The sequence below is a fragment of the Xenopus laevis genome, chromosome 9_10L (assembly GCF_017654675.1).
Source record: "Xenopus laevis strain J_2021 chromosome 9_10L, Xenopus_laevis_v10.1, whole genome shotgun sequence".
In the NCBI taxonomy this organism is placed as follows: domain Eukaryota; kingdom Metazoa; phylum Chordata; class Amphibia; order Anura; family Pipidae; genus Xenopus; species Xenopus laevis.
The window spans coordinates 122,225,815-122,361,494 of record NC_054387.1 but is presented as its reverse complement, the minus strand read 5'-3'; the positions used below and the strand labels follow the sequence as shown (position 1 = coordinate 122,361,494).

At 41.5% G+C, this 135,680-nt stretch overlaps 1 protein-coding gene across 3 annotated transcripts; it reads left to right on the top strand.

Annotated features, from left to right (window-relative positions):
• Positions 1–35,924: 35,924 nt before the first annotated feature.
• Positions 35,925–121,275, top strand: pemt.L (phosphatidylethanolamine N-methyltransferase L homeolog). Of its 3 annotated transcripts, NM_001093863.2 has the most exon segments (8): positions 36,007–36,165; positions 38,545–38,652; positions 66,804–66,919; positions 77,941–78,086; positions 99,291–99,402; positions 117,185–117,259; positions 120,582–120,936; positions 121,071–121,275. In NM_001093863.2, coding segments are annotated over 6 exon segments (612 nt in total). In that variant the 5' UTR covers positions 36,007–36,165; positions 38,545–38,559; the 3' UTR covers positions 120,652–120,936; positions 121,071–121,275.
• The last annotated feature ends 14,405 nt before the right edge of the window (positions 121,276–135,680 follow it).

The window sequence follows — 135,680 nt, the reverse complement described above, 5'->3', positions numbered from 1 at the left end:
CCTGAGGAACATTCTGGTTTGTGACAAAAAAAAAAGTTCTGCTGCCAAGTTATGGGGAGAAAGTGATCTCACTGCAGAAAATCCAACCGGGCATCAACGCTGGGCCAGAGCTGTACCTGCTCAGTCTGGTTCTAACAAGGCATTTACTGAGAAGGGATTGGCTGCCAAGTCCACTGAGTTCTGATCAGCTGCTCCTTACTCTCCTCTTAGTTTCCTGGTAATTTTGCCCTCGCCAGCCCTGGGCTAGCACAGTATTAATGTTGTGTTTGGGTGCTGTTTAAAAGAGCAGGTATTCGAATAGAGAAATTGAGGTGAAGATTGAAATGCCATCAGAAGTGATTATTCTGCATGGATCAATGTGCAGAGGATTTGTTTCAAAAATGTATACAAATATATAGGCACTCAAGGGCTGTGCTCTCAAAAGCTGCCACTCTAGGAACAGGCCCTAGGGTTCCTATATATAGGAATGTAAACATGCCACTGACCTTCTACTTATACCTGTAGATGTTGCCCATTCAATGCCCAGCTCTCCCAACACTGCCAATAACCAATTAGATTTCATAACCATGCAAATCTCCTTATTCAACTGCCCTAATTAACCCTTTAGAACCCCCATTGACCCATGTGTTGCTGGATGTATCCCATTGGCCAAATAATCTTCTAACAGACATTACAGATGTGACCAGTGGAAAATGGAATAACAAACCCAACAGATAATAAAGGGAAAGTGATGAAAAAGTCATCTCCAGCAGGGCATTGTACTGGCATCTCATATATATTTACAGGGTGAGATCTGGGAGAGTGCTCCGTTGTCTGACAAGCAGAATATGGATGGATGATACCAGCACCAAACCTCAACACCCACTATATACGGTCCCCCCTACCCCCTTTCTCCTCTTACTCCATAGAACTAACAAAGAAACGAAAGTTATGTATAATTTAGGTTTATTTTAGTAACAATCTGGAGAAGTATTTCCTCCCTCCCAACCACTTCTCCCTATGTCTTCTTCTCATAAATCTCCTTCCAAGCATTGGCAGATGAACTGTTGGAAAAGCCGCTTTAATTCCTTCTCGTCTTCTTTCTCCATTGTTCCATTGCTCTTTGGTTTCTGTGGGACTTGGCGTTCATGAGCCTCAGAGTGGTGCTGCTTTTTATTCCTCTTCTTAGCGCATCTAGGCTCCTCCTTCTGTTTGCATTCTCTCCCACTAAGTTCTGCTTCTTCCTCCACGTTATCCTGGGTTTGATCAGGACTTTGTGGCTCTTCACTCTCTCTCCCAGCAGGTGCCTCATCTCTGTCCTTTTCCGCCTTCTTTCTGCTGGACCAGCGGCCATAATAAAAGTCCAGTAGATAAGCAAAGACTTCTGGTAACAAGAAGCCCTATGTGAAAGGAGAGAGAGAGACTCAGTGCAAAGAACATTCATTTACCCAAATGGAATTGTTCCTTTGTTTCCCAAAACTTGTTTCCTTTTTCCCTTTATAATTATTCATATATTCTATTGAGAGAACGTCTCCCTAGCAGTTGATGGGATAGAGTAGGAAAGTCTGATTCCAGAGTAACTCACTGATGCCCAGTCTGACTTAGATATCAAATAGTTCTCCAATGAGCTCATTATTCTAATGACTTACCAAAAGGATTCCTATGACACTAGTTCCATTCTCAGTATCACCGATGAGAGCCTCAATATAAGGTACAATAGGTAGGAACTCCTACAACAGAAGGATATCAGTTAGTCAGACAGTTGGACCTTCACTCACTAAGATATGAGCACTGACATATAACAGTTATGGCCTGAAATATGGGTCAGTTAAACCCATCTTACCTGAATGATGGCGCTACTCAGCTCTAGACCTGGGTTAGTGAGCTGACCCTCTATAGGAGGAATAAGGCAACGCAAGCCCTGCAATAGAAGAGGATCGGTTACTCTCGCATCAGAACAAAAGACACAATATCAGTATATCCCACAATAACATGTTCCCTTCCTACTCGAGTACCGACTTACATCACATATTAGGTCCATAGGAATCAGCAGAGGAACTGGTCTGATCTCTTCCTGTACAAACAGGGTATTGTCGCTCTCTACATCCTCTTCATAACTTTCTACAGGCACTGGGCAAATTGGTCTGAACTCGGTGAAGTCTGTAGTCTTAGTATAAGAAAATGTCTTGTAATCTTGTTTGATATCTCTTTCCTGTAAGAGAAAAGTACATGGATCAGATGTTTGGGAACAGGGTGCTGTACATTGCATAGAAACCTCTCGGCAAACCTATAAGTCACTGATACATTAACAGGTAACACTAATAACAGAAACTGGCAATGGTTTAGATACAATTCCCAAATAAGAACCCATTAACATAAATAAAACTTACTTTTAAAAATCCAGTAAAAATAAGCAGGGTGATGATTAGTGTCTTCATGTTGGCATGTAGTCACTAATCTGACAGCCCCAACTGTAAACAGCACTAATACCAGCTTGTGTCAGGGGCACCATTGTGATGTCATCCCTAATGATCATGGTGACCATTGTGATGTAATCACCAACAAACATTATCATGTGACATCAACTGTTACAGTCAGTTTTCTGTCAGGGTAAATATAGAATGACTGTTAGGGAGACAATACGAGAGCACCTTACAGCAATCAAACGTTGTTTTTCATAAATTCATATTGTCTTAAAAAAAAATAATGATTTATTTTTATTACTTTCCATCACTAATCTTAAATTGGCTCAGCCTCAGCTCCTTATAACATTTACGTCACTGGAAGGGGCAGTTAGGCATCTGTGTTCAACATGAATTTAATGCATAGGGTTAGGCTAATAGGGTTATTAGGGTTAGTATCAATGCCCACCTCCAGGACATTAATAAACAAGTTAAAAAGCAAAGGACCAAGGACTGACCCCTCCGCTACTTCACTAACATCGCTGGTCCAATTAAAAAATGTTCCATTTACCCCCACTTTGTGTAATCTATCCTTCAGCCAGTTCTCTGTCCAAGTACAAATATTATGTTCCACACCCATATTCCTTCTTTTAACCATTAATCTTCAGTATGGTACAGTATTAAATAATTTATGCATAGTCTGAGCTCATCATTATATTAGTGTGGAATCTATATGTTATGTATACAACCATTTATTCAACAGTGAAGCTTTATGCATTAATACAATATAGCATATCATTTAAATAATTTCTCTTAAAGCTCCCAAACACAAACAGACAAGCAGAAGCCATGCTGTAATATACAATACAGTGGCCCAGGGGGTTGTAATGCAGTAACAATACTTACCTAGCAGGATTGGGTTAATGACTACAACACCCTAATGATGGGCAGCAGGTCTTGATCAAAAGCAAGAAAACACCGGCACAGCATGGGTTGCTTCTAGCAGGGAGACCCCTTGCCTCCTTCACTGAGCACCTGGGTTTCGTTTGTGATTAGGAAGGCCAGGGTGTGCTAGGGTATTTTCTTTTCCAGCAGGTCTTGATCTTCATCTCAAAAGTCATCATTCTATGGTTGGGGAGGTTCATTAAAGATATTTTCTACATGAATTTCTTCATAGTATCCTAAGGCCAAATTCTGGTATAATAGCTGAGAACACAGGGTAGGATAAATGCAGTGGCAATTTTATATATAACACCCCAAAACACATGGCAAGATAGATGCAGTACCTATTTTGTTTATAATACATCCTAGGAAAAGTTCAAATACATTAAATATATTTAAAACAAGAGTATCACCCTGCCAATATTACCCGTGTGCCAGTAAATCTTTTGCTGTATAATACATCCTAGGTCAAATGGCATATAAATAAGCTGCTTATTCCATGTATAATACCCCAGAACACGTAGCAGATAAATACAGTGCCAATTCCATATATAATACCCCAGAACACACGGCAGATAAATACAGTACCAATTCCATGTATAATTTCCCAGAAAACACGGCAGATAAATACAGTGCCAATTCCATGTATAATACCCCAGAACACACGGCAGATAAATACAGTGCCAATTCCATGTATAATACCCAGAACACACGGCAGATAAATACAGTGCCAATTCCATGTATAATACCCCAGAACAAACGGCAGATAAATACAGTGCCAATTCCATGTATAATACCCCAGAAAACACGGCAGATAAATACAGTGCCAATTCCATGTATAATACCCCAGAACACATGGCAGATAAATACAGTGCCAATTCCATGTATAATACCCCAGAACACACGGCAGATAAATACAGTGCCAATTCCATGTATAATACCCCAGAACACACGGCAGATAAATACAGTGCCAATTCCATGTATAATACCCCAGAAAACACGGCAGATAAATACAGTGCCAATTCCATGTATAATACCCCAGAACACATGTCAGATAAATACAGTGCCAATTCCATGTATAATACCCCAGAACACATGACAGATAAATACAGTGCCAATTCCATGTATAATACCCCAGAACACACGGCAGATAAATACAGTGCCAATTCCATGTATAATACCCCAGAACACATTGCAGATAAATACAGTGCCAATTCCATGTATAATACCCCAGAAAACACGGCAGATAAATACAGTGCCAATTCCATGTATAATACCCCAGAACACATGTCAGATAAATACAGTGCCAATTCCATGTATAATACCCCAGAACACATTGCAGATAAATACAGTGCCAATTCCATGTATAATACCCCAGAACACATGACAGATAAATACAGTGCCAATTCCATGTATAATACTCCAGAACACACGGCAGATAAATACAGTGCCAATTCCATGTATAATACCCCAGAACACATGGCAGATAAATACAGTGCCAATTCCATGTATAATACGCCAGAACACACGGCAGATAAATACAGTGCCAATTCCATGTATAATACCCCAGAACACATGTCAGATAAATACAGTGCCATTTCCATGTATAATACCCCAGAACACATGACAGATAAATACAGTGCCAATTCCATGTATAATACCCCAGAACACATGACCAATATGCAATGCTCCCAGAACACTAGGCTGGTTAACTGCAGGGTCAATATCATATAACAACCCCGAATACAGGGTGCCAATTTTATCCCCTTTAAGCCATGTTCATCCAGACTACATTGTTATACACTACAGTACTTAGCAGATTTTACTACTGACTTACAGTCATGGGTTAAGCAATTTAGGCAGCATTAGTGAGTCTTGGGCTGGCTGTTAATGTGAGGAAGCCAAAAACGTAATTGGACTGATTTCCAAGAATAATAAACATTAAACAGGAGAGGTAATAACTTCGGCTGCCGAGTCTCGCCTGTTTGCTCAGGTGACCTGGGTAAACATGTGGGGAAAATAAAGAGCAGTTGTGCATCAGGCCAGTAGGTGGCAGTGTAAGAGTGTTACTGAACAAGGAAATGAAGTCTGTTTACTCCTCACTAACAAGCCAATGGTCAGAGAGGTTATTTTCCAGTTCCACCCCCTCCTGTGTTCTCTGCAGATTTATAACTCTGTGAACTTGTTGCAAGGTGCTAAATCTGACGGGAATGTCACACCGTAATGATTCCGCCGTGAGCAATGAACAGAGAAATGAAACTGTTGAATAAATCAGAACTGCCCCTGGGGAGTGCAAATGGGGAAACTGATGTAGGCCTCTCAAACAGTGGGTAGGAATAGAGCAAGATGGAAGCAGTACAGCAAGATTTATATACAGGGACTGTGGCAGGCTGTTTTACATACATCCCGTTTTTCACAAGAAAGTCCCGATTTTGACAGCTCAACTCCCAGCTCCAGATTGTTACTGAAATTTCCTGACTTTCTCTTTGATCTCATGCACTGAACAGCCAGAAAAAGATACAAAAGTTTCTAAAATTTAATTGGCTTTTGGCAGAGAGCCCAGAATCCGTGGCGGGTGCACTTGGATACTTTTGTAACCATTTAAGATAAGCAAAGAAACCATTGTAGCTATTTAAGATAAGCAGGTCTCTTGGGGAAACGATAATTTACAGCGTAAAGGGCAATTCACCTTCATTAGCAAAACTGTAATAACACATAAAAACCACAGAAATGTCTTCAAACTTTTATAACCTGACAAATGTTGTATAATGAACATGGTAATTAGGGGGTGTGGCCACAAAAATGGGCGTGGACTCCGCAAGGCAAGTCTTTTTGTCCCTCTTTTTGTTGAGAGGTATATGTTTGTGCCTTTGTGAACTTGAAATGCCAGGGCCTTTGCCATACCTCCCAAAATTTGAAAAGGGACAAAATCAATGTGCAAATTGCATTGTAGCCTCAGCCCCAAAATATAGTGCCCAGTTACCAAAAGCATACCTCTTTTTCTATGGTTACAATAAGAGACGCAATGGCCACCACATTGCTTGACATATTGTTTTTAGATGGGGTCAGTGACCCCCCATTTGAAAGCTGGAAAGAGTTAGAAGAAGAAGGCAAATCATTCAAAAATTATTAAAAAAAAGAATAAAATGAATTCCCATTGAAAAGTTGCTTAGAATTGGCCATTCTGTAAAATATTAAAATTTTACTTAAAGGTCAACCACCCCTTTAAGCCTTCTAACCTAAAAACACAATAGGGACCCAGAGCATTATCCTGCAGCACTACCTGCATCCCATCATCATCATCATCATTTATTTATATTGCGTTGACAAGATACGCAGTGATTTACCTTAGTTATAACAAACAGGGAATAAATGGTGGATAACAAACAAGGGTTACAGATATAATAGGATTAGAGGGTCCAACAAATTAGAGTTTACAAACTAAAGGTTAGGGTACAATTGAGACATTAGGATTTTAGAAACAATTTGTGATTTACGATACAGCAATGATTGATTGATTAAGGTACATTGAATAAGCTTCTTTAAACAGGTGGGTCTTTAAGGTGCGCTTGAAAGTTTGGAAAGAAGGAGAAAGTCTGACAGCTCGAGGCAGAGAGTTCCAGAGAAAAGCAGAAGCCCGAGAGAAGTCTTGTAGACGAGAATGGGCAGAAGTGATGAGAGGAGAAGCGAGGCGAAGATCAGATGCAGAGCGAAGGTTTCGTGAAGGATAGTATTTGGAGATCAGAGATGAAATATAGGGAGGGGCTTTATTATTAAGGGCCTTGAAGGTGTGTCCCATCGGGACCTAATGGGCCAGGCAATTTGGTTCTTTTAGTGTAGGACTATATAGGAGAGCTCTTTACTGTAGCAACCCCCTGTACCATTTTAGTATTAGGAAAGTTAACTGGGGAGTAGTGCTGAGCGAATCTGTCCTGTTTCAAGAACTTCACGAAATTTTTTTTAGCCGCTGCAAATTTTCCCACTGCGAATTTTTGCAAAAACATTCGTCCATCACTACAGGGGAGGGGCAGCACCAGGGTGACGGCACTTCCCCATCACGGTCATGTCTTGTCCCTTTTACTTGTGGCCGCAATCAGGTGGGGTTCGGAAGGAGTGGCAGCAGTTTTCAGCAGAGAGCGCGTCTGGGGCCCACCAAGATTTTTCCCCATGTCCCGCTGACCTTAATCCGAAACTGATCTTGCCTTGAACTCTGCACTAGTGATGATGCCTCTATTACCCCCACTTTGAGACACATAAGCATGAGAGGTTAGGGAAGGAGGCAGCAGCACCAGAATTATTGCTGCAAATGGGAGGGAGGAGAAGATTCACAGAAAATGATCGGATAACATAAGGGCATTACAAATCTTGTTATTTTATCCATAATATCACAAATGAACGTATTTGCATGAGTCGTCTTTACTCCTCCTAAAATAATACGGCTGTGAGAATTGCAGGCGTGTGTATGTCCGGCTGGTGTGTGTATCTGTTACTACAGCAGCAGAGCCATGTCGCCTTGGTGATGGCTGCAGAAATAGAAGACAGAATCTTATTTGAGAGCCGCGCTCCAATCTCTTTGGCCCGGTCCCTGGCGATTTATTAAGCCATTTACATCCAGCACTTTGCTCGCTGGAGAGATTGTATTAGCAAGAATAAATTGGTGATACTTTAAAAGGCCAACTGAATCTCAGAGCCAAGGGTAATTTAAGTAGGTGACTCAAAGGAACTAAAAAAAAAATACATAATACATGTTGTCTTTGTCAGGGCTCATTGCAAGTTCGCTAGAATTAATATAACCCAGCCAATAAAACCATATTGCTTGGTACACTTGTATGTTGGGAAACAGCTTTAAAAATATATTATGCACTGGGGACTCATGTGTTTCTGGGGGGGTACAAGCAAATGCCCTCATACTTTTTTGCAAACTGGAGAGCAGCTGCACACAAAGTTAAATGACCCAAAAAACACAAGTAATTAAGCAATTGCAAATTGTCTCAGAATATCATTGTCTACATCATAAAAAGTTAAGGTGAACAACAATTTCATGTACAGACATGAAATCTGCACCTTCTACACCCACCCTCCAAAAAGTACAGGTATGGGACCTGTTATCGAGAATACTTGGGACCTGGGGTTTTCCGGATAACGGATCTTTCTGTAATTTGGATCTTCATACCTTACATCTACTAGCAGGGTTGGACTGGAGCCCTCCTGGCAGTTCCCAGGGCAAGCACAGGCATGAAAAACCCAACTGACGCGCACGCACGAAAAACACATACGCGTAAAACCGCACAAGCAGGCCAGCAACGGGGGACCCTAGTCCAGTCCGACCCTGACTACTAGAAAATCGTGTAAACAATAAATAAACCCAATAAGATGATTTTTCTTTGAATAATAATATAGGAATGAACCAAGTCCAGGATTCATCCGAATCTGAGCCTTTTTCTGATTCGGGCGAATCCAATAGCCTGGCTAAACCATATCTGAAATATGCAAAATGTATACAATCTGTTGCACACACAGCCTGAACGTGTCAATTGTATTTGTGCTCAAAGCAAGGTTTCGAATTTGGTTTGTACTATATTCAGTCGGACCCAGTGCAAAGGATTTGGAATTCTGCTGGTTCCAGAATGAATTGGTTCAGTGCACCCCTACAATCAAACACAGATTGGCAATCAAGAAATCCTGGCTAATGGCAAAGGGGCCTTTGCAAACTGCAAGATACCAAGACTGTCCATAGATCTCTCAAAATACCATGAGTATAGTGCAGCTGCAGCCATGTCCCTACAACTGCTTTGCTTACCTGTATGGGAGCTGTGTGCCTCTATAACATCTTTCCTAAATGGAATATATGTGGAAGGTGCAGCTGGGCCCTACAGCAAATTCATTTAGGGACCCAAAATGTTGGTAAGTTGATTCTACCAAGTATTGACATTGCTGGTTAATTACGGCCTTATTGGGCCCTCTACACTCCTGGGTCCACTTGCAACCTCAGGGTCTGCTCCCTCTGTAGTAATATTTATGCCCCTGTGACACTTGCTTTGCTCTGACGTCTGGTGGTGCTCCAGCAACACAACCAGTGCATTTGGCTCAATTTAGGCAAATAGTCCCTTAATCTTTGCTATGAGCTTAAAGACTTGGCACTTGACTTTGGTCTCCCTAATCAAAATTATTTTTAAGACAGCAAAGAACTCTCAGGCTTATACCAGGTCGGCTTCATATTGATTTATGAGACCTAAGGAAAGTCATATGACACTTGCTCATACATGACCTTACACAGAGGGTGCCCAACTGGCTATTTAATTGCTAATACGTAATGCTGTATGATAAAAATAATTGTATATATTAGTTTGCTTTCATCATGTTTGGTAATAGGGATATACGCTATGAAACCCATACAGACATTTGCCTGCGCCTACAGTACAAATATTAGGCCCCATGGGGATGTTTCTCAGCAGGGCATTGCAACGGCAGTTACATAACACATCAGCTCTGAGTTGAACATGAAAAACGCTTTCTTCTTATTATTACATCAATAAAGTTGAGATTGCTCTGATCATTTCTTTGATTACCTTTAATGCAGAAAATGACTCGCTCATAGCATTTCTGAATTTTTGGCAGGCTGTGTGCATGAAAAATACAGATTTGCAGATCACAGATTTTTTACTGCCAATGCAATACGTATACGTTCATGGGGGTGCACAATTTGTGGCAACAGTTTGGGGAAGGTCTTCAGCACAATAATTCCACCCCCAGACAAAGGAAGGTTTCAGCTATACCAGTAATGTTGTATTTTTATTACAAATATGAAATGACATTTTAAAATATTGTACTAGATACTGCAAAACCATTAAAGTAGAAATAGGGGTGTAGCAATAAACACAGATGAACTGTGTGTTATTGCTGTTTTCTCTTGAAATAAACAAATCCACATATAAAATTTCTGGTGCTCTAAACATTATGAGAGTTCTGGGCAAATAACTGAGCCACAGCAATTGGGAGAACAGTGAATCACTTGGTGAAATGAGGTATGGAAAGAAGCAAGAATCACCAAGGCACAATGGAAAGAATGAAGAACCACCAATTGGAGTCAATGGAGGAAATAAGGGAGACTCTCCAGTTTGAGTCAGGGATGGAAATAAAGGAGAACCTCCAGTTTTGAATATGGTTGAAAAGAAGGGAGAATTACCAGTTGGAATCAGAATTGGAAAGTACAGAGATTCATCAGTTTAGTTGCAAAGCAGGAAGAATCACTAGTTTGGAGCAGGGTAGAAAGAAGGGGGAACCACCAATGTGGATCATAGATGAGGAGAATACAAAATACAGTTTGAACCAGGTATGGAAAGCGGATTTATTAACCAGTTTGAATCAGACATAGAAACTGCAACAATTAGGTTTGTATTAGGGATGGAAATAAGGGATACATTTCAGGTTGGCTTATGGATGAATAGAAGGGAGAATCACTTCTTTGGATCAGTAATAGAAAGTAGGGAGAAACTTCAGTTTGGCTTATGGATGAATAGAAGGGAGAATCGCTTCTTTGGATCAGTAATAGAAAGTAGGGAGAAACTTCAGTTTGGCTTATGGATGAATAGAAGGGAGAATCGCTTCTTTGGATCAGTAATAGAAAGTAGGGAGAAACTTCAGTTTGGCTTATGGATGAATAGAAGGGAGAATCACTTCTTTGGATCAGTAATAGAAAGTAGGGAGAAACTTCAGTTTGGCTTATGGATGAATAGAAGGGAGAATCGCTTCTTTGGATCAGTAATAGACAGAAAGGAGAAACAACAGTTTGGATTAAAAATGGAAAGAAGGGAAAAGTTTCAGTTTGGATAAGGGATGAAAAGAAGGGAGAATCACCTCTTTGGATCAGTAATAGAAAGAAGGGCTTAGGGGTGGAAAGAAGGCATAATCGTCAGTTTGGATCAGTAATAGACAGAAAGGAGAAACACCAGTTTGGATTAGAAATGGAAAGAAGGGACACATTTCAGTTTGGATTAGGGATGGAAAGAAGGGGGGTTCCCCTGTTTGGATCAGTAATAGAAAGAAGGGAGAAACTTCAATTTTACATAGCAGGCGCCCCTAGTCCCCCTGACATTCATCGCCCCCATCCCCTCCCCTTCCTGTGTGTACATGTGCACGTTTTCAGCATCAACTACTGGGGACTGGTGTACAAGAAATTTTAAAAACTACAGTATCTCCTGTAAATCCCCAGTGTTTTCAAACCAATACGGGGGTGTGGTTGGGCTGCATGCCTTCCCCCTAAAATTCTGCAGCCTAGGCCCAGGCCTTTGTGGCCTTTCCACAAATTCGGGCCTGTTTAGGGATGGAAAGAAGGAAGAATCATCAGTTTGGATTAATAAACAGAAGGGAGAAACACCAGTTTGGTTCAGTAATAGAAAGAAGGGAAAATACCAGTTTAGATCATAAATAAAAAGAAAGATGGGAGAAACACCAGCTTGGATCAGGGATAGAAAAAAGGGAGATTCACCTGTTCAAATTAGGACTAAAAAAGTGAGAACCACCAGTTGGTATCAGGGCTGAAAAGAACGAATAATGCCTGCTTTGGGACATAGTCGGAAAGAAGGATGAATACCCAGCCTAAGATACCAACTTGGATACAGGTGACAGATACATAACTAAGGTGACTTCTAATATCCTCATATTTTGCAACAGGGGATTTATAATAATACACAAGTTTCATGTGTATTTATATATACGTATATATATATATATATATATATATATATATATATATATATATATATATATATATATATGGTTTCCCTTTTATTGGGATCACCTGACTATAGCTGGAAAGGGTGGGAGCTACAACATGGAGCTGGCCACTGCTCTTGTGTAAACTATAACCAACAAGGGAAAACTGTGCTCACCACAAATTTGTAAAACTAGATATATATATATATTGATATAATAAGCCCTGTGAGTGGTGAGTAAAATAGACCCATTTGTTTACAGATTGTACAAATAAGGAAAGCTTTGGTCCTTGATTGCCAAATTGTCAAATTGTGTAATCCAACTCATATAATATCTATGAGGCCTTACATAATGAAATGTACTTTATCATTGAGGAACGCTGAGGTCACTAAGCTTACTAGGCCCGGACAATGTGAGCCAATTATCAGAAGAGGGACACGAGGAGCCAGGATAACAATCCCATGAATAATATTGAGATTGGTTTGCCGAGAGTCCACCTAGAGCATTAGAAGTGTCTTTCACTCCCAGACAATCTCCATTACTGTTATTGCTCTCTAGATCCAAGTAAGGTTTCTATATCATGTAGGAAACGTGTTCTCTTAGGTACAATGGGGATATTGTATTTGCTAGAGTTCAATGTGTGCTTTTACCCACTTACAGGATTATTCATTGAGTATTATGTGGGATTATGGACACCTGAGACCTCATATCACCCAAAATGAACCTTAAATGTCTTTAATGAGGGAACAGTATAGCTACCTATGAGGTCAGCTCCTTGTGATGGTGAGTTTATGAGGAACTTCAGAATCTTTTCTTTAATATGTAACCCCTTTACTTTATATTGGGGGACATTTCTGAAAAATATCAATCTCTTTCCCATATATTTGTTATCCCTAAAATCCATAATGGGTAACTTCTCCATATGACTATGGTTACCTCTATAGCATAAATGCTCTAGTCATTAGCAGATGACAACCTCTGATTGGCTACAGGTTGGTAATTCTAGTGCTCTGATAGGTTACAGTTACGTTCCTGTGAATATTTTAATTCACTAGCTACAGGTTGCTGTGTCTCTGATTAGTTGAAGGTGTCTCTGATTGGTTGACGGTGGTTCTGTCTCTGTTTTTTGTCACATTCACATGCTTCTGGCCACCCTACCTCTATTATTAGTTTAATGCTCTGATTGACTACAAGTCAGTTATTTTATGAGAATGCTCCTATTGGCTCCAAGGAGCCCTAGCTCTGCAAATATTGGAATTCTCTGATTGTCTACAACAATGTTTCCTACCATTGGCTTGAGGTCAACATGTTGCTCCCAGTGGCCTCAAAGCATATTTTTTGGTGCTTATTTTTGAATTCCAGGCTTGGAAGCAAGTTTTAATTGTATAAAAACCAGATGCACGGCCAAACAGAGTCTCTGCCAGTCCACATAGGGATTCCAAATAGCCTATCACAACTCTTAATTTGGTTTGTCCATAGACTTATTGCAGACTTTTTGGTGTTACCCATCTTTTTATAAGTTTGAATGTGACTCATGGGAAAAAGAGGTTGGGAACCTTTGGTTTACACAATGTTTTTTTCTTGGAACCTTTCAATGAACATTCCAATGCACTGCTGTTCCAGGTTGGTCTATGCCTGTGAATGTGATTTCTCTTGCCTGTGATAGGCTGGTCTATTTCAGCAAACATTTAAATGTTATGATTGGCTACACGTTTATCTATCTCTATTCATTTTATGATGTTCAAATAGCTTATTATCTATGGTTTGGCTTTAGGAATAACCGATCTAAATTTGGTGATATGCTGGCCCAAAAACCAATTACTTTCCATGCAGTGTTTTCTACTTGTGGGCTGAGCCCTACCAGCCATTCAGCCTGGTCAGTGTAATAGAATTATAAGAGAGTGATGCCAGCAATTAAATGTCATCAGTCAATGTGACCACCATGATGATTCATAAAGAAAGAGTTCCTCAGTTCGATTAAGCACTTTAAGGATACAAGGGTGCGTCCATATAGCCACTGCCATATTAAGAACAGGTTTACATTTCTGTTCATCTGAAAACAGTGACCGCCAACTGAACTGGAAAGCATAGTACATGGAGCCAAATTCTGCTAATGACACATACTTCATTAATATAGGATTACCAATTATAAATAGCGTAACTTTAGAGGATTAAACATCTGCGCCATTTTTTCCACCGACTGAAATAGAACCTGTCACTCTGATATATTACAGAACCATGAACAATGTAATATGAAAATGATTGATTTAAGCTGGCACAGCAGTTATTTCCACCGAGTACATATTATTATACATTTGCAATGACCAGGTAAGGATAGAATAAATTTAATAATACATAGTATGTAATACACACAAGGTGGGTGCATACATTTAATTGCATTGGTCCTTTATTTGAGTGATTTGGTTTTGGGCTTATTCATTTGTCTTTTTGTTGCCGGGCTGACTCTCTTGGCAGCAAAGTGCTGGGTGCATAGTAAAATTACATGTATTCATATGGTTTCTATGGGTGTTTAGAGGCACCATGTGCAAATGTCAGGCATTGAATGAAGTGGTGTACAGGGCACCGACATTGGACAAAGGAGCAGTGCAAATATAGGGGTGCCCTGAACTCCATTTTTTTTTTAACTTGTAGGGGAGCCTGACTGCAAATTTGACCCTGGTGCCAATGGGGTTTTTTTTCATTTATAAGGGGGTCCTGACCACTAGTGATGGGCAAATTTGGGGTGTTTCACTGCACTGAAAAATTTTAAATTTTCCGCGAAACTGCGAAAAATCTGCGAAAAGACGCCGGCGTCCAAAAAATATTTTTGGACGCCAGTGAATTTTTGCTGAGGTTTGGCAAATTTATTTGCTGGTGGCGAATCGCGTGAATTCGCGCCTGGCGAATAAATTTGCCCATCACTACTGACCACCAATTTATTTATTTTTTTTGTGTTTATCGTTTTTAGCGTTGATGTCTATGTGGCCTTTTTACTGTGCTGTGGGTGGGATACAGGGGTGGGGCTTAGGAGGGCCGGGCTGGGGTGGGCGGGGACCAGGGGGCCCAGAAACTGGTCTGACCTCAACTGACCAACTGTGGGGTGAAATGGAACCCTGGCTGTGAGCCAGGCCTGATGCCTAATGCCTGATGCCTAACATCACAGACCAGCCTCTTATGTATGAATTTAAGCCAATCCCACCAGCTATGTTTTATCATCTAACGGAAAATGATACTGGAAGCACAGAGGCTGTTACAGCAACAAAGGAAGGTCCATTTTCATATTAATACCCTTGGTTTAAATCTCAGATTGACTTTTGGCCTTATAATATTCAGTATACACTAATAGAATACAGTTCTTGGTACTCTACTCACCCAAGGAGAGGAACATTTTACATTTTATATAGAATATGATTGTTACTTGTAGACCTTGAAGGGACAGATATATATGTCATGTATTTAACTGGCCCTTTAAAATGAAAACTTCTGAGCTCATTAACTTTTGTGATGAGTTTAGCAAGTGCCCTTTCCCTCTCAGTGTGTCCTGTGGCTAATTGGGCAATGGATTATGATCAGACTCAACAACAGGGCACAAATGAATTGATTTCGTCATGAGGCTGATATCTAAGAATGGAAAGATGAGCGAGTCATTATCTGATTTCCTTAGGAGGCTGCAGTGCATCAGTCATTATACTATGCAGAAAGGAAGCCTGCTTATTACACACATGCCCTGAATCACTCCCCCGTCTATTAACATTTGCTCGACTATTGACGGAAGGAGACTAAATATGTCCCACTGATTGGGCAGAATGGCTATACTTAGAATTGTTGCACTGATCAATTTGTATTTATTCAAGTTAAATTAAAAGCTAATTACATGCTGGAGTTCATTATTGAAACAAGGGGTGACATGTAGCAGCTATAAATATGCACCTATGTTAAAAGGCAACTCCACCCAGAAAAAAATGAAAGTTTTGCATATTGAAAGATAATGGAAGTCTAAGCAACTTTTCAACTGTTATAACTTAATAACAATGTATAATGTATGTATCTATGTACTTATATCAACAAACGGGGTTGATAGTTATAATAGTGTTGTGAAAATAAATACATCTATTTTAAGTGCTAGGTGTTTCAATACACAGTTGGGGTGAGTTCCCTGTTCCAAAGAGCTTACAATCTATTAGGAAGAGGAGATAGACAAAATGGGATAGGGAACAAATGCATAGGTCAAGGGCATGTTGCTGCAGAGGAGACTAGATACGTGTTTTCTTTAGAAGTTGATTTTTAAGAATCTTGTTGGCATGGCAAGGCGGTAGAGAATTCTAGAGATGGGGTGCCATCGGTGAAAAAGGTTTTATGCTTGACTCAGTTGTTATGGTGAACTATATGGTCAAGAGGTTGTCCTGAGCTGATTGCAGGGCACATGAGGGAGTGTAAGGGGAGATGAGAGAAGATATATAGAGAAGAACATGAGAATGCAGGACTGTGAATGACATGTGCCACTTGGACAGGATAATGTGCCACTTACCGTATCTCGGATCCAGGAGAGAGACTTTAGTAATGAGGTGGTCAAGACAGATTTAGATGCCAATAAGATGATATGGGCAGCAGCAGTAAGGATTGACTGCAGTGGTGGAGATGAGACTCGGGGATACCAGTTAATAGTATATTGCAGTAGTTTATCCTGGAGTATGAGGGCCTGGACCAGTGTTTTAGAGGGACAGAAGAAGGGATGGATTCTTGCTATTGGGCTTAGAAAGTAAGAGTGGGGTCTAAAGTAGCCCCAAGGCACCTGCCTAAGAGACTAGATGCAGGGTGACGTTGTCAACTGTAATGTTAAGTAGAGGAAGGAGGCCAGGTTTAGGTGGAATTATGAGCATTTCAGTTCAGTCTTGGACATGTTCAGTTTCAGGTGGTGAATAGCCATCCAAGATGCTAAGGCAGTAAGGCAGTGTGTGATATTTTTCTGTATAATCTGTGTATCATTTGCATAAAGGTGATAGGAGAAACCTAGGCATGTGATGAAGTCACCCAGAAAGAGCAGGTAAAGGGAGACGAGATGAGGCCTCGGGGCACACCAACAGAGGAATCAAGGAGTATGGAATAGTGTCCCTGGACCTTTTGTTCACTTCATAGAGAGATACATAGCAAGACCAGATGTTCTTGATGAGAACAAGAACTGGAATTCTGGGCAGCTATCAGTGGGTCCAGGAACTATAAATCAATATTGATTACTGTACGGTAGGATAGAAGGGATCTATGTCTTTGACTCTCTCTGGTCACTTGGAGCTGACATTCTTGAATCCAGGTACAGAGGTAGTCAGAAGGGGCCTGGCATGGGTGCGTGTGACTTTCCAATACATTTGCAAAATCGTCATTGGTTATGTTACTTGTACCAGGTGTGAAACATAACGTTACGAGGGGCTCCTGTTGGCAAGGACTTGCTAATTGCACCTGATAATTACGGCTAATATGCCCGGGCCATCTGAATAGCCTGGCAAGACCTAATCTAAATGAAGTGCCAGGGCAATGCCCTTGTTAACAAAAAGTAGGCACTTAGCTGGAGCTGCGAGAGAGAGAGCAATTATACAATTACCTAGAACATTCCATATCTGGAAAGACACTTTCAGCACAATATGAGTGGCCAGATGGTGCGTTTATTCATGGGCTGGGGACAAACTGACCTATCAGTCACATGCACCTAAACATGTTACAGCTGGAAATGAGCTTCTCCTGGGGGGGGGGGTTAAGATTTTAAAGTATTTTCCAGCTCATGTAAAAGGACACAGTTTGAGATCCAATGCCTCTTTAAACCAAGTACATATACAGTTACATATACTGGTACAGGTCAACTATAAAAGGCCATGAAAAATCATTACAATATATAGTGAATAATGCACCCCCAAAGTATAAAATACGTTTATTTGAAGTCACTCAGGTGTTCTGTGACCATATAAAGGCACAAGGCTGCAGGCTGAGTTATACAGGGAACTCTGAGTATCACTCATGTATTATAAGGGATAATGTACCCCCTACTGTAAATGATAAGGATATCAGAAGTCACTGAGGGGTTCTGTGACCATATAAAGACACAAGGCTGCAGGCTGAGTTATACAGGGAACTCTGAGTATCACTCATGTATTATAAGGGATAATGTACCCCCTACTGTAAATGATAAGGATATTAGAAGTTACTGAGGGGTTCTGTGACCATATAAAGGCACAAGGCTGCAGGCTGAGTTATACAGGGAACTATGAGTATCACTCATGTATTATAAGGGATCATGTACCCCCTACTGTAAATGATAAGGATATTAGAAGTCACTGAGGGGTTGTTCTGTGACCATATAAAGGCACAAGGCTGCAGGCTGAGTTATACAGGGAATTCTGAGTATCACTCATGTATTATAAGGGATAATGTACCCACTACTGTAAATGATAAGGATATTAGAAGTCAGGGTCGGGTTGAGTTTTTCTCTAGCTACATATCACTAGTATGGTGGTCTGGGGTCTCTCCTTAACACATCTGTCCCCATTCAACACCAGTTTCAAATTCTTCCCCAACTCGCCTGTATCCCTCAGTTTGGGATTGTCTTCAGACCTCTTTATCTTGTATTATATTTTTTCTGTGGCAACAAAGCTCATTATCTGAGCCCATAGCTCTATCCACCCCCTGGTCTCTCTTGAATCTCAACCTTGGCACTTCCCATACACTTCTTATGCCTTTGATCATTTACCCTCCTGTGACTCCCTGTACTTAGTCCCGACACTGCTGGGCATTGGACCTGAATTTATTTTTGATATTTCACTTAACAACCCCGCCACACATTGCCATTACATTCTCTCTTGCCCACTTTACCAAACTGTTGCCTGTGGCTGTCATTAAATTAAAGAGCGTTCACATCAAACAAAGTCAATTGTCTGCAATTCAGATCATGTAATTGGGCACTGTGATGCCACAACAATGACCTCTGGTTTCCATGATTTCATACTTATCCTAGAGGGTGACATTTTGGTTGGGTAGGCTTCCCCACCCCTGTCCCCTCACAGACATCCCATCCCATTCCATCATCCTGATTATAGGAAGAAAGTGAGGTAAAAATGTACAGGGTGCATGGGTGGGGGTGGTGGGTGCCAGGACCTTAAATTCAGCCCCGGTGGGCCCCAGGCGTCCCAGTCCAACCCTGTATGAATATATATAGCAGTTGAGTAGGTTAAGCCTCTCTAAATCTTCATCTGATGTTCATGATGCAAAAAAGAGGCCACATCTGTCTTCAAATTCTCAGCCTTGGCACCTCTATTGCTTCTTCCACCTGATCATCCATGATATCCCTGTCTCTCATAGTGTTAATTGTGGAGAATAGCTTCTTAGCTGAAGTGGAAGAGTGGGCGCAGACAGCAGGAAATCTATTCTCTTCTGCTATGGAAACATTCAGTTACCCTTAAACACAATGCAATTAGGTAAGGACTTGCATCAGCTAAACATTGCTCTCCTGCATTCACTGAATGTACTAAGAGGAGCCATAAAACTTATGTAACAGGCATTTGTATCTTCCGACGTCTGCATAAGCAACCCTGTAGCGCACCAATGGGAGCCGGCAGAGGCCTCATCGGAGGGGTGAATGCCACTTATTCACTCCATTTACCTGTAAGTGCACCACTTTCCGTCACATTGTGAGCAGGTGGGAAGGTAAATACAGTCAGGACATATGGACACAAATTGATGATGGGGGCACTTTTATATAGGTCACTTAGTATAAATAGACATGCTGAAAAACAAGTATACGCATAGATTGACCATGGCCCATGACCCCTTTAACGCACATTAAAAGCCCCTGATGAGAGATGCCTAATTAGCCATTCATTTAGTCATTCCTACATTTTCATTCTTTGGTGACCTTTTCAAGTTCCAGCATTTCTTTCTATCAATGTGCGCCCGAAAATGCTCCGACCAATGAATCACATCTACGCAATCGTTGAGGCCCTTAAATCACTTCTCATTATTATGCATACTTGCGTTTTATTCGGCTCTGCAGCAGCAGCTGCCCAACGAGATTGCTATCGACTATTTTCCTTAAATCCTTTCCATATATTTATTCAATTTAATGTATAATGGCCTTGGTTCATAGCCTTATACCTCACCCACACAGAGAAAACCTCATATGGCATTTCCCTCGCTAACAAGGTCAGACTGGCCGGAATATGAATAGAAAGTTAAACTGGTGTCACATAAACCAGTGCCATTAGCTGACACTAGCAGCTGGTGGTTGGGATCTGAGTGCTCCACTGGCTTGGGTTCCTGGTGCCTTTCTTTATCTTTCATTTCTGAAAACTTTACCCCTGAACAATGTAGGCCTCTATAAAAATATGTTGCATGAAACAGCTCATGTGTAAAACTATAAATACACCATTTCAATAATAATAGTAGTATGTGCCATTGGGTAATCATAAATAGAAAATTGCCATTTTAAAAAATAATAGTTATAATAATAATAATTACTCTGTTGCTTAAATCTTCATTTTGGGGGTGAAGTTTTTCTTTAACATTTCTATTTATTTATCTATTTAACATTGGTATTGCCTAATAAGTCTATATGATCTAACACAGGGCCAGATGTGACTTGTAGGACCTGTGGGGATGTGGTTATTTATGGCCCAGGCTGCAATTAGAGTCGACAATGCTGCAGTCTCAGCCATAATCTTTGCAGGTAATGATTCTATTCATCACAATTACTTGAGTCCAAATACACTCTGCCTATTTCCATGTATTTGCGTCAAGCACCAAACACTGTATAGTTGGTTAAAAACATGGTGGAGTTGGGACAGCGTGGAGAGGTTGGGAAGTGGTTGGGCTGGTGGCAAACATTGCCTTCCTCCTGCCCACAACCCGCCTCTAGGGGCAATGGATTGGCCTTAACTTGCCTGACCCAATGATATAGCTGGGGGTCTCTACCCATACATTACTACTGGACATTCCTGGACTGCCAAAATCCAGTGGTGTAAATACCAGCAGACCATTCACCTGCAGGGCAACTCAGGGGACCAGGTAATCACCTGGCAACCTCTCTCCTGTTTGCACTTTTGGACTGGTGGGCCCTGGGCTTCCTGATCAGGGACCCCCACTCTAGTTGCAATAGCCCCACACACACATTGTGTACCTTCTCTCCTTTCGGCTACAATCGGGACCAGGTGGAAGGTCAGGAGGCAGGCAGGTAGCCCAAGAGGGCCCACAGGGTTTTTTCCCAGTGTCTTGCTGGCCCAGTTCAACCCTGCCTGCCTCACAACTGTACCGTCCAATCCATGCATTCACAGGTGCAGTGGGCACTCAACAATAAGGGTTCCACTTCCAGGAAAGTCAAGGTAGGCCACCGTTTAATCACACCTCCCAACTGTCCTGTTTTTCAAGGGACAGTCCCGATTTTGACAGCTCAGCTAGCAGTCCCAGATTGTTACTGAAATGTCCCCAACTTTCTCTTTGATCTCCTGCACTGAACATAAAATGAACAGATACAATGTTTCTAACTTAATCTGCCCAGTATATGTAGCAGGTGCGCTTAGATACTTTTGTAACAATTTAAGAGAAGCAAAAAAGCAATTGTAACAATTTAAGATAAGCAGGTCTCTTGGGGAAACTGTGACTTGCAGCTCGAAGGGCAATTATTATCAAAACTGTAGTAACACAGAAATGTGTTCAGATTTTCATAACCTGCCAAATTTTGTAAAACGGACATGGTAATTAGCACCAAATCTTTTTCTTTCTATATCCAACATGTTGGGAGGTATGGTTAGATATGTTGGAGGACCCCAACAAAACTATAAGGCAACAATCAGACTCAAGAACTTGTACTGCTGGGCCTGGGGGCATCAAAGTTTTTATAATTTCGATTTTTATTCACTGATATCAGTCACCACATTGCAAACAATATCTGCATACAAAGGCCTGCTGTGCTGGTGGTGGTCAAGGCTGACCATTTAGCTGTGTCCTAAGGTTTTGATGGGGCTTCTGTTCATTGCTTGGACCAACCAGAAAATACATCTATAGACAGATAGCTTCTCCTCTTTAACAAAAATAGGCGTCAAGCCCTTTTCATTGAAGTCGCTCTGCATGTTATTCCCCAACGGTTCCTCAGCCAGCAGCACAATCTCTTTCAAAAGGAACCCTTTGATAGAAGCTTTAGAAGTTCTAAGAAACGGCTCATAAGAGAGATCTCTGCGCTTGCTGGAAATAAATGCGTTGCTAGGCGTGAGAGCTTCCAGGCTTCATTTAGAATCTCGCATTGATATCAATTCACAGTGATGTCACAGTAATTGGTATTTTAATGCTTTTTTTTTTTCTTACAGCCCTCGATTGTAACAGGAGTGGGTTGATGTCATCATAATTAATTATACTTCATATTGTGCAACTCTGGTATATAAGAAATGATGTACCATTTAATTATTCCCTGTATAACAGTATTGCACAACCTAAACTCAAATTATTCTCTGTTCTGATTGGTGGCCCCTTGCTCTGTCTCCTTTCTCCATTACAAAGTGTATATCAAGCTTCATGCTTTGCGCTCTGTCCGTCTGTTTCCCCGGTGACATTCAGTATCTCGGGGATGGAACTGGGGGTGAGCAAAAGAGGCATCTGCCTAGGTCTGCTACTAATTATAATAGTGTAGTACTTGCATGGAAGTGAAGTTACCAGATTGCCATTCCTTGGCCCAGCTTTACAGTGACAGTTCAAAGGCAAGGAGACTGATGTAGTTTTAGAGAGACTTAACTCCATCCAAGTCAAGGCAATTCTCTGAATCAATTTTCTAAGGCAGTGTTGTCCAGCTTCTGTGGTACCGGGGGCTGGGATTTTTCTGGCCTACATGGTGGAGGGCCGATAATCGAAGCCTGTTTTTAAACCACACACACTTTAAACCACAACCATGTTACCATAATACCATGCCCACATTATAGGAGAAATCAACCTGTGGGAGAAAAAAAACCCGTACCCCCCACCCCAGTTAGACCTCCTTCCCTCCTCCCCCCCCTTAGGGGCCCCTAACAACAAGTTAAAAATGCTAACAAACCCCCAGAACAAACCCTACCAGGCTCACACCCCACAGGCAGAGTAGGACAGGCAGAGTATGGCACACACAGGGAGCATAGGGCAGACAGAGTATGGCACACACAGAGAGCATAGGATAGGCAGAGTATGGCACACATAGGGAGCATAGGGCAGGCAGAGTATGGCACACACAAAGAGAATAGGGCAGGCAGAGTATGGCACACACAGGGAGCATAGGGCAGGCAGAGTATGGCACACACAGGGAGAATAGGGCAGGTAGAGTATGGCATACACAAAGAGCATAGGGTAGGCAGAGTATGGCACACACAGGGAGCATAGGGCAGACAGAGTATGGCACACACAGAGAGCATAGGATAGGCAGAGTATGGCGCACATAGGGAGCATAGGGCAGGCAGAATATGGCACACACAAAGAGAATAGGGCAGGCAAAGTATGGCACACACAGGGAGCATAGGGCAGGCAGAGTATGGCACACACAGGAAGCATAGGACAGGCAGAGTATGGCAAACAAAGGGAGCATAGGACAGGCAGAGTATGGCAAACAAAGGGAGCATAGGAGTATGGCACAGACAGATAGCATAGGGAAGGCAGAACAGAGCAGGAGACAATGAAACCACTCTAAGATGTGCTACATACAGTGACACAGTGCTGGTGCCCCTACAGCAGTTTGTATGAGTGTGAACAGGTGAACAATATGGGCAGATTCAGTTTGGGTCTCAGGTGTGAACAGTACAGGGCTTTAGGGGTGTGAACAATAGAGGCAATGTTCTGAATTAATTTTATAAGGTGATCTTCCTGGCATGTCTGGCGTTAAGGCAATGTTCTGAATATATTTTTTAAGGTGATCTTACTGGCAAGATGGTCATACTGTGCATGTCCCATGATATACTCTCCATCCCTTTGACCCATAGGAAGATTGGACAGAGAATGTATCAGATTGGACCATGCATGTCCACCTTTAGTCTAGAGTGTGCCTCAACTTTATAGCACATTAGCACTGATATGGCTAGGGCAAGGCTTGGAAGTGCTGTTTTTTAAAGTATATTTTATGTTTAAAAAAATGGGGGAAAATAAACAATGTTACTTCCATTTATCATATACATGGAATAACATTATACATTTTATTTATACTTTTTTTTTTTTACGTAAATGCAGGAAGCCATTATTTCTGTCAACTAAAACCATTAAAACAATTCTCAGGCACCGCTGAGAGAATCCCTTGGCACCAGGTTATTGCTGCTTTTGAGAACAGAACATTGAATGGAGCATAGATAGCCCAGTCACCACAGTACATCAGTGATTGCATGATCAAGCATCTCACATGGAGATATCTCGGGGAGACACGAGGCTCTGCCTGTTCATTTCCAACTCAGCATCAAGACTTTGGCTTATTATGGCTACAACACTCTGCCAGAACCATGCTGGTGTACTGATTAATAGCTATTTTAAATAGATGGAAAGTTTCCACTGCCCTGTCATTTAGAAAAAAAACAACGGGACCCTCGGCCTGAGTAACAAGCTCAATTATGTGATGATTCCCTCCGGTGTGAGGAAAGCACAAAAATCCATGGATTTTTGCTTCACTGCTGTCATCCTATGGGTAAATTATAGTAATACATAACAATGATAATAAATTAAGGCAATAAGGCACTTACAGGCAACAAAGTCCCTCTGTTTGCTTCATTGTTAATTGCCTGGTGCTTTCTTGGGCAGTAATCACCTGGCCCACGAATGCACCAGAAGGGTCAGGTAATTACCATTAAAATCTACCCAACCGCCTGCAAAGTTGGAATATGATACATTTGCAATTGCCCCATGGGCTGCTGTGCTTAGACTTTAACCCCCTGTATGTAATAAAAGGCACTAAAGTTGTCCAGGAGCAGAAACCATAGTAACAAGTAATAAGATGTGTGACCACTAAATGCTACCCACTGATCGGTTGCTATAGGTTACTGCTCCTGGGCAAAACTTAGTGCCTTTTGTTACATAACCCCACAAAGGCCTGATTTACCCACATAGTGCAGTGGCACTAGTGCAGTCAGATCTCTGCTTTTGCTTTGGGTTTGGGCCCCCTCAACAGAAAAAGCACCAACAGCAGTTGCCACTAGTGACCAAGATATCTGTGTGATATTATGATGAGGTTAATATTGTCTACAAAAAAAAGGGGAAATGGTGCGTCCAATTAGTATAAGCACTACTAAAAGAAATACAATTTAAAAAGTCAAGTATAGGATAGGAGGACATACTCACAGTTCGGCCCAGTCCAAGGGCGCATACTCACAGCAGCAAACCCAAAAATGTGAGTTCCTCCAAAAATCTGTGATTTTTGTAGGGGTGTGCCATTTAGCCTATGAGTAAGTGCCCCAACAGGCACGAAACGCGTTAGGTAATATTGTCTAGACAATGGAATATTGTATAGGCTGCCCAAGAAAAGGGTTGGGTGTTTGCGCCCTATGCACTGTCAGGGTTGGACTGGGCTTGCGGGACACTGGAAAAAAAACCCGGTGGGTCCTAGGGCTTGTGGGGCCCAGGCTGCCAACCAAAGCCCACTACCCCATGACTCTGGAAACTCTTACGCCTCCTCTCCTTTGATCACAATGATGGAGTAACAAGGTAAAAGAGAAACGTCATGGTGGGGTGGCATGAGAAAGTTTTGCACCGGGAGGTTGACCTGAGTGGATGTTGGGAGGGGGCCCTTAAGGTTGTAGACCGGTGTGCCCCTGACACCCCAATCTGATGCTGTTAACTGCCAAGAGTTGGCAAGACTATGGCACTGAGGTCAGTAGGGTCATACACAGTGAAATCAATAAGGTCTCAGTCTAATTCAATCACATTAGTGGGGCCAAACTGGACACAGTTAATTTTGTGGTCCTCAGGAGACCTTGGCCAATAAGGTTTTATAGATGCAGATATTGGGTGGATTAGGCATTTGGGCAAAAATAGTTTTCACTAGAATATCCATATCTTACTTTGGCCCTATACATGGACCAACAGTCACAGTGCATGACAAAGCTTTACAACAATATTTAGCTTCATAGCTGGAAGGTTTTTTTAAGGCCAATCCCTAAAAATAGACAATTCTTCCATTTATTTACTTTTGGCCTAATCTGCTAGCTCTAAAGCCTGATCCTGGGCAGCTGTGCCCTGAGTGGAGAGAGGACAAGGATTAAGGGACCTGAAGCAGGCTGTGTTCCATAACCATTCACGGCTTGACTTTCTACATAAACATCTTCTTTGTGTTCATTCCTCTTGTCCCGACGAGACACTGATATTATAATATCCCCGACCCACTCTCCATCCTTGCAGACTCTGCCAACCAGTGTGAGAGAGGGGAAAGCTAATGCTACAAAACAAAACAAAACATAACAAAACAACAAAACCACTGGGTAATAGCAACAAGGAGACAGACAACTTCTCGTTAGTTCTCCAGCCTAATCTCATTTCATGGTCATGCCTTAAATGCCCCAGAGGGTGCTGCCTTACATAAAGTGTTGGAATAAAGTTCATGTTGATGGTTACTTGCCTGCGGAATATTATTACTGTATAAGGATAATTGTGTTTGGGGAGATAATCTCGGGCTCAGGCACTGAGCAATAAAGAGCCCCATTTATCATAGCTCTGAAAAGAGCCAAGAAAATTCACATGGTTAATCCAATTCCGTTCATATGTCTGGAGGATTCTTTGAAGCAAGACTCCATATATTGGCTATGGATTGGGATAAATATGTGTATTTGGGGTGCTAATTATAGCACAATTCTTCATAAATCTTTAGCCCTAATAGCACTAAATGGTGATGCTTGAAATGTTCAGGCAAGCGTCTGATGATGTTAAGCTTATGGGGCCTTGGGGTGGAAGAGGTTGAGTGCAATACCTCCTCTTCTGTGCACGCTAGAGTCTTTTTCTTTCAGTTGGCCACATGACATCATTGTATTGAATTTCAAACATTCAAAGGCCCACAGCCAATTTTTCCTTGTTGCCTGTTGCCTGATAGCTCCTGCAAGTCTGATTGTCTGTTCTTTGACCCTTGCCTGGGTTTGCTCCCTGTACCGACCTTTGCCTGTTACTGACTTTTCTCTGGGATCCTGTCCTTGTACTGCATTACTGATTGGTTTTGATCCCAGCCTGTGTCCTCAACTTCATCAGTGGATCCTGATTCCGATTGGTATTGACCTCGGCCTTGACTATGCTTCCTTTTACCCCGTCCCTCCTGTCATACGTTATGGTTCCCTTGTTTGCCCAGAACTCTCGTCCTGGTTCTCTCACTTTAAGACCTGGCCGCATCCGAGTAGTGGAGGGCTCCTCCCGAAGTGAAATGTGGCTGTTATAGGTAGAAGCGTGAGCCGTGACCTGAACCTTGTCGTTTGCTCTGGGTTTTGGGATACCAAATGTGACATTGAGAATGCCTCCAGTCGTCTAGATCTTTAGTCCGACTCTATAACTCCCGGAAAGTGCCTTTTCTACAGGTACTTGTCCAGGACCTGAAACCTAAAAGGGAACCCCATGGTCACAATTAATTGGCCACAGTTATAAAATCTAGACAAAAGGACACATGTGGGTGATAGAGTGGGTGGTGATTGGTTGCTTTGGGAGCCGTGGGAAGAAGGCAGGGAGTTACAGTCTAACAAACACAAGACAGAATGAAGATTCTTGCTGTCCTGCATATACAGCTAATAAATGAGAATACTGCTAATTGGCCTTTAGCAGATCACCTCTCGCCCACACACACACTAAAATAACCGTATTCCTCGGGGTGGCAAGGCAATTACATCTTATTCTCAATATTCTTTCCTTGACTGTTGTTTTTTTTTAAATCAAACTATGAGTTTGAATGAAAATTATATAAAGAAAAAAATGGAGTAACAGAGAAACGACCAAGCGCCTGGAGCTTATGATGCCAATAAATCCATTAAGTGAATTGTAATGAGAAGCCATCATCGTGGCTTTTAATTATCCCGCAGGATAAATTCTTTGTCGACTGAGGTCTGTCTCAGATTAAAAGAGGCCTTGTCCATTCCCCACTCGCTCTATATGCCTGCCAGAGGCATTCATTCTGCTGGGTTTTCATTTGGAGGGGTTGAACTTGATGGACTTTGTCTTTTTTCAACCCAATTTAACTATGTAACTAACTATGTAACTATTCACCCAGCAGCCCAAGGGACAAAGTCTAGTAACCCATAACAACCAATCAGATACTACCTTTAACTTGTCTAGTACAGTGAGAACAATGTCAATCTGTTGACATCCCTCCCAACTGTCCTTTTTTCCCAGGACAGTCCCGATTTTGACAGCTCAACCCGTAGTCCCGTTTTGTTAGTGAAATACCCCAACGTTCTTTTTGATCTCCATAAAAAGATACAAAGTTCCTGAAATTGAATTAAATAAGAGGCTCTTGACAGAGAACCATGCGCCTGCACTTTGATACATTTGTAAAAATTTTAAATAAGCAAAGATACCATTGTAACTAATTAAGAAAAGCAGGTCCATTGGGAGAACTGAGACTTAGTCATTTCACCTTCATTAACATAACTGTTATAACACATAAATAATTTGCCCTAAAACATTTTGCAATTGTTTTTTATTTTTTATTATTTGTGGTTTTTAAATTATTTATTTTTTTATTCTGCGCAGTTTGCAATTTTAGCAATCTGGTTGTTAGGGTCCAAATTACCCTAGCAACCATGCATTGATTTGAAAAAGAGACTGGCATGCCAGTAGGTGAGGGCTTGAATGGAGAAATGAGCAATACAAAGTCGCATTACATTACATTACACAACAATACATTTGCAGCCCTACAGAGCATTTGCTTTTAGATGGGGTTAGTGACTCCCATTTGAAAACTGGTAATAGTCAGAAGAAGAAGAAGGTAATTAATTCAAAAACTATAAAAACAAAAAAATAAAGGCCAATTGAAAAGTTGCTTAGAATCAGCCATTCTGTAATATACTAAAAGTTAACTTGAAGATGAACTACCCCTTTAATTACATTGACTATTTAGTCTTTTTTCAAAGCTCCAAGGGTGTTTTTAATGGGAAATTACATGTACAAGTCATACATTCACTCTGATTTTTCCCAGTGCACCACCTCCTTTTGTAACTTACATCTAGTTAAATGAACTCTATACTCATGGTCCCACCACTTAGTTTGCCACCTGCACCGTGACTCCTTCCCATAAGCAGAAAGGGAGGATGATTTTTTGGTTTGGGGAGGATACTCAGCTGGAGAACTTTTAACTATATATGAAAACAAAGGGTTGATCACTTCATTATTCTCCATGCAGCCCTGGGGTATAATTAACTTATACTTGGCCTTTCTTTCATGTTACTCCTATGTATACTGTAATGTACAAATAGGTCTTTGTCCGTTAAGATCTTTAGCCGCTCTACAAAGCCTCTTGTGATTTCTAGGAACACACACTGCCAGGGACCCAGGATCAGCTGTTCATAAACAGATTGTTCTGATTTATTTATATGGAGAAACACTAGAGGTCTCTAATATGGAGAGGGAGGTCACAGAGTGGGAAAATGTTCTTTAAATCAAAGAGAAATAAATAATTAGCAGGCAGAAAGTTCAAGAAGTTTAAGAGTAAAGCTGCCATAAGATAATAGGGTCCAGTTTTGGAGAATTTGATAGAATTATTTATTATGTCATGTGGAAATGAATTTATTAGAATCACCAGGCCTTTATTACACATTTGGCAGTAGATGTTTAATTACCTGTAGCCCTGTCCCCCTTCAGTCCCCATGACCTTCATCTCCCCTACCTCTCTCAACCCCTCAAAATCACTCCGCTGCCCCATCTGCCCCCTGTAAAGCTAGCCATAGACGCATAGATAAAGTTGCATGAAAATTCATTTCCCACGATTTTCGGACCGTGTGTGGATTGTCCTGACATTTTTCATTCCATGACGATCGGTCATTTAGTTGATCAGACAGGTCAGAAGATTTCTGACGGCTAACGATAATATCTCTGCATATATTGCCTGTCTGATGATATCAATGGGTGTCTATCAGTGTCGGACTGGCCCACCAGGATACCAGGAAAACTCCCGGTGGGCCCAGGTGTCTGTGAGAACAAAGAGGCTAAAGAGATGGAATAATAGATTATATTATATAAAGAATAGAGACTAGGAGAACTGAGAGTGGGCCCCTGATCTAAGATTTTTGGGTGGGCCACTGGTGTCCCAGTCCGACACTGGTCACTACTATTTTTCAGACATAACTTTCCTACGAATGCTGTCATGGCCAAAAACATTGTCTGATTGTTCTATTACTACTGTATTTAATCTGAATGGTTAGTTGCACGTTGGAAGCTTGTGCTGTACCATTGTTCGTACAATATGAGGCTAGAATCTGCATGTCTATGGCCAGCTTAAGTTATTGTTCCGCCAATTTCACATCATTGCCTGCCCCTTTAATGCCATCGTCCCACCACTCATGGTCTTGTTTTTTTTCCCTATCAATTTGGCTGAAAATGTTGGCAACAGAGGTAGCAACTCTACCTGGAGCCATTTCTACTATGTTATAATTATGTAGGACTGGCCCACCAGGATACCAGAAAAACTCCTGGTGGACCCAGGAGTCAGCGGGCCTCTTGCTTCTAACTTTATGGGAACAAAGAGGCTTAATAATGGAAGAATAGAGTATAGTATGTAGAGAAAAGAGACTATGAGAATAAAGAGGTTGAGTGAGGAGAGGAGGTATAATAGTTTGGAAAGTGGGCCCTCAGCCTAAGGTTTTCTGGTGGGCCCCTGACATCCCAGTCTGACACTGTGTACATGGTACAGGTATATGGTATATCTACTATCCGGAAATGATTGGGACCAGAGGCATAACTGTAGTACAGCAGGCCACATGACTGTGTGATTGCTGAAACTGCAAACTGGAGAGCTGCTGAATAAAAAGCTAAATAACTCAAAAGCCACTAATAATAAAGAATGAAAACCAACTGCAATTTGTCTCCGAATATCACTCTCTACGTCATACTAAACGTTAACTCAAAGGTGAACAGCCTTTGTAATGCTCTTAAAAAACATTTAAAATTTAAATTTAAATACACCCTAGATTGTTTTTCCCACCATGATGGAATTTTGCAGCTTAGTTACCATTAGGAGTATGCTGTTTTATTATAATAGAAAAAAAAATATTTGTGTTTTGAAGATGACCTTCCCATTGTTCAGAGCATATGGATATCGGGGTTCTGTATAATAGATACTATACATAGTTTGTATTGTGTACTTATTAGGTAGAAAAAGCAAATCCATAAAATAAAATAAATTCACAGTTTAAATAGGACTCCTGGGCAAATGGCAATGCCATATTTTGGAGTTTTACAGATAATGGGTTTTCAGGTAACAGACCCCTATACCTTTATGTAGCCCATTATGTATATGTACAGTCAATGGTCGGGAAATGCATGCATAGAATGAGAATGAATAAATCATTATGGATTTTCAAGGACAGCATGATACATGAAAAGTTAACTGTGCAGAGGGGTGTAGAGTTTCAGTGGGGAGATCCAGGTCAGAAACAACTGTTCCATGCACCCCTCCATGCAGTGCATAGTGTGACCTTCACTGATCCCGACCAAGGAACATGGGGTTTAGCAGCACAATCTACAGACATAACATACCGAGCGGCTCACACTGCACCTGCTCTCACCTGCGATGCCCAGAGAACCTCGGCATGGCATCAGGACTAAAAATACACAGCTACAAGTACATTGGCAACTGAAAGTATTCTGATGTTACTTTGTCATTTTTGTGATTTAGGAAGAATCAGCAGCTAGGCTGGCAGATACAACAGATTAGGGATGCACCGAATCCACTATTTTGGATTCGGCCGAACCCCCGAATCCTTCGTGAAAGTATAGGCTAAATACAGAACCAAATCCAAATCCTGATCTGCATATGCAAATTAGGGGTGGGAAAGCATTTTTTACTTCCTTGTTTTGTGACAAAAAGTCAAGCAATTTCCCTCCCCGAACCTAATTTGCATATTCAAATTAGGATTCAGTTCGGCCGGGCAGAAGGATTCAGCCGGATCGGAATCCTGCTGAAAAAGGCCAAATCCCGAACTAAATCCTTGATTCGGTGCATCCCTACAACAGATAGACTTAAAGGGGTTGTTCACCTTTAAATTAACTTTCAGTATGATGTAGAGAGTGATATTCTGAGATAATTTGCAATTGGTTTTCATCTTTTGTTATTTGTTTATTATTACTCCAGCAGCTCTCCAGTTTGCAATTTCAGCAGTCTGGTTGCTAGGGCAATAACAATAACATTTGTAGCCTTCCAGAGCATTTTCTTTTTAGAGGGGTCAGTGACTCCCATTTGAAAGCTGGAAAGAATCAGCAGAAGGCAGCAAATATTTCAAAAACTATAAAAAAGAAAAAATTAAGGCCAATGGTAAAGTTGCTTAAGCTGGCCATAGATGTTGAGATTTTTTAAAGATCAGATCCTCATCGTGAGACCACGATTATCTCAGAACGATCGTACAAATTGTCCATCAACTAAAAAGACCAATTTGCCAGGAAAACAAAGAGGAGCTGCCTGCTTGGCCCTGCAAACATAGATAGATTGCACTGGGACCGACAAAGATTTTTTGACCTGGCCGATCAATTTCCTGACAGATGTCAGCCAAAAAATCGTAAAATGTGCGATCGTTCTAATCCCACTAACCGCACGATAATTTCGAAGGATTGGTCGGACTAACCTTAAATCAGTCATTCGGCAAGAAGAATCGTCGCGTCTATGGGGAGCTTTAGAATCGGCCATTCTATAACATACTGAAAGTTAATTTAAAAGTGAAAGGGGTAGGTGCCTTTTTAGCAAGTGAGAAAACCACAGGGTTGTTGGAATTAATGCCTAGATTACAATGCTCCTCCTTGGTTTGGTCCTGTTGGTGCTCTATAGTCAGAAAGGAGTTTTTCCTGCCTTTTTTAAATGAATTGTAGAATATGTGTACATCTCATGTTGTGCTCTGAACATGTGCATTTTTTTGCCCCTGGTGGTTCATTTAAAAATGCAAAAAATTAATCTTGGAAACCTGCATACAACAGGTCCCACCAATACTAATCAGAAGTGGGCTCTTACATATTGATTCTTTTGTTCTCCAGCTATAAAGCTTCACACTTTACACCTTGTAGTTGCTACAGCATAATTACCTTAGCAACAAACAAATATGGATAGTAGAGGGCCAAAAAAGAAACAAAATAAAAAACAAAACAAAACAAGGATAATGAAATTGAAGACTGAAAGTCTGTTTTCTGACTTTAGTTGCCATGGACAACAAGAGAGCACACCATTCTAGCATCATTAAAGCCAAATACAAAGTTGTATTTGCCATAATTGTGCACAACGCACCACTATGGATGCTTTGATGCAAATCCATTTTAATTTGCATCTGGCATTTCCAGAGTTAAGGTTGCATTACTACACCTGCATTTGCATCTGATTTGCTGGGTGCACTGACTCAACCGCCTGTAGGAAACCTGGAGTGACTGCCAGGTGCAGGGTGGAGACAGCTCCAGGGAACCCCATCATCAAGGTGCACAATGTTCATCAGAATAGTGAGAATGAAAACAATTTGCACCAACATAGACGTTCAGGAACGTCAGGCGTTATAACCACTTGCAACTTGCAAAGTGTGATTTTAGCGAAAGTCGCCGTATTTCCCTTTCCCTCATTATTACAGCATAATTGCAGGAGGCGCCTGACACAATTGCCTGTGAGCTTAGGCACAAATCCTGAAGATTTTTCAGGCTCAGACGTTGTCAAAATGACATGTGCAAGTCTTTAGGCACATGTGCACTGTGGCAATTGAAACAGACTGTGTCCAGGGTTCCCCCATGTCAACAAGTGTACTGCTTTCCATTGGGAACAAGAGGCAAGATGGACTGAGCTGCACCAATCAGAACAATACAGAGATGCAAGGAGTGCCTTTTGATGTAAGTACCATTAATGCAGGGAAAACTGCACTTACACAGTGTCGGACTGGCCCATCGGGATACCAGGAAAACTCCCGGTGGGCCCAGATGTCAGTGGGCCCTCCTGCTTCTAAACATTTGGCTTATTTCATGGCCATTCCCTATTTCTATGAGAATAAAGAGGCTAAATAGATGGAATAATAGGTTATAGTATGTAAAGAAAAGAGAATATGAGAATAGAGGTTGTGTAAGGAAAGGAAGAAAATAATACTTCGAGTGGGCCCCTGGTCTAAGGGTTTTTGGTGGGTCCCTGGTGTCCCAGTCCGACACTGCACTTACAAATGACCCTTATAGAGGAAGCAGGCCCTGCAAGGAGGCCCAGGAATGTATACGGCCAAGTGGAGCCCAAGCAAGTCTAACATATATATTAGTAAAACTGTCCAAGGGACCTATTTGCTAACATTGTAATTTCTATTTTTTCATAAATCTTATTTTTTCTCCAAGGGGGTTTATTTATCGAAGCAGTGTCAGACTGGGCCGACTCGAATGGAAAAAACCCAAATGACCCGGGTTTGGGGTTAACAACCCGAAAACTCTAATTGATTGAGTTTTCAGCAGTTCGCTCGAATGATTTCAGTTTTCGAGGGGAACCCTCCGAAAAAAAACTCGAACTTCATGAAGGCTATGAACAGCTTCAAATTGTTCAAGGGACCTCGGCCATTGACTCCTAGATGACCTTGGACCTTGGACCTGGATGGTGTATTTTTGGATTCAAGCTATTTCCAGGTCTGGATATAATAAAAAATATATATATATTTTTTTACAGAAGAATTAACTTGAAAACTCGTTTTTTTTCATGGAAAACACAATTCTACCCTTAATAAAATCTGCCCCTAAAAGTTTGAGTTTCTTTATTTCTCTAAAACTCTAAAAACGAAAGACTTATGAAGTGTAAAAACTCTAATACAAAAATTCACCAAGTAAAAGTATTCAAGGTCCTATAGAAGTGAGTGGGAGCTGCGTTGGTCCAACTGGACCTTTTTCATTAGCCATTCAGACTAGATTCGGGGAGATTTAGTTGCCCGGCGACTAATTGACTCTTCTTCGGGTGACTAACCTCCCAGAAAAGCCTTCCCGCAGGCTAGAATGTAAATTGCCGGCGGGATGGCATTCGGAGCAATTCGTTTTCCAAAGTCGCCCGAAGTTGCCTCACAAGGAAACTTCGGAAAACGAAACACTCCGAGTGCCATCCCGCCGGCGATTTAGATTCTAGCAAGCGGGTAACCGGCTTTTCATGGAGATTAACTGCCCGGAGAAGAGGCGATTAGTCGCCAGCGACTAAATCCCCCCGAATCTTCGAGTCTGTCTCTGCCCTTAGAGGTTCTTGGATTGTTTTTTCCATAGTAATTGTCTTAAAAACTCTAAATGTTACCATTTTTTTAGCACACCGTTCAACTCTTTTTTACATTCGTACTGTTTATTTTTGGCTCTTTGAATAAATGACACAGTATTTGTGGTTTTTATAGAAAATAGTTTATTCGTGGTTTCAAAAACCTTTAAAAACCACTAAAATTTGAAAGCTGATGAAAGGGCCTCTAAGTTTGGGGGACGGAGGACTAAATATAAATGATGGTAAAAGAAACAAAAAAACTTTCAATTGCGTCCAAGACTACATTTTGTAGTCCTCCCTCTGATTCCTCCATTACATTTCTATCTCTCAAATAAAGCACATTGGGAATCTTGCTGAGCTCTGTGAGAGAAAGGGACACACAGGGCTCTATGGAGAAGTTGTAGTCAAGACAACCACGCAGCTTTAGCTTTGCCAACGCTGTTCCTGAGTAGGCGGGATCATTCATACCTACAGACCAATAAGCAATCGACTATGAAAAGCCAATCACAGCATCATTGTTCTGCAGCCAATCAGGCGTGCTCTGACAATCTCCTAACCAGGAAGTGCTGTGCTGGCTTCACGTGGGTACTGGATGCTGATAATGTCCTGTTCTGTGAGGGACCTTTGCTCTGCCTAATGCCCCTGTTCCTGTGCTTGTCCCTTTGTCTGGACTTTGTTTGAGTCAGTCTGGCACGTTCTGCAACTTCTGTACCTTTGGATTGCTGTGGGGGGCTGAGCAATTTGGATTATTCTCAGGTAAGTGATAGTAAGTGTTAGAGTCCTTATATAATGTATTCCTTACAACTTCTAGGGTGATAAGGTTATTACTGGTACACCCCATTATTATGAGTTGAAAAGGGAGCTGGAAAACGAAATATTATGGCAAAATCTGCCTCTGGGCAGTAATAACCCAATCCCTGAGTGGATTTTTCAGGCAGGTGCAGATAGCAATAAGGAAGGAAAAATGTAGATTTGCTTGTTGATAAATGAACCCAGAGTGTCAACCTGGAACCCCAAGTGTTTCAGACACTTTCAGCATACATTGCACCTTGATTTTATGTTGAGGGATTTTGGGAGGTGTAGTCCTACCATATCTCAGGACCCAAGGTTAAAGGAGACATTTTGTGTAAAAAATAAGAATCTACCGTTGCATTATACTCATTTAGATATAGAAGAATTGTGCTTAAAAAAGTAGTGTTTCAGACTGATTTATTGAATATTTCTGCAAGAACCCTAATAATCCCTCCCTTCTTTTCCACTTCCTGCTCCCTGAATTCCCAGGCTGTGCAGGGGAGCACTCAGCTCACTGTACTGTGGGACAGGAACCAATCAGCAGCTAGCAGGACCTGATAGGGAACTGAAGCCTGTCTGTGCTTGTGTGACTGCAGGGCTGTGATTGGCTATCCCTCTCCTACTGTGCTTCTGGCAGGGACAGTTAGGACACGCCCACCCCTCATTTGAAACACAGACAGGGACCAGAGAACATCTATAGGGAGCTCCAATAAAGGGGCTATTTGTAAAGATAATATTAATTTTTAGCACCATGTAAAAAACTGGCTACAAAGTTAGGGTTTTTTCATTTATCCTATATGTCTCCCTTAAGAAAGCAGTGTGTATTTGTGGGTCTCATCAAGATCTGTCTTCCAGTTTTGAGTCCCACCCCCTTTCCCATCTTCTCCCCATTTCTTGTTCAGTCTCTGGCTCAGCACTTTATTCTCTCTACTAGTGATATGCGAGCCGACCAGATACCAGCGAGACCCACGGGTTTACCCGCAAGTCGGGTGGGTTCGGGTCGATCTTGCAGTGCTCCTCGCGGGTGGCGGGCGGGTGTGGGTGCCATCTTCAAATGCCGGCATCCGACTTCCAACTTCAGGTTTTATAGTGTTGCGTCTGCTCGCCCCGCCCCTTTTGTGACGTCATTGTGACTGGCGGGTATAAGCAGGGCAGGTTAGGGTCGGGTGCGGGTCAGGGAAACCCTGACCCGCACATCACTACTCTCTACCTGTCTGCTTAGAAATACAAAATGATTGCTGCAATAGAAAATGGCCATAGATTGAAAAGCAACACCCAGCAAAGTCACTAGCTGACAGGGGAGATCCCAAATCCAATTCCCCTTATTAAATAGCCTCTTTTCATGCACCCTTTTGAGACATGAACTGGGTCTTGTCCATCCCTCCTCTAGCCAAGACCCTTACCCACAATGCCATGCATGTTCTGTAATTAAAGGAGAATTAAAGCCTAACTAAAGAAGTAGGTAGAAATGTTGTACATGATGTTTTGTGCTTCTGTACCAGCCCAAGGCAACCACAGCCCTTTAGCAGTAAAGATCTGTGTCTCCAAAGATGCCCCAGTAGCTCCCCATCTTCCGTTCTGCTGATTCACTACACATGCTCTTTGCTGCTGTCACTTACTGAACTTAGGGACCCACTCACAATATACAGTACACATAGAATAGAAATGTCACAATATAAGGCTGATTAGTAATTAATACATATAATTACTACATGGCAGCACAGAAACCAGTGCAATTAGCATCAGACTTTAATAATCTGCCCTGTAGCATCAGCTTATATTACAGACCATCCTCATTTTCTGCTGGATAATTAGTGACGAGTCCTAAGCTTAGCTTCTCAACAGCTGCTCAGAGCCCACTGAGCATGTGAGTGTCACAGACACTTTCCAAGATGGTGACCCCCTGTGACAAGTTTGAAGTCCTGGATCATTGCTGCTATTGACAAGCTGAAACTTTAGTCTGGTGCAATAAGTTCGGTATATAAAATATGGCATTTTAGCCATATTAATTTTTGGGATTTAGTTCTCCTTTTAGAAGCCTGTTAAGAAGCCTGAAGGTATTATGGGAAATCTCTTCAATAGTCTGGAGGAGCCGTGCAGAGATAGAATAGACACACACTGCTTTCAGAAGCAATGACATTTACATATTACTCATATAAATATGTGTTATACATATGTAAATAATGTAATGTACATATAAAACTGTGGAAAGGCTGTAATGATTGTAAATTTGGGAAGTTGTGTTTTCATTCATTATACAAAACTTTGGGTACAGTTCCCCTATAAAGTGCTGCTTTATTGCTTGTAGCTAAAAGTTGTGATATGGAGATCTTTTCATTTTAGGTGAATCTGACCATCATGGCAGACGTGCTGCAGTACGTGGTGCTGACGGACTTCCATTTTCTTGTTGCTTTGCTCTGTATAGTCTTCAATCCTTTGTTCTGGAATGTGGTGAGTACACAGCCACTTGCAGGGCTCTGGTATAGGCTGGCACAGCCATTTATTGTAAGGAAATGATTGTACTCAGTGTCCCAAAATGTAAAATCTGGAGGCGTAAAATCTACAGGCGTAATATTCTACAGTATTATCATTTATCTCATACAGAATGTTTGTTATATGTTGTAAATCCGTACAATGGCATAACGATAGCCAGGGTCTGAATGATGCACAGTTTTCATATATGTGTATGTGGTGAAACAGATCTTCTTGCCCAAGCTAATATAATATAGAGGCTAAGCCATTCACATAATTGCTGATATATATCTACAAATGAATTCTAACTGGATTCTTAAAACCTATTTTTCGACCTTTGAATTGAAAGAAGAGAAACAGGTCTAACTTTTAACACTTCTTGTTTATTGTTCATGTGAAATTTTTGAACATTATTTATATGGAATTGTATATATATATATATTTTAGGGATGCACCGAATCCACAATTTTTGGATTCGGCCGAATCCTTCGCGAAAGATTCAGCCGAATACCGAACCGAATCCTAATTTGCATATATAAATTAGGGGTTGGAAGGGGAAAACATTTTTTACTTCCTTGTTTTGTGACATAAAGTCACGTGATTTCCCTCCCTGCCCCTAATTTGCATTTGCAATTTGGATTCGGTTCAGCCGGGCAGAAGGATTCGGCCGAATCCTGCTGAAAAAGGCCGAATCCCGAACCGAATCCTGGATTCGGTGCATCCCTAATATATTTACATGTTTGTCAATCAGTCAAGTCAGTTCATTTTATTGCAAAAATTCAATAAAAAAAAAAAAAAAGTGCATCAACCAATGAGCAGCAAGCTTTTACTGGTTTAGTATAGTTCCAATACAGAAAACCAACATTCGATTGGCTGGTACTAGAACCGAGGATAAACTTCCCCTCCCTTACTTTTCCCCATCCAATGACTTCCCAGATGTTGTTCTGCAGTGTTTCTGAGAACAGGGGCTGCCATAGGATTTATTATGGTCTCACTAAAATGAAATCTAATGACGAAGAGACATGATGTCTGAATGAAGCAATGAGCACGTGTGCATGTTGTACTTATACTTAGGGCGTACTTTGCCAGTGACGTATGTTCTTTGCCCACAGTGTGAAAAGTTCAATCTCTTAAAGTTATCTGAGAAATGTCCTCATGCCTCGTAATACGGCAAATATCAGTCCAGACTCGTACACTGTATTAAATGAAGACTAGGGAGGCTCCTGTCTGACCTTCATTGCCTGTGCCAAGTAGGCAAAACCACAACAATACTCTTATTTGTGATGGGAGCGTGTCGCAGCGTGTTAACTGTTTCCCTCAGGGCAAAATGGATAAAAAAAAGTTCTTATGGTGGATACTTAACCTTTTTCTTACAAACTGAACAGAGCTGCTTTGTGTATTGTATTTATTTAATAGAACAAAAGAAAATAAAAGAAAGCAAAACATTTCTGATCTCTAAAATTATAAATATTTAAAAAGAAAAAAAAAGAAAATTGCTCACCTAAAGAAATATATAAACAATTAAAAAAAGCTAAGTATTTCTATTCACTAAAATTTAAATGATAAAAAATCACAAAAATGTGCAGAACTGTACAAAAAAAACACACTTTATGATTTTATAATACAGTGAAACCTCAATTTGACATCCCCTGATTTTAAGTTTTCCCTCGTTTTATATTGTTGTTTTGTGGCCCCACCTATATATTATGCATAATACATTTTCCTGGATTTTACACCATTTTTTTCTGGTCTCCTGAAATTGGGGTTCTAGTGTACAATAGTAGCTGGTGTTTTAAGGTATGGTTACTGCAGTGAATGCTGGAATTAACTGTTGATTTGCAGTTGGTCATCTTTTTAAATTTGTGGTATTTTTTTAATGCAGTTTTTTATGATTACACGTACTGTAGTCTTTAGATTTCGCACAGTATACATTATACTATAATACTGAGAGTTTGTTTGTCTGGCTTTAGTTCTTCTTTAAAGGGTTTGCTCATCTTTAAATTTGCAATTGGTTTTCATTTTTTATTATTTGTGGTCTTTGAGTTATTTAGCATTTTATTCAGCAGCTCTCCAGTTTGCAATTTCAGCAATCTGAAATTAAAGTCTAAATTCCCCTAACAACCATGCATTGATTTGAATAAGAGACTGGAATATGAATAGGAGAGGGACTGAATAGAAAGAGGAGTAATAAAAAGTAGCAGTAGCAATAGCAATACATCTGTAGCCTTACAGAGGATTTGTTTTTACATGTGGTCAGTGACCCCCATTTGAAAGCTGGAAAGAGTCAGAAGACTGTAAATAATTAAAAAAAAATAAAATAAATAGCGAAGACCAGTTGAAAAGTTGCTAACAATTGACCATTCTATAACATACATAAAGGTGAACCACCATTTTAAAGTGCCATAATGAGGAAGCAGATCCACATCTTGGGGTTTACAGGGCATTACAGAGACAGCACGGTGATTATTGCTAAAGCTCTGCAGAAATTCATATTTTGGAATGGGCAGGATAAGGTTCAAAATCAGAGAAAGGCTAATCGGGAAATGCTGGGCAACTCATGGCAGCACATTACCAATAGATACAACTTTACTTTATTATTTTAAAGCATCCCGTAGAAGAAACTATTCAAAGCTTAAAGCTTTATGATCACATAAGCTAAGAAGCTTCAATATGGGTCTGGGTACACACACTGGGAGATCAATATGAGACTCAGAGATTGTTACACTTTGAGCCCTGAGTCAAGGTGTTTATATATATATATATATATATATATATATATATATATATATATATATATATATATATATATATGTTTTTTTCACATCCACAGACTTTCAACTCTTCCTGTTACCTAATACATTACCACTAACACATTATGCACACCCAGCTATGACGTCACAAGGTAATTTTGGCGCCACTGGGGCCTTAACAGGGGATGTTGTTTGTGATGACAGCTTGAGTTGATAGCCGAAACGTTACACACACACACACACACACACACAACCCAATGGAGTGCAGAGGACTCTTGTATTTGTCTATATGTATTTTTGACTGAATAGAAAGAGGAGTAATAAAAAGTAGCAGTAGCAATACATCTGTAGCCTTACAGAGGATTTGTTTTTACATGTGGTCAGTGACCCCCATTTGAAAGCTGGAAAGAGTCACCATCCATTGTTTGTTCACATTTTGCGTAGGGCAGATAAAAATATCAGCGATTAGCATCAACCCATGGCCCAGTAAACTTGCACTGTTGTGTAACCAATAACGAAATTCTTAGGTAAATGTTGCTCGTGATCGGGATCCTGTTAGCAGCTCCTCGCATGAGCCTGGCACCTTGTTTGGAGAGGTCTTCTAGCATCACTTGTCTCTTACAGTTCTCATACAACGTGTATATATTTGCTTAGGACTAAGGGCTTTATCCAATCTCTTTCATTGGTTCCACCAGTTATAATATATATATATATATATATATATATATATATATATATATATATATATATATATATATATATATATATTTGCAGAAAGAAGCGACACTCACAGTTTGTTTTTCAGTGCAGATAAGTTGTGCTTTATTCCACTCAACGTTTCGATCCCTCACAGGGATCTTCGTCAGGAGATTACAAACAAACAGCCGGACACACACACACACACACACACACACACACACACACACAACGGAGTGCAGAGGACTCTTGTATTTGTCTATATGTATTTTGTGGTCACAACCTCATTGCATCCCCGCCTAATGGTTTTAAAAATTAGTGGTGAGCACAACTTTCCCTTGTTTGTTATATAATATGTCAAAAAGTACCTGCACTCTGACCACTTCAATCTCTTAATGGGTGCTTGGTCAAAAGAGTATTGTACAACAGTCGAAGATGGACCAGCACTCCAATTTAATCAAACAATAGTATTCCAGGAATCTCAGAGTGGCTGCATGCTTAAAAACGAATACAATTTTATAATTAAGGAACGTAGGACACCTAGCTCTCTGCTCTGTGTGGGCAAGTGTTCTCTCCGATCCAGCAGCTGTGTTATAATTCCTCGCACCAAGCTTGAAAAAAGTACTGCGCTTGTTTGAAATAAAACTTTATGTTTCAGAATTCCTATAATTTTTAAAAGCCATATCAGGTACTAAATAACCTCCTTAGTTATTTAGTGTTGGCGTACAGTTTGATTTTGGACTTTTCGCTTTTGTGTTTTGTCAGAGCCAAAAATATCCACACTAGCCACCCACAGGAGAGTTAAATTGGGCATTCTGTACCCTTTTTCCCTTCATGAACTTTATTTTTTTGTCCGGTATCGTGTTCTTCTCCGCTTCTGCCCTTTCACGCAATATCAGCCATGCGACTACTCTCCCCATCCCTGTATTCGTGGGAAATTTTCCAGAGGTTACAGAGGAGATGGAACACTATCCTGCAAGCTGAAGTCGAGAGTCCGGTTGTGGGCAATGAAATGGACACGTACATCTAGTGATTGTGGATTTGGTGCGTGTATAGGCTGGGAGATTGGGTTTCTCCTGCCTCTTGTGTTTTGTTATTAGCACCGTGCTTTAGCAGCCTCTGCAGGTACAGACTGTACCACCTCTATGTAACATTGGCCTGCTCTGGGTAAAACGTCTGTTAACTCCTTTGTCTATGGCCACCCAACCCCTTCTGTTCAATATGTTCTTTTCCAAGGACTCGGAACATAGGATTACTGCAAAGAGTATGGAAAAATTATATTAAAAATCTAAGGGCACTGTTTTAAACCTTATAATTATTGTTTTTCAGACCATTACTCTGGCAGATCACAAGCTGAGGCTGTAAAAAGAGAATATCTCTTATATACTGATTGATATCCCCTATATAACACCCACTGTTTTCCATGCATGTGATGGATTTTGCAGACAAGGTATAAAGGAGAATTTGGGCACTCCCAAGTGAGTCAGTTTGCAAACCTTGGGCTAGGGCTGGTATACAATTTCCATGACGATCTTACCGCCTCATAGTGATTTCTCCTTGGGCATCTCCATTCTAGGGTGCAGGGAATATGTGGGGAATGGATCAAACATGGAGGCCCGGTACCCTAAAGAATGTAACCTGGGACAGTGAGTGATTTTCATGGAGGATGCACACTAGCAAATGCAAACATATAGTATTGCCACCCCCAGTGTTTTAACCTTTAGTTCTTTAAGTAAAAAGAATTTTGTTATTTTGGATCAATTGTTTTGGTGCTTTAAATCAGGAACAAACCATCTTTCCACTACCCTTCCTAGCTTTCCAAGAAAAACCTGTAGGTGGCAGTTAGAATTCCTCAACGTCCGAAGGGCTGCTGATTGTCTGGATGTTTTTGTATCATTAGCCCAAATCTGTCTCTGCGTGCCCTCATGATTCAAACACACTACTCTCCCCCTATGTGGAGAACAGAATGTTCTATAGCATGCAGGGTAGAACGCTAGCAGAACTCGTGTTAGTCAATAAAAAAAAACCCTCTGGGAATGGGTTTTATGAACTCATTCTATAGCAGCATGTCAGAGAGCCGAGATCTCAACGTTCTGTGCAAGCTTTCCAAAATACAATATCTTATATCTCTCTCTGGTACATTTGCACAACAGGCATAGGGCTGAGAGAAATCTCATCCCTTCAACCTTCAATGTATAATTTGTTTCAAGTGTATTAAAGGCTAGTGTATAAATCTGTGGTTAATCCTCTGCAACTGCTTATGCTCAATTGCCTTGGCTAGAGTTTCTCGTGTTGCAGGAAAAACCTACTTCTAGGGCACCAGGGGCACAGGGACACAATGGAGAACCCATGGAGAACATCATGTCAAGGTTCCACCTACTGTTAGTGAGCTGTTAGACATATACCGGCCTTCCCCATTAGAGGTTTAGATATTTGTAGTGAGTATTTTTGGAAATGAAATATTATTTACAGTCATATGAAAAAGTTTGGGAACCTCTCTTAATTCTTTGGCGTTTTGTTTATCATTGGCTAAACTTTCAAAGTAGCAACTTCCTTTTAATAAATAACAAGCCTTAAGTTTATTGGATTAACAGATAATATGCATCATAACAAAATTAGACAGGTGCATACATTTAGGCACCCCAACAGAGATATTACATCATTACTTAGTTGAGCCTTTTGCAGATATAACAGCCTCTAGACGCCTCCTATAAACTTTGATGAGTGTCTGGATTCTGGATGGTGATATTTTTGACTATTCGTCCATACAAAATCTCTCCGGTTCAGTTAAATTTGATGGCTGCCGAGCATGGACAGCCTACTTGAAATCATCCCATAGATTTTCCATGATATTTAAGTCGGAGGACTGTGACGGCCATTCCAGAATATTGTACTTCTCCCTCTGCATAACTGACTTTGTAGATTTCAAAGTGTGTTTAGGGTCATTGTCTTGTTGGAATATCCAACCCTTGCATAACTTCAACTTTGTGACTGATGATTGAACATTATCCTGAAGAATTTGTTGATATTGGGTTGAATTCATCCGACCCTCAACTTTAACAAGGGCCCCAGTACCTGAACTAGCCACACAGCCGCACAGCATGATGGGACCTCCACCAAATGTGACAGTAGGTAGCAGGTGTTTTTTCTTGGAATGCGGTGTTCTTCTTCCGCCATGCAAATCACTTTTTGTTATGACCAAATAACAAAGCACTTTGTTCCAAAATGACTGTGGCTTTTACAAGCGACTCTGTTTGTGGTGTTAGTGCAGAAAGGGCTTCTTTCTCATCACCCTGCCATACAGATGTTCTTTGTGCAAAATGCACTGAATTGTAGAACGATGTACAGATATACCACCTGCAGCAAGATGGTCTTGCAGGTCTTTGGAGGTGATCTTTATGTTGTCTGTAACCATTCTCACAATCCTCCGCATATGCTGCTCTTGTATTTTTCTTGGCCTGCCAGACCTGGGTTTTACAGCAATTGTGGCTGTGGTCTTCCATTTCCTAATTACATTCCATACAGTTGAAACTGACAGTTTAAACTTCTGAGATAGCTTTTTGTAGTCTTCCCCTAATCCATAATACTGAACAATCTTTGTTTTCAGATCTTTTTCAGATCTTCAGAGGAGAGTCAAACAGAACCACAACTTGCAATTGGCCACCTTAAATAACTTTTCTCATGATTGGAGACACTTGCCTATGAAGTTTAAGGCTTAACAAACTAATCCAACCAATTTGGTGTTGTCAGTAATCAGTATTGAGCAGTTACATGCATTCAAATTAGCAAAATTACAAGGATACCCACATTTTTGCACAGCCAGTTTTTCACATTTGATTTAATTTCATACAACTGAATACTGCTTCATTAATATCTTTGTCCAGAAAACTCCCCAGTACTCATATGTTCCTGGGAAATGAAAGACATACCACTGTTATCTTTTTTGTTGAAAGTGGAGTAAATTATTATGCAGGCTGAGAGGGGTTCCTAAACTTTTTCATATGACTGTAAATACCCAAGTAGCAAGAGGGGAAAGACAAAGACCCCTGACAACAAATAACAATACAGTGAGTTGTCCCTTATGTGCCTAAACCGTAACCGTGGATGATATTATCCTTTGTTATTGAGTGTAAAAAAGATTCAACCTGCAGAGCAAGGCACCGTCCAGACCTTCCAAGCATTCACAAGTTATAGATAATGTCACTCTGGAGAACCATTATTTCTTCAATCAGTCATCTTTTTATTAAAAAATGCACAACATGTTTCAGATCAAAGATCCAAGCACCTGAGGAAGGATCTTTGATCCGAAACATGTTGTGCATTTTCTAATAAAAAGATGACTGATAATGGTTCTCCAGAGTGACATTATCTGTTACCCATTGGACCCACAACGGCTTTATCCACAACCCTATGAACAGGAAGTGATGTTGCTACAAAGTGGAAGTGCCCTTGGGGCGGGACAGGAAAAATGTTTAAAACAATGTGTAAAGAAGTAAAACTTGCCATAGATAAGACCTGCAACCCAACCCCATGACCTGCCAACCTGCAACTATAACAGTATCTGAAAGTCCTACTGCAACCTGCAGGTTACCAGCTTTTTTGCAGGTAACCCCCCGGTAACCGACTCGCTGCAGGACTCTACCGCAAATGTTGTAAGACTCCCTAAGATTTCAAGTTTTTCTTATTTTGCCAACTTTTTTGGAATACTACTTGGAATAAACCTGGAAAAGGTAGCAAAATGTTCATGTAGGGCTCTGTGATGCAGAAAGATGAAAACGGTTGGCCTAGAACCATTTTGGTGTCCCTGCAGTCCAGTCCAACAGTTTCTTGTTTGCCAACTTTTTTGGAATACTACTGGGAATGAACCTGGTGTCCCTACAGTCCAGTCCAACAGTGTTTTCATCATCGCTTATAGCAGTGGCAGTCAACATGCCTCAAATTCCTTAATGGATCCCTTGCCAGTGACATGAAGTGGCAGCAATTGTGTTTTGTTTTTCGGGCAGGGTGACTTATACCTCAAGCAAATGGAAATAATTCCGTGCCAGTTCGGGGCTTAATGATCGCTGGAGCATGTAACAGGGGTCAAAATGCTGCTTGCATCACCATTATAAAGGCAAATGTTATATATTTACTAAAAATGTGCTCATCTCAGATTTGCAAAACTCCCATGGCATTGTATGTCCATTTGTACAGCCATAACAGTTTCCATTTAAGAGCTTTAACAGAAAGGCAAACAATCCAGGCTCTTCGCTCCCTCACTAATGCACATCAATTCCAGCCACTCTCGGCTTTCATTACTCCTGTTTTATAAATTGCCAAGAAGATTGGTCCATTTGTGGTCCGGGAACTGCTATTAATTAGGGGCTTATGGGTATGAAGCATTGCGGGCTCGTGTGAAGCTAAAAAGAGCCCCAGACTCGCAAATGCATTTGTTTGTATTTTCCAGCCCGTTGTTCATATAAACACTAACCTCTGTGAACTCCTGACACACTATCATTCCCCCACCCCGTTGGGCACTTTTGCTCTCAAATCGATCTGTTTTGTTACTGTTCAAAAAAAATTGTTCAGAGTCCGATTTAGTTCCCCTTTAAAGAGGCCCGGTGACCCCAGTAACCAGAATGCACATCACTGAACACAACATTACTATTAAATAGTAATTATTATATTGTTTATTAGATATCTTTTAACCTTGTTCTTTCTTGATCCGATTGGAGCTGGGGGGACATTACAAACATTTTGTATAACTATGTCTGCCCTCCTGGTGTTAAATCAAACATAGAGGGAACAGTTTGTATATTACAGATCATACTGTACATTCACAGATACTCTGTACAGCTCAGCCCACGTACACTGAGATAGAGATCCAGCAATAACCCACTGCAACTTGTTATCAAGGGGCCACAGGCATAAATATTTGGGAAAAAGGAAACTGAACATTCGGGGAGCCCCTTACTTTTGAATTCTAATAAATTGTTATTAATAAAAGGCACCAGTGCAATAGACGGACAAATTTCCCTTTGGAGGAGGCAGGTGCAATGTGGGCAAAAAATGCATGTATTTTGCTATTTGCTACTCACTCCCCCATCGTAAAAGAGCCCTACAAAGTTTACACCACTCCTAAAGCAGAGTCCAACTGGGTAGTCAGCACCTGACTCAATAATACAACCTACACTTTTACCTGTCTGCAACCACTCTAGTCCACAACCTGATCTGTCCACATTAAAACAATGGAAGTGATGTTATGTAGGTCAAAATTTAATTCATGTACCTGGAATGACATCATCTCTTGTGGGGGTGGAGGCAAATGAGGCTGGGAAGCTGCTATGAGACCCCCAACATCCACAATTCCTACCTGCAACCTGCTGGTTCTTAACTTGCTACAGGACTCCGACCAATAGAGTTCAGGCAGATGTTTCTTATCTAGTAAATGCAACCTGCTGATTTGTTGCTATGGGTTACAGGACCTCAAGACTTACATGCAGCTGTTGTCCTACAAATTTCCCTACAGTTGTGCCTAAAATCCCATTCAATAAAAGTACAAAATGTGCTCCTTGCACTTCTGTTTTGCACTTGCACGCTGTGCAGAAGGTCTTATTGCACTGACAGGCGTCTGTCTCTGTACAAGACATTATTATTATTATTATTATTATAATAGAGGGTGGTATGCTCAGCACCTACTGTCAGTTCAGCTCTGTGCCCTCTCTGTTTGTACAAAGGAATTAACAGTGACACCCGCTAACAGTACGACATCGTAGTACGAGAAGTGTGTGATCCACCACGGACAATTTGTTCTTTCAAGTGGCATAAAATAATCACTTCTGATGTAATAATCCAGCGTGACACAATGTCTGAGGTTAATGTGTTTTCTATTTACCAGTGGGCAGTGCTGCTGTAGTACTAGTACTGATGTCCCCTGTAGCATTTGTTATTATAATAAATAATTAGAATACTCATTGTCCTTCCTCTCCTCTCCAGTCTGTAATGGGTGCTGCTGCCAGGCACATGCACTTCACCAACCATTCTTCTTCTGCCGCCAATGTTCCCTCTAATTCTTCTATGTGCACTAAAAAATGTATTTTGTGGGCACATTTTGAACTTGTTTGCACAGTTTTTAAAAACTGTGCATTCATGTCAGAATTAATACAAGATGTGTTTTCACACAAAATTCTATGTGCTCACAACTTAGAGGGCACATTGTCTGCCTGCCGCTTCCTACGTCTCCTTAATTGGAAGTCGAATGTAGGGAGGAAGTCGAATGTAGGGGGCAAACCTGTGCAAGGGGAAAAAAAAGCAGAAGAGGAGTATGGGAAAGACTATTTGGGAGCATTAAAAAAGGTGACATGGGGAATAATATCTCAGGAATAGAAGGGATTGGAGGAAAGTTGAGAGCCCTAAAAGGAAGGGATATGATTCAGAATAAGAGAGAAATAAAAGAGACAAAAATTTAAATTAGTAAAGAGAAGCCCAAGACAGGTGAGGAGTAAAAGAAGGGAGCATACATAATGAGAGAAAATTTAAGGGGCAGACAGAAGGAAGGCATGCAAGGGAAGGGGGAAGAAAAGGTAATGAAGAGAAGAAATTGCAGATCATGTAAGAAAACAGAAGGTTGAGAGAATAGGAGAGGAATCAGGCAGCTTAAATGGTGAATGAAATAGAAATGTCAGAAAAAACAGACAATAGATGAAAAAGGCAAGGGCAACAGAGAAAGAGCAGAAGAAATAGGGAAGAGGAAACACACCCTATGGTCCACCCCAATCCCACCCACTTGACATGATGGCTCTGCCCCAGAGGGCCATCACTGGTATTCCTGCAAAGCAAAGGTGGCAGCCATAGTGGGTTAGGGGAGCCAAACTTAAACGAATTGTTCAGTATAAAAATAAAAACTGGGTAAACAGATAACTGTTGAAAATAAAAAATGTTTCTAATATAGTTAGTTAGCCAAAAATGTAATGTATAAAGGCTGGAGTGACTGGATGTCTAACATAATTGCCAGAACACTACTTCCTGCTTTTCAGCTCTCTTGATTTCCACTGATTGGTTACCAGGCAGTAACCAATCAGTGACTTGAGCGGGGCCACATGGGTCATATCTGTTGCTTTTGAATCTGAGCTGAATGCTGAGGATCAATTGCAAATTTACTGAATAGTTATGTCCCATGTGGCTCACTCCAGCCTTTATACATTACACTTTAGGCTTACTGACTATATTAAAAACATTTTATTTTTACACTGAACTGTTTCTTTAAGGGCTTTAAGTATAGGTGTCTAAATACATATATACAAAAAAAACACCAAGACAAATCAAACTTTAAAATCGCAAAGCCTTTATTAAGAAATAACTTACCAAAACAATGCTTCTCCTCTTCAGAAAAGGCGTCAGGGCGACGATCCATCGTGCGGCGCTCGATTTCTCCTCCCTGGCTATCTCCAATAATGAAGGCAGGGAGGCAAAATCGAGCGCCGCACAATCGAGATCGCGTTTTCTGAGGAGGAGTGCAAGCGGAGTTTCAGTAAGTTATTTCTTAATAAAGACTTCGCGATTTTAAAGTTTAATTTGTCTTGGTATTTTTTTTTCAATGTATACTAACTAATTTTTTTTAAAAAAATTTGATGTTACTGGTCCTTTAAAGGGAATCTTTCTACATTGGTTAGGACTTGTTCTGAAGATACTTTTTGCCCATTCTGTAGCTATGGTATTTTTTTTTTGTTTGTATTTGAAAATGAAACTAAAGCCACATTCTACTTCCTCATTCCAAAGAGCAAAGTCAAACAAACCAGCAGCCCAATGGAGAAACTTCTCTATATAATGAGTAGCTCTTTTTCTAAAAAAAGAATAACAGGCTATGGGTGGGGGAAGGGAGGGGTTTATTTATGCAGAGGCTTCTCATTGGCTGCTGGTTCGTTTGACTTTGCTCTTTTGCATCAGGAAGTACAAAGTGCTTTGAGTTTCATATTCAAACAAAAAACATAGATTACAAAAAACCTAGATGTTTCATAATTAAAAGAGCAGACAAAAATATGTTTGAACAGGGCCTGTTTATTGCACCAGTGTTGAAAAGGGGGGTACTATCTCTTTAAACGCCCAGTAAAACTTGTGAGATGGGTGATGCCATTAATAGCCGTATAGGAGGAGACTATTCAGACGGCCCCAGGACTGCAAGTGGTACTGGCCTCACAGTATGTCTAACACTACTTTGGCGTTCTGCTGTGATGGATTGCTGTACTTTTTATTGATACTGACACGTTTTAAAAAGTCATTGATATTTTGTCCCCAGGACCTGATCTTATATCATAGGGGAAATCAGGCAGCAATCCAACTGTCAGCTCTCCTCCTTGAGTGTGACCTTCTTTTTTTTTGTGGCTCTTCTGTCAAATATGTGCCCCAGGAAACTGGTTCCTGAGTATTAAATACTAATTCTTTTTTTTTTTTTAATAAGTATTAGTATTAGCCGGAAGTGCACACTCTCATAACTTATTCTGCTCAGGCTTCATGCTCCTTACGTTTTTACGATTTGAATACATTATGATGCGGTATTATTGTTGCTGAGAGGCTCCACAGTTCTTTTCTATCACCGCCTAATGATTTATCATGTGCGTTAAATGGTTTCAGTTTTAGATTTGTAGGTGATAGATCTCACCTTCTGTTCCTTCTGACACATGGATCTGAGTCATAAAGCTGCACGTTTTTATTCGGGAAGTATTCATTCTCAGCCGGATCAGGTAACCCAGCATGAGCCGGGGGTTCAGGTACATCAGGCAAGGATGCAGGAGCCATCATAACTTTTACTGAGAGGAGTGTGAGGGTTTTTGCTTCATAAGCTGATCTGTTTGATGTCTCTTCATAGTGAGAAGGGCTACTAACCTTTTTTGGGAAAGGATCGGGAAGCAAGTCTGTCAACGTCACAGGTCTGTCCCAACACCCCTGAAAAGGGCACCACTGTTATCCCATCCCCTCTGATGACATGTTTGGGTTTGGCTTGGGTATAATATTGCTGCCCGGGTAGTATGTGGATAGAGTCGTCAAATGTTAGGAATGTTGTGGGTCAATGAATAAGTGATTCAGGCATCACAAGAGCCCATTTTAAATTCACTGTTTTGAATAGTGGTTGTCTGACATTTTTTGGTTGCAGCTCACCTTAAAGGTAATTGTTGGTCAGTGCCTATTGTAATTCCCAACATTTTGGTTGAAGGTAATTGTTGGTCAGGACCTCCTTTAGCTCATAACATTTCGGTTGAAGCTCCTCTTGAAGGCAATTGTTAGTCAGGTCCTATTTTAGCTCATAACATATTGGTTGAAGCCTCCCTTAAAGGTAATTGTTGGTCAGGGCCTCCTTTAGCTCATAACATTTTGGTTTAAGCTCGTCTTGAAGGCAATTGTTAGTCAGGTCCTATTTTAGCTCATAACATATTGGTTGAAGCCTCCCTTAAAGGTAATTGTTGGTCAGGGCCTCCTTTAGCTCATAACATTTCGCTGAAGCTCCTCTTGAAGGCAATTGTTAGTCATGTCCTATTTTAGCTCATAACATTTTGGTTGAAGCCTCCCTTGAAGGTAATTGTTGGCCAGGGCCTCCTTTAGCTCATAACATTTTGGTGGAAGCTCCTCTTGAAGGCAATTGTTAGTCAGGTCCTATTTTAGCTCATAACATTTTGGTTGAAGCCTCCCTTGAAGGTAATTGTTGGCCAGGGCCTCCTTTAGCTCATAACATTTCGCTGAAGCTCCTCTTGAAGGCAATTGTTAGTGAAGTCTTATTTTAGCTCATAACATTTTGGTTGAAGCTTTCATTATTTTGGTTGAAGCTTTCATTGAAGGTAATGGTTGGTCAGGGTGTCCTTTAGCTCATAACATTTTGGGTGACTCATTTTGAAGTGTTCACCCCAAATCCCACCTTAACTGATCTTCAAGCTTGGCTTTTAGTAATATCCAGGAGCGCAAGTAGGCATCCCCCAAATCTCACCTAAAATGGTCTTCAGACTGAGTTCTCCTGTCATTGCTTTTTTCCTCTTCATGGGGGGATTCAATGCTAAAGTTTGTAAACCACAGGTTAAGAGCCATTCAGGATGTTGAACCCTTCATAGAAGATCACTTGCAGCAGTAATAAGAACATGTTGGCACAGAAAAAATATATGTAGGAGAGGCACTTTGCCAGGCTGTGGCTCAAGTACAGTATGAAAAATATATATAGGAGAGTCACTTTGCCAGGCTAGTAAATAAATGCATAAGCTATCTGTATCAATGTGAGACGTTTCATGCTTACTTAGTCACTTAGTCACACTACATGCTTATTGCTAACAGCTGGTCATGAGCAAAAAAAACTAGGGTTCAAAAAAGGATTATAAAAACAACGGCCGCTTTTGTTTTAATTTAATTTTTTCTAAATCTACCTCCATTCTGTTGGACCCCTTCCCGACTGTATCCAATGTTGCCCTTGTATCCAAGCGAAAAGTTGTCTGAGGCTTTCAGTGTGTGTTGGGTCAGGACACAAGTGTTATTCTATGTGGATAGCACCATGTTATCCGCTTTCAAGTGCTCCATCTGACAGTTAAAGGGTTAGGAACATTCATAGATATTGGGTTATTATATTAGATAATCATAATATTACAGATTCAGATTTATGGACGCGTGCGCTAATTGCCCAGGTACATTCAATGCTGCAGGGTCTGTCCTGGGATTAATAGAAAGCTATTTTTTGCATCAGCATCGGTACACAAACCTTAGGAGACATGATACTGTTTGATATACGGCGAATAGGAGAAGAGACTGTTCTGTCACTTGCTGAGCACATTTGGACTTTTCTATCCTAGAAATTTCCATGCGTTTGCACACCATGTTCATTGCTACAACTGTCCGTTATTTCCCGATGATATTATGCCTGGAATCAGATAGGCATGGATTATAAGACCTTCCATTGAAAGTCAATTTTCATGACGCTTTCGTTTAAATGGGCACATACCATCGTTAAAATTAAAGAGGACATAAGTGTTTTCTCAGCCTACTTATTTTTGCTCCATTGATTTGAATTCAACCAGACTGTGTGCTGTCACACACAGGCTGAAGTCAACCCAAATACTGGCTTCAGCTCAGCTGTGTGTGACCACATAAAGTCTGATCAGATTCAGATCAATGGAGCAGGGTCAGGGATCTGCTTCTCAGTCTGCAAAAATATGGCAACTGACAACAGACTATGGGCAAACAGACTGAAGGCTCCGGCTGTTGTCTGACTGGGTTAGTTTTTCAGGCTGAGAGAAGCAGATCTGCTTGGTGCCCATTGATTTGAATCTGATCAGCCTGTGTGCGGTCACACACAACGCAGCTGAAGCTGAGGGAGAGTCTTGCGCGGGTCCATTTTTTGGAACCCGTACCCGACCCGCACCGCAACCTGTAATCCGCAACCCGCATTCTTACTTGCTTGGACTCGCTACCCGACCTGACCCGCAAGTACCTTATCCACAACCCGGACCCGCAGAAGTGCTGTCATTGTAAACCGGAAGTGACATCATCAGAAGTAGGCATGGTCAGAAAAAAAGGAGTAAAAATCTATATTGAGAAGACCCGCGGCCCGACCCGCAGAACCGACGACCCGCGTCTATACCCGCACCCCGAACTTCTACCCCCAACCCTCAGGGTACCGCAGGTTTTTGCGGGTAACCCGCGGGTACCCGACCCATTGCTGAGGTAAGTCCGGAGTTGCCTTCTTTTGCATATTGGACTGATTTCAACTTCAGCTCCGTTGTGTGTGAACGCACAAGGCTAATCAGATTCAAATCAGTGGAGCAGGGGGCACTGAGTAGGTCTGCTTCTCTCAGACTGCAAAAACAGGCAGTCTGACCACAACTGTAGCCACATCTCATCTGCCATCGTAATTTATAGGAAAATCCTGCAGAGAGAACAGATTGAAATGAGCTCATTACCCACCTGTACAAATTAATTAGCTGTTTATGTTCTCGTTGTGTATGGCGGTGTTGTCTCCATCATTAATCAGTTGCAGTTCATTACTTCCCTCCTGATACTTGTGTAGGGAGGTGTTTAGCCATTACTTGAGCCGAGTATCTGCAGTGCAAGGAAGCCTCATATATTCTACCCTTATTTATGCTTTATTTATAGTACGCCACCATATTCCGCAGCTCCATTTTCCAAAAAGCTCCAAATTACAGAATGGCCTTCTCCCATAGACTCCATTTGATCCAAATAATCCATTATTTCATTTTTCTCTGCAACAATATAACGGTACCTTTTACATTATCCAAACTAAGATATAATTAACCCTTATTGGAAGCAAAACAAGCCTATTGGGTTTATTTAATGTTTACATAATTGTCTAATCCCGTTATCCGGAAAGCTCCGCATTACGGAAAGGTTGTCTCCCATAGACTCCATTTTTTCCAATTAATTGAAATTTTTAAAGATGATGTCCTTTTTCTTTGCAGCAATACAACTGTACCTTTTACATGATCCAAACTAAGAAATAATGAATCTTTATTGGAAGCAAACCCAGCCCATTTGGGTTTATTTAATGTTTACATGATTTTCTAGTACAGGTATGGGATCTGTTATCCCGAAAGCTGTCTCCCATAGACTCCATTTTATCCAAAAAATATTTCCCTTTTCTCTGTAATAATAAAACATTAACTTGTACTTGATCCAAACTAAGATATAGTTAATCATTATTTTTATTATTATTATTAAAACCAGCCTTTTGGGGTTATTTAATGTTTACATGATTTTCTAGTAAACTTAAGGTATGAAGAGCCAAATTATGGAAAGATTCATTATCTGGAAAACTCCAGGTCCCGAACATTCTGCATAATAGGTCCCATACCTGTAGGCTTAAAGGAACAGTAACACCAAAAAATTAAAGTGTACTACAGAGCTTATCTGCTAAGCATTTTCTCCTTTGAATGGCTGCCCCCATGGCTACACAGCAGCTTGTTTATATAAACTCTAGTAGTACTTATCTGTTATCTACTGTGTATCCTGCGCTTGGCAGCTTGTTTATATAAACTATAGTAGTACTTATCTGTTATCTACTGTGTATCCTGTGCTTGAATGGCTGCCCCCATGGCTACACAGCAGCTTGTTTATATAAACTATAGTAGTACTTATCTGTTATCTACTGTGTATCCTGTGCTTGAATGGCTGCCCCCATGGCTACACAGCAGCTTGTTTATATAAACTATAGTAGTATTTATCTGTTATCTACTGTGTATCCTGTGCTTGAATGGCTGCCCCCATGGCTACACAGCAGCTTGTTTATATAAACTATAGTAGTACTTATCTGTTATCTACTGTGTATCCTGCGCTTGGCAGCTTGTTTATATAAACTATAGTAGTATTTATCTGTTATCTACTGTGTATCCTGTGCTTGAATGGCTGCCCCCATGGCTACACAGCAGCTTGTTTATATAAACTATAGTAGTACTTATCTGTTATCTACTGTTTATCCTGTGCTTGAATGGCTGCCCTCATGACTACACAGCAGTTTATTTATATAAACAATAGTAGTGTTTCTAAAGCAAACACAGCAGTTTTACCAATGCAGGGCAACACTGCATTATATTTGTATATTACTTTCAGTGCTTTAATTTTTTGATGTTACTGTTCCTTTAAGGTATGAAGATTGAAATTATGCAAAGATCCATTATCCAGAAAACCCCATGTCCTGAGCATTCTGCATAACTGGTCCCATACAGGCCGAATCCTGAAGCTAATCCTGGATTCGCTGCATCCCTACTTCAGATGCTTCTCCCCCCTCATGGCCCCAATTATGCTGGAATTATGGAGATAAATTGGCAAATCCAGATCAATGAAAGACAATTCAGTGGAGGCATGACCAGTAGCTGGCTGACAGGAGAACAACCCCTTTAAGAAAAGTGTCTCCTATTGGAAAAATGCATTTGATATATTTGCATGTTTTTATTGGGTAACTATGCGTGGCTTCTTCCCGTTGCCTAGTGGCCCTGACCTGTATGCGATGCAAGCTCTCCGTGTTGCAATGTGTGACATCTGTGTGTTATCTGTGTTCCCTCTAGGTCTCAGGGCCACAGCATGGGTACACAAGCAGCTCTCTTTCTCTGGGCTCATATCTAGTGTTGAGTCACTTTGCTGTTGCTGGAGATCAGGGCCCTTATCTACAGGCGCAGAGCTGTCTTCATGGGCCCGGCAGAGCACATTGTGTGTGTGGGAAAAGCTTGGCTGTGCACTGTTTGTTTATGGAATGGGATTCCAAACAGGAGCCCTGGCACTGGTCCAACGTCAAAGCCTTGCAGCCCTCAGCAGCCATATTGTTGTAAGACTATGACTCTCAGCACCACATGACAGCCAGTAGAAAGCACTCTCAGCAACTAGACTGCCTGCATTATATATCCATTATATTTGCTTGGCAGAAAGGCAATTGTCATGCAGGCTAGGTGCCCACAGCTGCTGGTGTCTGTATTTAGGAGATGTTTTCAATGGTGCTCATATGAAATTTTCTAGCCCACTTCAGTCTAATGCACAATGTAGGTCAACTGGATGGTGCCAGGACACAGGAACTTTACAGGCTTCGTGCATAGAACTGCTCAACCAAGATTCTATTCATCATCTATACACCTTTAGTTGTTGAGTGATATTTCATTGTATTCAAGGAGATCAAAACAACCAACCATAAACAACATGGTGGACCATAATGGGTTCCTCCTTCAGATGAATGACCTCTGCATTAAGACAACCCTAAATTTCAGAATTTACAGGCAGAGGCCTCTTGGTTGCAGAACCCAAGCTCCCCAAGACTGTACTGTGCAAGTGCTGATTAGCAACTGGAGGGGCAGTTGGAGGCCCTGTGTCCCAAATACAGATGTGGTCTGTGGCTGTTTGCTGCCCCTGCATGGGTACCACCTAAGGAAAAGTGTTCACGTCCCTCTACATATGGCAAAAACATTCCCTCTTACTGAGAACAAAGGCAGCTCTGCAATGGCTTTTTTCAACTTCTGAGTTATATCTGATGTCATAATGATGTCATATTTATACATTCCATCATAATTAGTCATAGGTGAAATTGTAGTAAGTGCCGATCTCATATCTGTATCAGATACTCAACTGGAGCGCACGCTAGAGTCCTGCAGCGGGTTGGGTACCTGCGGGTTACCTGCTGGTAGAAGTTCCGGTGCGGGTATAGACACGGCACTGCGGTTCTGCAGGTTTTCGGGTCGGGCCGCGTGTCTTCTCAATAGCGATTTTTCTCCAGATTACAATAACAGCACTTCCTGATTTTTGATGGTCAGTGGGTCGCGGGTCCGGGCTGGTAAGAATGTGGATTGCAGGTTGCGGGTATGGGTCGGGTATGGGTTCCAAAAAATGGACCCGCACAGGACTCAAGCGCACGCCTTGGGAACACATGCTAATTCCCACCGTTCCAGCTAGTCTACAAAAAAAGGGTAACTTCAGAAATTAGCGGGTGAAAACCATGGTGGGAATTAGCATGTGTTCCCAAGGCGTGCGCTTGAGTCCTGTGCGGGTCCATTTTTTGGAACCCATACCCGACCTATACCCACAAACTGCAATCAGCCATTGTTATTACAAACATGCTGTATCTTTTAATACATATTCCTTCTGCAAAGAAATCTGGGAGCCACCCGTGACTGTGTTTGGAAGTGACAAATAGGAAAATCTCCCAAGTGGCCCCCGCCGTTGGTACTGAGGGGCAGTTCAAAGGCGGGAGATGAGCAGTCGCCACTGAGATCATTTGGCATGGGAATGTTATTGACCAAGGGAGTGGGGGGCATGGCGGGGTCTCTGATGTATAATTCACACATTCATTCTGCAATGGCACACAAATCATTCCTGGAAATTTAGCCTCACAACAAGGTGGGAAAAGAAAAGTTCAGTCTTATGAAATATCATTTTTTTGCAATATAGCCTTAAAGGAGAAACAAACCCTTAATAAAAAAAAAAAACCCTACCCCCTACCCTACATAGAACCCCCCCAGCCTAGCTGCCCCCAGGGGCAAATGCCCCTTAATGTTTACTTACCCCTTTCGTGCAGATTCTATCAAGTAGAGTTCACCGGCGTCATCTTCTTCTCTTCAGCTACCTTCGGAATGAGACCAGCGAAGTGGCGTATGCGCAGTTGGATCAATTTTCTATTTTAAATTTTCAACAACTGCGCATGAGCCGAAATACACGAAAATTGCAGTTTTGCCGGTCTCATTCTGAAGATTACCGAAGCGACCGTGAACTCCACTGGACAGAATCTGCACCGAGAGGTAGTAAGTAAAGAGTTAGGGGCATTTGTCTGGGGGAGGGGGGTCTATGTTGGGTAGGGGGTAGGGTTTTTTTTATTAAGGGTTTTTTCTCCTTTAAAGGGGAAGTATACTATCTTTTTCTATGTTTTTTTCACAGACTGCAAGTCTGATACAGATATGAGATGAGATTGTCACTCACTACGATTTCCCCCATGACTTATTATGATGGAATGTAGAAATATGACATCATTAAGACATCAGATATAACTCAGAAGTAGAAAAGAAGTCATTGCAGAGCTGCCTTTTTTCCCCAGAAAGAAGGAATGTTTTTGCCATATGTAGAGGGAGGTGACCACAGAATCTGTACAGAGGGGTAAATAAAGAGTTAGGGGCATTTGCCTGAGTGGGGGGTAGCTAGGCTGGGGGGAGGGTGGTCTATGTAGGGTAGGGGGGTAGGGTTTTTTATTAAGAGTTTGTTTCTCCTTTAAAGGGGAAGTGTACTATCTTATTCTATGTTCATTTCACAGACAGCAAGTCAGCTGCACCTCTATTAGTAAAATTGAGTTTGTACTGTTCTACTCTCTTGTGCCAAGCAGTAGGTCAGCACCCATTTATTGTCAAAGAGAGGTGAACACTACTCATATAGTATATATATATATTCATCTAAAATACTACTCAGATCATAGCCTGCAAATAGAACTTAGGGTCCAAATTCCCCTAGCAACCATGCATTGATTTGAATAAGAGACTGGAATATGAATAGTAGAGGCTTGAATAGAAAATGAGTACCGGTAATAAAAAGTAGCAATAACGATACATTTGTAGTATTAGGATTTTCCTGACCTGCACTCGCCTGCAACCCGACCTCCCACCATCTTCACTCGCCCAAGCCCTACTTCTGGTCTCTTTTTTAGACCCATCCCGACAATTACATCACAAAAGGGGCAGGACGAGAAGCGCGTCTATAAAAACTCAACCCAGAAGGCGGGTTGAGAAGAGGGTCCCACGGTTATCGGGTTGTCCCGCACATCACGTAGCTTTATAGAGCATTTGTTTTTTAGATGGGGTCAGTGACCCCCATTTGAAAGCTGTAAAGAGCTAGAAGAAGGCAAATAATTTAGGGATGCACTGAATCCAGGATTCAGTTTGGAATTTGGCCAGGATTCTGCCTTTTTTCAGCAGGATTCAGATTTGGCTGAATCCTCCTGCCTGGCTGAACCGAATCCGATCACTAATTTGCATATGCTAATAGAAAATAGATAGCAGATAGATATTTGCATATGCAAATTAGGGTTGGGGAGGGAAATCATGTAACTTTTTGTCACAAAACAAGGAAGTAAAAAAATGTTTTTTAACACTTTATCCCTTCCTGACCCTAATTTTCATATGCAAATTAGGACTCGGATTGGGTTTGATATTCAGCAAATCTTTCATGTAGGATTTGGGGATTCGGCCGAACCCCAAATAGTGGATTTGGTGCGTCCCTAAAATAATTTAAAAAAGAAAAAAAATAATTAAAGAAAGGAAAAGACCAATTGAAAAGTTGTTTAAAATTAGCCATTCCATAAAACACTCAATTAAAGCAGAATTATTACAAGAATACCATGTTCTGTACACCATGTTCTATGATAGAAAGTGATTAAGCACATTCATAAATATATACATTACATTTCTGCGCTTTGACAGAATGTAAGACACCTGACATTTCTTGTGCAGCTCTAATTGGCTGAGTGGGTTTCATTGTTGTCCTCGCTATTAAACCTACTTGATGCCCCGCTGTGACTGGCAGCCTTATTATATGAAGGGCCTATTGGGTGTCACAGCCGGGGCCTCTGCACTGCAATGGAAAATGGTGAAAAAGAAGAAGCACTTTGAAAGCAATTGAGTGGGAAATAATGGACTTTTTAATCTGTTCTGTAGAACCTGCTTGGTTGCGGGAAAATAATGTTCCATCAAGGAGTAATGTTTCCATTTCTTTTCCCTTTCAAAGGGGAAGTATACCCTATATTAAATAAAGCGTTAAAGAGCACCTATCTGTGACGGTATGTACCAGCTGGGTGCAATTTTTTTATGAGAACCGTCGTGTGGTGGCAACGGAAATGTTCATTGATTTCATGCTGCCCTGTGGGTCAGTAACCACGGAAGCGGATACAACGAAAAGCAGAGAATATCGATCTGGATGGTGGTGTCACAATGAAATACTTTAACCTTTGGTCTGCCATGTGCTGGAATGCATAAATATTCACGATAGGGCAAAGGCAAGTTAAAACACCTATGGGTGCTAGTATTACATTATATTACATCTACAGTATCAAAGAGTACAGAGATTTTTCTTCAGTATTTCCTGATACACTTGATTATTCTCTTCTTCCTCTCTGGCAAACACGGCAGTCATGTCTTGCTTTATGGCAGGGCTTCTAGATGCTTTGGATTAGAGGAAAACAGGCTAAGTCATTGGCTGTTATTAGAATCAAATTCTAATAAGGGATTCTGCCTATGACTAAGTGCTGGGTAAGCATGAAACGCGTTAGGCGTTAGAGGGAATACTATACATGTTTTTTAACTACTGATGTGAATAAAATATATTTTTTTAATTAATAGCATGTTTTGGAGAAATTATTGAGATTGTAAATCATTGGCTGTGTCTCAAGATGAAAGAGGAGTCCTCCGACTCTCAGCTGTCCAAATATATAGCCTAATATGCAGCGTTGGCGTGGGGGTTAGGGCCCACCGGGGCTGCCACATCAGGGGACCGCACACCTCCCTGGTCCCCCTGCCACAACCCCTTTCCACCCTGCCAGCGAATACCTTTGTATCTTTATTCGGCCACAATTTGCATGGGAAGACATCAGGATTGGTGCACAATGTCTCTGAATCAGGCGGCCGTAGGTAGCGGCTCTGGGCCAGTGGGCCCACCAGGTTTTTTCCCATTGTCCCGCCAGCCCAGTTTGACTCTGCCTTTCAGACAGCCAGTGATGTAGGAGAGGTAAGAGATGTTTTTCCCACAGTTGACCACAAGGGATCAAGGCCATCCATGATCAGTGCAGTGGGCCCTCTACAAATGCAACAAGGGTTCAGATATTGTCTTGTCTGTCTGGGAGCAAGAGGGACCACAGTGCCCAAATGGACAAAGCAGCTTTGCTTTAGTGGTCTTGGGCCCTGTGCAGCAGTCCCTACAGTTGTCCATATCTTCCCTAAGTGCTGGGCACCTGCCAAGAGAACTGGGCCAAGCAGTATTGGCCACTGTCTTTGATTTGCTTACTGCTCTTCTTCCAGTTGCCACCCCTTGGCTCCCCCATTCAACAACCCAGTCCCCAGTGCTTGCTTAGCCGCTGGTTATATGATGAAATTAGAGTAAACCAGTGCCCCTAGATCCAAACTTGACTAGATGACCCCAGGGAACCAAGCAGCTGCACACAAATCATAGGCTGCAAAAAGGACACCTTCATCTCTAGTCCGCTGCCCAATTTTACTTGAGAAGGATACAATGGGGTTAATTCTCCTTCTGCTTGAGCACTGAAACCGCCTTTATCCAAAACTAATTCAAGCCCGAGTTCATTGCAACACAGCCGATTGCATGCAGTCGTAAGTCCAGTAGATAGCGGCAGCGCTAGACACACTCATTTACCGAATGTGTTTTGCAATAAAGGACAACACACTGTTCTTTCACATGTTGCTGCTCCCAAATTATCTTCTTTGACTCTTGTTTGCTCTTTTCTTTAATTTGTAATTGCATTTAAATTCAAACCGAGAGAGATAAAGGCCTTTTCAAGGTACCTGGCAGATTTTACGGGACGGGGCTGTGCAATCTGGGTGCTAGGACTGTGCTTAGTGAAGCGGAGACCTTATTATTAGGCCGTCGTTGTTTATACGGCAATGTATTATCAGGCTCTTTATGCCATTATCACACCACATATTGGGTTTTGTGTTCTGTGACTTAGCCAAAGGAATGGAGAAATTGTTCCAATGCAGTGAGCATATATTCCAGGGAACTATATTTCCAGATAAGGTGAACCCATTAGCAACCCTTAGTTGCTTGTTAAGCTTATTCTGTCGGGAGTGGATCACATCAGCTCACCCAATGCAGTCCTCACCCAATGGGTTTTTCAAACCTCCATGAAAATTGTTTAGAGGAACCCAGTGAAAAAAAAACAATACATGGGCAGATAAGCACCGACTTGTTCTTAAAGGGACAAATCGACATCTTAAATTTGCCCATGTGTAACCGTATCGAATGAGTGTTCAACTTTTTGCCATGCAAACCTTGGTGAGTACCTCTCATCATGTGCAGCTAAGGGGTTAATCCTGCTCACCTTGTCGGGGTTACAAGATGAGTAATAAAACGTAGCAATAACAATAAGGTCAGAACTACACAATCGTCTTCAACACGATTACCTTATTTTCCATCGCTGGTTGGATCCGCCGGAATTGCGTTGAAGACGCTTGTGTAGTTCTACCCTAAGGAGTAGGTTTCTAATTTCCGAGTGTCAAAATTCACACATTAGAATTTTAATCCCCCTATTCGTTTATAAATTAGAATGTGAGATTTATCACATCTCGACTATGGAAACAGTCCTAATTGGGATATTGCAGAGCTCCGTTGAGCCATTTGGAGATGTTAATAGCCTTCCTGACATTCGAGTTTCTTTTTTGGAGAAAAACTTGATTTGTACGAATCCTATACGAATCCAATACTATTCTTATTTTTGGGTCAGAACCATTCGATCGAATATTAGACATTCGCATGTTTTCTTAAATAACCTTCCAGTGGAATTGTGAGTATATCTGAATTTAAAAAAATTCACATGAATTCAAAATACGACCTTTGATAAATGGGCCTCCCCATGTGTAGCCTTACAGAGCATTTGTTTTTAGTGACCCCCATTCGAAAGCTGGAAAGAGTGAGACGAATAAGGCAAATAATTAAAACGTTCTAAAAAATAAATAATGAAGACCAATTCAAAAGTTGCTTAAAAGTTATAGTATGTTTTGCAAGTGGAGGAACTTGTATGGCATTGAAATATGAATCATAATAGACCTTAGTTACTTAACTATGATCAGCAGATAAATAGGAAGGTGGATGTGATATAATAAAACAAGTGAAAGCTGAACTGTTAACATGTCAATGATAATAGTTTCATAGGCTGTGAATGAGCTGAGTGTTATTATATGACACATCGGATATGATAAAAAGGATGGAATGTACAGATCGTGACTGCGGAATCCATTAAAATGGATGCAGGTTGTCATATTGATATAGCAGAATTCCATACAATAACATTCAGAGGAACATGCTACAATCACAAGTGACAATCAAGAAAGGGGAAACTATAAATTACTTCTAATCATTGGCTATGATCAAGGTTAGCACAAAGTACAGTAAATTATATAGGGAATAACATACCTCCAGTTGCAAAATATTAGTCTCCGACAGAGTGCCTCTATACAGTCATGGAACTCCAAAGGCACTTCTAATATCCTCATATATTCAGACTTAAACTCATAGTTCCATGTACAACTCAGCCTGCAGCCATGTACCTTATGGTCACAGAAGCCCTCAGTGACTTCTAATATCCTTCTCATTTACAGTAGGGGGTACATTATCCCTTATAATACATGAGTGATACTCAGAGTTCCCTGTATAACTCAGTCTGCAGCCTTGTGCCTTTATATGGTCACAGAAGCCCTCAGTGACTTCTAATATCCTTCTCATTTACAGTAGGGGGTACATTATCCCTTATAATACATGCGTGATACTGAGAGTTCCCTGTATAACTCAGCCTGCAGCCTTGTGTCTTTATATGGTCACAGAACAACCCCTCAGTGACTTCTAATATCCTTATCATTTACAGTAGGGGGTACATTATCCCTTATAATACATGAGTGATACTCAGAGATCCCTGTATAACTCAGCCTGCAGCCTTGTGCCTTTATATGGTCACAGAAGCCCTCAGTGACTTCTAATATCCTTCTCATTTACAGTAGGGGGTACATTATCCCTTATATTACATGCGTGATACTGAGAGTTCCCTGTATAACTCAGTCTGCAGACTTGTGCCTTTATATGGTCACAGAACCCCTCAGTGACTTCTAATATCCTTATCATTTACAGTAGGGGGTACATTATCCCTTATAATACATGAGTGATACTCAGAGTTCCCTGTATAACTCAGCCTGCAGCCTTGTGCCTTTATATGGTCACAGAACCCCTCAGTGACTTCTAATATCCTTATCATTTACAGTAGGGGGTACATTATCCCTTATAATACATGAGTGATACTCAGAGTTCCCTGTATAACTCAGCCTGCAGCCTTGTGCCTTTATATGGTCACAGAACCCCTCTGTGACTTTTAATTACCTTATCATTTACAGTAGCGGGTACATTACAAAATACAAAAAAGGGGGTTGTGGTTGCACTCCAAGGCTAAGTTAAAATGTGATTAAATACAATGGAAGTGCTACTGATTTGGACAATTAATCAATGCACATCCCCTGGTCCCCTGTCTCATAAGTAATTCAGTATATACAGTATGCAACTGCATGTATTTATTTACCAAGTCATGATCATAAAGTTGATAAGCCACCATACCACATCAAGGTAAACCCCGTATGGTGGTCCCTAACTTGTTTACCTCCGTTCATAGTATAAAAAAGGCTTGTACCTCTCTGCATAGTAGCATTACTTGGGATAAGTGTCTCCTGAACCTTGGCATTGGTTTCAATGTTCATGGCACATGGGATGTATTCTCTGCCAATGTTTTTAAAGGGGTTGTTCGCCTTTGAGATAACCTTTAGTATGATGTAGAGAGTGATATTCTGAGACAATTTGCTAATTGGTTTTCATTTTTTATTATTTGTGGTTTTTGAGTTATTTAGCTTTTTATTCAGCAGCTCATCAATTTGCATTTTAAGCAATCTGGTAACTAGGGTCCAAATTACCATGCACTGATTTGAATACGAGACTGGAATATGAATAGAAGAGGCCTGAATAGAAGGATCAGTAACAATAACAATACATTTGTAGCCTTACAGAGCATTTGTTTTTGAGAAGGGAGTCAGCGACACCCATTTGAAAGCTGCAAAGATTCAGAAGAAAAAGGCAAATATCTATAAAACTATAAAAAATACATAATGAAAACCAATTGAAAAATTAATTAGAATTGGCCATTCTATAACATAATAAAAGTTACCTTAAAAGTGAACCACTCCTTTAAGCTGCTGGAGGAGCGTCACAGTTGGTTGGTGGACTTCATTAAAACTAATAACGGGCTCCTCCACTGGGTTTGGTTGTTTCTCCTCTGGCTGAAAACTTCTGATGGTGACTATATCCTGTCTGTCATGCACCACACTGCTTTAGTTTTCCTCCTTTTGGCCTGGTCCACTACCACCCACCATATCTTTCCTTGACTTGCAAACTGGTCTTTGGATCCCTGGTTACTCACTACAATGTACCATTGTGTCTCTGCAGGTTGCAAGATGGGAGTACCGGACTCACACCATCACTAGGCTGTTTGGGTCTCCGTACATTGGGTGCTACAGTTTGGGTGTAGTCATTATTTTCCTAGCCGTCCTACGGAGTCACTGGTAAGTAAGCAGGGTTCATTGTTGCTTCTCTCTCGACCACATAATTGTTACGTCACTCAGTGAGTAAAACTTGTTGCAAATGTTGTACTCCCTTACACCTGCCCAGGGAGCAGAATGTATCTTTGTGGCAGAAATAAGGTAGAGCTTTGCTCAGCATTGATAATTGATGTCTTAAAGGTCAACATTTGGTAAGGTGTCTTGTATTGGACCTAGCTACAGCTTTCCAATGGCCCCTGCTAACACCAGACCCAAAGCCCTTCTCATGCCTCAACTTCTACTGCTGTATCCTTTGTACAAGAGACAGAGTGCAGCTGTGGACATGTCCAAGGGGGCTTATTAGTTCCTATCATTAGCAACTGTATGTGCAGCAACTTGTGACTTCCAGGTGTGAACATATTGAAAGGGGTCTTGCAATGGCCAATCAAGAGTCAGTAGTCTCAGCTAAGACCAAGTCCCAAAGTCCCTCAAAGCCTTTCAAATGGCCTAACTTCTACTGATGTGTCCTCTGTTCAAGAGAGTGCAACTGTAGGAAGGTCTCACAAGGCTTATCTTCTGGAGCTGTGTACAACAGCTTGTGATCTCCCAGGAGTAAACATTTGATAAAGGGTCTTGCAATGGACCATACAATCGTGTTTCTGTGGTCTAAGCTAAAACTTGTCCCAAGGCTTTTGCTGTAGGCATGGATCATGAGGCTTATCTTCTGGAGCTCCGTACAGCAGCTTGTGATCTCCCAGGCTTTAACATTTTGTAAGGTGTCTTGGAATGGCCAGGCAAGAGTGTTTCAGTAGTCTCAGTTAAGATCCAAAGTCCCCCTAACGTCTACCATGCTGTCCTTTTTACATGAAAAGGTGCAACTGTAGGCATTTCCCACAAGGCTTATCTTCTGGAGCTGTGTTCGGCAGCTTGTGGTATCCAAGGAGTTAAAGTTTGATAAAGGGTCTTGCAGTGGACCATGCAATAGTGTTTGGTGGTCTCAGCTAAGACTTGTCCCAAAGCCCTTTCTGTATCATGTGTTCAAGAGGTGGTGAAGTTGTAGGCACTTCCAGTGTGCCTTTCCTTCGGGATCTATATGCAGCACCTTGCTTCCCTAGAGGCTAGTTATGGACATGTTTAAGGGTGAAGGGTCTTGGTTGTGGTGGTGAAGATTTGAGCCTTAAGTTCCTAAGGGCAGAAGCTCAGTTTACTTCTGATTTATGAATACTTTGTTCATGGAGTATCACCCTCATAAACCACTCGTGATAAACTATAAACTTGAAATATGGGAGATTGTTTTCACCCAAGCGGACCAGTTACATAAGGAGGGCGCGGTACAGCCTTTGAAATGATTGTGACCTCGCTGTTCTCTTAAATGCGTGGAAATCTTAAGGATTTTTTTCTATATAATTAAACTGTAGCTCTTTCAGAAATTCATGAATCCACTGAACTATTCTGAACCTTCCCTGGCGGCATCTTATTATATCATTTAACTTGTAATAACTTCATAGATAAAAATATTTTTAAAAAAACAGTGTTCCGATGCTTGAGATCTCGGGGGTCAGGAGCAAGTACACGAGTAGTAAGAGCCACAAAGATTATATAAACAGGGCATTTCGGGAACAACTGTTCCATGTGTTTCTGTGAGTTATATTGCTGAGGGGTGGGGGCCCCCTGTTTGTGAAATTAGGTGATTAGGTGACATATGAATTTAATTAGAATCAGGATAGAAACATGTGCGTCGCTGTGCAGATGCTGTTTGCTTTCTCCTGATGCTGACATGTGTCACGCTTGTCCTATGTTTACATTCCGACCCACACGGAAGTCGATTCTAGAACCTTGTGCCAGGCTTCCATTAAGACTTGGAGGTTCTCTTCCAAGAAGCAGATAAGGAACCAGCTTGGGGCAGTAAGCGATTAATTAGGACTGTCCACTCCTCCCTTCAAAACAAGATGTTATCATATACACAGTCTGCAACCTTCCTATATTGAAAAATTTGTGTTTCATTCCAGGGCCAGTCAATGACAGGTACCCACCAAATATACATAGTCATATAATAGACTTAAACCGTAACTCCCCAAATAAATAATCAGTATTTCAGGTAGGTTGAGACATGGTTTAAATTAATAGGGGTTGTTCACCTTTACATTAACTTTTAGCATGCTGTAGAATAGTGATCCCCAACCAGTAGCTCGTTAGAATGTTGCTCTCCAAACCCTTGGATGTTGCTCCCAGTGGCCTCAAAGCAGGAGATTATTTTTGAATTCCAGGCTTTTAGTTGTATAAAAACCAGGTGTACTGCCAAACTGAGCCTCAATATAGAGTGACAATCCACATAGGGGCTACCAAACAGCCAATCACAGCCCTTATTTTTCACCCCAAGAACATTTTTCATGCTAATGTTGCCCACCAACTCCTTTTACTTCTGAATGTTGCTCACTGTACCTCCCAACATTTTGGAAACAAAAAGAGGGACAAAAAAGTTCCTGTGCGTAGCATGGCAATTTTTTTACCACACCCATTTTTGTGGCCACACCCCCTAATTACCATGTTAATTTTACAAAATTTCGCAGGTTATAAAAGTTTGAACACATTTCTGTGTATTTTTCAGGTATTCCAGTTTTGCTAATGAAGGTGAATTGCCCTTTAAAGCTGTGAGTCTCACTTTTCCTAAGGGACCTGTTATCGTATATTGTTACAATTACTTATTTGCTTATCTAGATACATTTGAATTGTTACAAATGTATCCTATCTACTTTTGTGGCTGTTCAGGACTCTCTGCCAAAAGCCAATTAAGGTAGAAACTTTGTTTCTTTTTCTGGCTGTTCAGTGCAGAGAAAAACGGGACTTTCCAGTACAAATGAGGGACTGCAGGTTGAGCTGTCAAAAAAGGGACTGTCCCTCTAAAAACGGGACAGTTGGGAGGTATGGCTCACAGATTCAAACGTTTGGGGATCCCTGCCGTAGAGAGTGATATTCTGAGAAAATTTACAATTGGTTTTCATTTTTTATTATTTGTAGTTTTTGAGTTATTTAGTTTTTTATTCAGCAGCTCTCCAGTTTGCAGTTACAGGCTCGAATTTCGAATTGAAATAACTTCGAAATTCGAATTCAAAAAGACCAACCGAAATTAAGTCGAAGTCCGTTTTCGATCGAATAGGTCCGTATTGGACTGTATTCGAATCGTACGAATCGAAGGAATATCGCATTCGATCGAATTTGATTCGAAGTTTTTCCCAAAAAAAACTTAGATTTTTCAAAGTCCACCAATTGACTCCAAATAGGCTCTACGAGGTCCCCCATAGGCTAAAATAGCAATTCGGCATTTTTTAGGTGGCAAATGGTCGAAGTTGAATTTTTAAAGAGACAGTACATGATAAATTTCGATATTCTCGTTTTTTTCAAATTCAAATAGAATTTGGCCTATTCCCTAGTCGATGTACACAAAAAATAGCTCAAAATTCGAATTTTTTTCAATCGACAATTCACCTCGACCTTTAATAAATCTGCCCCTAAGTCTACTAGAAAATCATGTAAACAATAAATAAACCCAATAGGCTGGTTTTGCTTTCAACAAGGATTAATTATATCTTAGTTGGGATCAAGTACAAGCTACTCTTTTATTATTACAGGGAAATCATATTTTTTTTTAATTTGGATTTTTTGGGTAAAATGGAGTCTATGGGAGACGGCCTTTTGGTTAATGTGTTTTCTTTGTCGCCCCTCGTATAAAACACAGCAGACAGTACAGAGGAGCAAAGTCCCACCGGGCATAGTAAATACATTTTCTGTGAGACTTACATTGTTACACTTGCCCTCCTTTTACGGGAAGAATCTTACATAAGCGTTTATGTGGAGCACGAGGCTTGCTGGGATGACAGGGACTCTCATCAGAAAGGGTCCCAAAAAAAAAGCAGCAAAGGGGCGGAGCTATAGAAGCATATGCCTCTGTTATGTAAGTTGGCAAGTCTGTGGCGCTTTATTTAGAACTTAACTGCTGCCCGACACCAGAAGCTGTTATGACTTTGAATGTGAATCAGATATGATATGGGCCTTAGATTGCAAGCTTTCTGTAACACACTGTGCGACACTTTGGTGCTACAGGTATGAGACCTGTTATCCAGGATGCTCAGGACTTGGGGTTTCTGCATAAGGGATATTTCCATAAAGGGGTTGTTCACCTTCAAATAACTACAGTAGTTGGTTTCAGATAGATCACCAGAAATAATGACTTTTTCCAATTCTATTTTATATTTGTCAACGATTTTCTAATATTGAAGTGTAAAGTGTCATTTTTCACCTTCTAAAGCAGCTCCGGGAGGGGGGGTCGTCGACCCTGTCAACTGTTCTAAATTGATACATTTAGTTCATACATTTCTTTTCTTTGTACCTGCTGAGCAGCATAGAGTCTGGCGCGGAACCAATTTCTACGACCCGAACCCTCAGCCAGCGACCCGAACTGCAACCTGCATATTTACCCAATTTGATTCGCTACCCGGACCCGCAACTGCCTTATTCGCCACCCGAACCACAACCTGCATATTTTCCCAATTTGATCCACTACCGGACCCGCAACTGCCATATTCGCCACCCGACCCGAACCGCAACCTGCATATTTACCCAATTTGATCCACTACCGGACCCGCAACTGCCATATTCGCCACCCGACCCAAACCGCAACCTGCAAATTTACCCAATTTGATCCGCTACCCGACCCGGACCCACAACTGCCTTATCTGCAACTGCAGACCCGCATCTATACCAGCACCTGAAAATCTTGCAGGGTGCTCACTTTTTTTGTGGGTAACCTGCGGGTCCTCCTCCCACTGCAGGACTCTAGAGCAGAATCTCTGAGTTTCATTACAGGCAGCCGTTAGAATTGATACAATAGTTGTTAATACTCCAGAGATGCTGCTGAGAAATGGATCAACTAAATGTCGTAAAACTGTAACAGTTCAGAATCTGCACCTGAATTACTGAGCTGCCAGACTCAAACACCAGAGACACCAGAATGACCAATTCTAATAAACTTTTGAATTGGCATTAATTTTTTCTAATTTATAGTTTTTAAATTATTTGCTGCCTTCTTCTGAAGGTCACTGACCCCATCTTAAAAACAAATACTCTGTAAGGCTACACATTTATTGTTATTGCTACTTTTTATTACTCTTTCTATTCAGGCCTCTCCTATTCATATTCCAGTCTCTTATTCAAATCAGTGCTTGGTTTCTAGGGTAATGTGGACCCTGGCAACCAGATTGCTGAAATTGCAAACTGGAGAGCTGCTGAATAAAAAGCTAATTAACTCAAAACCACAAATAAAAAATGAAGACCAAGTCATACTAAAAGTTAATTTAAAGGTGAACTTTAACTTGGGGAGGTTCATTTATTAAAATTTTAATTGGAGGGTTATTTAATAAAAAAATCAAATATCAAAAATTTGAATCGAATTCGACTAAACTCGATTCAAGTTTTTTCTCTGAAAAAAACTCAAATGTATGAAAGGCTAGTTATATGTCCAAATTGGTCCCTGGACCTCTCCCATTGACGTTTACATGAACGCAGCAGGTTTTAGGTGTCGAAAAGTCGAGTTTTTAAAGGGCCAGAGTGTTATAAATCTTGAAAATCAAATTCGAATGAAAAATCGACAATTAGAACTTGAGAGTTTTGACCATAAAAATTTTAGAATTTTCAATTCGACACTTAATAAATCTGCCCATAATTAGTCTAATAAAAATATATTTAAATATAACTGACTATATTCATGGCCTTGTTTCAATATGATATCAGTGCTAGACTGACTATTCCCTTCAGACTGATTTAATAACACAGGTGCTAAACTGCATCAGTGCAGTTACACACAGCAACCAATCAGATCTCTGCTTTTTTTTTTTTTTTTTAAACTTGCAGTAGTCTGATGAACAGCAATTTTTGTTTGGGCACCCATTTTTTCCCTGGATGGGCCGGGTTAAGAAGCAATACCTGCATATGCAAAGTGCTTTCATGCAAAAGAACAAACAATGCAGCCCTGGAGCAGATAAGAGGCGACTCAGATGTGTTGTGTCTGCAGAATCCAGTGGGAGGCGCTGCACCCTCCTCTTCTTCACTATTTCATCACTGGCAGTCAGACACTGGCATAGGTGACAGCTGCCTCTCTTAGTCAGAATGAATAGCTAAATTACAGAGGAGTACAGAGGAGTGGCTAATGCAGGTGTGGGATCCCTTATCCAAAAACCCATTATCCAAAATGCGAATTATGGGAAGACCATGTCCCATAGACTCCATTATAAGCTGATTTTTAAAATGGATTTTCTTTCTCTGTTATAATAAAACAGTCCCTTGTACTTGATGTCATTAATCCTTATTAGAGGCAAAACAATCCTATTGGGTGTATTTAATATTTAAATTACTTTTAAGTACACTTTTTTTGTTAAAATTAGAATTTTAAAATTTGTGGGGGTTTTTTTTTTTTTTACTAGAAAACTAGAATTTTTTAGAGCCAGAATCCAAAAATCAGTCATCTTAGACATGTCAAGGTCCTGTATAAGTCAATGGGAGAGGCATCTATCTCAATTTGACGTTTTCGTGGTCTGCTCTGGGTTTAGCCTGAAAATGCGACTTTATTTTTTGGGGGTTTTTTTGGCAAGAACTCGAAAAATTCAACGATTCGAGAAATTAGCCTGAAAAAGTAAAGCAATTCAGGAAAAAGCCTGAAAAATGTGAGAGATTCAGGGTTTTGCTCGGTTTTATCGAGGTTATGGAAAGATTCCTTAACTGGAAAACCCCAGGTCCCGGAGCATTCTGCGTAATAGATCCCATACCTGTATAAGGCCTTCCAGATATAGCTACAGATCCTAGAATCCTTGGTGAGACATGGCTCATGTTTGCTCACAGCAGTGGAAGAGCCACAGATTAGGGAAAAAGAAATTGGGGAAAATAAATAGAGGTTTTGGCTGCAGCAGGGTACAGTCATAATGAGCCCATGGCAGCTCATTGTTGCATAGATGAAAGTAATGCATAAAGGAATAGGGCCTTATCATTGCCCTTCTACAGCTCTAAGGGGTGTGAAATTGCACCTGGCCCAAGTCTTCTTAAAAGCAGCCTATAGTTTCCACCTCGGAATGGCTGAGGATGCTGGGATACCCCTAAGGAAGGGCTGCAGAGTGTTGAGCACAGTACTGCACGTGGCATTTGCCATAATAATAACTATATAAAAGAGGAATATTGATGCCGTGAGCTGCAGAGTTTTCAGCACAGCCCTGCACGGTGCATTTCCAATAAGAGCACCTGTATAAAGTGGGAAAGTTCAGTACAGCCCTGTTGGGTGCCTTTGCCATAAGGGTCCCTACATAAAGAGGGGTTACTGGTGGTAATATCCTTAAAGGAAAACTACACCCCCAAAATGAATACAGTTTATATCAAATTAAGTGGCATATTAAAGAATCTTACCAAACTGGCATATATATATTTAAAGGGATCCTGTCATCGGAAAACATGTTTTTTTCAAAATGCATCAGTTAATGGTGCTGCTCCAGCAGAATTCTGCACTGAAATCCATTTCTCAAAAGAACAAACAGATTCTTTTATATTCAATTTTGAAATCTGACATGGGGCTAGACATTTTGTCATTTCCCAGTTGCCCCCAGTCATGTGACTTGTGCCTGCACTTTAGGAGAGAAATGCTTTCTGGCAGGCTGCTTTTTTTCCTTCTCAATGTAACTGAATGTGTCTCAGTGGGACATGGGTTTTTACTATTGAGAATCCATTGAGAAATGGATTTCAGTGCAGAATTCTGCAGGAGCAGCACTATTAACTGATTCATTTTGAAGAGTTTTTTTTTCCCATGACAGTATCCCTTTAAGTAAATGTTGCCCTTTTACATTTCTAGTCTTGAACCCCCATTTTGTGATGGTCTGTGTGCTGCCTCAGAGATCACCTGACCAACTGACTGTAACAGGAAGAAGTGTGGAAGAAAAAGACAGAACTCTGTCTGTTAATTGGCTCATGTCATCTAACATGTATGGTTTGTTTGTGTGCACCGTGAATCCTACGATCCCAGGGGGCGGCCCTTATTTTTTTAAATGGCAATTTTCTATTTATGATTACCCAATGGCACATACTACTAAAAAAGTATATTATTATGATCATGGTTTATTTACATGAAGCAGGGTTTTACGTATGAGCTGTTTATGCAATATCTTTTTATAGAGACCTACATTGTTCGGGGGGTATAGCTTTCCTTTAAGTTACAGCAGTTGTGTATATCGTATGAATTCCTATGCAGGAGAAGCAGGACATCGACACTATCAGTATATTTTGCCCTCAGTGTAAATGTAAAGGTCACACTTTTCATCTTTGCCCCCCGGCATCATTTCCTTAGACTCTGGAGTCTTGGCTTTTGCAATACATTTCCAGTAACGAATGTCAGTGTGTCCTTCTCATCTGTCCAGCGTGACACCAATATCCGGCCCAGGTCTCTCCATTGCACTAAACCTACTGGAAATCCTGACTTCTCAGCCAGCCTGAATGGCCACCTGGAGACTTTCCAGTGCTGGGACTTTATGGGAATGCCAGGCAAGGGTGTGTATAAACATTACATGAACTTTATAACGGCAAAGCTTGAAACAAGCTGGAAAGATACTCCAATATCCACCACAGCACAGACTTAAACAAAAACACCAGTGTTCCATTTCACTTTCCACCCATTTAAAAGCAGAAAAACTGACTTTTTCATGGGGAACTTGAGGAAGAAAATACACCCTCGCTCAATAGGCCCATTAATGCTCCACTCTTCCAGTTCCCAGACTTTCTTACGTCAAGAACCAACTTGCGTTTGATCCCAAGATAAACAGTGGACAAATGCAAACACTGTTACATTCGGTGCTTGGTCTGGCTTAGCTGACATCTCCCAAGTGAGCTGCGGTATCTCAAGCTTCCCCTGTTGACATGGAGAAAGAGTAGAGGGTTGTTCTCAGTGGGAATCAGCCATGTTTGCTTCCTGTCCGAAGCTGGCAGTTGGTGAAGTGACTAGGTTGCAGAGAGAAAATGTAGTATATATGTTCATGGATTAAGAATGTCGTTGCTTCCGTTCTGTTTTCACTCATGGCTTGACTTGTTTTCAGCTTGTTTGATTTCAAAGTAACAAACCGGTTGCAGGATTTGTTCCCGATCCTCCAAAAATGGCCCTTCTGTCAACATTCTAGGCACCTTTCTAATATAAAATTCATACAGGTGCTGCTAGCTTAGCTGACATTTACCAAGTGAGCTGCGGTATCTCAAGCTTCCCCTGTTGACATGGAGAAAGAGTAGAGGGTTGTTCTCAGTGGGAATCGGCCATGTTTGCTTCCTGTCAGAAGCTGGCAGTTGGGGAAGTGACTAGGTTGCAGAGAGAAAATATAGTATATATGTTCATGGATTAAGAATGTTGTTGCTTCTGTTCTGTTTTCACTCATGGCATGACTTGTTTTCAGCTTGTTTGATTTCAAAGTAACAAACCAGTTGCAGGATTTGGTCCCGATCCTCCAAAAATGGCCCCTCTGTCAACATGATTCTAAGCACCTTTCTAATATACACTTTATATCCAAAAGTATGGGGGCACCTGTCTGTCTTACATCTTATTCCCAAACCAAGGGGATTGATATGAAGTTCATGCTATAACAGCCCGTACTCGCCTGGCAAGACTTCCACTAGATGGTGGAACATTGTCTTTGTATTTGCTTTCTATCAGACATAAGCGGTTGTGCACTGATGTTGGGGATCAGGCCTGGCTTACAGTTTGATATCCAGTTCATCACACAGGGCTTAAAGGAGAAGGAAAGGCTAAAATTAAGTAAGCTTTATCAGAAAGGTCTATATAAATACACCAGTAAACCTCAAATTAATGCTGCTCTGAGTCCTCTGTCAAAAGAAACACAGCATTTCTTTCCTTCTATTGTGTACTCATGGGCTTCTGTATCAGACTTCCTGTTTTCAGCTTAAACCTCCAGGGCTAGGGCTTGAGCATGCTCAGTTTGCTCCTCTCCCCCTCCCTGCTGTAATCTGAGCCCAGAGCTATGAGTGAGCAGGGGGGGACTCAGGCGGGAAGTGATGTCACACCAAGCTAATATGGCATCTGCTATCCTAAACAAACAGAGCTTCTAGAGCTGTTAACTCGGGTATGGTAAAGCATTCTGCCGAATAAATATAGTCTTATAGCTTGCACTATTGTGGCTAATCTATTGGCAATAAACTGCCTCCGTAGCTTTTCTTCTCCTTTAAAGGAAAACTATACCCCAAAAATGAATACTTAAGCAACAGATAGTTTATATCAAATTGAATGACATATTAAAGAATCTTACCAAACTGGAATTTATATTTACATAAATATTGCCCTTTTACATCTCTTGGCTTGAGCCACCATTTCGTGACTCTATCTGTGCTGCCTCAGAGATCACCTGACCAGAAATACTACAACACTAACTGTAACAGGAAGAAGTGAGGAAGCAAAAGACGCAACTCTGTCTGTTAATTGGCTCATGTGACATTACATGTGGTTTGTATGTGTGCACAGTGAATCTTACAATCTCAGGGGGCGGCCCTTATTTTTTAAAATGGCAATTTTCTATTTATGATTACCCAATGGCACATACTACTAAAAAAGTATATTATTATGATAATGGTTCATTTACATGGAGCAGGGTTTTACACATGAGCTGTTTTACTCAGTATCTTTTAATAGAGACCTACATTGTTTGGGGGGTATAGTTTTCCTTTAAGTTGGTGTGAGGTCAGGCCAGTCAGGTTCTACCACTTCCATCTCAAAAAACCCATTCTGTATGGACCTGGCTTTGTGCATGGCGACATCATTCAGCTGAAATCCCCAAACTGAGCATGAGAAAGGGAGCATGGAATTGTTCAGAATGTCTTCATACAATGTTGTTTTAAGCTTTGATTTCAGTGGAACCAAGGAGGCAAGATAGATAGAAAGATATTACTTTGTGAATTAAGGAGTACTTCATCTTGGCCATCCTTTTTGCCTTGCTGTGTTTCTCACGATTCTTGTCTTACAGTTTTACAGAAGCCATGAAGAATCAGTCCCATCTAGGGGCGCTGGAGAACACTGGCGTTTATTACCTGAGCTGGATGTTGATTGGCGCAGGCGGAGTGCTGGTGGTTTCCAGTTTCCTGGCACTGGGTTTTGTCGGAACCTATTTGGGTAAGTAATTGCATATACACAAGGGCAACGCTTTGTAGTGGATTCATACACAAGTTGACCGATCCCAATGATATTACCGATGAGACTGGGTAATACTATGACATCAACCCATGAGCAGATGATGTCACAGTACAGTAGGGTTCCTGCCTGAATTCTAACTTACCACCCACCTTAAATCACATGTATTCCAGGTTTTTCTCTGTGCACCCACCAGAACAGTAGGTTAACCCCTGGACCCTGTTGTTTTAAATAAACAAAAGATGATGCAATTAGCCCATGATAGCACCACTATAAATCTATGTATAATGAAGGAGAGGAGATATACTCACAGTTCACCCCAGTCCATGGGTGCATAATACATAGCAGAAATCAAAAAATGGTGAGTTATTTCTCCAAAAATAATGACCAAATAAAATTAAAATTTCAATCCATTTATTGGGACATACAGAAAAAGGCCTTTTTCTGTATGTCCCAATAAATGGATTGAATTTGCAATTTTATTTGGTCATTATTTTTGGAGAACTCGCAATTTTTTGATTCCTGTTGTTTTAAGACCGTGTTTTGATATTTTGGCCATTTAATATGTTTCTTATTGGCAATGGTATTATTAAAGCATATTAAATATTAGCACCCTAATCAATTGCAACCAAAAGCAGATGTTTGGTCTTATTGTTACCTGCTTTATACTTGTAAAAGCTACCTGCTGATTGGTTTTTACTGGTTATTTGATAAATTGATATTTGATAAACAGTTTTTTACTTGTTTTCAATGGCGGGGGGGAGATATTTTCCTTAAAATCTCTATTCCCGCACTCTGTTGCTCTCTGTATGTAGAGATTAAAGCTACCTGTGTACAAATAGGATTTCGGCTTTTACCCAGACATGGCTGTTGGTTTGTCACTCGGACTGCCTCAGACCAGCAAATGGCAACTGCTGGGCGGTTGCCCTGGGTTACAGGAAACACTTCAATTATTCACAAGACAGAAACTGAATAATACAGAATATGATCAAACCATGGAAGAGGGAGAAAGAGAAAACTGCAGTATTCCACAGGGCTGCTGCCATTCACGTTGATGCAATTGCTTTAACCTCTTAAACTGATGAGCACATTCACTTCCCAAGTATGTCGTATGGAGAAGAATTTGGTTTTTATTTAAGTAAACGCAATACAGGTGGAACCTACCACAGCCAAGAGATGATTCATGTGCAGCACTGCTGTTGGTGCATTTTATTCCTACCCTGGAGCCCTTCCCTTGCTGGTACCATTAACTAGAGGTCCTTCATTTTAGCGAAAACTTCATTTCTTTATCCTCTTCCCTATTTCTGTTGTTGTTGTGGGTCTGGGAGATGTGGTCTGGAGAACCCAGATTGCTAACCCTTCTGGTCTTCATACCAAAATATTGCATTCCTTATATCTTTATTGGATACTATTTATGAACCTATGGCTTTGTGTTGTTAGACCTTCCTGTCTCAACACCTGCCAAAGGCAAGCAGTAAGGACAGGGCTTTGTAGAACACCCTAACTTCTAGATGACACACAAGCTAGGGGGTTTCCAAGGGGGATGCTCATGTGTCACCTCCAGCCTGCCCCCCATGAATACAGCTCTGCTGAATGTAGGTAGGACTGTGTTCATTGAAGGTCTGTTGGTCCTCGGTACATGGCCAAACATATAGCACTTGGCACCCTGTGCAACCTTATGAAGATGAGCGCTATGTGACATTCTTCTTGCAGCCTCTATTTAGTTCACCCCCCCCCTTATCCTCAAGCCCTTCTCCATCGCTAGGCCCTTAAATTCAGTGTGTGTGTGTGTGTGCATAGAGAGGCAACGTTAATTCTTATCAGCAAGGTGCTAATTAAGCTAATGGAGAGTCTGTCGTCATAACTGGCAGGTGTAACTCAGCCTGCGGTGCAAATCAATAGCTTGCCTGCCATCTCATCGACGTGAAGATACACTTGAATGGATATTTTCTATCTGTGCTCTTGTTTTATCGTGAGTCACTTGGCTGACAGCTGAACATGAGGCGGCTGCCTTTGGCCACTCTGGCCTAGATACATGGCTCCTTTCAGGTCAAGGGCTGCAGAAAGTATCCTTTTCATGGCCAGTTTTAAGCTCTTTTCCTCTCCTTCTTCCTCTCACATTCCCCATATTGTTGTCATAAGATTGATATCTTGCTGTGTTTGGTGGCACGGATGCATGAGCAGGCGGCACCATGGGACTTAAAAGAGAAAGCCTAACTAAAGAAGTAGCTAGAAATGCTGTAAATTATATTTTAGGCTTCTGTATATTAGCCCAAGGCAACCGCAGCCCTTTAACAGGGAAGATCTGTGTCTTCAAAGATGCCCCAGTAGCTCCCCATCTTCTGCTGATTCACTGCACATGCTCTGTGCTTCTGTCACTTACTGAGCTTAGGGACCCACTCACAATATACAGTACACATAGAATAGAAATGTCACAATATAAGGCTGATTAGTAATTAATACAGATAATTACTACATGGCAGCACAGAAACCAGTGCAATTATCATCAGAATTTAAATTCTCACGATAAGTATTCTACTGGAAGCATGTTGAAAAAAAAGAGTAATAGAGACTTGAAAGACCTTTTGAAAGTCTGTTTTGTCTTGTTTTACGTCTTAAATCCCTGCCATATTGCAATTACAAACGCTTTTTTAAAAAGAACGTCACTGTTTTACCCAATATGACATTTTGAGGCTATAGTAAACTCCGTGTTCTGAAAACAGTATCCCTTTAAGCCCTTAAAGGAGAAGTCAACGTCAGACCACTGGGGAGGTGTCGATATTTTGTGCCAACTATGTCTTAAAGTTTGCCAAGTTTACTATATTGCACATATACTAGCCCAGTTGGGAGCAAGGGTTACTTAGATAATTGAAAACAAGATGGCGGCACCGTGGGGGTCAGGGTCAAAGAGTGGCGCCTCAGAATTTTAATTCGAGTGTGCCCCCCTCCCAGCCTTATCTTATTCTGTGGCCCTTGGGCTGTACAATAATATCTCTACATGTACGGCCACCATAATTCTTGGCACCAGCATTGGTAATAAGTGTAATCATTATGTTTACACGTCACAAGAATTCAGTCTGATCTCTGCAGTGGAACATATTATGCATGCTAGAGAACGTGTGGAGATCAGATCTACCGACCTTGGTGGAGTTGGTCAGATCTGGAATATAATGGCCACTACTAAGGTGCCACTCTGTGTTGCTCATTAATATAACTGTTCTGGTTTCCACTGGGTCTTTCCAGCTCTGTGATACAATTTAGCTCTGTTTAATGAGCTTGTTCTCTGCTGTAATTATCCTTAAATGCTTCAGTGAAACCCAGAGGCACCATGTGAGCTTGTGTTTTGGTCAAGTGACACTTCAGTTTGCTGTATCCATTATTTGTGTACATGTTACAGAACTTAAGGCATTTGCCAGCCAATCATGGTCTGAAACTCATGGTTAGTCAGCCTACTGTGTTTGCGGTTGTTACGGAATACGGCTAAAGCAGTGATCCCCAACCAGTAGCTCGTGAGCAACATGTTGCTCTCCAAGCCCTTGGATGTTGCTCCCAGTGATCTCAAAGTAGGTGCTTATTTTTGAATTCCAGGCTTGGATGCAAGTTTTGGTTGTATAAAAAACAGGAATACTGCCAAACAGAGTCTCAATGTAGGTTTACAATCCTCATAAGGGCTACCAAATGGCCAATCACAGCACTTGTTTGGCACCCCACGAACATTTTTCATGCTTGTGTTGCTCCTCAACTCCTTTTACTTCTAAATGTTGCTCACGGGTTCAAAAGGTTGGGGATCCCTGGGCTAAAGTAACTAAGATTAATGAGCATATGTCTCCTTGTAAAGTAGAACATCCTCCAGCTCATCAGGTCCTATGACCCACTTAATTCATGAGGATCATCCAATTAGAATCCTGCTTGTTCTGTGTGCTCCTTGCTCCATTATTTGTTCTTACAATGAGAGCTGAAGGCATAATGGACACCTAGAGATGACTGATTCCTACCTCAGAATGTCTGGTCCCCATGTTAGTTAAGGACAAGGTAACTGACATATTTATGGTAGGGGTGTACCTGTAACAGAACACTAAAGGCATGGCATGCTCATGGTTAGTCAGCGTACTGTGTTTGCAGTTGTTATGGAGTATGGCTTAAGCGACTAAGATGAATGATTGTATCTCTTCTTGTATAGTAGAACATATCCTCTGGCTCACCTGGTCCTTTGGCCCACTTAATGCATGAGGATTATCCAATCAGAAACCTACTTGTTCTGTGTGCTTCATTCTTTGTTCTTGCCATCATAGCTGAAGGCATAATAAACACCTAGACACGATTGATTCCTACTTCAGAATGTCTGGTCCCCATGTTAGTTAAGAGCAAGATGACCCTCACTGGAGACTTCTCTTTTATCTGTAATTTAGCCTTGAATAAGCTTGCATTTAAAAGTGCTCAATTGATCTCATTAAATGGACACCTAGTTAGTACTCAAAGGCGCTTCCCTGGCATTGTGCCTCCTACTATGATAAGCAGCTGTTTGTCAAGTTTTTACAGACATGTTAAATAAAACAGTAACCTGAAGAAGAACCCATAAGGCAGATTGAAAGACCTCAGCAGTAGAAGCTTCAGTAAGGGGACCGGTCTCCCATCAGATGGGACCTCAGTCTCCAACAAGAGTCCATGTAGTCACCAGGAGCACACCTGTGCTGATATGTCAAACAGGGGAAACCAACCCAACTGGCTTTTAGATAACTACTGTTCATAAGCTTGTTGGCCCAAAACCCGCTGGAGTCATGTGTTTGGGCCGACATATTGCCTACAGGGAGAGATCATAGGTCAAACGTCTAACAAGGCCCATGCTCTGCTTAAGACTTGTAATTCCCTACACTCTCCAGGAGTCTATCCCATCATCAAAGGTGGTGGGATAGTCTCAGGTTCTCTTATTCATCTAAACCTTAGGCTTGGTTGGGAAACTGCAGGACAGTCTGGTCAAGAAGTTCCTGACCTATGCACCACGAGTTCCGAAGACATTAAGGAGCTGTAATCTTGTAGCAGAGATCAAGTTTATTGTGTCCCCCGCTACCTAAAGCACTTGCTTCTCTTGCAGACATTTTGACCCCAGTGCAACCAGAAAGTAACCAATCAAGATCTTCTTTAAAGATGTCATAGAAGAATAGATTGTCATACCTGTTTCCCAAAATCCCTGTTATTGAGGGTAGGACATTTCATGAGGAGAGAAGCAGTCATTACCTTGGGAGAAACAGAAATATATAGCAAACATAAAAGCAATTTGTTTAGATCTGCGTGGTCGTGAAACCGCTTGTATGAATGTTTTGGTGCCATTTAACGTAATGCCTCCTTTCCTACCCACATGAGTAAATTTATTAAAGGGTAACTCAAGCCCTAGGGACACAGGTAGGTTGTGTTTGTTTTAATATGCAGGGTTGCTGTACCATTTCCCACAAACAGCTGCCCAGACTCGCAATACTCAAAGCCCCCACGATATTTCTAAATCCCAATCATGGACCTGCAAAGCTCTGACACATGAATGAAACTGTCAACCTTTGGAAAGAATACAAAATCATTATGGGCCGTTCAAAGCTCGCTGGTCCATGACCTAAGCAATACCATCAAAAGTTACGAAATAAAAAAAGAATAGTAATAATGCTGCGTTATCCCTGAAAAGAATAAATATTGCAGCTGCAAACAGTGAGTCATGGGCAGAATTTAGGTTTCTGTGTCGATGTCTGTTCCTAATTGTCTCCTATGTGAGAATGAAAAGTGCCATTGTCTGGTTAACATGTAATGCACTGTTGTTCCTGCTTCTAGGTCAGAGCTGAAAGGAACGGTAGGGCTGTATGTAACAAAGAATGTGGGTGACGATAGTTTGGGATCAGGCAAATGACAGTTATTTTGGGCACTGGCACATATACCAGAGCAAGGCATTGCGTAGACTGCCTAACCTCATTCTGTTGGCTGCTGTTATGGAGTTCTTACTAGTGGTGCCACCTTTGCACTAAAATATGGCCTTGGCTGTCTGTTTAGTACCAATCTTACACATTTACATGTTAGAATTAATATATGCTCGTGGAAAAGTGTGTTGAGTGGAAAAAGCATAAGCAAAATTGGGTTATGTCCCTCAAAATACATTTTTTTTAGCCATCTGATTGGAGGACGTTTTTTCCACCATGTTTCAATATGGCAGCTGGTAGCAGGCAATGTTGTGTGTAAAAATTGCAGGCAGGTCTTCCTGATGACTTCTGCAGGTTACTGTATTGAACAACCAATAAAGCAGTTAGCATCCCATCATGATTTAAAGTGTAAAACAGGCTAATTAGCCCAGAAGTTTGGCTACCGTGGCTAGATGGAGAGGTCTTTGTGACAATGAGCATGTGTCACAATGATAAAGATGTGTAATGTTGGTGATGCCGCTCAAGAAATTTCCATAAAATATTCAAGAAGCATCAAGTGGTAGCAGTTTGGTAGATGGTTCTAGATGTTCTCCTTGAGTTATCTTCTAGAGCAGGACCATTTGCTAATGGCAAACCATTGGCAGTACTTGGGCTATTTTGATAGCTCCTTGTTTCGGATTGTATATAATCTAGTTGTAATACCTAGTTGTTTGCCTCTACAGTACTTATCTAGAAAGACTTTCCACTGGCCAAAAGTATGGGGACACCTGCCTCTCCAACATCTTGATTCCCAAACCAAGTGGATTAATATAAAAAAACTAGGCCTGCCTGCCTTGCCCCTATAACAATATCTACTCTTCTAGAAAGTCTTTCCTCTGTCCAAAAGTAGGTGGACCCCTGCCTGTCCAACGTTTCATTTGCCAAGCAGAGTGGATAAATATGAAATTAGTCCTGCCCGCCTTGCCCCAATATCAACATCTGCTCTTCTAGAAAGACTTTCCACCGGCAAAAGTATGTGGACAGTTGCCTGTCCAATGTCTCAATCCTCAAACCAAGTGGATTAATATGAAATGTGTTCTGCCTGCTTTGCCCCTATAAGAGCCTATTCTTTTCTAGAAAGACTTTACACTGGCCAAAAGTATGTGGACAGCTGCCTGTCCAACGTCTCAGTCAGGGTTCCAGTTCATCCCATGAGTGTTCAGTTAAGGTAAATGGTCTATTAAGGTGAGTCAAGGTCTTTCACTCCCTTCTCATCAAACCCGCATGTATGGAGCTGGTTTTGTGCATGGAGGCATTATTGTGCTGAAACAGGATTAAACCTACCCCAAACCTTGGCCATGTCTGGACTATTTTGGCCGTAAAACATGGCTGCCTCGAGTTGCATGGCTCATCTATAACCTGGGGCGTAACTACAGAGGAAGCAGACCCTGCAGCTGCAGGGGGGCCCAGGAGGTTTAGGGGCCCCATGAGGCCCTACTTAATGAGCATTTTCAATATATATTGGTAAAACAGGACAACCTCTGGATATTTTGGGGGCCCTAAAATAAATTTGCTGTGGGGGCCCAGTAATACCTAGTTATGCCACTGTCTATAACAAAGAGGAAGGAGCAGAGTTAACAGACTATGTGCCTTTCCACTTGTTGAATGTACACAATAAAGCTTCCAACACAAAAACACACCGGGCACAATCAAATTCATAAAGCCTCCTAATTAGCCATACGCTTGCAGTGTCTCGGCTGCAGAACAAGGTTACTGTGTCAGTTGATTATCAGCCCAGCAGTGCTGGATGTGTCTCTCCGCTTTCATCCTGCTCATTGTTCCATAAAGGTTTTTTTTTTTAACCCTCTTCTCTGCCGCTTTCATATACAGACAATAAATGGCCCCCTCCCCACACGCCACTTGAATACTCGTCAAGCACTTTGGGTCTGTTGCTTTTCTTATTATTTGGACCTGTCTCTCACAAGCGTCCATAATCTGTTTTTCTGCCCTACTTTCTGACGTGACTGTACCTCCACATACGTACACTATGGACACAGCCAACAGTATAGCAGCTGCCTCTGTCCATATAAATGCCTACCATTTTTTTTCCATTTTTGTGGTCGTGTCGCTGCTTCAGAACTTGCCTGACTGACGCACAGAAGGGTTCATTGTAAATATTAGCAATATCATATTGCAGAACAGGATTGAAAACAATCAATGCTAATCAAGTACAGGTATGGGACCTGTTATTCAGATTGCTCAGGATCTGGCGTTTTCCAGATAACGGATCTTTCCGTAATTTGATCCTCATACCTTACGTCTACTAGAAAATCATGTAAACATTGAATAAACCCAATAGGCTGGTTTTGCTTCTAATAAAGATTAATTAGATCTTAGTTGGGATCAAGTACAAGGTACTGTTTTATTATTGTAGAAAATCATTTTTAAAATGTTGGATTTGGATGAAATGGAGTCTATAGAAACCTTCCGTAGTTTGGAGCTTTCTGGATAACGGATCCCATCCTGTACTACTAAACAGGCCGAAGGGTTCCTGTAGGGTCCTGTCCAATATTAAGGATTTGCCATGTACTTAGGCATAGAGGTGAGGCAGGCAATTACTTTCACTTTCCATTCTGCATTTACTAATGCCATTGCACTGCTCACTTTCCCCCTCTCTCCTCACCATCTAATTGGTGTAGCCAGTGTATGGACATCAGGTGCCCCTTTCTGGTGCAAAAACAAGATTTTGACATAATCTAAAGCTTGACTTAATAACAGTTTACACAAAATGGCTGCTGACTGTTTCAAGTGATTGTGAATGCAAAGACTAACAAGATTTATATAATTTATATGGTGTGAGTAAAGTTTATTTTGCTTGACTTGCATCATAAAATAGGATTTCGAATCATTTCTTAGGGTGACAGGTAGGGTTGCCACCTGGCCGGTATTTCACGGCCTAGCCAGTAAAATACCAGCCAAGGCCGTGGCCGGCATTACAAATTTGCCATCAATGTATGAGCCGGTACATTTGTAATCCCTATTGTTCCACCTCTCTCCCCCGCACCCCTACTCACCTAATCCAAGTGCTGCAGTCCCTTCCTGGCGAAACTCTATGACTCCGCCCCTGAAAAGTCATAATCCTGCCCCTGAAAAGTCCTAACCCTGCCCCCGAAACATCATAATCTTGCCCCTGAAAAGGCACAACCCTGCCCCTCTATGGCCCACTCCCACCCTCTACATCACTGGCCAAAATTAAAAGGTGGCAACTTTAATGACAGGTCCCCTTTAAGGATAACCCAATTAAATCTAGGGCAACCTGGGAGGTAGACTTAGGGGTCCACTGATGAGCAGTGGGTAGATTTCCTTAAATCCCCAGAGTCTCTCTCAACCCCAGGCACAACATCCTACAGCTCTACCTAATACACAGAGCCTACTACACTCCTACTCGTTTACACAAAATAAAACCAAAACTCTTCTCTCTATTTTTGAGAGTGTGAGGGCATCCTAATGCACACGTTGTAGTCATGTAAAGAGCTACAACCCGATTGGACCGCTATACTAGGTAAACTGTCAGAGGTCCTAGGGTTTATAATAACACCAGGCCCCATCACCTGCCTTATGGGCACTTTGGACTACAAACCACCCCTCAGACCAAAGCCTTTCTTAGAAAAGCCATGTTCCAGGCTAGAAGGCTTATAACTCTAAACTGGAGGTCGTAGAGGCCGCCTTCCCTGGACTTATGGACTAAGGACTAATACTGAAAACGAATGGCCAAACTACAAGGTTTTTCAGAACTTGGGCCCCTTCCTACCATACTTTCCCCAGAAGACCACTCAGTCATCTATAGGATCTAACACATGTACTTTCATAAATGGTCTTTATTGCAAGTGCCAAAGCAAATGTTCTAAATGATTCTACATACAGTAATTTGTAAACATGTGGTAAATTACTGGCCTGTTGCAAAGTTTTTTTTGTCAATAAACTTAGCTGAACAAAAAAATATGAAATATTCAGAAGACAACAGCCAATTCTGCAGTGCTGCATTGTATACAAATACAGAACGATACAATAAATATAGAGGGATGTGCTTGTTATGGTCTACGTTCTTGTGTATTATAAAGAATGATATTTAAACCTTGTGTAACTGAGCTCACCCCATACCTTCATCATATTGTCAGTGTCTCATATACTCCCTAGTCTCTTCCTGACCACACTCAGATGCTCCTATAACCCACCCTTTATCCCACCCACTCCAGTCCTTTTCTGTGTCACCAATTAGTATGTATATAGGGACAACTGAGAGATAGGCTATTCCTACTGTATTGTCCATCACAGTGGAGTGTTTACTTAATATACAGTACAGCAGAGCTTCAAATGGAGTCATGATCCTTACTCTATATCTCATGAACCAATCTTACTATGGTTTTTTCCATAAGAGCGGATGGCTTAGTGCTTTATCCAGTCATTTTGGGCCAGTTCATACAAATGTGTGTACACTGTACATTGCAAACAGTCAGGCGATGTGTCTTTCCCTGGATAAAAGCCTTAGATGTCTCTCAATGTCAAGCTAATATTTTTTATAGTAAGTAAATATATCCCTGAGCATGTAGGACTGAACCATGCACTTAACACAACAGGGTCATCCCATGCCCATATGACTCTAAGCAGGCACGGCTGGTTTCCAAGTCACTATGAGTGTGGTGGGGTAACGTTTGAGGATAGTACAGTTACCATAATCCTATCAGTACGGTGGTGAGTAGTTTGTCATAATTGTAATTACCTTAAGGGGTTTAAAGGAGACATTTTGTGTGTAAAAAAAAAAAAAAGTAGAATGTACCAGTATGTTGTACTCATTTAGATATAGAAGAATTGTGCTTAAAAAAAGTAGTGTTTCAGGCTGATTTATTGAATATTTCTGCAAAAACCCTAATAATCCCTCCCTTCTCTTCCACTTCCTGCTCCCTGAATTCCCAGGCTGTGCAGGGGAGCCGGCGGCTCTCAGCTCACTGCACTGTAGGACAGGAACCAATCAGCAGCTAGCAGGACCTGATGGGGAACTGAAGCCTGTTTTTGCTTGTGTGACTGCAGGGCTGTGATTGGCTGTCCCCCTCCTACTGTGCTTCTGGCAGGGACTGTTAGGACACACCCACCCCTCATTTGAAACACAGACAGGGAGTAGTGAACATCTATAGGGAGCTCTAATAAAGCCTTCTTAAAGACTCAGTTCCAAATTAAATTCATCTAGGCACTGGTGATTCATTGAATCCTGCAAAAAGTGCTGGGATTAGACCAAATCTTAAACCAAATGTTGACGTGTAACTCCCAGCATCCTCTAATGGTTTTTGGTAGACCTTGGTTACTGAGAGTTCTTTATCAATTTTGGAGGCTGCCAACTTTGCAAAGGGAGTATAATTGATCGCCATCTTGCTGCAGTGTGCCATGTTGCCATACTATATCTACTATCTCTGATTCATCCTAGCAACTGCTACTCTATGGAGCCTCACTAATTGTACCACCAGCAGCTAGGTCCCATTCAAGTTATTTTGCCATCCTGGTATCAAGCAACCAATATTTAGCTTCTAATCGCCGAGTGTAGTAGATATAAGAGTGGAAGCAAGCATGGGCTTGGTTGCTATATACTGTATAATATATTACAAGACCGAGGCAAACATTGACCCTGTTGTTGCAATACCACTTGATTTGGTGATGGAGGAAGATTAAGTGATTTTCCCAAGTCAACAGCATGACACTGGCTTTAACACAGTAACTGGACCCAGGAGTCCAGTGAGTCCCAATTGCATTGTTTTGAGGCAAAAGTTCTCTGTTCTCTGCCAGTTGCCCAAAATAAGGTATAGGATTCTTGTTGCCCATTAAAATGTTCACAGTTAAAAGCTTTTTAAATTCATGTCCATGTCCTGCGACACACTTGAAATTGCATCTTGCTCACTGCACTTGTGGTCGTAAATGACCCCCTAATGTGCAGGGGGAAAAACACTTGGAGATACATCAGTAAACTCATTTGTATGTAGGTGTACTTTGCAGTTTCATGTCTTTTTTGTTTTGTTTTTTTTTACACTGTCTAATCATGAATGTAATGTTGTTCCCCCATAAAGAGAGTGTCCTAGTGTAACAACTGGAGTAAGTGCTGGACAAGTAAACTCCATCTCACACCAACGGGGAATTCCATGGGGCAAATTCACTAAGCGCCGAACGCTAGCGTTACTTCGCTAGCGTTTGGCATTTTCGTTACTGCGCAAATTCACTAACGAACGCTGGCATAGATACGCTAGTGTTACTTCGCACCCTTACGCCTGGCGAATTATCGCTATGGACGTAACTATGCAAATTCACTAACGCGCGCAGTGTACTGAATGCTACCTTTTACGCTAGACTTCCTTCGCCACCTCAGACCAGGCGAAGCGCAATAGAGTAGATAGGGATTGCTTCAAAAAAAGTCAAAATTTTTTCTAAGTCCCAAAAAACGCTGGCGTGTTTTCTACATTATGGGTGATAGGTTGAAAAAGATCAAAAAAATTTTTGGGGCTCCCCTCCTTCCCCCCTACATTTCCTGACTCATGGCAACTTACCTAGACAGTGGGCACATGTGTAGGGCAAAATAAAAATTTTATTTGATGTTTTGAAGTTTTCCCAGGCATTTGTAGTGATTCTACGTATTCCTCCATTGAAATTTGAATTTGGCGCCGTATGCAAATTAACCATCGCTAGCGTAACTTTGCTTCACTTAGCGAATCAACGCTAGCGTAACTTCGCTTCACTTAGCGAATCAACGCTAGCGCAACTTCGCAACCTTACGCTACCCCTGTGCGCAACTTCGGATTTTAGTGAATTTGCGGAGCGCTGGCGAAACTACGCCTGGCGAAGTGCGGCGAAGTTGCGCCTGGCGCAACTACGAATCTTAGTGAATTTGCCCCCATGTCTCTGAGTACATGTCTTTATTGTAATAAAGGCTAATTTGCAACTCTATTATAGGGTAGCCGAATAGGCAGATATTATAGAGACAATTCCAGCCATTTTTCCTACCTGTGCCTGTTTGATAAGAGTTCAAGTAAGAGCTCATTAACGATTGTGCCGTAATAATGCATCCAAGCTGTGTGTTGCTATAAGCCAGTCACGCTTCTCTTTCCTCGCTTTTATAGGAAGAGAGTGAGGCTGAACTGACACATTGCCTGTGTCCCCCCTTCTCTGCTCATGAAAGACTGATACACAGAGCCGCAGGAGAAGTGTGGGAATTAAACAGATTTATCATAGAACTCCATTCTGCTAAGCCTCTGCGGCTGCCATGATCCCGGGATTCCCAGGCCCACACACTCAAGCTTTTTCCTCTGTAAATATTTGTAAATACAGGTATGGGGTCCATTATCCAGAAACCTGTTATCCAGAAAGCTTCAAATTACAGAAAGGTCATCTTCCATAGACTCCATTTTATCCAAATAATCCAAATGTTTAAAAATTATTTCCTTTTTCTCTGTATTTCTCTGTAATAATGAAACAGTACAAACTAAGATATAATTAATGCTTATTGGAAGCAATTGGGTTTATTTAATGTTTACATATTTTTCTAGTAGACAAGGTATGACGATCCAAATTACGGAAAGGCCTGTTATCCAGATAACCCCAGGTTCCAAGCATTCTGGATAACAGGTCCCATACTGTACTTGTATCAGTCAATCAAAGACTTAAGTTAGGAGCCTGCTTTTGATAGAAGACTTAAGGTCTGTTCCTCTTGGTAATGTTGTTTGTGCATGAAGAGAAGACTAATGGCACATAGGTTGTATATACGGCAGCAGAGAAAACAACCCAAGTGCCACATGTTTAGAGGGTGGCAGTCAATGGTACATTCTCTGCTTGGGTGGGATTCTTAGTGCCACAGGGTTCCATATTGCATTCACATGTATTCACCTTGTTCATCAATGACTAGTGGGAAGCATTGTAAGTAATGTCGATGTATGGGACTTGTTATCCAGAATGCTCGGGACCTTGGGTTCTCCGGAGATAAAATAAATAATTTAAATATTTAATAGATCCAGTGGGTTGTTTTGCCTCCAATAAGGATTAGACATATCTTATTTGGGATCAAGTACAAGCTACTGTTTTATTATTACAAAGGTAAAAGGAAATACATTTTAAAAATATGAATTATTTGGATAAAATTAAGTCTATGGGAGATGGCCTTTCAATAATTCTGAGCTTTCTGGATAATGGGTTCCGGAAAACGGATCCCATAACTCTATCAGTTTGCTGATGAAACAATGCAAGACAATAAAATACATCCAGGATGTGGGATCCTTGCAGCAGGATCTGAGCAAACTGGCAACTTGGTGGCTAAGTGGCAGTTGCAGCTAAGGTGATTCATTGGTATGTCAAAATATGCAGCAACCTTTGTCAGATTGTGTGGTACTTGTACATAATAAACTCGGCTGTAGCAAGCAAAATAGGTCAGGTAGGCATTGCCTTGTATTAAAAGGGGTATAGATTAATGGAAGGAAAGCATTTATAAGGTCTCGTCTAGAACAGATAGTGCTTTAAAAATTATTAATGATATAGAAAAAGTCCGATGTACTGGTAGATACATTAGATATCTTCAAGATGAGGTTGAATGGCTTTTTTAGCAGGTGAGGAAATACAAGGTTATCGAAATAGCTCTTAGTACAAAGTTCATCCAGGGACTGGTCCATTTCCATCTTGGAGTCAGGAAGGCAAATTTGAGAGGCTTCAAATGGGTTTTTGCTCTGGATCAAGTAGCAGTTAGGCAGGTTTAAGATAGACATAAAAGGTTGAACTTTACAGATGTGTGTCTTTTTTTCAACCTAACTTGAGCTGGCCATAGACGCAAAGATCCAATCGTACGAATCTCCGTTTTGTACGATTTTCGGGCCGTGTGCGGAGAGTCCCGACATTTTTCGGACAGGTTAAAACATTTCTGTTGGCTGCCTCTGCATGTATTGTCGATCTAACGATATCAGTGGGAGACTGTCACCATCTTTTGTCGGACATAACTTGCATACGATTGCTGTCAGGGGCAGAACATCGTCTGATCTGTTCTTTTACTACTTTATTTGATCTGAAAGGTCAGTGGCAGGTCGAGAGATGGCACTGAACAATCGTTCATCTGATAAATCTGCACGTCTATGGCCAGCTTTACTATGTTTAGACTGGAGAAGAGTCAATTATAGAAGAAATAAACCCCTGTACCAAAAAAAGCCTCCCCCCCAAACTGCCTGGCATTGTCCCCCTCTCCCTCCCCACACTGTGCATTACTAAAAGAAAAAACCCTTTAAAAAATCTGACCCTAAAATGCAGCAGAGCTCCAGGTCACCATCTTCCGACATTTCATATTCTTTTGGGACTCAACGCTGACACAAAGCAGGAGCATGTGCAGTTGGGCCAAGTCAGGAATCAGCTTCACAAATCGGCGTTGAGTCCGGAAAGAATAAGAAGCTCCTCTGCTCTGCATTTTAGGTTCCGATTTTTTTTTTCTTTTACTAATGCACAGAGCGGGAAGGGGGGGCAGTTAAAGGGGGCTTTTTTGGTATGGGAGTCTAGTTCTCCTTTAAGAATGGATACGTTCACTACATATTTATGAATATAAAGTGGACTCTACAATAAACTCTCAGATGCTTTATCCAGCAGTAGATCTTCCCAGCAAACATGGGCATCCATTCAGATTAGAATAAAGGACATTGTATCATAAGATGTGAAATGTTTTTTTTGACAGTAAGAGTCTCCACCTGAAGTGGTTGTAGTGGCAGATACGTTAGATACCTTTAAGAATGTATTCGAGAAAACACAGGGTCACATTGTCAAAAACACCGAGGGGGGGGATAATTGGTTAGACTACTGACAATAAATATGTTTAGCCATTTTATACAGATACTTGTTAGATCTGTGATATGTCATAGACAACCCCATTATCAAACTAAACACAATAAGTGTTCACAGATAATGCAGAACTGTGTTCTGTTTCCTGGCACTAGAACGCTGAATAGAACACCAAAGAACATTATAGGAGCCAGTATTAGGCCCAAGGTCACTCTATTCTGCAAGCAGAATCTAAACCAGTTCAGTCCACTGTGCAACCAATGGCCCGGCTCCAACAGCTCTCCAGTTTGTAAATAAATAACAGTCTAGCAGCAGCTGAACTACTGGGTCCCATTAAGATTATAATAGCTGGGGGCCAGTGACCTTTCCTCTCCTTTTCTGTCTTTTTATCCTTGTTGTGATTTGTACTGTTTGTTTACTTTTTATTGTGCCAAAATATAGTTGTTGGCGCTGTATAAAAAAATATACATATACGGTACATGCTGGGGAGGCACCTATAAATAGTTCAAAGCTTTGTACCTGTATTTGTTTTTCATGTGCAAAGGAACCTTTTTTCCCCTAAGTGGCTCATGTGGGTTGCTTGGTGCGTCACGCTCTCTTGGCCCTAGGGAGTAGACTCTAGTTATTGCATGGACAAAAACACAATTCTTAGCAAATGCAGCTAAGCAGTAGACTTGTCTAGCAACAAATAGATTGCCATATTTGGGGAATTACCCAAAAGCATCCCAAGGCTCCTACCTGTAGCCCTGTAAGCCATGTGTAGCAAATAAAGCAGCAGCACTCCGGTATTTTTGAAAAATTTGCAAAACTTTACTCAAATGCCATAGGCAACGTTTTGGGCTACGCAGGCCCTTTGTCAAGCAATGGCTTGACAAAGGGCCTGCGTAGCCCGAAACGTTGCCTATGGCATTTGAGTAAAGTTTTGCAAATTTTTCAAAAATACCGGAGTGCTGCTGCTTTATTTGCTACATGTATACTTTGCCCTGGCAGGGGGTACGGCTTGCACCCGGGGCTGCAAAGAGCCTAATCCGCTTTTGAAGCACACTTTATCTACATTAGCTGTAGGCCATGTGAATATCTAGTAGAAGTAAATCAAGAGAAATTGGACTTGCTGAGAGCAAAATCTAGAGCAATTGGATTTGCGGAGTAATCACTGAAGACATTCAGCTTCTTCAGTTCAAACGGATTGTATAAACTCTTACAATAATCCAACCACAATGTAACTTTTCAGAATAGTAACATTGCACCTTTGTGATTGGATTATTGGAAGAGTTTATATGCCGAGGACTTCCCTTAGCAGTCAGTTGAACTGAAGACGCTGCTGAAGACGCTGAAGTGAAACGACTTCAATGATTAATCAGTCCAGTTGCTCTGGATTTACTTCTAGTAGATAAACCATGACCGGGATGAATGAAAACCTTCATAGACACAGACCATGTCAATGTTTGTAGACCACTGCCAAGTAAAAATATAACTCAGTGAGAATTCAAGGGTACAAGATGGGCCATCAAATAGCTACCATAGGTATTATTACTTAGACATTATAGATGTCAATGAAGTCAAACTCTGCTATGTTGGTCAGAGCCATAGGGATATGACCAGGGTACTATGAGACTACACTAAAGGCCAGTTTGGGTGAGATAGGTGAAGAATGCTTCTTGAACCCGGTTTGAAAGCCATGTTTAGTCTTTAGTGATATTTATGGCCACACTGGTATGCTGTTCTGGAAAATATGGCCGAATGATGGATACAACAAGATCTGTACCCTGTTAAGGAGGCCATGACAAAACCCTAGTCCTTAGGGGAGCTTGAACCAAAAAAGTCTGAATAGCTCTGGTGTATGATCATAAGGAACACATAGGAGCTTTTTGGCTGTCATACTTGTTTCAAAACTTGCTTCTATGGTGCTCTTACTTAGTTCTGCTGCCACCATGGATTATGAGTACTATCTCAACTTAATTGTCTCGTTCCCAGTACTTGCAACTATCAGCATGTGCATTATATACCCTGCCATCATGCCGTAAGAGCCACCTTCTGTAGAGCAATTGTATATATATATATATATATGTATGTATATTCAGAAAGGATTTTGCTAGCATCACCATGGTGAAAAGATTCCACAGGGAGAGAAGAATTTCGCACATAAGAATTAAACTGGGAGGCACAGCAGATACATGTCAGCCTCAGTATTGCACTTTAGTAGCATTTATTTGAGATTCAGAGTAAATGGTGTATGAGTGAGGAAAACTGTGGCAGGTTAATAGAGGGACTATTATCTATGAGAAGATCTGACGCTCTCGTTTACGCTACCAGTTGCAAAGCTGATCTTCTTCCTAAGATACATTTATCTTCATCTTGTGCTCTGTTGTGAACTAGTGAAACCTTAGGGTTAAGTAGTAACTTAAGAATGGTTTTGCTTTGCCCCAGGTACCATTAGAAACCAATCCGCGATAGACTATGTCTACTAGGGACCACCAGAGAACCACCCTGGGACCACTCTCGCAGCAATGAGATATAGAGAGTGCCAAATGGTATAGGTTTCTATATTGTCCCTCAGTGGAAATAACGGTGGGTTGATGGGAATTGTCCTAGCTTTCATAATTTCAACTGCACTACTGGCACGTCATGAAAGGGGCGGGGGCAGGCACTATAAATTTAGGGGCCGGAAGCCGGCAGTGCTAGGTCGCAGGCGGGGGAAGCATGAGAATATCTCAACTGGGACCCGCCTACGACCTGAAGATTTTGTGTAGGAGCTGACCCGTACATCACTACTTTGGGGCCTACTTATAGAAGAAGGATCCTTCAACTGAGGTTGGAGTCCTAAATGCCCCCTTTTTCTTCTATTGGAGAACAAATGTGGTGGAGACTGAGGCATGTCGGATATAGTGAACTGAGGGTCTAACGAGGATATTCATTACAGTCTATCAGAGTAATATAATAAACAGCAGAGAGTTTGCCCTAGTCTTGTAACCAATAGCAACCGATGAGGCAATGCCTTGGAGGCAAGGGCTATTTTCTGGATAACAGACCCTGTACCGTAATACACCGACCAGTGATTCATAAAAATGAAGAATAAATAAGTTGGCTCTGTCAGCTGGAGAACAAAGCATTCTGGTGCTTTTCATTCTTTCATCTCCGAGTTCCGTAGTGGAGCTTTGCTCATGCAATTCCATCATTCCGTTATGCTCTGCGTCCATAAATATCCATGAAGCTCCAGGAAATTCAAACATTTATCTAGTTACTAAAGCCGGAGTCATGGTTTGAGTAGCAAGGGAGGGTGGAAAAATGAACCCGCTCACAAATTTCATTACAAGCCCTGCCTGCTGGAACACTCATTAGCATTTTAACACAATAACGAGAATATTTAGCCTGTGACGTCCTAAAGGAATAAATATTAACAATCGGAGAGGCTCATAGGGATGTCTACACTGGCTTATACGGCTGGATGAGATGTCAGAGAGAAAAGAAAAGGCGTTGAAAGAAAAGTCTTGTGAAAAGCCGACATCAGCATTTATAGTCCTGCTCTTACATTGGAGATGCCTATTCATACACCCAGAAGCGTGAATTATTGCAGATGGGGAATACATGCTGGGGTAGGGGGCGGTGCTCTAGAAACTCAGGCATTTTAAATGACTTCTATCAATAAAGCAATAAATAATGCATGATTATAATAATGTTTGTTTCTTTTTATACACTACAGAGTATGAGTATAGGAAATTATTTATATATAGCAATTTTCTCCCATGGGACTCAAAGCACTTTACAACAAGCATAGCAGCCATTACAGTATAGGCACTCTGGTAGGTTGGGACACCAGGAGATAAAGTGACTTGTCCTGGGTCACAAGGAATCGAACCAGGGTCTCTACCATGAGTTCCCACATCAAAGTCTAATCACTTAACTCCAACTCTAAAGGTGGCCATACATGCAGATATCTGCTTGTTTGGCAAAGTCTCCAAACAGGATATCTCCTGAATATGCCCACCTTGAAGTAGTCGATATCGAGCCGATTCATAACACCGAGAATGCAGGTGGGAGGACTGCATCAATGAACCAATGAGGTCCTCAATCTAATGAGATTTTTAAACCTGGCTGATCGACATGTGGCCGATTTTTGGCCAGATATCGATCGGGGGAAGCCCCATACACTACTGACTGGCCCCAATAAGCTACTGACTTCTTGCCACCTTAAAGGAGTGGTTAAAATTAAGAAAGCTTTATCAAAAAGGTCTATATAAATACACCAGTAAACCCTCAAAGTAATGCTGCTCTGAGTCCTCTGTCAAAAGAAACACCACATTTCTTTCCTTCTGTTGTGTACTCATGGGCTTCTGTATCAGACTTCCTGTTTTCAGCTTAAACCTCCAGGGCTAGGGCTTGAGCATGCTCAGTTTGCTCTTCTCTCCCTCCCTTTCCCCACTCCCTGCTGTAATATGAGCTCAGAGCTATGAGCGAGCAGGGAGAGACTCAGGCAGGAAGTGATGTCACAGCAAGCTAATATGGCAGCTGCCATTCTAAACAACCAGAGACAGCATCTAGAGCCATTTACTCAGGCATGGAAAAGCATTCTAAAGAATAAAAATGGTGTTCTAACGTGCACAGTTGTGGTTGACCTATTGGCAATAAACTGTCTTGGTAGCTTTCCTTCTCCTTTAATTGGGAGTTGATACTTGACTTGCCCTGCATGAGTCGCTATTGGACCACTAAAATGAAGTGAATGATTGCAGTGTGGTACCAGCTAGTGAAGAACTGGTCAGAAACGTTTCAACCCAATCATTGTTTTTCAACCGGCATCTAATCATGGCAAAGGCTTCTTCAACTTTATGGCTTTAGGAGGCAGTTGTATAGACTTGAGTCTTTGTTAGTGGGTTTCTGTACCCGGTGTCTAATGAATGAGTCACAGAGTGGGGAGGTTGTACCCGCTTTGGGATGGGGCTAGAGTTAAAGGCCAACCTTCTCCAAATGGATCCACTGTCTTCAATTGTTTTTTCTTTAATGTCAGTAATACTTACAGTAGCAGCTGAACATTATACCTGAAGGTACAACCAGTCTTTTTATGTGTCTTATTGTAATGTTAATTAAACGAATGATAGTGTTCATTTAAGGGGAGGATAACAGGTGGTTTAGATTAGGGATGCACCAAATCCAGGATTTGGTTTGAAATTTGGCCAGGATTTTGACGAATCCAAGTGCCTGGCCGAAACAAATCCTTAAAAATCACGTGACTTTTCAAACAAGTAAAAACATTTTTAACCAAGCACTGTGCATGCAGTTATTTGTCCCTTCCTTGCCCTAATTTGCATATGCAAATTACAGTTCAGATTCGGTTTAGTATTCGGCCTAATATTAAAAATAGTGAATTTAGTGCATCCCTAGTTTAGATGCTTCATTAACTTAGACCTCTGAAAGACATGTTCTATATATTTGGTGGAGAATGAGGATAATGGGAAATTTTTGTTCTTCATTCTAGGAGACTACTTTGGGATTTTAATGGAAAAGAAGGTGACCGGCTTCCCTTTTAACATCATGGAAAATCCGATGTACTGGGGCAGCACTGCCAACTACCTGGGACTGGCCCTCTTGTGAGTATAGCCAAGGTGAACGGTGAAGTGTCCTCGGAATAGTCATTTTATTTGATAGGGTTTCCACTTAATCTAGCATGTTATTATACATAATTTATTCTGGATAAATGACCCTGGCACTTTTGTCCATAGCTCAGTTTTCTCTGTGCTCCTGTTATGCTAGAGCTGCCTGCAACACACATAGTTGTTGGTTTGCTAAACTGGGATACAAGCTCTTCTGTCTACTTAGGGGCACCCAACCCTTTACACCAGTCACTGAATGGGTGCCCTATATTGTTCAATGTTCTGGTTCAGTCAAAAACCATTGTACAGGTATGGGACCTGCTATCCAGAATGCTTGGGACCCAGGATCTTCTGGTTAATGTATCTTTCTGTAATTAAATCTCCATACCTTAAATACTTGAAACAAACCCAATATGTTAATGTTGATTTTGCTTCCAATAAGGATTAATTATATCTTAGTTGTGATCAAGTACAAACTACTGTTTTACTATTACAGAGAAAAAGGAAATCATTTTTAAAAATTTGGATAAAATAGAGTCTATGGGAGATGGCCTTTTCGTAATTCGGGGGTTTCTGGAGGGCGGGTTTCTAGATTAAGGTTTAGCAAAGGCCAAAAGCAGGTGGCGGGTAGGTTATCCTTTATGAAATGTGCTTTAACGGGCATATTTATCAAGGATCGAATTTGAAAAACTTCTAAATTCGTATTCAAAAAGACCAACCGAAATTAAGTTTTGGCCTAATAGGTCTGTTTTCGATTGAATAGGTTCTGAAGTAATAGCTCATTCGATCGAATTAGAAGTCCACCAATTGCCTAAAACAGCAATTTGGCAGGAGACAGTACATGATAAATTTCGATTTTTCTAATTTTTTTCAAATTCGAAGTACACAAAAAAATAGCTCGGAATTTGAATATATTTTGAATTAGAAAATTCACCTCAACCTTTGCTAAATCTGCCCCTAAAAGTTTTTGATATTCTACATTTGTCCTTTAATTAAAAAAAATAGAAAAATACTATTTTTTAATTATAAATAGAATAGTACATGTCTATGTTCAGAGATGTACAGTCCTGGTCCATTGAGAGATCACCGTGTCCCGATCTTAAAAAGGGGAAAAAGAAGACTCTGTGTTTTGTTTTTACCTCTGAACTCCAGAGAATGAGATTTTAATAGGCCGGCAGCTGTGTGAGCTCCATAATTGCACAAAGTACATTGACTAATTATTATTCTCATTAGCTTATCAAGGACTGATTTAATGTATATTTTCCATCCAGTTACAGTAGCAAAACACCAGCTCCACAGGAGGAGCATTTAGCCGATCATGGATTGGCCGCTGTGCTATAAATTAGTTATTACTAAACAAATGCGTCCCCATCCATGCGTATGAAACGGTTATCCAATTAAAGTAATCAGCAGCCATGTAAATTTGTTCCCGCTTACATGAATAAATCAGGAGGCCTGATTGGACATATATTAAATGTACAATAACCGGGACTGGCGCTGATAAACAAAGGCCTGGGATGGGAGCTGAGAGCTGTAACTGGTTTACTAGGTGAACTTGTTCTCTAGAGAATATAAATATCACTTTCCAGGTTGAAGCAATGTGTCGTCGGGCCCTGGAGAATTTGCCCTCCAATCCATTTCAAGTTTTCAGTGATTCCCGTAATTCCTCACTGCATGCCCCAAGAATTCCCATTACTACTCCATACTGTGCCTAGTTTTTAAGCTTGAGCCGTTCTTTTCCTTTAAAAGCTGGAGCACATGATCATTTTTCAACAGGACTCCACCTATAAAAGTTATAAGAGTGATTCCTAACCTATGGGTCAGGACCCAAACTTGTTTCCCCATGGTCTTCAAAAGGCGTAAATGCAAGGCAGTAAATACGATGCTGAATCTTTAGTACCATGGTGGAATGACTTAATATGAGCCTAATTGGAAAAGTCGGAGAAGGGAAGGCTAAAATGAAGTAAGCTTTATCAGAAAGGTCTATATAAATACACCAGAGAACCTTCAAACTAATGCTGCTCTGAGTCCTCTGTCAAAAGAAACACCACATTTCTTTCCTTCTATTGTGTACTCATGGGCTTCTGTATCAGACTTCCTGTTTTCAGTTTAAACCTCCAGGGCTAGGGCTTGAGCATGCTCAGTTTGTTAAGCCTCCCCTCCCCCTCCCTTTTCCCCCTCCCTTTTCCCCCTCCCTCCTCCCCTCCCAACTGTAATCTGAGTTAGTAATATGATTTAGCAGGGAGAGACTCAGGTGATGTCACACCAAGCTAATATGGCAGCTGCTATCCTAAACAAACAGAGAGTGCTTCTAGAGTGGGCTCAGGTACGATAAAGCATTCTGCAGAATAAATATAGTGTTATAATTTGCACTATTGTGGCTAATCTATTTTCAATAAACTACTCCTCAGTAGCTTTCCTTCTCCTTTAAGAAACCATGGTTTCTGTTCATATTTGAAGGCATTCCCAGATTTCCTCAAGACATGCCCATAGCCATATTGTGCCTGGTGGACAAGATATGGCACCATAAGAGTTGCAATAAAGAAAATATAGCCCCCATGTCCCATATTGGCCAATAACGCGCCATCTAGTTGGAGAACATTCCTTCTTCAAAGTCACAGGAAATTAATCACACGTGCTTCAGTGACAGCACCCGTCCCACCGAGCTTCATCGCATGCCATTTCACTTGTTTTCCACTCCTTTCACCTTGTATGATCCTAGTTGACTTTCTCGCTGAGCTAAATTGGGTCCACGGCATCCGCTTGGGTGCTGTAAGTTCCAATCTGCTTCATCAGCAAGTTCAATAATGCAAGAGGTTATCTTGCCGCTGTTGTGTCTGAGCCAGTAAACAGACAGCTCTATACATCCATATTAACAAAGCTGGCTTTTATTGATGATGTCTGATGGGGTGGTCTGAGGACGCGGGAGGGTCTCCTGCACCTAAAAGACACATGTAGAAGGGGATTGGCCGATTTAGCATAGGACAGAAATATCAGGCACCCTTTGTGGATTGTCGTAACTGCTTGTTATAGAGGACACACAAGTATAACTCAATAACCTAATAACCCAAAAAGTAGATCGGGATCTACCAGTAGACCTTTAGCTGGTGATCAGTAGATCTCAAGACATTGTCAACAAAAAGATTGTCTAAATCACCCTCCTATTTCATGCTTTTCATTCAGATATTTAGCATGTTAAGGTTACAGAAGAAATAGTAGTTTGCTAAATATAGCAATATACATTTTCCCATTAATCAATATTTAAGTAATATTTCCCATGGAACATAATACTAACAATACTTTTATGGATGTAGATCATAATGGAACAATAAAAGTAGTAAAGTATGGGCTTTCCTGACCTAGGGGAATCGATACTTCCAGTTTGATAATTGATAATAATGATAACAGTATTGTTCTGGTTGCTTAAGCTCTTCTAGGACAATTTTGACTGCATTGTCAGTAGGTATACACCAAATCCAGGATTCGGCCTTTTTCAGCAGGATTCGGTTTTGGTCAAATCCTTCTGCCTGGCCGAACCGAATCCTAATTTGCATATGCAAATTAGGGACGGGGAGGGAAATTGCGTGACTTTTTGTCACAAAACAAGGAAGTAAAAAATGTTTTCCTCGTCCCACCCATAATTTGCATATGCAAATTAGGATTAAGTTCAGTATTCAGCCAAATCTTTAGAGAAGGGTTCGGCCGAATCCAAAATAGTGGATTCCATTGATCCCTAATTGTCAGACTGATTGCATACACTTTATTTCACTTGGGCCATGGGGCCAATGTGTTTGGGCTGTGCCATTTCCTAAAAATGTCTTTTGCCCTATAGGCGTATGCCCATTAATTCTATAGTAGCTGAACCCAGCATAGTGCTCTCACACACAGTTCTGCAGAGCCTTGTGTCCTCATAGTGCTGTATCAGGCTTAAAGGGGTTGATCACCTTTAAATTAACATTTAGTATGATGTAGAGAGTGAAATTCTGAGACAGTTTGCAATTGGCTTTCATTTTTTTTTAAATTTTTTGTCGTTTTTGCATTATTTAGTATTTTGTTCATCAGCTCTCAAGTTTGTAATTGCAACAGCTATCTCTAGTCACTAGGGTCTTGTTTACCTTAGCAACCAGGCAGTAGGTTGAATGAGAGAAAGGAATATGAATAGGAGAGTGACTGAATAGTAGATATGCACTGAATCCAGTACTTTAGATTCAGCCGAACCCCCGAATCTCACAAAAGATTCGCCCGAATACCAAACTGAATCCTGGTGGGGGGAAAACATTTTTTACATCCTTGTTTTGTGCAAATTCCCTCCCCTCCCCTAATTTGCATATGCAAATTAGGATTCAGTTCGGCCAGGCAGAAAGAGTCCTGCTGAAAAAGGCCGAATCCCAAACCAAAACCTGGATTCGGTGCATCCCTACTGAATAGAAGGATAACAAATAAAATTGTAAGTTCACAGAGCAATTATTTGACAGCTGGGGTCAGTGACCCCCATTTTGAAAGCTGGAAAGATGTAGCAGAGGAAGGTAAATAATTCTAAAACTTGAATAAAAAAATGATGACCAATTGCAGAATTGCTAGGAAAAGGGCATTTTACACCATATTAAAATTTAATTTAACAGTAACACCAAAACTGCACTCTGTAGAATACCAATGCTTTCTATTACAACACTTATCTGTTATCTGCTAAGTAACGGGTGCCTTTTCTCATTTTCAGCTTGAATGGCTGCCCCCTATGGCAACACAGGGGCGTCACCTATAGAAGTGAAACATGCAGCATAAATCTTTAAGGCTTTCTTTCTGATGCCTCCCCATGACCACACCTACTTCCATTTAATAAAAAAGAAAAGTTAATTTGTTAGCATGTTATTCTTTATGGCTACTGTGTTGCTGCAATCACAAAATCAGCTCCCCCTTAGCAGAATTGTGGATCAGATGAGACATAAATGGGGACCTTTTTGAGCAAATATGTGCAGGCGGGGACTCTGTACGGGGACATACTTCCTTCAGACCAAAGTCCTGAAAGATGATTAATAAAAAGTAGCAATAATAATACATTTGTAGCGTAACAGAGCATTTGTTTTTTAGATGGGGTCAGTGACCCCTATTTGAAAGCTGGAAAGATTCAGAAGAAGAAGGCTAATAATTCTAGAACTATAAAAATTTAATAATGAAGGCCAATTGAAAAGTTCCTTAGAATTGTCCATACTATAACATACTAAAAGTTACCTTAAAGGGATACTGTCATGGGGAAAAATTTTTTTTTCAAAATGAACCAGTTAATAGTGCTGCTCTAGCAAAAATCTGCATTGAAATCCATTTCTCAAAAGAGCAAACAGATTTTTTTTATATTCAGTTTTAAAATCTGACATGGGTCTAGACATTTTGTCAATTTCCCAGCTGCCCTTGGTCATGTGACTTGTGCCTGCACTTTAGGAGAGAAATGCTTTCTGGCAGGCTGCTGTTTTTCCTTCTTAATGTAAATGAATGTGTCTCAGTGGGACGAGAGTTTTTACTATTGAGTGTTGTTCTTAGATCTACCAGGCAGTTGTTATCTTGTGTTAGGGAGCTGCTATCTGGTTACCTTCCCATTGTTCTTTTGTTTGGCTGCTGGGGGAAAAGGGAGGGGGCGATATCACTCCAACTTGCAGTACAGCAGTAAAGAGTGATTGCAGTTTATCAGAGCACAAGTCACATGACTTGGGGCAGCTGAGAAATTGACAATATTTCTAGCCCCATGTCAGATTTCAAAATTGAATATAAAAAAATCTGTTTGCTCTTTTGAGAAATGGATTTAAATGCATAATTCTGCTGGAGCAGCACCATTAACTGATTTATTTTGAAAAAAAATATTTTTCCCATGACAGTATCCCTTTAAATGTGAACCACCCCTTTAAGCAGTACAAATAACAAAAAATAATAAAATAGTATTAAAAGAATTTTTATGTTTCGCCACAGTGGTTTTGTTCAACTCCAGTTTTGTTTTTTATTTCCTCCTATTTCTTTTTCTGCAAAATAGAAGAAAATTCCCATCCAACCAGAAATTCTCCAAACCCTCCAGCAGAGAAAGTCAGGAGAGACACGCTAGCAATTAGCCACTAAGAGAGATTTAACATGTGCCGCAACCTGTCATTAGGAGCAGAGAACGTTCCCTAACTGTACCTTTCTGCACACAATTGTGCCCAATTTTCTCTGTTTGTTCAGTCAGAAAACGTGTCCAATTCCAAGGTGCGTGAACTGCTCTCGCTCAGGGTCCCTCTGTTTGTGCAGCCAGTAATCTGTGTGTACAGAGAGGCAACGATCATTCCCAAGGCAGATTGTTTGCTAAATTGGACTTTAAAATAATAGTAATTATCTTAAATGCTGTTTACAGACACATTTCATGTTGCCCCAACTTTAAAGTGGCTAAAGCTAAGCTGCCGCCAATCAGAATAGGAGTATGGTAGAATTTCAATATACAGAAACCAGCCAAGGATTTTCTTTACACACAGCAGCACAAGGGCAATTAACCAGTGCACTTATATTTTTTGTGTGTGTGGTACAAACACCCCTATTTCACCTATTATAACTAGAGGCACAGTGTTTTCTGTGGCATAGAAATTCTAGAATTTACTTTTTTATAATTGGGTAAAAAACTCTAGCTTAGGTTCTTAGCATTGAGGGATCACTCACAGTAAAACCTTATGCAACAGTTACAGTTCTGCCTTTAGGGGGATCAAAACAGGGTTGTTACGATTGGTATCCCAAACCCAGAACATACCCAAGGTTCCAGTTGCGGCTCCGTTTTCTACCTATAACAGCCACCTTTCACTTCGGGAGGATCCCTCCACTACTCAGGTGGCACCAGGTCTTATCGTGAGAGGACCAGGGGAAGAGTTTTGGACAGGCAAGGGAACCCCTTGTGGTACACGTACGGAGAACAAGTAGCGTAGTCAATGGTACAGGCCAGGTCAACACCAACGGGCAGCGCAGTACAATATTGGAAGATTGTAGAGTAGTCGGGGTCACAGGCTGGGTCACACACCAAACGGGCAGCGCAGTACAAAAAGCAGGAGGAGATAGCATCGTCAAAGTCACAGGCCGGGTCAAACTTCAAAATCACAAAGATGAGACAGGATCCGAAAGAATGATCAAGGTACAGGCAAAGATCAGGACTGGCAGCAAACAAGGCTTGGTCAGGATCAGGCAGGGTCAGAAACAGCTTAGGAAAACGCACCCAGGTACTAATGAATAGACCTTTACGTTGGGCAGTTTGGAATTATCTTTAAATATTCAAACTTCGCACCAAACCTCGATGACATCAGACGCAATACATGCCAAACCCAAAAGCGTGTGTCATTTTAACTTTGGACGCGAAGGAGCACGCACCGGCGTACAAGAAGCTGGTGTCCCAGCCTTGGGTGCAACGGGTGTCCCCATTGCACCCCCACTAGACCAGCAGGTACATTCCTTACAAGGGTCAAATGCCAATGGCTTCTTGTACTGTGAAAAAAACACAAACCCAGATCTTGCCTGTGCAGAAGTGTAGCAATGGAAATAACCTGTATGAAGTGGCTGTGGGATAGCAGGTATAGTAGGGAGAGATGGTGCCTATAGTAACAGTGGGATAATAGTCTCTGGGAAGGGAGTGTGACTGTGGGATAGCAGGTATAGTAGGGAGAGATGGTACCTATAGTAACAGTGGATAATAGTCTCTGGGAAGGGAGTGTGACTGTGTTATAGCAGGTATAGTAGGGAGAGATGGTGCCTATAGTAACAGTGGGATAATAGTCTCTGGGAAGGGAGTGTGACTGTAGGATAGCAGGTATAGTAGGGAGAGATGGTGCCTATAGTAACAGTGGATAATAGTCTCTGGGAAGGGAGTGTGACTGTGGGATAGCAGGTATAGTAGGGAGAGATGGTGTCTATAGTAACAGTGGGATAATAGTCTCTGGGGAGGGAGTGTGACTGTGGGATAGCAGGTATAGTAGGGAGAGATGGTGCCTATAGTAACAGTGGGATAATAGTCTCTGGGAAGGGAGTGTGACTGTGGGATAGCAGGTATAGTAGGGAGAGATGGTACCTATAGTAACAGTGGATAATAGTCTCTGGGAAGGGAGTGTGACTGTGTTATAGCAGGTATAGTAGGGAGAGATGGTGCCTATAGTAACAGTGGGATAATAGTCTCTGGGAAGGGAGTGTGACTGTAGGATAGCAGGTATAGTAGGGAGAGATGGTGCCTATAGTAACAGTGGATAATAGTCTCTGGGAAGGGAGTGTGACTGTGGGATAGCAGGTATAGTAGGGAGAGATGGTGTCTATAGTAACAGTGGGATAATAGTCTCTGGGGAGGGAGTGTGACTGTGGGATAGCAGGTATAGTAGGGAGAGATGGTGCCTATAGTAACAGTGGGATAATAGTCTCTGGGAAAGGAGTGTGACTGTGGGATAGCAGGTATAGTAGGGAGAGATGGTGTCTATAGTAACAGTGGATAATAGTCTCTGGGAAGGGAGTGTGCCTGTGGGATAGCAGGTATAGTAGGGAGAGATGGTGTCTATAGTAACAGTGGGATAATAGTCTCTGGGAAGGGAGTGTGACTGTGGGATAGCAGGTATAGTAGGGAGAGATGGTGTCTATAGTAACAGTGGGATAATAGTCTCTGGGAAGGGAGTTTGACTGTGGGATAGCAGGTATAGTAGGGAGAGATGGTGCCTATAGTAACAGTGGATAATAGTCTCTGGGAAGGGAGTGTGAGTGTGGGATAGCAGGTATAGTAGGGAGAGATGGTACCTATAGTAACAGTGGATAATAGTCTCTGGGATGGGAGTGTGACTGTGGGATAGCAGGTATAGTAGGGAGAGATGGTGTCTATAGTAACAGTGGATAATAGTCTCTGGGATGGGAGTGTGACTGTGGGATAGCAGGTATAGTAGGGAGAGATGGTGCCTATAGTAACAGTGGGATAATAGTCTCTGGGAAGGGATAGTGACTGTGGGATAGCAGGTATAGTAGGGAGAGATGGTACCTATAGTAACAGTGGGATAATAGTCTCTGGGAAGGGAGTGTGACTGTAGGATAGCAGGTATAGTAGGGAGAGATGGTGCCTATAGTAACAGTGGATAATAGTCTCTGGGAAGGGAGTGTGACTGTGGGATAGCAGGTATAGTAGGGAGAGATGGTGCCTATAGTAACAGTGGATAATAGTCTCTGGGAAGGGAGTGTTACTGTGGGACAGCAGGTATAGTAGGGAGAGATGGTACCTATAGTAACAGTGGGATAATAGTCTCTGGGAAGGGAGTGTGACTGTGGGATAGCAGGTATAGTAGGGAGAGATGGTGTCTATAGTAACAGTGGATAATAGTCTCTGGGACGGGACATCCATATCTACTTTATATCAATAATATTTTGCTTTGTTTAAAACAAGAAAGTAAAGAACAAAAAGCAAATATATTTCACGCATCTTAAAAGGACCGAGAGGGGTGAAAAGGACCCACTGAACTAAACTGAACCATATAATTAAATAGAGGACAGGACCCATTGATAAGACTGAACTGTATTATTAAATAGGAGACTTGGAGGTCATGAGGCAGTGAACTCTTTTGCTCATCCATGGTGCATTTTCTACCCAGTTATTAAGTAAAGAAAATAAGATATATGTGTAATGGGGTCAGAGATGTTCAAGTTAAAGTTTGCAACGGTTGCAGCAGATGGAGGAGAAGAGAGCGGTTTACTGGCCCATAGTAGTTGTCAAGCTGATTTCCAGCTCCAGGTCCTGGGCATTCTGGATAACAGATCCCAAACCTGTACAGTGTTTTCTTATGTCAATGACTTGAGTTTAGGTGGGCCCATCACCACAAGGCTTAGATGCAAAAGAAGACCACTCCCCCTGCCCTTTTTTTCCTCCTTTAAAAAAATACAAATAATTGAGGCCTAGCCAAATCCAAGATGGGGAGCTGCTGTGCATAGCTTTGAAGTCCTGGATTATTACAGTTATAGGGCTGCTGAACCTCTGGGCAAGTACAATAAGTTCACTATATAAAATACACCATTTATAGCCATATTACTTTTTACGATTTACTTGTTCTTAAATTAACATTTCAGACCTGATATCTATTATTGGTATAAAAACCTCAATATTGTGTTTTACATTCGTCTCAGGAGCAAATTTATCAAAGTGTGAGATTAGAACTCGTAACAGAAAAACTCACTCACTTTCTATTCATTCCTATGGGATTTTTCAGAGCATATATATCAAATAATGAACTCCATTGACAAATACGATTGTAAAAATCCCATGGGAATGAATAGAAAGTGAGTGAGTTTTTCTGTGGCGAGTTCTAATCTCATAGGCCTGAAGAAGAAGCGAGGCCAACCGGCACTCAAACGGATCTACAGGACCAAAGAAAATTAGTTAAAAAATATATATTTTATTTGTACAAAGTTAAAAGATGTATATTTTGCATCTCCATCTGCCCTACGCGTTTCGCACCCACTTGGGGCACTTAGTCATGGGCTCTAATCTCACACTTTTATAAATCTGCCCCTTACTGTTTTATGCCTTAAAAGCAAATACTGACCTATGAGCAATAGCTGTCGGCCCAGAGCGGGCTCCTCACTCGTGCCGTGCAAAAGGATGGTATATTCATAAATCAGCCTGCAGGTAGCTTATAACAAAGGCCTCCTGTTCCTCGTTAACCTTTTGTATATTTGACCTTTCATTTTTCTTCAAATTATCTTGTCGGGCTGATTGACTTTCTAAACATAAGTTTATTCTGCACAAAACGCGCCTAGGGAGATGCCCTTTCTTCCGCTTGGCGCCCAGAGCGGCTTTCATGTGGTGTCATTACATGCCACGCGGTTCTCCTCCTGATACGGCAGCTGCTAATGATGGCAGGATAGAGCGCAAGACAAACCTATATCTGCCTCGTTACGCGAGTTTAAATGGCAGAGTTGGCCTCCTGCCCGTCACTGTGAAATGCGAAGGATCCAAAAGAAGAAGCTTGTGTCAGATGTCAGCTCTTCAAATGCTTCAAGTGTCAGGGACTCTGCTGCCTCACTGTTTGTGGTTCTGCAGAGAACTGACTGGCCTGACATGAGGCTGAGGTAGGGTTTAGAAGAATAGGGCGTTTACCAATTAATAAATACATGACGCTCTAAAATTATTTAAAGGAAACATAGTATGTAAAAAAACAAGTGCCAGTGCATTAAACTCTTAATGTGCTTTTAAAGGAGAACGAAACCCTAAAAATGAATGTGGCTAAAAATGCCATGTTTTATATACTGAACTTATTGCGCCAGCCTAAAGTTTGAGCTTGTCAATAGCAGCAATGATCCAGGACTTCAAACTTGTCACAGGGGGTCACCATCTTGGAAAGTGTCTGTGACACTCACATGCTCAGTGGGCTCTGAGCAGCTGTTGAGAAGCTAAGCTTAGGGCTCGTCACTAATTATCCAGCAGAAAATGAGCTTCCCCTGTAATATAAGCTGATGCTACAGGTTTGCTGATCATTAAATTCTGATGCTAATTGCACTGGTTTCTGTGCTGCCATGTAGTAATTATCTGTATTAATTACTAGTCAGCCTTATATTGTGACATTTCTATTCTATGTGTACTGTATATTGTGAGTGGGTCCCTAAGCTCAGTAAGTGACAGCAGCACAGAGCATGTGCAGTGAATCAGCAGAAAAGAAGATGGGGAGCTACTGGGGCATCTTTGGAGACACAGATCGTTACTGCTTAAAGGCTGGTACAGAAGCACATAACATAATGTAAACATTTGTAGCTACTTCTTTAGTTTGGCTTTAGTTCTACTTTAAAAGTAGTTTTGGGTTACTTTGTTGAAAAGTTCTGCAAAAACCCTACTAGTCCCGCCGATCCTGCTACCTCCTTTCCCAGGCTGTGCAGGGGAGCCAGTGGCACTCGATACACTGCACTGTAGGACAGGAACCAATCGTCAGTTAGACTGACCTGATAGGGAACTGAAGCCTGCTATGCTTGTGTGACTGCAGGACTGTGATTGGCTGTCCCACTCTTACTCTGCTTCTGGCAGGGACTGTTAGGACACACCCACCCCTCATTTGAAACAGACCAGAGAACATCTATGGGGAGCTCCAATAAATGGGCTAATTTTGAAGACAATATTAATTTACAGCCAAAAGTAAAACCAGCACCATATACTATACCTGTACATTATTGCCTACAAAATTAGTTTTTTTTTTATTTATCTTATATGTCTATATATACAAATATATGTTTTTATATTGTGTAAAAACAAGAATCTAACAGTGAATTATACTTCTCTAACTACAAAAGGAATGTGCTTAAAAGCTTTGTGTTTGGGGCTGATTTATTGAAAAATCCCCCTAACCCTCTACTGGTTTTTCCCATATGTCCTGCTTCATGCTGCCTCCATTCCCAGGCTGTGCAGGGGAGACTCAGCACACTGCACTGTAGGATAAGAACCAATCAGCAGCTTGACTGACCTGATAGGGAACTGAACTTTTAGCCCAAAATAAAACCAACACTATATAGTATTCATTATTGCCTACAATAATAGATGGGTTTTCCCCAATCCTATAGAACTCCTTTAACATACAGGTATTTCTAGATGCGGTTCCGTCTACATTTCGTTGAGAGCACAGGCAGGTCTTGCAGCTTTATCATCTTTATTGATGCCCCGCTGCAAAATGCTGCCGGATCCAGTCGTACAAAAGGTGATAACAGGAGTGAGTAATACGTCCCGCGGTTTATTCTCAGAAAGTATTATCCCCCGCGGCACTTGGAAAGCAAATGCAAAAGTTGTTTTTATTTTGAGTCATAATGTCATTGTGTTTTAGGCAACATTATTGGGTGGGTTGGTGCAACAGTCCCCGCTCTGCTTATGAAGCTAAAAATATGCCTAATATGCAGCATTACCAGGTACATCAAACAATATAATTGGCCTCTGGGCATGTATTACCTTCATTTCGGATACAGAGATCTCTGCAGAGACTCCAGGATGATAAATAACCTCATTAGTTTGTTCTCAGACTTTCTAGCATTGTGCGCCCAGGCACAGAATGTTACTTCAGTTTGGATTTTGGAATCTATTTTCCGCCAGATATCCAGCCATTGTTAAGCACCAGCTATCTGTCTGTCTGCCTATCTATCGATTCTATCTATCTATCTATCTATCATCTATCTAAATCTCCCCCTAACTGGCCTTCAGGCTGGGCCGCCTTAGCTCATAACAAGGTTACAGATATATAGAAACATTGGGGTGTCACCCTGCTATAGTTCCAGGGGTACCCAGGGCACAAATAAGCACTCACCCCAAATCTCACCCTAACTGACCTTCAAACTGGGCCCCTTAGCTCATAACAAGGTTACAGATATATAGAAACATTGGGGTGTCACCCTGCTATAGTTCCAGGGGTACCCAGGGTACAAATAAGCACTCACCCCAAATCTCCCCCTAACTGACCTTCAGGCTGGGTCCCCTTAGCTCATAACCAGGTTACAGATATATAGAAACATTGGGGTAACAGTCACCCTGCTATAGTTCCAGGGTACAAATAAGCACTCACCCCAAATCTCACCCTAACTGGCCTTCAGACTGCGCCCCCTTAGCTCATAACAAGGTTACAGATATATAGAAACATTGGGGTAACAGTCACCCTGCTATAGTTCCAGGGGTACCCAGGGTACAAATAAGCACTCACCCCAAATCTCCCCCTAACTGGCCTTCAGACTGGGCCCCCTTAGCTCATAACAAGGTTACAGATATATAGAAACATTGGGGTAACAGTCACCCTGCTATAGTTCCAGGGGTACCCAGGGCACAAATAAGCACTCACCCCAAATCTCCCCCTAACTGACCTTCAGGCTGAGCCCCCTTAGCTCATGACAATGTCACAGATATATAGAAACATTGGGGTAACAGCCACCCACTGGGCATTATTTATATATATATATAATACACAAAAGCCATGAATATCCTGTAAATTATATCCTTATAAACGGTGAGTAGTGATGTCATCAGTTATAAACGGTGAGTAGTGATGTCATTTCTGTCACATGACTCACTAAAATTTGTGTATTATAATAAATAAAGTACCCCCAGTTGTAAAATATGAGGATATTAGAAGTTACCTCGGAGTTCCATGACCTGTATAAAAACACTCGGCCTTCGGCTTCGTGTTTTTATATGGTCATGAAACTCCTCGGTAACTAATAATATCCTTATATTTTACAAGAGGGGGTACTTTATTCACTATATATTGGCCTATTTGCGTGTGTGGCTTGCACTATTAGATGTGTATGTGATCACACACTCAAGCTGAATGAATTCATGGCGGATAACAGAAGAGAGGCGCATGCAAGCGAGCAGGTTCCTTTAGTGAGTGAGTGTGTAATGTCTGTGTGTTTGCAGATAGCACGTTGTAGTGAGATTTCACACCATGAAACGACTCGCACCTCCTCCTCAAATGTGGAGATAAACATAGTGGTGGGAAGGGGGTAAGAAAAAACCACAATAAACACAATCCATTGTGCAAGAGCTGATGTTGACAATTAGTCCAGCTCATTGCTCGCTGCACTCAGTTGTGCTGATGAACAAAGCGCGCATAATAATATCACTGGCACACTCTCCATGCGGCCTCTATTCATGTTACAGCATTGAACGGAAACATGTTTATCTGTAAGCTAAATGCCTGTCAGCTAGGGCTTCTGGGAGCTGTAGTCAACCACATGGAACTGGGCCTTGCAGCATGGAGAACAATACGGCTTTCTCATATCGAGGCAACTATATGTACATTTTTTGTTTACCCTTTGCCTTTTTCTAATAATAGAGTGAATATATATTTATGTTTCTGCTGAGTACAGGGGTAGGATCCGTTATCTTGAAAACTCGTTATCCAGAAAGCTCTGAATTACAGGAAGGCCGGCTCCCATAGACTCCATATTCATCAGATAATTCAAATTTTTTAAAAAACGGACTTTCTTTTTTGCTCTGTAATAATAAAACAGTATAATACACAAAAGCCATGAATATCTTGTAAATGATATCCTTATAAACGGTGAGTAGTGATGTCATCAGTTATAAACGGTGAGTAGTGATGTCATTTCTGTCACATGACTCACTAAAATGTGTGTATTATAATAAAGTACCCCCAGTTGTAAAATATGAGGATATTAGAAGTTACCTCGGAGTTCCATGTCCTGTATAAAAACACTCGGCCGTTTATATGGTCATGAAACTCCTCGGTAACTTATAATATCCTTATATTTTACAAAAGAGGGTACTTTATTCACTATATATTGTACTTGATCCCAACTAAGATACAATGAATCCTTATTGGAAGCAAAACCAGCCTATTGGGTTTATTTAATGCTTACATGATTATCTAGTAGACTTAAGATGTGAAGGTCCAAATTACGGAAAGACCTCTTATCCAGAAAACCCCAGGTCCCACACATTCTGGATAACAGGTCCCATAATTGTACTGTGTGTGTGTTTCTCACTCAGCTTGCAGCTTTAGCCTTGCCCTAAGCAGCCATAGTCTCATAGGCAGACTTCCTATTACTACCCATAGTCCTACTATTGTGTTATAATCCTGTCTTTTCAAGGGACAGTTCTCTGGCTTTTCCTGTCGTCTTTACAGAGACATAGTGTAATACTTTCCCAGCATACAGTAGGTATTCCTCTGTGAAATTCTGTAGAATAATTGGAGGGTATATCTCCTCACGACCTTGTCAGTGTAGGGCTTGGAACACGCCGGGCAGCTCTGACAGAGTAATAGACATTAATGTAATGTAAATGTGATTTCCTTTCTGGAAGTTATTCCTTGCTTGTCTGGAGTCGTAACAGTGGTGCAGTTATTAGCATTGCTGCCTCGCAGTTCTGGGGTCTAATTTGGGAGTCTGTACGGTCTCCATGTGGGTTTATAGGTTTAACCCTGGTGCTCAGGTTTTCCTCCCACAAACCCTCTTGTGTGTGTGTGTATATATATATATATATATATATATATATATATATATATATATATATATATATATATAAAATCAAAATTTGGAATAAAGCATTCCTGGGCCAGCACTTCCCTTAGTAAAACAAGTGTCTTTTTATTTCATTTCACACATCAACCGAAACGTTTAAGCACTGTGATGTGTGAAATGAAATAAAAAGACACTTGTTTTACTAAGGGAAGTGCTGGCCCAGGAATGCTTTATTCCAAATTTTGATTATATGATTGAGAATTGGCCGTGCACGCCTGAGATTGCTTGATTGGAGTGCGGATACTGAAGATATATATATATATATATATATATATATATATATCTATCCAAAAAATAAAACCGCACTCCAAGGTCTGGAAATAGTGAAAAAAAGTGGAAAATTTTATTTCAACGTTTCGGCACACCAACTGAGGCCGTCTTCGTGCCGAAACGTTGAAATAAAATTTTCCACTTTTTCACTTTTTTCACTATTTCCAGACCTTGGAGTGCGGTTTTATTTTTTGATTAGATAGCTATGTTATAACCAGCACCCAGGCAGTTGCCTGTATTGCGAGTGCACCACTATAGACTCTATATATACATATATATATATATATATATATATATATATATATATATATATATATATATATATATATATATATATATATATATACACACACATATACACAGTCCCACAGGGTCCCTGGCTTTTGATAAGGCTCTTATGGGCTTTTAATAAGGTTCTTATGGATTTGATGGATACTGTACAAGGGGAGCATAGTGTACATGATGTATTGCTGCATGTGGTTGGTACCTGCAAAGTGCTCAGGATTTTGTTCGGATTTGGGCTTGTTATGGGCAAACAGTTCAAAATATGATGGTATGGGGGGGGGGCATTAGTGCACATGTTTCTATAATGGTAGGGAGGTGGCACATATGGGAAGACACCATTAATGCTGAATTAATATATACAGGTTTTGGAGTAACATATGTTGCCATCCAGAGAATGTCTGATACAGGGAAGACCATGGTCATTTCAGTAGAACAATGCCAAACCACATTCTGCACTTATTTTACAGTATATTATTTTACACTTATATTTATCAGTTTCAGCATTTGATCTGCTGCAACTCTTCTATCTCTACTATTTGCCATTAAATTTAGGGTTTAGATGAGCTGCAGATAATTCCATTTTCTTTTTGCCAACTTTATCTTTGGAAAAGGCTAGGGCCAGGCACTAAGGATTCTCGCTGCCCAGCTGCTCCTCATCTCTTTCTGTAGGCAGGGAGGATTACGGCACAAAATGCTGCATTTCAGTTGACATGGAACAGTTGGTTATTTATGGAGGCTGGGATGTACTTAGCACTGTGTCTATCAGTATATATTTATGGTTCTGTTCCATTTTTAGTTATAGGAATCATTTGCATGTGTCCCGGGAGAGGGAGGTGGAGTTGTTCCTGTTGGCATCTGTGCCGGGCAATTGTAGGCAGTCACATTGCTCAGGTCTCTGCAGTCTATAAAGAGATGGCGTGACTTCATTAATCCACTCCTCACAAAGACTCCATCTCAGGCTTTTTATAAAGCTCTCAGGAGCCTTTTTATGCCGAGTGCTCTTCCATTAGATGTGAGGCTAAATGAGTTTCTCTCTCTCAGTGCCACACTTCTATCCAGTGGAAAGTGGCCTCTAAATGGCCAGGACTCTAATGTCCCACTGTTCCCAATTACGCTTTCTGTATTATCACCGTTTCATTTTCTTTAAGCACCTCAGAGTAATGATTGGTCTGTTCTTAACTGCTCTTTCTCTTGTTTCTGTCACACACAGGAACTCCAGTCCCGCCGGCCTCGTCCTCACAGCGGTGGTGGCTCTGTGCTACAAGGTGGCCATTTTGTATGAGGGGTAAGTCACAAATTTCCTTGAACTCATTCAACATATCATTGTATTCCTTCCCTGTATATAGAATTCAGTGGGGTTGTCAACTTTACAGTTTTTCTGTCCACGTGTCCTTGGCCTTCCAGCCCCACCCCCTAAACATCACCACCTGCCCCCTCAATGTCAGAGACACCCCCCCAACATCACCTCCCCCTCTTCTCTGGTTTATTTTTGCCACCAACAAAAGTGTCAGCCGTAACTGTAGGTAAGGGTGGCCATAGACGTAACAATTACGATGTTTCCAAGAAAGATCGTTCGTTTCAATACACATATATACATGATATACTGAAACAATAGAATTCTACCTGTATCTAATGATTCAGCGCTAACAATGGCCAATGTCTGGGCACCCGATCAAAATTTTCCATCCAGCCTGATCGATGAGCCAACCGATATCCAAGTCTTCTGCCAATATCGGTCGACTCTTTTCCCACCATACACGCACCGAATATCAAAAAAAAATTCTGTAGAATATTATTTAAGTCTCTTGCCCTAGTGATTGGCCAATTCAGGAACATAGTCAGACCTGGATTTACAGGAAGGCCACGGGGCCTATGGCGGCAGGATTCCATGGAACTGGGTGGGAAATTCAGATCCTCCTGGGAGGGGGGAGAGCTGGTACAAGTGGTGGAGGCATTGGGGTCCTGCATGTAAACTCTTGTATGATTCAAGTGTCTCCCATTTTTATGACCACAGCATGAGTGGGTCACAGAGCATGATTTGATGTTGTCATGGTGGAACAGAGTGTGGTTTTCTCAGGCAAGGCCACAAATCTGCTAAATTTCATTCTGTTGAGACATCTGTGCAAAGTATCCCATACCCAGGCGGCTTAGTTCTTCATTTTGCTATGGCTCCCAGGCCCCCCCCCCCTTTGTACATGAACATAGTCTGAACACACACAAAGGATACCTGGGAGTCTGGGGCATAAAGTACCCCCCGTCCTGTGCACTTTATAAAGAAGAGGAGCAGCGCCCCAGGGTAAGAGGTAAGACTCAAGGTGGCCATACATACAGAGATCTGCTCATTTTGCCATATCGGGCTGATCCGATCGGATCATAATGACAGGTAAACAGGCAGTCGGATGATGGAAACAGTTGCGTTCCACGATCTGACGGGATTTTTAGCCCTGTCCGAATGACATCTGGCCGACTCTCTGCTACATATCTCTAGGAGAAGCCTGTAGGAGGGCCCCACACATGGGCCAATAAGCTGCAGACTCTGTCGGTAGGGTTGCCACCTTTTAAAAAAAAAAAATTACCGGCCAGTGGTGGGGGCAGAAAATAAAGGGGCGGGACTTGATGCAAAAAGGGGCAGAGCCGATGAGGCACCAAGCAAAAGGGGCGGAGCCACGTGGGTAGTGTCTCAAAAGGGGCGGTGCCACCGCCCGAAGCCCATGAAAATGTACATTTTCATCGGCGGGCAAGGGATTTTGTAAATGGTATTACAAATTACCGGCAGCTACATTGCCGGTAAATTTGTAATACCGGCTCTAGCCCTGGCAGGTGTTTTACCGGCTAGGCCAGTAAAATACCGGCCAGGTGGCAACCCTATCGGCAGCTTTTATCAGGTTGTGCATGGCCACATTAAATGTGGGGGTTACCTAATTGGGACAACAAGGCCTCGACTGGCAATCTGTGACTTCTGGCAAATGCCAGAGGGGCTGCTGTAAGTTGCCATAGACAGTCACTATTTATTGGGCTGGTGGGGGCTGTTTGGGTCTCTATGTACCTGAAATGCCAGGGCCTATTTTGACTCAGTCCACTTTTACCATATTCTGTTCTTCTCTGTGTGGCATAAGGGTTTAAACCAGACTCAAGCACATAGAGACACCAGGAGTACATGTGAAATAGGTGAAGACGTTCCACCCCACGTGCGGCCGAGTGCAGCCTTCTAATTTCGACAGACGAAGGAAATGGCCTCGCCATTTACACAAAATGAAGGCAGCAATTTCCATTAAGCAGTTAAACAATTCTCAGCCCAAAGTGTGTTCCGGAACAGCACGTCGAGTTCATTGCCGGGCACATGGCACGGACACTTGGCTCTGGCCTGTCACTGGACTACGAGGTGACCGAGTAATGAGACCTAATAACCACAGCACCTGCGCCGACCAGAGGGGGCTCTGAACCTCTCCTTATTTGCCCCCTGCTTGTTGGTCCCTCTTGTTCCAGGCCGGCACATCAATAACGTGTGTCTGTATATAGTGCCAGGGAGGGCGGCAACATATTGTCAGTAATTGCTCAGCACTTTAGTCACCTCAGCTCCTCTCTGTGTGCCCAACAGGCCAAGAACCAGACACTTTATAGATGACTTCACCTCTTTATTTATGGGGGGGGGGACTATGGCAGCTATAACAATGTGGTTGTGAGGTTTAGTGAGACATAAATAAGAAATGAGACCGTGGTATATAGGGACCCACTGTCATTTGATTCTATTGCTTTTAACCACTTCACGGCCATGGGTATGCGCAAATCATGGCAGAACTTTTAGTTCCACTTCCTCGTTAGCCATCAAGGGGTTAATAACAATTTATAAGCATGGCCGAGCCAATCAGCATCTCTCCTGGTGTCAGGGGCGTGACTACAGAGGAAGCAGACCCTGAAGGGGGGCCCAGGAAGTATAGGGGCCCATGAGGCCCTAATTAATGAGCAATTTCAACATATATTGGTAAAACAGGACAATCTCTGGATATGTTGGGGCCCTAAAATGAATTTGCTGTGGGGCCCAGTGACATCTATTTACGCCACTGCCTAGTGTCCCCACTGCCCAGTCCGACCCTGACTTGCCGGCTGGAAAACTGATCATTTACAAACCAAGCAACATAAATAATGAAGACCAATAGAAACATTGTTCGGAATAGATCAATATGTCACTACAAAAAGATGAAGTTAAATTTCCCCTAAAATGCCAGTAGGGTCTCTATCAGGGTTGCCACCCGGCCAGTATTTTACCGGCCTAGCCGGGGCCGGTATTACAAATTTACAATGTAGCTGCCGGTAATTTGTAATACCCTTTACAAAAGCCCTTGCCCTCCAGTAAAAACTTACATTTCCTTCGGCTTCTGCGATATGGCCCCGGCCCTTTTGCGGTGCTACCCTGTGGCTCCGCCCCTTTCTACGTCGCTGACCGCTGGTTCCGCCCCCTTTTGCATCACGGCCCACCCTTTTATTATCCGCCCCCACCATTGTCCGTTTTTTTTTTTTTTTTAAAAGTGGCAACCCTAGTCTCTATTCCTGCCTTTGCCTTATGGGCATCCATGTTCACTCTCCCCTTTCTCCTTCTCCTGCTTCAGGCCTTTTACAGTGGAAATCTACCGCAAGAAAGATTCTGCAAAGAAGAAAAAACCAGGGAAACTGCAATGAGATCCCACCGTGAACTTCTCACTTCAGAACGTGGCACCTTCCTTGCACCGGGGTAGAATTCTGGTTTCCGTTAACTACCGGCCATTGTGTCTCCCTCCTCCTTACCTGTGACCTGTTTCAGTGTTATTACACTCAAGTTCGTTCCTTTTATTAGTTATTATGCTTTTATTCTGGTTTTAAGCAACATTAATAATGCAACAAGTCAAGGGGAAGAGGCTTTCAGTTTCTTCTGTTTTGATATAAATGTACTTGAATTCCGCTGCCAAACATGTGGTTATCATTTCGGCAACAAAAGTCTTCATGCACAAGCAGTTCAATACGAGGGTACAACTCACTGTGCACAGATGTTGCTGGACTACAGCTTCCAGCATTCTTCAACCTATAATCAAGGGTGAAAGCATGCTGGGAGTTGTAGTCCAGCAACATCTAGGGAACCAAGGTTAAGCAGAAAGGGGCCTGAGGAGTCTTTACATTTGTACATTAGGCATCTGTACCTTTGCTTGGTCATTTTCATCCAACAAATAAAGTTCGGTTGGAAGTGAGCCCTGATTGGTTGGAAGACCTTCTATAAAGTCGGTCACTGTTTACTGTATAAAGTTTGACAATAAAACGGTTTTATAATGATATCACTGTGCTGGCCTGTGTACTATACTATTATACTATTGGCTGTTTGTCTAGTCCCGGCATTGACCTACAGGCCTTAAAGGAGAAGGAAAGGCTAAAATTAAGTAAGCTTTATCAGAAAGGTCTATATAAATACACCAGTAAATCCCTCAAAGTAATGCTGCTCTGAGTCCTCTGTCAAAAGAAACATCACATTTATTTCCTTCTATTGTGTACACATGGGCTTCTGTATCAGACTTCCTGTTTTCAGCTTAAACCTCCAGGGCTAGGGCTTGAGCATGCTCAGTTTGTTCCTCTCCCTCCTCCCCTCCCTGCTGTAATCTGAGCCCAGAGCTATGAGTGAGCAGGGAGACACTCAGGCAGGAAGTGATGTCACAGCAAGCTTATATGGCAGCTTCTATTTTAAACAAACAGAGACAGTGTCTAGAGCTATTTACTCAGGTATGGTAAAGCATTCTGCAGAATAAATATAGTGTTATAGCTTGATTAATCTATTGGCAATAAACTGCTTCTGTAGCTTTCCTTTTCCTTAAAATGAACAGTAACACAGAAAAATAGTAACATCCAAAAACGACACACCTCTTACAACTTGCACATGGCGCCAGGGTCTTAGTTCAGCCTGGGGCGGGTTGCACCTTGCAACCATTCTCACACAAACTCGTGCAATTGGCCAGAGCCAGAGCAGATGCATCAGTCTGTTGCATGCACAGTGCGTCGCATGCTATTTTGCACCAACAGGGGGGATAGAGATATGTGTCCAAATTTTGCACCTCCAGTTTAGTAAATGGATCCTCTTGTTATACTGCTTTCCAACTCCATAAAGGGGTGACAACCCATTGAGTGCACCCGGTGTGTGTCTATAGTGAGGAGTCAGACTGTCGGCCTGTGTCTTTAAGCAAAGCTCAGGGAAGAGATATCGCTGTTCTGCATTTGATTTCCCATGGAGATATTCCTGACTAATTAAGCTAATGTTCCCCGAGCAGCACATTGTGTCAGCTAATTACACATCACGCTCTTCTAATGAGTTCTAATTGTCCAGGGTGATTGCACCTTGGCTGTTCCAAGGCAGCACCTAATGCTTCTTCCTTTTATTGGCCGGCCCTCGATCAGAACAGGGAAATTGCACGACCAAGGTTAACTCCATCCTCCCATAAAGCTACAGGCACAGTTGCACCATGTTGTTACACTGGAGTGAGATTTGAGGTTTTGTGAAATTTCATGAAGCAGTTGGTCGTCAGATATTCATTGACAGTTAGATCCAATATATCTTATAGGGGGGCTCCTTTTGCCTAGAAGATGTATTAGAGCTCACTCTATTAAAATCACCAGACATCATGTCTCTCTACATGCAGAATTTGTGCAAAAGTCAGTTATTTTGTTTGTACTGGAATCAGTTATTTGAGTGAGCTCTAATTCATCTGCTAGGAAAGGAAGCCCCCCTATAAGATATATTGGATCTAACTGTCAATGAATATCTGACACTCAACTGCTGAATGAAGACAGAATGAAGAGAAACAGATGCTGAGAGAGGAATAGTGAAGATAAACTTGATTATTTCAGAAACAATGAAGAATTTTTAATTGATTGTAAGTTGAAAGTTTCTTACTTCAGTCTGATATATTATTATTACATTTTTCATTTTTGCGACAGTTCCCCTTTAAGATGGTTGTGCACAGGCCAATCCTCTGTGGTATCCATAGAAATGCCCATACGCACCCACCTTCCTAATGTTCTGTTTGTTTGGAACCAACAGCCTCAACAATCCTCATTTCACCAACCTGCTATGTCTACATTACCTACATGGATTAGCATATAATGTCACCAAGTCAGGCGCCATGGGGAGAGGGTTTGGGCCACTGGATTTTTTCCTGGTGTCCTGCCGGCCCAGTCTGACCCTGATACTTTACCTTTTGTATTGGTTACTGGTGGTGTTTGTTTCTTTTCCTGTATATTTAATGTATACACCCATTTATTCTACAACACTGCAGAATATATCAGTGTTTTATTTATCTATATATATATATATATATACATATATATGTTTATATATATATTTACACACACACACAGGTATGGGACCTGTTATCCAGAATGCTCGGGACCTGGGTTTTTTCCGGATAACAGATATTTTCATAATTTGGATCTTCATACCTTAAGTCTACTAGAAAATCATGTAAACATTAAATAAACCCAAACCGATACCGTGGATCGGGCTGATCAGGGCTGACCTTGCACTCCTCTTCCTGGGTGGTGAGCGGGTTTGGGTTGAGTGCTTCTCCTGCTCTCCCTGCCTGCCACGCTGCAGTGCCGGCTTTCGACATCCGGGTTCTTCTTTTATAGATACTGCACCTGATAGCCCCGCCCCTTTTGTGATGTCATCGGCATTGATACTTTGACACTAAACGAAGTCCTGTTTGGTGCAGTTTCGCCTTCTGATATTATAATATTATTTTCCTCAAACCAGCACACAGGCATTGGAGATTAATTCGCAGAGTGCACCAGTTGCAAATGGTCTCTCTCTCTCTCTATATATATATATATATATATATATATATATATATATATATATATATATATATATATATATATATATATATATATATATCTATATCTGTTATCCGGAAACCTATTATCCAGAAAGATCTGAATTACAGACCATCTCCCATACACTCCATTTTAATCAAGTCAGAGTGTTAAAAATGATTTCCTTTTTCAATGTTATAATAAAACAGTAGCTTGTACTTGATCCCAACTAAGATATAATTAATCCTTATTGGAAGTAAAACCAGCCTATTGGGTTTATTTCATGTCTACATGATTTTTAGCAGATTTAAGGTATGAGGATCCAAATTATCCTTTATGGATAACAGATCCCACACCAGTACTTGTTAATAATCATAATAATAGATAACCACCTGCACATATCTATATATATATATATATATATATATATATATATATATATATATAGTGAATAAAGTACCCCCTATTGTAAAATATAAGGATATCATAAGTTACAGAGGATGAGGTCGAAGGCCGAGTGCTTTTATACAGGTCATGGAACTCCGAGGTTACTTCTAATATCCTCATATCTTCCAACAAGGGGTACTTTATTTATTATAATACACAAGTTTGAGTGAGTCATGTGACAAAAATGACATCACTACTCATCGTTTATAACTGATGACATCACTAGTCACCGTTTATAAGGATATCATTTACAAGATATTCATGGCTTTTGTGTATTATATATCTATAATATCAGTAATGTACCCGATATGCATGGATTCCTTACAGCTGATTTCCCTGTATTGGCCGGCACACCCCACCTGACAATGTGAGTCACAGTCCTATAAATGAGAGCAAGTGGGCTCCTTGTGTACTTTGTGCTGACAGTCTGGGGTCGGCGCTGATTGCCGCTGCCTGCAGGTGAACCTCAGCGCTGTTTGTGTTTATCACGATGCATTTCAATAAGAATTGCCTTGTTTTGAATGTGTACCTGGAACTGTTTACTGTAAGCAACGGGACTGGAAACAAGCGGGGAGACTAAAAAGGCAAGAGCTGAGCACGGTACAATAGAGAAAGATTGCCTTGTTCTCCAAGGATCAGGAAAGGCAAGAACTCCCGCACACGCAGCTAGACCTCAATAGCAATTCAGCTCAAGGGCTTAATAGAGCTGCTACATAACCTGGTGTTATACAGTATTACACTTTTCTGTTACCTGCTTCTCACAATGTGCCCAGAGGGTCAGTACTAACAATTAGTAGGACCATTACAGTTAAGGTGGCCAAACACGTAGGGATCACCAAATGAGTAGATCTTTCTCTGATATGCAGGGTGATAGCAGGATAATCCAAACGTTCAACCCTAGGGACAAACGATCGGTCAAGAACTAAGAGAATGGGCACTGACGGGTCATAGGACCTCATCAAGTAGCCAATGCAGTCCTTGGTCGCAGGAAAAATCGATTTTTGGCCTGATATTGATCGGGGGACCCGTCAGAAGCCCTGACACATGGGCAGATAAACTGCCAAATCGGTCTAAAGGACTAATATCGGCACTTTAATCTGCCCGTGTATGGCCACCTTCAGGCCTTGTGTATCAGGTTGGTAGTTACTCGCCTAAACTAAAAGGTCAATGCAGTTAGAATAGTAAATGGGAACCAGTGAAGCCTATCCATGGCAGCAAGAAAGTTATACATTCTGTATAATATGTCATTGTATTAATCTTCTTATTCTGCATACTATTTGTTATCATTGATTTTTATGGTTTATTGTGAAAACCAAATAAAATATTTCAAACCATGGCAGCAACAAGCCAGCAGCTAACAAATCATTAAATATAACATTTTTATCTGCGGTTACAGTGCAAAGGACATATTGATAAGGATGGAGGAAGTCATTCGGGAAGAGTGAGAAGGTAAGACTGGGAGAACAAAGGCATCGGGAAACAGGTCAATGGAATAAAGACAATCCTCAAGTTATCACAGATATTGGGACCTTGGACCTTGGTTAGTAGTAAAAAAGGTGCATTTGTAAATCTGTTTTTAAGGAAGCGAAAATGAGGAATTGTGGGTTCTTTTGCAGAGTGGAAAACATTGTTTTTTGCCTGATGCTTCCTGGTTCAATGGCATGTGTTCTGAAGGTGGCCATAGACATGTAGATTTACCTGCAATATCAGACGAACGAACGGACGTCCCCATCTCCCGACCTGCCACTAACCTTCAGTTTAAATAAAATAGTAAAAGAACAGACGGCAATCATGCGAAAGTTTATGTCCAACAAAGCTGGTGACAATGAAAATCGTCCGATCTGCAACACATAGTCCCTTACCCAGAAACATTGCAATGAAACATCTGTGTTATATTTGTAAACACTCTTGTCACCATCGTCCAAAAATGGCTGCTTCTGCGTTGCTCACCCATAAATTGTCTCCCCTACCAGAGTAGCTGACATATCATACGATCTAATCTGGTGGTGTTGGAGCCCTGGCCTCTCATAAAGAAATGGCTGATCTTTGCCAGGTTTATGGTCACTCCATCATGAGGCAACCCAGAAGTGATGAACTGTATCTCCTTCTCACTTCCATGCCTGAAAGATATCTGACCAATATTTGTCCCTATATCGGTCAGGCAGGCCAGTTGTTTGGGACCATTCATGGTTCATTGAGCTACCAGCTCAGTTTGAAGATGACTTCCTACAGAAGACTTCTAATTAAAATGTAAAGATCTATAGAATATCACATGAATTGTGTGTGTTCTAATGACGTGTACACAACTACAATCATTCGGACGCGTTTAATTCCTCAAGTGTTTTGCAGTTTTGTTTGAGTGCATCACACACAGAGAAAAGAAGGCACTTGCCTGAAGACACCAAAAAATCCCTAGTTCCAGTGTAGCTTAAACCCTCCCAAAACTGCACTCAGCCAGTGTGGTTTCTATTTAGACTTCAGTCATGTACTGGCCTCGGCTCCCTTACACAAACACTGGAATCCCATCCATAAAATCAGCAAGATTGAATGCATTAGGTTCAAAGGAAGCCAAAACATGACAGTGTCTTGCTATTGACCCCTGGTTATAGAAGCAGGAGTCCGATCGTATAGAGCAGAATCAATATTGGATCTCTCCTGAATCACTTCAAAGGACAAACCAAAGGGCCCCAGAAAATCCGGAATGTGCCACGTTGGTGCAAAGCAAATTTCTCAGGGCCCGAATGAGGTCAAAGTATGGAGAGAAAGTGCGGGATAAGGGTAATGCTGTAGCATTCATCCATACAAGAAGAACGACAGAATTCCTTCAGCAATTCCAAAACAGGAGCAATGGAGTCATCTGGGAAACAGCTGTATCCATAAACATATCTGACCATCATAACTGGGAGTGTAATGTATCACTGCCTTTTACTGACCCACATGCATTGAACTGACCCAGGTATTTAAATTTAATGTGTAAAAAATGGGGTTGTCAAAGAGAGGAAACAAATAAACGCCTGTTGGGTTGTAAATAATTAGGAATGCACCGAATCCAGGATTCGGTTCAGGATTTGGGTAAGATTCAGCCTTTTTCAGCAGGATTCGGATTTGGCTGAATCCAAGTGCCTGGCCTAACCAAATCCGAATCCAAAAATCACATGACTTTCCATCGCACAAACAAGGAAGTCAAAAGATGTATAAAGTGCTGTTTGCGCAGTTTTATTTCACCATTGTTTCCCATATTTACATATGCAAGTTAGGGTTCGGATTCGGTTCGGGATTTGGCCAAATCCTAAAATAGTGGATTCAGTGCATCTCTATAAATAACATCAACTGGGCTATCCTTAAAGCCTATGATTAAGGGAGTTACTCCAGAAACGCGTCGGGTGATGTTGGTTAGTGACCTGTGGGAATAAACCACCTTTTTGTTTTACCGGAGTGACGCCTTTTCATCCTTTGAGCAATTATCCTTAAAGGGATACTGTCATGGGAAAATTTTTTTTTTTTCAAAATGAATCAGTTAATAGTGCTGCTCCAGCAGAATTCTGCACTGAAACCCATTTCTCGAAAGAGCAAACAGATTTTTTTATATTCAATTTTGAAATTTTACATGGGGCTAGACATTTTGTCAATTTCCCAGATGCCCCTGGTCATGTGACTTGTGCCTGCACTTTAAGAGAGAAATGCTTTCTGGCAGGCTGCTGTTTTTCCTTCTCAATGTAACTGAATGTGTCTCAGTGTGACATGGGTTTTTACTATTGAGTGTTGTTCTTAGATCTACCAGGGAGCTGTTATCTTGTGTTAGGGAGCTGTTATCTGGTTACCTTCCCATTGTTCTTTTGTTTGGCTGCTGGGGGGGAAAAGGGAGGGGGTGATAGCACTCCAACTTGCAGTACAGCAGTAAAGAGTGATTGAAGTTTTTCAGAGCACAAGTCACATGACTTGGGGCAGCTGGGAAATTGACAATATGTCTAGCCCCATGTCAGATTTCAAAATTGAATATAAAAAAATCTGTTTGCTCTTTTGAGAAATGGATTTCAGTGCAGAATTCTGCTGGAGCAGCACTATTAACTGATTCATTTTGAAAAAAAAAGTTTTTTCCCATGAAAGTATCCCTTTAAAGAGGTGGGTCTTCAGAAAATGTTTTTAGGGTCTTCAAAGAAAAGTTCAGGATAATAAGAACACAGCAGAAACAGTAAAAACCCTAAATTTTATAGGCAAGAGTTAAACGTGGAGAACACATTTTAAAGAAATTGGTTATGGAGGACATACTAGAAGCTTGGCTTTATTTATTATTCTAGACCAATGGTTCCTGGACTTTGGGGCAGGCTCCCCTGGGCAGGCCTGGAGCAGAAGAAGTGGAGCCTCAGCCATAACCCAGATAAGATGAGATCTGACTATAATGCCTATAAGCCTATGTGTTCTAGGTACACCAGTAATCCCAGCTTGGACATCAACGGATATCTGTGGTCTTGGATATTCTCAGAACTATGGCTGAATGACCAATACGCAAATGTTTTTCTGCATCTGAGATTGTAGATTACTGACATATCAGTCTATATGTGAACTACAAATCCCATACAAAAGCTGTTGGACAACCATATCAGGGTAGCTGGCAGGTAGACCAGACCTCCCTTACAGACTCGTGAAGTTTGATGGGATCTCTTTTTGGATCAAGATAAACTGGCCCACCAGGTCACCAGAAAATCTTCTGTAGGCTTTGTTTTCAGCAGGGCCCCCCATTTACCCAACTGTTTAGGCTTTTAAGTCTATTCCATGGTCCATCACTTTTTCTGTATGAGAAAGTAGAGAAGAGATTGAAGAAAGCAGAATAGAAATTGTTAGAAAGAAAGGTAGTGGGAGAAGATAAGGCAGAAGGAGCAAAAATACCGAAAGGGGGAGAGGAGGAAACAGAACAAGAGAGGACAAAAGGGGAGCTGAGATGAGAAGATGCAGTTACTAGAGATCAAAGAAAGGGGGGCAATATTTCAGGATTGCAACAATGGGACAAATATTCCTTTTGATCACAAGTAAAAGTGGAGACAATGAAAAATTGGATTGGGCTGAGCAGATCCCACTAACCACAGTGGTCCGAGATCCTATGTGATACCCACTGTTTATATACGGTGTATAGAGGCTTAATCAGCAGAGCAACTGAGATAAGAAAGCTAAGCAAGTGCAAGGAAGTCGCTTATGAAAGTGGATATATTTAGTACGAGACATGTTGAACCCATTACACTGTGCGGTGAATCCATGCAGATATAAGTGCAGACATTGGAGTCAGCAGAGCATCGTCCATAATGGCCGCATGTGCTTCTGTCATGGGGGGAGCTATGGAAACTCATGTTTGCAAACTGCAACCAGGCAACTGAATTATTTCAACCTGACAACCTGGAAAATTCACTGCCCAGAACCTGAGAAGCGATCATTAATGGGTGAAATGGTTTTTGTTTCCATCATCTGTAACTGCTTGTTGGCTCCACGGGCCAAGATCCAACACCGACCCACAGACTTCCTGGTGTATCTGATATATGAGTCGACAGTTTCATGTTCCACTGTAACAGAATCCATGAGTCACTGTGATGAGTGAAGAGAAACCTTGTCCAAAAAAGGGAATGTGCCCCAGTACCAACATCTACTCTTATCCGTCAACCAACAGATCTGAGCAGGAGAGCACTGTTACTATAGGCACATACTATCCCTACTATACCTGCTATCCCACAGCCACACTCCCTTCCCAGAGACTATTATCCCACTGTTACTATAGGCACCATCTCTCCCTACTATACCTGCTATCCCACAGCCACACTCCCTTCCCAGAGACTATTATCCACTGTTACTATAGGCACCATCTCTCTCTACTATACCTGCTATCCCACAGTCACACTCCCTTCCCAGAGACTATTATCCCACTGTTACTATAGGCACCATCTCTCCCTACTATACCTGCTATCCCACAGTCACACTCCCTTCCCAGAGACTATTATCCCACTGTTACTATAGGCACATACTATCCCTACTATACCTGCTATCCCATAGCCACACTCCCTTCCCAGAGACTATTATCCACTGTTACTATAGGCACATACTATCCCTACTATACCTGCTATCCCACAGTCACACTCCCTTCCCAGAGACTATTATCCCCACTGTTACTATAGGCACATACTATCCCTACTATACCTGCTATCCCACAGTCACACTCCCTTCCCAGAGACTATTATCCCCACTGTTACTATAGGCACATACTATCCCTACTATACCTTCTATCCCACAGCCACACTCCCTTCCCAGAGACTATTATCCCCACTGTTACTATAGGCACCATCTCTCCCTACTATACCTGCTATCCCAAAGTCCCTTCCCAGAGACTATTATCCCACTGTTACTATAGGCACCATCTCTCCCTACTATACCTGCTATCCCACAGCCACACTCCCTTCCCAGAGACTATTATCCCACTGTTACTATAGGCACCATCTCTCCCTACTATACCTGCTATCCCACAGCCACACTCCCTTCCCAGAGACTATTATCCACTGTTACTATAGGCACCATCTCTCTCTACTATACCTGCTATCCCACAGTCACACTCCCTTCCCAGAGACTATTATCCCACTGTTACTATAGGCACCATCTCTCCCTACTATACCTGCTATCCCACAGTCACACTCCCTTCCCAGAGACTATTATCCCACTGTTACTATAGGCACATACTATCCCTACTATACCTGCTATCCCATAGCCACACTCCCTTCCCAGAGACTATTATCCACTGTTACTATAGGCACATACTATCCCTACTATACCTGCTATCCCACAGTCACACTCCCTTCCCAGAGACTATTATCCCCACTGTTACTATAGGCACATACTATCCCTACTATACCTGCTATCCCACAGTCACACTCCCTTCCCAGAGACTATTATCCCCACTGTTACTATAGGCACATACTATCCCTACTATACCTTCTATCCCACAGCCACACTCCCTTCCCAGAGACTATTATCCCCACTGTTACTATAGGCACCATCTCTCCCTACTATACCTGCTATCCCAAAGTCCCTTCCCAGAGACTATTATCCCACTGTTACTATAGGCACCATCTCTCCCTACTATACCTGCTATCCCACAGTCACACTCCCTTCCCAGAGACTATTATCCCACTGTTACTATAGGCACCATCTCTCCCTACTATACCTACTATCCCACAGTCACACTCCCTTCCCAGAGACTATTATCCACTGTTACTATAGGCACCATCTCTCCCTACTATACTTGAGCACAGTTCCCTTTGAGATTTATTTTCTTAAAGGAGAATTCAACCTGTAATAAAAAAAAACCTCCTCTCCCTACCCTGGGTAGACCCCCCTCCCTCCTCCTCCCAGCCTACCTGTCCCCCTGGGCAAATGCCCCTAATTTTCTACTCACCCCTCTGTGCAGATTCTGGCCTCAGAGTTCACGGAAGCATCTTCTTCTTCTCGGGTAATCTTCGTGTCTTGACGGCATTTTCAGCTCATGCGCAGTTGGAGTAAATTTCCGGTCTCGAACAACTGCGCATGTTTGTTGGAAATTTTTTTTGGAAATTTTCGGGACTTTGGGTGCATGCGCAGTGGTTCGGGACCGGAAATTTACTCCAACTGCACATGCGCCGAAACTTTCGAAAGAGACCGAAGAAAGAAGATGGCGCCTGTGAACTCTGAGGTCAGAATCTGCACGAGGGGTGAGTAAAAAATTAGGGGCATTTCCCCAGGGTGGAGGGGGCAGGTAGGCCGGGGGGAGGGGGGTCTACCCAGGGTAGGGGGAGGGTTTTTTTTATTACAGGTTGAATTCTCCTTTAACGTTACTCAAGGCAAAGCTGGTGACTTTCAATTTCCAATTTCTTGGAAATTTATATTAAAGGCCAAAGAAGGAAACAGAGAGAATTCAATGGAACGTGGAGCTCACACTGAAAGAGTGAGTTTACTTTTCAGATTAGCAAACGGATTTGAGGAATAAGCAGAGCGGATGAAGTGAAATGCAACTGAGCGAATGACAAATAACTGGTAGAACAGTTTAAGGAAGACTAAAGGAGCCCATGAGACTTAGTCCTGATAATGGGGCTGCAGGAAGCAAAGTGACAGATAACAAGATGTGGATCTGTTCTGGGTGTCAACTTCTTTTCCTCTCGGGAGGCTCTTGTGTTAGAAATTCTATAAGTCACATAATCAGTGTTTTCTTTGGATGCAAAATCAAGAAAATAACATTAAAAGCCATAAGTCATCTCACGATTCAGAGACAGGCAGCAGGTAATATGTGCTCTGAATGGCAGAAGCGGATGAGAGAAGAGAATAAATTGGTACAGATAGTAAGGAAAGAGTATCAGCTCTGGGTGTATATTATAATTCTGTCATTGTGTTGTTCATCAGAGCAGTTTCATTGAAGTGCTCAGCGTTATCTCTGCCCGTGCTTTGTAAATTGCTATTGCTTATTATATTGATGTGCTAATAAATGTCAGATTTGAGTAGCGGATCTGAGTATCTATGTGTTCATTATAATGCAGGGCCGCTTCTGCGCACTGACAACAATTACAGTACCAGGTGACGACTATGTAGAGCTACTTGTAGTTATAGTACCTGAATATTGTAGGCAGTGGGGAATACAACCTATCAATGAAAATAGGGATAGATAGATCACTGCTGAAAATGGATTCAGAGCATTGCATTAACCCGAGACATGTCAGTAAAGTCATTGCTGAAAATGGATTCAGAGCATCACATTAATCCTAGACGTGTCAGTAAAGTCATTGCTGAAAATGGAATCAGAGCATTGCCTTAACCAGAGACATGCCGGTAAATGGATTCAGAGCATCACATTAATTCCAGACGTGTCAGTAAAGTCATTGCTGAAAATGGATTCAGAGCATTGCATTAACCTGAGCCATGCCTGTAAAGTCATTGCTGAAAATGGATTCAGAGCATCACATTAATCCCAGACATGCCAGTGAAGTCATTGCTGAAAATGGATTCAGAGCATTGCATTAACCCAAGACATGCCAGTAAAGTCATAGCTGAAATTGGATTCAGAGCACCACATTAATCCCAGACATGCCAGTAAGACATTGCTGAACATGGATTCAGAGCATCACATTAATCTCAGATATGCCAGTGAAGTCATTGCTGAAATGGATTCAGAGCATCACATAAATCCCAGACATGACAGTAAGGTCATTGGTGTAAAATGGATTCAGAGCATCACATAATGGATTAAAAGAGGAATGGTGGGAGCTGGGTAAGTAAAAGCCTGTAGTAGCCTACTTGGGATAGGATGAGGGCAAGTGACAAATGTCTCATTTTAGGTGCAACTTTTCTGGCCCTTCAATTTTGAAATCACACACACACGGTGATTCAACTGGGAAGTTAGACCCATTTTCAGCCGGACAGCTGGAGCCTTATGGGATTGAGGGTGTTTTTGGCCCTAAGTGATGGGTCTAACTTCCCAGTTGAATCACCGTGTGTGTGTGGGTTCATGATAAGACCCCAAGCTCATAAATTAGTCACTCAATTTGCTCTTTCCAGAAACATGGATTTCATGAGAATGATTTCCGGCAAAATATTTCATGTCTTTAAATAGATAAATTCTATAATCATCATCATTTATTTATATACGCAGTTCTTATAATCCCTGTTTATATCTTTCTCCCCCATGAGGAATCTGATGACTTGCTGTAGCGATGACTGCTATTGACGTAAGTCCTATCCTAACCTGACTATAGTAGAACTGGGCCAAAGGGATCGTGATACTCACAGGGGTGGGCTCCAACTGCGCCGACTCCACAGAAACAATAAAATATCTTTCTGAATATCTCTATGTAAATAGAAGAGGAACACTCACTGTTTCACCCTCAAAATGACTTCTGGAAAATGATGCTTCCCTAGGTTTATCCTTTGGAATGGCCCAATTTAGTGATCTAAGCTGCTGAACTACCAGCACCTGAGGATGCTGGGAATTGTAGTCTATTTATGCCCCACGGTGTGATCTAAAGCTAAGGTCATGGTAATAGAGAGGGTAAAGGAACTTGATGGGTATGTGCTTTTCTTTCAGCCTTGGCTCCTGTATTACTCTATAATGAATTTTGCTGTTGGTAAATATTTCCCTGTTATGTAATGACCGTCGTTTCATTAGGTGAGGCTGTCAGATCCGGATTTAGAGAAAGGGAGGAGGACTGAGCACCGTAGAAAAGCAGGGCCCCTAAAATGAGGCTACAATCCAACTTCAAGGGTAAGTTAAGTCTGAAAAAAACTTGGTTCTCCTTAAGGTGGCCATAGAAGTTACAATTATGATCTTTCCAGGAACAGAAAGATCTTGGTTTCAGTACACACGTGTAGAATCGTCAGATAGAAACAATAGAATTCTACCTGTATCTGACGATTCAGCACTAACAATGGGTGATGTTCAGAGGCCTTCAAAGGCACCGATCAAAATTTTCCAGCCGGCCTGATCAATTAGCCAACCGATATCCAAGTCTGCCGATATCAGTCAGCTCGTCTGCCACCATACACGCACTGAATATCGTACAAAAATTAGTTTTGTATATTATCGGCGCGTCTATGGCCAAATTTGGTCCTCCAACCTTGGGGTGGAGGAAGACCACACCAGTGGAACCTTAAAGCTAAGTGGTAGAAATAAGAAGAATTCTGAGCATGATAAGTAGAGCAGTTTCCACATGCCCTGATAATAAGGGTGAAGAGAATACAACCAAGATTTTGACTTCCATGTTGGCAACTTTTTAAATTAAAATGTATCTAAAACCAGGTATACCTGGGGAGATATGCTCATTTGGTGACCCACAAACTGGGTCCAATCAGTTATGATCAGATCATCAGACAGGCCACCCGTCGGAAGATCAACAAATATTGGTCTTCAGGCTCTAAGGGTCAGACTGACCTTCTGGGATATCACGGAATCCCCCGGTAGGTCCCACTCACCCATCAACAACTTCATCTATTCCCACCGCAGAGCTATGTCACACCAATACAATTTAGCAATTAGGGTCATTTGTTACATGTGTGTGTTTGGAAGTCCTCTATTCATGAGGAGTAGGTACAGAGAGGCACATAGAGAATCCCCAACTCATCCTCATCCCATGTCAGGTTCTTTGGTTGCCTCTCGGAGGTCCAGTGTGACAATACTTAAAAGGGTCTATAGTGGAAAAAATGTGCCCACCAAACGACATGACATCAAATGCTGCTAAAATTTGGATCTCAGCCACGTCACACCGGGAAGTAAACCTGCAAGAATCAGAAATAACAACAAAAGATTAATGAGAAAAGTTTCTGGGAATTTCTGAGAAGTCCTTACAGTAAATATAATCACAGGATCTGAATCCTTTCCAGCACCTTCCAGAAATCAAGCAAAACCTGGCACCCAACCTGCTCTTGGTCACAGAGGCAGTTCC

Coding starts and splice junctions, on each gene's coding strand:
- pemt.L (XM_018234481.2), top strand. CDS start 38,560: ATGGCAGACGTGCTGCAGTACGTGGTGCTGACGGACTTCCATTTTCTT. Junction 99,403..117,184: donor TACCTGGGACTGGCCCTCTT/GTGAGTATAGCC, acceptor TGTCACACACAG/GAACTCCAGTCCCGCCGGCC. Junction 117,260..120,581: donor GTGGCCATTTTGTATGAGGG/GTAAGTCACAAA, acceptor CTCCTGCTTCAG/GCCTTTTACAGTGGAAATCT.